Raw genomic sequence first — 121,773 nt, forward strand, 5'->3', positions numbered from 1 at the left:
TTATTGATCACAGCACCATGCCCAATTGTACTAGCAACTCAGTTGCAATTGAACTCTTATTTTACCTTTTCATTTGTGTTGCCAGAAACTAATATCCTGAAATATGATCGATTTGGACTTAACTGAGGAGAGATGCTAGTTTAGCCAAAAGATTTCTGTTTTTCCTGGACATTTGCAGTGCAGGTGTAAGAAGGATTTGTTTCCATTTGAAAAGTCTGTCCTGCTTGCATTTTATGTTTTGAGATGTGGGAAAAACAGAAAATAAGATCATGTGAATGATGCTTTGAATAATGTCCATGATTAGCAAATATGTCCATGATATTTACATATATACATAAATATATATATACATATATTTTCCTGTGCATCTAATCTGTGTGTCTTAGCACATTTAACGGGTATTGAGGTAACTCTCCTCTGTCTAGTATAATAGGATTTTCTGCCCATCTATCTGGAGCAAATACAATTACAGAGCTGTTATGAGTAGCAATCTCAGGTTTCTCTTTGAAATGTTTTTTTTGTTTTTTTTTTACTACAGTCCTTTTGCATATCAGTGGCCACATAGAAGCCAAATAGACATATTTTTTCATAAACATGCCCACATATTACTGCCAAGCATGCTAGACTCCTGGGGATGAGGATGGCAGACCAACATCCGACCTTCAACCCTAATGTAGTCGAACAAAGGAGTGTTCTGTCATGTTGCCTGGCAACCAGGGAGGAGAGTCTGCAGAATCATTCTTGATTTAACAGCCATTAAAATAGGCAATGTGTAACAGCACTTGTTGCCATTAGCGAGCTGTGTGTTCATTAAGATGCATCTTGTAACTGAGGGAGGTTGAATTTCTTACATCTTTCAAGATAAAATTAAGGGAAGCAGTCATTATAAGAATAAGAGAGTTGAGATTGAACATCCTGCTTCCTCTGATACAATCATTGTGAAGTGCATCCTGGAAAACATTTACACATAGAAATGTCTGTCCAGAAAACAACATCTGAGAACTGTTTGTGGGTGCGGCAAAAAACTGATAAACGCGAGCGTCATAATTTGACATGATGACTGGAATAATGAGCACTTTGCAATCAACCTCCGTTTACTGCCCACTGTGTTGTTGTACAACCACAGTTTGCAGAAGCAGTGATGTACAATAACAATATTTAGACAGTTTTAATAATTAATAACATGTTCCATTCACTTAAGATGCTAATAGCTTCCGGCATATTGTGACAGCCTCCTCAGAAGGTAGATCCTGGCCTCCTGCACCAAAGAGTGCTCTCACTGGAGCTCACTTTAATTTCAGAAATTTGTGTCTTGACAAAAATTGGATCTAATGTTTTGAAGCAATATCTGCATATTTTGTCATTCAAAAGCATTTGTTGATAATCAAGTTTTAAGTACTTTCCATTTCGCTGGAAATTCAAGACAGTAAAGTACTATAAGTTGATCCATTTAGAGTTTGAGTGGTCATTAATATCTTGCAAATGAAAATGGATGCGGAAAAGGTCAACATTTTACAGTTTCTGAGATCCCTCTAATGTTGATTGTAGCTGCTTCACTGAAAGCATTCCATTTTCCATATTATGACTGTAAAACCTGTGGAATAAAATCATTGAATCATTTCTGTGGCGTAGCTACAAGTTTCTGAAATTTAACAAAACAAACATCCCTCATCAGCTTTATTACTTTTATTCTATGACTCCGTAATGTTAACAATTTGCATTTAGTGGAAATGTTTGCAAGCTTTTCAGTTGGATTTTGTACAACTTGATATAAACAAGAAATATATCAATATATGCTGCATGCCATATAATTGCATAGAGAAACTATGCCAGGAAAACTCACCCATTTTCAGCATCAAATTAAAAAAATAAAAACAGAGGAAATTAAGCACTGATGGTGTAAGATGCTATTTTAAAAGATAACATATTTTCTGAGGAAGCAAGTTGAACGCTAATTTAAACTGCTATAACAGAAAGTTAAACTTCAGCGGGTGCTAGTAGTTTCACTTCTTTGCCATTTCATATTTGTGAATTGTTGATCAGCTACAAAAAGTATCTGTGTGCCACAGGATGTCAATGCTTACTCAGCATTGACATCCTGAGTAAGTATTGTAAGCATTAAATTATTTGATAAAAATTATTTACTTGCTATAGGAAATGCATGTGGATATTATTTACTAGTCTTCCACTTTGAGCCTTAATTTAGTTTTTTTATGTTTAAAAGGGCAGTATTAATTATTTTCCTGGCATAGTGCCATCTTATGGCATAATCAAGTAACTATGATACCTTCAATTGTCATAAAAATTTTGTATATATCAAAATATGAGTTTGATTTATTAATGAAACTGCTTCCTCCACAAAGAGTCACTTATGGGTATGAATCCTACTATGTTGCCGTTGAAATAGTTAAAATACTAAACGGCTCACTAATGTAATAATTTCTAAGAAATAAAGTCATTTCTTCATAAGCTTTATCGATTCATTAATACAAGCTGCTAAATAAGACAACACATCTTTATATGGCTCTGAAAACTTAATATATTTTCTAGAAGACTTATTCAAACAAAGACTAGAACAAAACAAAAAACAGAAGAGCAAACCTCCTCTTCCCCCAAAAATGAAGTCTACAGTTTTATACTAAAAGACCAAGAGTGACTGCCTTAAAAAGGTCTCGTTTAACAAACAAACAAACAAACAAAAGATAAGTATCAGCAAAACACAGGTACCCCCACTATCCAAAGCAACATTCACACCAGGACCAAATAATGTTAAATCATTGGCAGGCAGACTTGATATACTTATAATCTTTATTTAAACCATTACCCTTTTAAATAAAATGTGCTATAGCAGTGTCTTGCATGCAAGTATCTTTATGCATTTCAAATCGGATGGATTTATACAATCAGCAGAAGTTTATATAACAAAAACACTCTTTCATTGAGTATAAAATGTAAAACACCATGCAAAAATCAATTACATCAGTGGAACCTTACTGTCCTCCCCACCATATCAGGTAACAACTTATGGTGGCAGACATGAGAAGCAACAATATAAAATGTAAACAGAGGCAGGAAATGGCAATGATCACATGATGTGTGTGTTGCAATTTCCTTGAGATTCTTCATAACAACCTGAGCCATCAAATCCATCTTTGATATTTTATATGATAAAGATTGAAAAGTATACTGGAAAATACAGTGTATCTCCAATTCTACCAGACGTCTTTCACAGAGCTTTATTATGAATAGTTCATACCCAAATATCTTATTACATACCACACAGCATACACAGTATATTTAGTTCCTTGTTTAAAATGGAATTTCATATCAAACAATGTTATGATTATTTCAATTAGAATATTTATTGACATCACCAAGAGACAAGAGAATGAAGAAGCCTGTATTTTAGACCAGTCAAAACACAGTGAAATTTTCCAAAAACATTAGCTTCCCTGCAACAGTCAAGAAATTTGTCTTTAGGTAAATACTAAGGCGAACAAGATTATCATTTGTTTTTATTAAAAAATTAATTAAATGCTTTATTTTTAGAACAAGTTTGCTTATAAAGATGTGCATGATTAAACTTTTTTGTTATATATGTGTGTAAACCAGAAGACATAATTGTCTTCAATGATTAGAAAAAGAGCCGTTTTTTTAAGGGTTACTGTCCTGATTCTGATCAACACAAAAACTCAGCAGTCTTGATGTTTTTCAGCCATAGTTTTGCAACATAAAGCCTGGAATTAAACTCGTGGTGAAATTGCACTCTTTGGCATGCATAGCCATGAAGAGAAACATTCATGCAGAATTACAAGTGGCTTTAGCAGACATTCTTAGCACAGTAATTAAGGCTGGTCTGAAACCAGAATATCATTTCTAAATGAAACTTTAAAGAACCAGCCTAAAAGTAGAAAGAGTTGTATAAAAAGGCAACTGACGGACAAATTAAATGCATATAGCACGAAACCATTCTCTGTTTTAAAATAAATAGGTCACTTAATAAAAACTAGAACTGCGCAATGGGCTGTATCGCTGGAGTAGCTGGAATAGTCATCAAAGCAATAATTAGTTTGTCTTCAAAAATACTTTAAATAATTATACCAATTACGGCAAAATAGTCCAAAGGGAAGAATTTCATTTCAAAAGCTGTAAACATTTCTTTTTTTTTCAATTTTTAAAGTCTCTTTTGCTCTTCCATTTTTTTTTTTACTTGTCGTGTTCGGTGATGTGTTTGCTCTCAACTTCCTTTTCACTTCTGTCCTTTTCATATTTGCTGTTCACATTTGGTTTTACACTTGTACGTGAAGGCTCAGAGTCCTTCAAACCTGAGACTTCAGCTTTATGGGTGGTGGAGAGTTCCATAGGTTTTTCTGTAGAATGATCTTTTTTGTCAGTCAGCTGTTCATCCTTTTCAACATCAACACGGACTGCATCAAAAATCTTGGTCCGAGTATAATGTCTGAAAGCTCTCTGAATAACAGCAGCTGACATGTCTTCCTGTTTTTTGCGGAAAGTGGTTGTGATGGGTTCATACGACACCTTCGATGGGTTTGCAGCCATGAAACGCTCCTCCATCTGGCCCCTAAGTATGTCCATCTCCCCACTCTCACCCAAAACACGTTTTGTAAAGGCAAACAGGATATCCAGACAGTGAATCCGGTCACCACTCACAACTGGTAGATCCATAGAGATGAGCTCCAATTTGTTGGGCTTAGGAATGCGTAATGGTGGTTCTAAAGTATCTGCAAAGTCTGAAAGCATGCTGTACTTCACAAACTGTGTTGCAAGAGGGTCAAATTTTTCCCAGACCTCATAAAATATTTCAAAGTCATCCTCGCTTAATGGCTCAGCGCTCTCCTCAGTAGCCACGCCAAAATTCTCCAGGATGACTGCAATGTACATGTTCACAACAATAAGGAAGCAAATAATGATATAACTCACAAAGAAAGCGATTCCCACTGCTGGATTTCCACAATTTCCTTTAGCATTATTACTACCAGGATGCTCCAATGTAGGATCACAATCGTCCTGGTTCTTGTTGAGGATGGGAGCTAGAAGGAGATCCCAGCCTCCCGAGGTGGTAATTTGAAACAAACAGATTATGCTGTTGCCAAAGGTCTCAAAATTAAAAAGGTCATCGATGCCTTTTTCCTTCTTGACATAGGCAAAGTTTGACATGCCAAAGATGGCATAGATAAACATCACCAAGAATAGCAAGAGGCCAATGTTGAACAAGGCAGGAAGTGACATCATCAAGGCAAATAAGAGTGTGCGGATCCCTTTGGCACTTTTAATAAGGCGGAGGATGCGGCCAATCCTAGCCAGTCGAATCACTCTGAACAGGGTTGGTGAGACAAAATACTTCTCGATCACATTTGAAAGAAAAATACCTGTGGAAATAAAGAAGAATTTATTAAAGTTAACAAATAAACAAACAAGTACAAAAGTTAACTTTTATTTGCACAAAACAGTAGCCAAAGAGAAGTCTTACCAACAACTGAGAGGATCACCACAATGAAATCAAATATATTCCAGCCATTGATGAAAAAGTAATGGCGAAGTGCAATCATCTTTAGCAAACATTCTCCAGAGAAGATAATAATAAACACTATGTTAATCCACTTGAGGTTTTGTTCCCATTCATCACTTTGTTCTTCGGTTTCCACCATCATAGTTACCATATTTAACCATATCAAAACCATTATTAAAATATCAAATGCTTGTTGCGTGACAAAATCAAAAACATATCCTTGAAGCTTGTTCTGAAACAGAAAAACACATACAAAAAAAATAAACAATAGGAAAATGTGTATTACCAAAAAAGATTAGATTCAGTTGTTGCTCAGATTAGAGGTCAACCAATGCAGTTTCGTCTCTTACTGAGTTCATTGTTATGGTTTACATTGTCCATTCACAAGCACGTTTGCTGGTTGGCAAAATAACTAGTGGTTCCTCTTTGTAGGAATTTGCTATTGCTTCTGAACCAACTTGTTGACTTCAGTGAAAAAATTAGTATGTAGAGGAATTGTTTACTAAACACAGCAGATGTACACACAACTTCACTGCAGCAAGAGTTGACCGGAATTTAAAGTCATTTGTTGCCGTGGTTACCCACATTTGTCTAGCGGTTTTAACATTAGCCAGCATGTTGTCAGCATACTACAACCATTTATCACAGCATGATAACATAAGTTATGCTACCAAACGGACATTAGTGAATGAGATACGTATTAATGATCAAAACGCATTAGATGCAGGTGAGTGGATAAATCACTTATATTAGAACAATTTTGTTCATGGTAAGATCATCAGCTCTCAATGAGATATGTCAAGTCTCTCTAAATAAGACAAATATTTCTGTGGTGAGCAAGGACAAAGAGAGGTAATCTCCGCTGGTGTCGAGTTGTAAATAATTTTATTGGCCTAATTGTAAATGTTTTAAAAAGTAATAATAATGTATTCTTGCCTGCTTTCTGCAGGTGACATGGCTGCTGACGCAACAAGAGATTAACTGACAATCCTTAAATAGACCTTGACACAAACCTAAACCTACCCTAACCCAAGTTTTACACATCCTCAAAACTGACTGCAATGATTTAAAATGGCTGATTAACTAGCCAAACAGCTAAAAGTCAAACTCCAGCTAAGTTAGATTTACTTACTTCTGGCCTTGGGATTGGTTTCTGTGGCTTCTTTGATCCCAGCTTTTTCATAGCATTATAGTATTTCTTTTGCTCATCAGTCATGAAGATGTCTTGACCTCCTAAGTAAAACGGCACAACAAACAATGTTAAACTACAGTAAAACATAATTACTTGTTTAAAGAGAAGATGTGACACTTATCTTTCTCTTTTGTTGATTGAAATTGTCTATAATGACAGTCATGAAGATGTCTGACCTCCTAAGTAAAACGCACAACAAACAAGTAAAAGAAGATGACACTTATCTTTCATGACACCAATGAAGAGATTGAGGGTAAAAAAGGAACCAAAGATGATGAAAACAACAAAATATAGGTACATCTTCAAGTTGATTTCATATTCTGGCTGTTCTTCTACCTGTAATGGAAACAACAAAACACACAAATTACTGTTGCCTTGCAGCAAGAAGGTAGATTCCCGGCCCGGGATCTTTCTGCATGGAGTTTGCATGTTCTCCCTGTGCATGCGTGGGTTCTCTCTGGGTACTCCGGCTTCCTCCCACAGTCCAAAAGCATGACTGTCAGCTAACTGCCAAGTTAATTGGGTTCTCTAAATTCTCCTTAGTGTGTATGCATGGTTGTTTGTCCTGTCTGTCTCTGTGTTGCCCTGTGACAGACTGGCGACCTGTCCAGGGTGTACCCCACCTCTCGCCTGAAATGTTCGCTGGAGATAAGTACCAGAACCCCTCCTAACCCCACTAGCGACAAGGGTGTACAGAAAATGGATGCATCCTTACTCCTACAGACTAGGATAAAATGACTGAATTCTTTCACCAGCAGTCATTCAGCTCTGAACGGGCCTGGTAAAGAGACATACATTTGATTCATCCCCACTCCTACTGTGTTGGAGTAGGGATGCATCTGAAGGTTGCACAACGGCAGCTCTCGAGGACTGGACTTGAACAACCCTGCTGTATATACTACCTAACACTACTATGCTACCTGACACAGTTAAGGCATTTCTTATAGCTGGTGAAGGTTGCTGCTGAGATGAATATTAAATAGATAATAGGTTTTGGTGGTGACAGTGTGATAGTGTGGGGACATGGCCTTACACTTAAAATTTGCCTTGTTAATATTGGATCCAATCTCACACCAGTCAATATTTGAGATAGGATTATGAAACTTGTGGGAATCAGATAAACTCTGCACCAAACCACAATCTTGTTTGGGGGAGCAAAATGATGTATCAGAGAATACATGCTGAAGAGAGAGAGAGGAGACAAGCTGTATGTGCCAGAGTGATTAACACACCCACATAGGCCTACTGAAAAGTACTGTGTGCACAATCCTACAGCTGTGCATGACCAATCTGGTGATCAGTATCAGGAGAAGGTTCCAGGTTGTAGTTGATGTGGAAGGTTCTTCCATGAATTACTGAAGCCTCTGTTTCTGAAATGAATAATTTGTTAAACTGGCACCATGTCTTGTTTAGTTTTGTTTGGGAGGGAACAAAAAGGCATTTTAACAACATGAGATAAGTTGCCAGGAAGTTTATTTACTGAACACAAGTTTTCTTACTTTTCTGTTAACTCTATATCCCTCTTCCACGTGACCAAATGCATTCTTTGTATTGAACTACATAATGCACTCTAGTATTTTATTCTCAAACTGAGTATTTTTCAGAACGTTTAAAAAATATTTTATTACTCTTACACTCAACTTATGTTAAAAGTTTAAATATGAAATATTCTATGATATGTGTTATATTTGGCATTAATTAATTTTACATTTTTAAAAAGTTAGGAATGCTTAGATAAACAAGAGATAATACATTACTTTGCTTGGAGAATCCACAGCAGCATACATGATATCCATCCATCCTTTGAATGTAGCCTGTCAAGAAAGATGCTTTACATAAGATATTAACATGTTTGGAAATATAAAAAAAGTTATAAGCAGAAAAATATCAAGCTACTCACAACTTGCAGAAGAGCAAGGTAGCCCATTGCAACATTGTCAAAGTTGACTTTGAGATTCTTCCAGCTGGCAGTCTCATTCCCTAAATACAGACATTCTGTTTTGTTTTTCACTTCTTTTGGGAGGAAAGGTTTTTCTGTAGTTTTATTTTCACAGCTATAGAACTTCCCTGCAAATAGGTTTACTCCCATGATGCTGAAGATGAGCCAGAAAATGAGGCATACCAGCAGAACATTAAAGATGGAAGGAATGGCTCCCATCAGGGCATTGACTACCACCTACAAAAAAGAAAAACACCACAAAAGTAACACATACCTACTACCTGCAGCCAGCACGTTTTTTAAAAATAATGCACAACACAATATCCATGAAATGGTATGAAAAGGAACACACAAGAGTGATGAGACATGTGCAAACAAACAGCAGGACATAACATGGCTGCAAAGATATCGGACGTGGATGGAAAACAGGGCAAAAATAGGAAAAGAAGGCAGGAAATTTATTAAGGTGTACTAATCTTAAAAAAAAAAAAAAAAAAAAAAGTCGGTGTTTACTTAGTTTTAAATAAGCATTGATAGAGAACTTCTTGAAGAGGACCAAGGGTGCCAAAAGTTTCATTACTGTAAACAGAAACATAAAATAACACATAAATCAATCATGTTAGATAACACTGCAAAAAATATTAAAAGCAGAAAGATGCATGTGAAAAGATGAGCATGCAAATAAAAGATTTCACAGACAACTGTGGGAGGAAAGAGACTATAAAGACAATACCTGCACAGCATGAAAAGAAGTACATGTACACGCTTAATTGATTTTTTGTTACACAGATACCTACATCTAATGTCTGTAAGCAGTGACCATGTAAAACCATAATAAAATTCCTTGTTTAATGACTTTGTGTGGTCATTAAAGCTGATTCTGGTAAGTTACCAGTCTCAGTTTGGACTATGAGTAGATGAAAAAATGACTTAAATAATTGCAATATTGAGTGAGATGTCCAAAACGTATTCTATGAACTGATTCTCCTGTTTGAGTTTCTTCAGAGTAAGCAAGTTATGGATGCAGTGTGAAACTGTCCTTTGGTTGCCTGGCCATTTCCTTCCTCTGCAATACCACTCAAAAAAATTCTCACTACAACCACAGTCTTAAATTTCTCCCATTGACTTGGATTGTTTCTGGTCAATTTTTGACCAGGCTAATCAGCGAAGGAGAAGTTATGAACAATGATGTAAATTTTCTGTGCTGTTTTAAAATTGTACTCTATCTGTATTTTAGCAATGGCAACGGAGGAAGTGAACAAAGATGCACAGTCCATCTTGGTCATGCTACCAAATATTAAATTGACATTACCAGCTACCTGGTTTGGATCAGCACATCTCTCTTCGCAGTGGAGGATGGTTGATTATTTCCAGTAAATGTCTTACCCTTTGAGCATTACGTCATGGGCAAGCATTAGTAATTGGGTAAAACCTCAAGAGTCCACACCTCCAGGAAGCAATAATTTCTCAACAGCCAGGGCCCAGACCCTCTGTACTACACTAAGGAAGTAAAGTGTAGTACAAAGGCTATTTTTTTAAACAAGGATAGTCCTATTATAACAAACTAAAAATATAAAACAGAGTTACAGTGGGAGAAAATGGCTGGAGAAAAAGAGGTAAAAAGAGGAATACGTTGATTGCATGCAACAACTTAGAAGATTTTAAATACAGAATGTGCATATGTGTTTGGAGAGCGTGCGGGTGGGCTGTTAAGCAGAGCAACACAAGTTTTGTTTTGGCTAGCCAATTCCATAAGTAAACAAAGGCTATAAATGTGAGCCCAATTATCTGTTCTCTTATATAAGACTAATTTTCCATCATAGATTACAAAAGCCTGGTACACTTCAAAAGGTTTTTTGTTTTTTTTAAGTTCTGGATCAGAAATGTAATTATTACCTCACATAGGTAGCCAAAAAAATCCAAAAAGTATTTTAGAATAACATAGCAGCAAACTATTACTAATTCCAGTAAGATATCTTGAAACAGTTTTTTTTTTTTTTTTTTTGTCCAGAGGTCATTTAAACCACAATAAGTACTATGCATTATTATTTCCATGGAAATATCTTTGGCGCTTAGAAATATGTATGGCATTTTCACAAAAGCTAGCATGGGTTTCCTTTTCTGAAGAAGATTTTGAGCCTTGAAAAGTGAAACTCAAATGTATAAATCCCTTGAATGCATACAAAACTTTTAAATCCAAAGATGATTTTGAGCATGATATGTTAACTGAAACTAAAAATCTGTATTTTCTCTTCTTTCTTATGCACTTCTTGTTACTGTGCACTATTTTATTTTTATATTTGTATCATGTTCGAATAAATTTCATTTCATTTCATTTCATTTCATGATTACATGCATAGTTCTCTGGTGCAGTGATTTTTGTTTTTTTGACAATTATTACCAGCAGCAATATGCTAAAGGTTAGGCTTTAGAAGAACTGTGCTTTAAGCTTAAATAAAAATCTTGATCTCATTGTCAGCATTATGGATTTGCTTACAGTTTTGCGAAAGAGTTTGTAACTGCACTTACCCTCATGCCCTCGAACCGTGACAGAGCTCTTAGGGGCCTCAGAGCTCGCAGCGTTCTCAGAGATTTGATTGGACCAAGGTCTGAGTATTCTAAAGCATTAGCCACTAGACTGACCAGAGAGACCTGGAAAATACACACACAGACACTGTAAACAGAGAAGACTGAGAATGTATAGTAAAACACATGTTTATCAAAATATAGAAAATCATTGTTTTAATGTTTTTCAATGTAATTGCTTCTACATCAATTAGAGTTACCTCATTGTAAATTACAATTTAAGACTGACAAAACTTTTTCTTTGTTTTTCCATAAGTTAATGTTTCAACTCACATCAACAATGAGGAAGTCCAACCAGCACCATGCATTTGTGAAATACTTGGCAAATCCATATGCCATCCATTTCAGAAGCATCTCCAGAATGAAGATAAAGGTAAAAATTTTGTCTGCAAATTCCAAGATCACTTTAATTGTCTTCCTCTGCTCAGAGTATATATCTTCAAAAGCCTAGTGAGAAAACATAGTGGGTCATCACACTACTGGTGATTATATATTGTAGTCAAATGTCAAGAAAGCATTGAAATAAGCTTTACTTTGCAGAGAAAAAAAAAATCTCTGAGACTTACAAGTGCTCCACTGCTGAGCAAAATCATAAATATGATGAAGCTCTCAAACCAGTTGTGCTCCACTATCTTATAACAGGTTGTTCTTAGAGTCCACCACACTTTCCACCAGCCCACATTCACATTTACTTGGCAACACTTAAATTTCTGGATGCATCCTGAAAAGAAAGAAAGTGTGTTATTTGTCTATTATGTGATTAGAAACATAAGATGACTGTTAGATGAATGTTGGAGAATTTACCAGCAGTAAAGCAATCATGTGGTTCCTTAATTACTTCTACATCAGGTACAAGCTCAGCGGGATCTTCGTTTGACAGACCATCCACTGTACTCCCCTCAGAGGCACTGCTTTGCCCATCATCGTCATCACCATCGACAACCTGTGGGTGCAATCAAGATTGTGTCTCAAAAAGACAAAGTATTTTGACAAAATCTATAATGTTAATTTTAGCATTATATTTTTCTCACCCATGTTATTCTTTTATTTTTAAATCAAGATATTTCTACCACTTTCCATAAGCTTCAACAAATCAGGAGCTAAACTCTGTATTGGTTTTGAACTCAGAGCAGAGTGAGTTCATCTACTGGCCAAATGTCTTTCTTACAAGCAGAATCTGAATGCAATGCACTGTAAATATAAGGATTTACTAACTATTGCACTGAAGCAGACCTTTGCAATGGAAATATTGTACATGCTGATACTTCTGTTATTGGGATGAGAACTGGAATTCAACGTATTGTGCAGCTCTAGCAGTAACAAGTGAGTTACATGAGTTCCGGTCTTCAGCAAGTCCTCTTAACCATGTACAGATACCTAAATGTAGTGAGCTGCTGCAATGTAACTGTCTAATTTAGCTATTCGAGCTATTCAGCAATTGGACGGGTATACCAAATAACGCAGACTGGGTGTACATGCAGATCATTTGCATTGCTTCTATTTATCTGAAAATTCAAAAAAATTTAAATTTCTTCCTTAGGAACTTGGAGGTATTTGTAGCTATTTTTTGCTGTTTTTGGTGAAGCATTTTGATTTGTTATTTAGTTTATTGTTGTGAGGGCTTCTGCAGGGTGTGTCTTCTAAAAGCTGGCATGAGCTAGAATGCCTTCCTGCCGAGTGCAGACTACCATGGGACCAGCTGGTGAAGTGCTGGCAGTGATGTAAGTATGTTATTGCAATATTGTGGATGTACTAATGTTAATGTAATAATGGTTCATTTCTCCACCCTTTCATTCTGTTTCTGTGAGAGAAACCCGATGCTATGCAAAATCAATCGTTGTTCTCAAATGATTTGCATTTGCAGTATTTGGAATTTCTAAGTCAGCTAATCTTTCATTTCTAAGTACTGAAAGAAGGAGTGCACGAAAGTTTTAGCTTAAATTTGAAAATGCATTTCCTTTCTGTTATTTTAAGAATATTAGCATTATTGCATTAGAATGAAAGTAGGTTTTTGTTTTAAATTATCTGGTAGTTTGTGGCTAACATTAGCAAATATAAGTCTAAGGAGTGATTTGTATAATACCATTAAATCAGATTTAATAATCAGTTTGAGTAATGTGCCAAACACATGGAAAAACTGTGACTTATGTATGAATTAAGGCACATTTCTTCATTTTATCAGTAATTTAAGTATTAATTTTACTAATAAGTTTTCTTTATAGAAGTGATGCTAAAGTTTTGGAGTGACATTCGCCAGACACCCCACTTGAATGTAATCGACAAAAAGCTTGTCAGAAATAAAAAGATATGTTAATGAGGTCTTTCCATTGATTACCGTACTTAGAAAAGTATGATCGTGAAAAAAAAGTTATTAAGATCAATCCTCTTTAGACATTGTTTTAATACCATTGGACGATGTCTAGCTTATTGCAGATCAGAAAGAAAATTCTCAGTTCGATGAAAATTGTTTTAGATCTAAATTTGCTAAGGGTGTGAAAAATCTGAATCCTAACCCTGTCAACAAGGTCAATCATAGACTAGTCACTAGTAAAACTAGTGAGAAAATGAATCTCTTTAAAATCCCAATGAGATGTTACAATTTTAAAACAATTGCTGTGTCTCTGTCTCTTTTCACCCAGTAATCCTTATTGCATGCAATCACACCTTTAGAGGAAAATTCAGCTCCACAGCACTCACAAATAAATGGCATATAATCCAATCTGAGCACTAAGATTTTCTTGTCTAGACCAGTACTGGTGGTCTTACTCCTAGGGGAAACATTATGGCACTAGCATGACTTTTTGACTGTAGAAGGCAAATATTTTACATGCCATTACCTGGCAGCAGATTTCTCCAATTTAAAAGAATCCTAAGTAATGCATCCTTCATAAATATTAAGACAGTGTATGACACTATCTTTTAAAGCAGGAACCCATTTTTATCAAAGATAAATAAAGGAAAACAAAATTCTTACCATAACACATTCCGGTACGTTGGATGAAAAACTGCTAAAGTCCTCAGTGTTAAGCATTTCAAAGTCTGACTCTTCCGCAGCAATGGGAACAGTCACAGTCAGACTTGGGTTATTTATGAAAGACATGATGGAATCATCACTCTTGCTGTTGACTATGTACTTGTCTCCACTTTTGTCCACTCCAGTCACTTCACCATTGCTGTTCTTAGTTAAGTCTTTAATGGTATGACTGGGGATACCATTATGTCCAAATGTTTTGTCCTCACTTGTTTTTTTATTTCCAATGCAGAGACTGTTGCAACAACTTCGAAACTTCATTTTAATGAAGGCGATGGCTCTGTGCATACGATCAAATGCAATCTGCAAATTGTTGAGCTCATTGTCATCCTCTCCAGACATCAGATTGTCTGCACTGAATGAACTCAGCAGCAGGGCCAGGAACAAGTTCAGCACCTGTAAGAGGATAACATTGCTTTAACCAGGATTGATCTTGAGTTTGTTGCTATAAGATAATAAAGGAAAAAAACATTGAATGCTATGAAACTGCATTCAGTTCAATTAGTCATTACAGAAATAAGTCCCATTGAAAACATTTGAATGATGTGGAATGAAATGACCAAAAAAGATGCAATGTACCACAAGATTTCCAATAACCATGACCGTCATGTAGAGAATGAGACATGGGGCTTTCCCAGCCACCTCCATACAGTCCCACATGGTCTCTATCCATTCTCCACAAAGCACTCGGAACACAATGAGGAATGAATGGAAGAAGTCATTCATGTGCCACCGAGGAAGAGTGCAGTCTTCAGAGATTTTACACACACAATCCTTATAGTATTTTCCAAACAGCTGCATGCCCACAACAGCAAAGATGAAAACAATAATGGCTAGCACCAGGGTCAGGTTGCCCAAGGCTCCCACTGAATTACCAATTATTTTGATGAGCTTATTAAGAGTGGGCCAGGACTTGGCCAACTTGAACACTCTCAGCTGTTGGAAGAGAAGAAAACGAGAAAAACTTTAGAAACACACTTTTGTGTAAGCTCATTTGAACGATAAACATTCAGTTAGAACCAATACACCTCAAAAGACAAGATCATCTCAGATATATTCATTCACTTACAAAAATTTATAATTTTTGTAAGTTTAAAATTATTTTCATCCCACCAAAAAATTCTAATCAAGAAAACAACCCACAAGGAAATCCCACAGGCATTTCTCAAACAAAAACTGAACAATGTAAAATGAGTATCAAATTAAAAATAAAAAAACCAAAAATAATAAGCTCTTCCTCTTTGTATTTACTTTTTAATGAAAACATCAGGCTGAAAATTGTTGAGCTCTTTTTCAATAGTCAATGGATCAAGTTTCTTTAGCATTACAGCAAACAAACTCTCCGAGTAGCTTTTGAAGGTTTGTATGTGTGTTGAGAAGAGTCAAGTCTTCTCACCACCAAAATAATTTCATAGTAACCAAAATAATTCCATAAAGGAGCAGCTCTAACATATACTTACCAATCTAAATGACCTCAGAATGGACATGCCTTTTACATCAGCCAAAGAGAGCTCTATCAAGCTTAAGCAAACTATGACTCCATCAAAAATGTTCCATCCCACTTGAAAGTAATGGTAGGGGTCCAGTGCAATGACCTTGAGGACCATTTCTGCTGTAAAGATGGCTGTGAACACCTTCCCAAGAGTAATTAAAAGGGAGAATAATAAAACAGGATTTTGAAAACACAGTAAGTATGTGAAAGTTTCATCTTCAGAAGTCTAGAAGCTGACTTACCAGGTTTCCTACATACAGCATGTTGGTGAACCACTTATCCATTGGATAAAACTCCATGGCCATGAAAATTGTGTTGAGTATAATGCACAAGGTGATGGCTAGGTCAGTGAATGGGTCCATCACAATTATTTTGACAATTTCTTTGATTTTCATCCATACTGGACAACACTCCCAGATGAGGAATTTGTTGGCAAATTTGTACCAGTAAGGAGGACACTTCTGTCTTGATTCTTCAAGTTCTATTGTCAAAACATCATAAAATATTTTAGTTGAATTGATAATTTATTCCTTTTAACCCAAAATATTCAATGGTGTTTTAATATGGTCTTTATATCTGCAGTCGGTAACTTTTTTTAAAAATATATGATTTTCTTTTTACATATCGGTATTTGTTAAAACTCATTATGTAATGACAGACAGATATTCTGAAAAAAAGAATCAAGTTCATCTGCCTCCTCTCTTTGGTTTTGCTGTCATCTGTAGAAACATCCAATCAAAGCCAAGCAGAAGGTCTAAGTGCTGTCAATCAGGCTCATGTATGTGCTTCTTGAATCCTCCCTCGCACAAGGTTTGTCGATTTGCTGCATCTGTGGCAGATTAACAACTTACCATTACAGGAAAATTGTTTATCAGTCATCGGTGGCCATGCTTACTAGGCTGTGTATTCATGGTAAGAACTGCTGTAGGGATGGAGCTTATTGATTGCTTCTGACTGGGACCAGTATGCAATGGCAGTAGAACCACAGGGTAGCGGCAGAGAAGCTTGATTTTTCACAGATTATCTGTCTCATTTTAAACTGTGAGGACTAATAGTGACAGTTTTAACAAATATCTAACAAATATCAGTTTTAACAAACCTATTATAATTATATTATAATAGGTTTGTGGCTATTATATCATAAAATGTCAAAGGTTCCAGTTACAGAATATTTTTTAAAACTCTGTATATAATAGGGTTAAAATTACATACCCTCCATGGTGGTTGTGATGACACTGGCTATACTTAATGCTCTCTGTCTCATCTCTGGTAACTCCAAACTGTTGAGGTAGTTTTCCCCAATGGCCGGTTTGCCTTCAGTGTCTGTGGTGTCAGCCTTCACATAGAAAGGATTATTAATGCCACAGTGATGAAGATAGTAGGTAGTAAGAATAAAAAATAGTTAGATTTAGCATCTTATTTCTCTGTATAGTTAATTTTTTACTAAAGCTTTTAGTGAGGATTTTGCAGTTTTCCAGCTTTCTGGTAAGACAAAATAAATAGTTCAGTTTTAAAATCATACTCAATAATGATAAAGGTTGATAAATAGGCAAAACATGTTTTTGCCTATTTAAATTGAATTTGTCATGCAGCTGACTAATTAGCAGCTAATTGACCTGCAATTAACCTGTGCAAAAGATGTTAACTTGAAACTGCTAATAAATTGAGAATGTATTCTAACATGCGTAGATGGAGTTTTTCATACTTCTATGCATAAAAAAGAAACACTTTGGTAACATTTTTAGGACATCAGTTATCAATATCTTACATTATTTCAGCAGCAGTAAGTATAATTGTTGTATATTTTTCACCTTTCAAACAGAAATCCCAAATGATTCACAAACAGTAATAAGAATCAGAATAATTTACTACGGAACAAAAGTAATTTGGTAAGCCTGCTATATCTGCTGCAAGGTGACAGAACTAACATCTAACTATGTAAACTATGGATGCTGGTCATCTGCATACATATTTGTGCATGGAACAAGGCAATAATGTAAAAAAACAAAAAACAAACAAGAACCTGATTTGAGAGGTGGTCAACAGTAATGTTGAGCATAAGCATTGCAGGCAAGACAATGAAATGTAATAAACATAACAGGAAATGTCATAAGCAAATAAAATTAGGTAATCTAGGCTACCAAGATATTTCTTACATTGTTTCCGGAGGAGGCCGTATCTATTCTCTGATTAGGTAGAAGAAGCCCTGTTGGTAGTGATGTTGGAAATGAATTCCTGTCCAACAGAGAAACAACCCCATTGCAGTCTATAGAGCTGTGCCTGATCCCAAAGGGTTGAAACCGGAGATGTTGTAAGAAGCTGCACTGGCTCACACTGCTGCTGTGTCTATCACATCTTGAGGCATTCAACGGGGATTCCCTCCAACTCAGTTTGCCTTCAAATATGCTGTTCTCGTCATCTGCAAACTCATTTTCTGAAGCGACATCTTGTGTTTGGCTTTGGAGACTGAAAAGGCTGATTTTGCTGTTTCTTCTGGATGAGAGCAGTGGTCCACGAAAACTTAGAAAGGACTAGGAGAAAAAGATATTCTCCAATGGATTGATAATAAATGTTGATGTGTAGAAGATAAACTTCTAAGACAGTAAGGTTTAGCGCTACACAATACCATATTTCCTGATGGAAAATGGAATGGACAATGGACATTCCATATATATATAAATTACCACTTTATATATATATAAAATCTATAAAGTGGTAATTGGTGGGGAATTCAAAGAATGTGATCACAATGTAGGTTGTGCTGATGATGAAGAGAAGAATCACAATGATCAGAGTGGTAAGAATTTTAAGATGAAAATCTCAAGCAATGTGAAATATGATGGATAATGACAAGAAAATGAGATGAGGAAGAAGGACAAAATGAAGGTGATAAAAATGATGATAAAGATGATGACGACAGTAAGAACATCAATGACGATGATGTTGATGATGATGAAGATGATTATCAAGATATCCAAGAAATGCCAAAATCTGTTTTGATTTTAGTAAGAAAAATACAATTCTGATGTCTAACAGTTGAAGAAATGTTGCCATTTAAGGATTATAATGTAAATGATTAACTGACCTATATTCTTTTCTTTACTGTAGTAGTTTTATTGACAGATTTTTTTAAATAAATAAATTTATATTTCGATTAAAATTATCCAAAATAGGTATTTTTGATTTATTTATTTATTTATATTTCATATTTTAGATGTAAATTTGACGGCTACTGTTTGATAAATTATATTATTTTCAAACTATGCATAAATGGCAACACCATTTATTAAACCATAAAAAACACTGGCATTAAGCTCTATAAAAATCTATAACTACAAAAGTCTCAGCTCTCCTGAATAGTTGAAAAATACTGCTGGTGATTCAAATACAGTGACAAAACAAATGATTCAAAGACTGAAGGCTGAAAAGCATAAAATGCATACTTTAAAACGTAAAACAATGTAAAACAACAACAGCTAATGATACATGGTACTGCACCTGGTGTGTAGATGAACATTTCATGTCATAATTGAGCGGATATTCATCCACAGAGAAGCGGAAACGATTTGCTGGTAAGCTGTCCAGTGAATCTGAATGAGACATCTTCTTGGCTCCTTTTTCCTCTTCTTTTCGCTTTTTTCTCCTGTTGCGACGCTCTTTGGCACTTTTGGAGCTCAGCTTAGATACTTCTGAGGAACTCTCTGTTCCACCGCCTTTGTCCAAAGCATCTCCATTGGTTGCTGCAGCTGCTTTTACCATTGCCTTGATGAGAATAGTCAGCATGGTGAAATGAACAGATGATAAAAATTGCATTAGTCGTGTCAACATGACTAATTTACATTGGAAGATACGATTCCAATATCATATCTTGGACACTTTAATCACACAATGTTTAAAGTGTGCAATTTACATGTACTACAAATAAGGATAATATATTTAACAAGGAAAATAAGATGCACTAATACATCTAATTAAGACTTAGCTAGTGCTCAGTGTACCAAACCAGGAGACACAGATATTATAAAGATCACAAAAAAGATTAGAAAGCAAGGAGTGCATTGACAAATACAATCTTAGATAGCAATTTATATAGACTCATCACCGGCATGAATGTTGCTTTATTTTCAGATTTTCTGATGTTTTTTAAAACCTGTTTATACAGTGTAGAATAAATATATAACAAACAACTTCAACCACTGTTAAAGACTATTATTATTTTTCTGTCTAGATGGTGTTTTAAGGTGAAGTTGAAGTATTGGAAAACAGTCCTTTTTATTACATTCACTATGTGCAATGCACCTCTGGCACCACTTGGAGCACTAAAACCCATTAAATAGTAGACAAGAAGAACCTCAAATGTGATTGCATTCATGTCAATAACAACATGTCAACGTCAGAATGAACCTGTACATTTAAGGTAAACCTTTGTAAAAAAACAATTTTATAAGAGAAGGCATATCCATTTAGTGTACCTGAGCATCCTCTTGTTGACGTTTTAGCTGCTCAATGGCAATATTATATTCATACTCCTTCTCCTGAGCTTTCTTTAAGTTGACCTGGCACTGCTCCTCATAGGCCATAGCAACAACAGCCAAAATTAAGTTTATCAAGTAAAAGGAACCAAGGAATATAACCAGGACGAAAAAGATCATGTAGGGTTTCCCAGCTGCTCGCAATGTCTGTAAATACAAAAGAAAAAGTTTATTTGCTTTTGATACAAATACCTCATAGCAAATACATTAAGTATTTTGTAAATAATCTATTCATTATTTCACATTTTCAATTTAACGTAGGTACATTTGTCAATTAGAACTGAAAAGACAATGCTAAACTCGGAAACAGAAAACAAATAGGCTACAGAAGTCATAAGAGGCTATGTTAATGACATTTAGTAAAACAGAATTATACAATTTGCCACAGTAGTTCCAGTAAGTTGAAATTAGCAATATTAATTGATCTTCTTTAAGCAGCGTCATACACCCGTCTCAAATCAGAATATTACCCCATTCACTCTGAAAATGGAAATAACATAACCATTTGAGGAGATTAACAATGCTACCAGTTGTTTTTTCATAGAACATTGTATTTTTTTGTTGTTGTTGTTGTTTTCCTTAAATTTCACATTAAAAGCTAACATTTTGGATGGTAACAAACTTAAACAATCTGTTTGATGTAAATAAAAAACCCACTCAAGAGTTTGTTGCCACAGGTAATGTTACCTCCATTCAAAGTAGCGTTAACATATGAGATATTTGCTTTGCCCATTGTTAATATGAAGCTCATCAATTTGGTCTCCAATTATTGTTCTCAAAAACCTTTCAAGATCTGTTTGCCTGAACCACATTATGACTCCCATTTATCACAATCTAAGGTGCACCTGTGCTGCCTTTAAAGGTTCAGTTGACAATACTATTTTAAATCCTGCTTAATTCTAAAAAGGAAAAACAAAGCAAGCAAAAAATCTAATAAAAAAAACAACAACTGAAAACGTGACAACAAAATAAAAAAATAATAATAATATTGTGTTGAGAAATATACAATAAAAAATTTAATCAGGAACAATTGAAAACTGTAGAAGAGAGTCATGAATAATAGTTTTAAAAAACTCAAATATTTACTGTATATAAAGACTCTCCACCACAAGGCCAGCCTAGAGAAAAACTGAGTTGGATTTTATGTTCTTTTAGTTTTTGCATAAATTACCTGCTGATAAAGATATTCCCAGTAATCCTGTGTCATCAGTCTAAACAGAGAAAGGAAGGCCCAGCCAAAGTTGTCAAAACTTGTGTAACCATAGTCTGGGTTTCTTCCAGCCTTCAAACATATATACCCCTCTGGACACTGCCTGTAATACAAAAGGAGGGTGTTAAGCACAGAAAAATAACAGTTTATCACAGTGATAGTTTTGGCACAGTATCACACCAGGGTAGAATTTTTCTATGAAAAAGCCAGTATTTTGGAGTCTGGCTTACCCAGCAGAGCTGCTGTTTCCACAAAGCAATGCATCACGTTTCCCTGGGAGGAAATAATGATTATCTGAAAGGAAAATTTGTGAAAAGTTAAAAGATAGGGATGGTTGAGAATATGAAATGAAATGATATCAGACTTAAACTGCATTTTATCAGGACATTCAAAAACACTTTACATAAAATCATTTTCATTCACACGTTGAGTTATTTTCCACACTAGGTTGCCACCACAAATTAAATAAGTACAACCTCCTGTATTTACCAGTAGAATAATACAAACAGAGTACTGCCACCTAATAAAAGGTGGTAAGGCCAGACTTAAGGAATCATGCAAACACCTTTATGTCACATAACATCTGATTCATATATGAAAGTGTACTTTTACTTCATAATGTGGAAATGTATGTAATATATACAGTGGCAGCTAGTGGTGATATTTGAAGGGTGGGCTTACAAAGTCCAGCTTTTCAGAAGGTCTTTGTGAAAATGTTTTTGCTTTTAAAGAACAACAGAAATAGGAAATAGAAAACTCACCTTCGTTATTTATGTAGGTCTCATTGGTTGTTAAATTTATATCTTTTGGTTCTCTTATGCACTTATTCCTCAGGTTTCCCATAAACAGCTGTAATCCTACAAGTGCGAAGACACTCAAGCAGAAAACGGTCAGGATCATAACATCAGCAAGCTTCTTCACTGACTGGAATAATGCACCGACAATTGTCTTCAGACCTGCAAAACAAAACAGGAAAATAATATTGGAATTCCCAATAATATCTATAGTATATTTTCAGTATATTGTGTCTACTTACACAATCTGATATTGTCTGCTTTTAGTTGATTTTAACATTAATGCAAATGTATTACTTAAACTTACTACATCAGAAAACTATTATATTACCCAATGTGTTCCAAGGCAAAAACTACTGCTGACCAAAAAGTTTCTCAGAGGTTTAACAAGCATTTTGAATACGCTCTGGTTATCTTTGATATTGACGCATTTAATCCCAATTTTTTTTCCTGCAAAAAAGTGCATGCATTTCAGTCCTTGGACTAACACATAATATTTAGGAATTATTACATTTGGTTATGTTAGTGAAAATGTAGGTTTTATACAAGGCAACAATGGTTGCCGGTGGGAAACTGCATAGTCTACATTACACAAATGTGGCCTATTTATACATACAAAAAATTATGACATGCATAACCTATTATAACAAAGAATGGTTACAAGAGTGTTCAGAAATATTTTAGACACATAGAGATTCAATGCCACATCCTGCAGATGTCATTGTTTCAATGTGCAAGGTGACCTTTGACCTCATTTGGTCATTTAATCTATGAGGCAAAATCAGGTGAAAATGTTACTATGAACAAATGTGCATCCAGGAGGAAATTCTCCCTGCTCCACCAGACCAAGCAGTACACCTTGGCCCTGTCCTGAACTCGTTTCAGGCGTGGAGTCATCTTGTAGACGTCATTCAGTGCATTGGCCACACTTTGTGTAAAGGATCGAGTTTTGGGGGGATTACGGTAGGGAGGGGTTCAACTGTGGGAAGACAGTGTTGTAGAAAACTTCAAGTTTAGAAGATCTAAAATATCTGATGGTTTTAAGCTGTATGGGAGCAGCAAGGCATATAGAATAAACAGCAAAGCTATGGGCATATAGCATAGTGCTGGCTATGTATTATGCTAGCAGCAACGATTGTTGGCATGCTAACATTCATTCTTCTTATGATCAAAAGATGAATGAAGGGATACAATTTTCTTTATACATCAGTAGAAGACACTTGAAAGAACATATGTTCAAAATATTTTATTTATATTGGTTTTTTAAGGTATTTTACTGACTTCCTCTTGTACAGGTTTGTGACAGACGTTTATCTCCAGGGTCACAGGCAGGACGTAAAGAGGTCTGGTCACGTGACATTGACACGTGATGCATGACATTGATACTGCTTAGAGTAGATACACAATTATTTTATTCTAAATCTTCAATTAGCTGCCAAAAGTCAGAACAATTCTTTTAGAGCTTCTAGAAGCTAGAAAAAATGTCTGGCAACAATTGTTGCCGGTGGGATTAAACGGGTTAAAAGTAATTCAGTGATCACAAAAGTTAGGTGTGACAGGAAAGAAAAAACTTGGATCAGTTTTTAAAAAGGGCAGGAACAAAAGGGAGAATGACCGCCACGCACTTTCTCCTGCTGCTTACCTGGTATTACTGAAATTGCTTTTAATGTTCTGAGCACCCTGAATGTACGAAGAACTGAAAGATTTCCGATGTCAGCAAACTCAGTTACATACCTGAAAAAAAGTATTTTTCAGATGAAGTTAGTAATTGTTTTCCTACTTGATCACAAAACCACATTAGCATTAGGAGAACAAACAGTAACACGGTGAGAAACTAGTATACTGTAAAATCTTCCTGTAATATGTTACCTGTTAGACAATTATAAGTCCCATCTTATTTACTTCTACATAGATTCTAACTGAGTTAGAATGGATCAAGCACTAAAAAAATATTGATAGTAAAAATATGAGTTTTATTGAAAATACAAAAATTGTGTTTTGAAACAAAGATCTTGGCAAAACAAATACAACAACTGTACTTTTAGGTTACTTGAATTTCCTGATGTTTTTTTACTTACGCCAGAACAATGACACAGAAGTCCAGCCAGTTCCAAGGATCTCTTAAGAAGGTGAACTTCCCTATGCAGAACCCTCTTGCTAAAACCTTAACAATGAATTCAAAGGAGTAGATTGCAGTAAATGTGTACCTGTTGGAAAGAGGATGCTTTCATTGGCACATCGTTTCAACTGGAAACATCCACAACCAACCATACATGAATGATTTGAAGAATGAATTGAAACTCACTCTACTGGCTTTGTCCAATCAGGTTGATTGCTGAGAGTCATGAATCCACAGTTGATGAGGATAGTACACATGATCAGCATGTTGAACAACTTACAGGCAGATGTTAAGAAAGATCGTAGCTGTTTTAAAAGTAGCATGTTTTCTCAATGTTACATTTACTCGATTTCTCAAGCAAAGTTCTAACTTTGAACATTTTGCTTTGAAATCTTAATAGATGCCCCAAGAAAGCATTATAGATACTCTGATATTTTATTCGTGTCATGCACAATAACACAGTGATTTATGTGCTTTCTCTGAAGTTTTGATAAATCATTACTGAGACCCAATTAACCAATCAGATGTGGATTTTAGGCAATGTGTGCAAATGTTGAGTTAGGGAGCCAATACAAAGAAAAAAGATTACTATTAAAGAACAATTATTTTCAAATCTTTTCTGAATTTCTAAATTCCACAATAAGATCATAAGACACTTTGAAACCAATTTACAGGCTTTGAGTTAAGGGATCTTCTGAGTATAACACTTTAAGATTTATCTTAAAATTCAGAATGGGTAAGAGTTTCATTTATGACTGCTATTAACAGCCAATTTTAAAGAAACATACTTCAAATTGCAACTATTTAAAAGTAAAGAGACATACTTCAAATAGCTAATATTAAAACCAAGTGAACTACCTAAACATGTTCCTATATAAATGGTTGTAATCATAGTACAAAGCATAAACAGTAATCTGTCATTAAAAGCAGTTACTCATGTGACATTTAAACTGTGACTTTTCTAAATTCATGCATCAACTCACTGTGCTGCAGTCCTAACCAGATTATTCTCAAACAGAAGAACAGGAGGATATTCAGCTTGTTGTGTTGTGAGTATATTTGTCCCTTCTGTTATTGCTAGGAACATTCTATTTTTTTTATGACAAAATATGCTAGTCTTTGCTGCTGCTTTGTTACAGTTGATGTAATCCCTGAAGTGTGTTAGGGCTTCAGAAAAATCTCCAAAACAAAAATTAAGAGAATAAAACAACATTTCTACGTAAAGCAAAACCAGAAAAAATGCTTTTTGGCTCATTTTTATTGCAAAGTAAACTTATCATCCCCTAATCTTACGCTCTTTGGAAATTAGGTTATGGGTTTTATTACTCACAGCATGTTTCACACATTACTGAAAGGATATGAATGCACCAGAATTTTGAATGACAGCTTTCTAATGGGATTGAAGGGAGACAGGAGGTACAAGGCAGGAGCAGCGTTGAATCGGTAAATGAGCTTCTTGTTGTTTACTACTATAAAAGTCTGTAAAACAAAAAGACAGGAAAGTCAATTGCATATTATGATATAACAGAATTGAAAACCCCTACTACCTTTTAGAAATTTAATTGAGTAATTATTTGGGGAAAAAAATACCTTAAGGAAAAGTTTTACAGGCCTGTACTTTAAAATTTTTCTTGAGCAATATCATTACTAAAAAAATCACAAAAATTTTTTAGTGATGAAAATTTTAGTGATTTTCATCACTAAAATTTCTGGATATTCCACTTCACTAATTTAATTGCCCACAGTAATTCCACTGAGTGAATGACAAGCTTGTTTTAATCAAAACTGCATTAAACACAGATATACCTGCAATTTATGTTAAAGTGAGACTGCTTGTTTCTACACAAGCTTGTTATCCTAATGCTATCTGCTGAGACATTTGTGCCTTTTGGAGGTCAAATAAAGAGTCAATAAATATCTTTTTTTGTTTGTTTTTTTTTTTGCTGTCACTGCAAATACTTCACCATATTCTCATAAATACACATTACATACTGTAAATATGGCTTTACTAAGTTTTATATTTAACAAGCAAATATTTTGAAAAGAGTTTATTTTGCTATTTTATAACTGTTACTTAAATTTGTGTCTTTAAAATGTCAGAATTTGCTCCTAACTTAATATTTTTGTCTGTATGAAGATATTTTTTTTAAATTATAGAAGAGATATTCTCATTGGTTACTCAGTACCTAAGAGTCATTATTACAAAATATCTCTTTGTAAAGCTATTTTACAAAAAAATATCTTTATATATCTATGGACATTTTACTTTTAACTTTTACTTGAAATATGTTAAAAATATGTTTAAATTGTGCTTTTACTTGACCATCTATGCCCCTCTAGGAACATCCTCACAATCTAAATGCGTATTTTTCTCCTGAAGCATATCACATTATTGTCGGTACCTCTACTTTTTTTGTTGTTTTCTACTGTTTTGCAGTAAAAAGCCACGCCTAAATATATATTTCTCAAAGTCAATATCAAGAAAGACATTTATTCATTTAAAGACAAAATGCAGATGATTCTTTGAAAACAAAGCTTAAAGAAAGGTTTATATAGTTTTTTTCTTAAGTCAAAGTTAACCAAACCTACTTTCTGATTTGAGTAGTAGGGATCCAGGTCTTCCAGCGCTTTTGACACCAGGCCTTGAGGAATGTCATACAAAAATGGGAGAGTTTTGCCTGCCTCCAGATCACGGCTTGGTTTGAGCTCATCCTCATACTGGTGTTTTTTGTCTTCATCGTTGGACTTCTTGGCTTTTTTCTCAGCGATTCGTTCCTCAATGACTTTGAGCGACTCGCGGGTGAGGGGACGAAAGCTGTCAGGATCTGCTGGTACAAAGAGTTCTGCCATCTTTTCATCCTGCACCTTCAAAGAGAACAGCTGGCCTCTGATATGGGAAAAGTCTGATGAGTAAAATACAGAATCACAGATTTATTACAGATATGTCACCTTTTTATGTTTATTTTACACAAATACCTCACAGAAGCATTCACATGTTTTACATTTTTCATATTGCCATAATCACAAACTTATAAATTATTTATGTTCTAAAAATATATTGGACATACATTGCTTAGGAGTTTTTTATGACTGTCCTGTAGCACATGGTTTTGAAAGTAAAATTAAGTATTTTATTTTTAAAATAATTTGACAACTGTGGCATGCATTTGTACTTTTTAATCCAACAACGCCATTGTGCTTCTGGGAAAAAGCTTAGCAACATTTAAGAAGCTTTTTTCCACAGTTGGTGGTATTTAGCTTTGTTCATCTTTTTATTAACTGAAACTTGCAAATCTGATAAAGATTTTCACAGTGTCAATTCGGGCACATGGTCATGTGTTGCATACTTGTTCAATTTTTGGATGAAAGATTAAACAATACTCAATGGGATGCTCTATGATTTGACCTGTCCTGTTTGGTCACTTTTATTCTCCACCAGATCTTTCAGGCCTTCATAGAACAGCTGTATTTATCCACCTACCATGTCAGAAAACCTATAATGAGGCTGGAAATTGCTGCAATGCACAGAAATTTCTTCCAGCTGTGATAAAATTAGATCTAATTATCTTCTCATCTGGAAGTGAAATTAAAATTTGACATGACAATGATCGATTCCAGGTGAAACTCCTGTACCCCACCACCATCACTCAAAATGGAATGAGCCTTTTTTTTTTAGGTCTGCGTCTGACAAAGAGCAAAGAGAGGAAAAGATCCATCCTACAAATAGACCTGACTGGTAGGATGTGTTAGGAAGAGTTATTCAATATTAAATATGAATGCATCACATCTTTTACTGCAAATCCTAGACCCAGAGAGTTTTTCGTCTGATCTACAGCATCATCATGACCAAGCATCTGTTCCACATGTATGAATTAATCAACTATTATCAGTTAGTACAGCAAGTCTTCACAGACCAGTGTTTGAACATCAGCACATGTTTTATTAAAGGTAGAATGTGTAAACATGGTAGATAAATTCCTACTTTATTACAAAAGTACAGTGGGGATGTTAACTATTAAGTATATAACTGTTTAAGACCTTGACCAATTGTGGAGCCGCTGAAATTAGTCAGATGTCACACACAAAACGTTTTGTGTTTGTGGGATTCATGATATGTAAAGGGATTATCAGTTTTCTAGCATTAACATTTCTACCACTGAACAGTACAAAACCTACCACAGAATGTGTAAAATGTAATAGTTGCCATGGGCAACCCCTCCTAAATGAGACATCGGAAATGTAAGTGTTTTTATGATCAGGAAAAAGTAAGAGAACTACACAGGTTGGTTACCATCTTAGTTACAGAGTTGTTTATGATATTTGGAAATTTTATCTTTAAAAGTAGTCTGTCACTCAATGCTTATACTCATATTTTTAAGCTTTACTATATACATATATTTTGCTATGCATAAGCAAGTTACGTTCTCTTACATTATTATTATTTTTTTAAAATCTTTAGACATGATGATTTTAGAATAGATTCAAATTTGATTTTCAATAATTTGCATTTTAAAACAGGGGCAACATCATTTTCCTCACCAATATGAAATAATTGTATGTCAGATGTTAGACTTCTACAATTCTACATACCTTAGATTTGTTTTTTTACAACATGAATTAGGATGTACTTGTGACGTAAAAGAAAATATTTCTACTTTCATATCTCTGCAAGTGAGACATGATGAAAATCTGAACAAGCAATATTTTTTGCTGAAAAGCATTAAAAAAAAGAAAACAATCTACTTCCCATTTATTGCATTAGCAATTACTTTTTAGACTTCTATTCTTCCAAACCAGAAAAGGAATTAAACCAGAGGATACTTACTTATACTTATCTACCAACCCTGAATAGAAGTATCTAGTTTATTTTCTTTGGATCAACATTATTCGCTTTTTCTTCTTTTCCTCTTTCCTCTGGTTTGTTATTTTGTATCTATTTCCTTTTAATTTCTGTAAAGCACTTTGTTTTGTCTTGTTGCTGAAAATGTGCTATATAAATAAAATTACCTTTACCTTTTAAACAGCAACAAGTTTCCAGAGTATGATTACAGAGGTGACATTGTCATCTGTAAACAACATTGCATATCTTTTTTTTTTAGGTGTACTTCCATAGGTGATTATGTGTGAAAGAAGTGAGTTTGAAAATCACTTGTCTGATTTGAGAACAATGGAAAGGCTGAATATGACTTATTTATGTTTTATACTTTTGAAGTGTTTTGTTTGTCAAGGCCTGAAATGAGACTTTTTGATCCACCCTCTCAAGAGGAATAATGTGAAACTGTTCTAAAACCTGAGCATTATTGGTAAAATATATTTAAAAGTTTAATTATCAAGCTTCTAAGACACTAAAACTATAAATAAAGCCATGAGAGATAAATTTGAGTTTATCTCTATATAATTACCAGGAAAAATAAATTAAAATGCAGAAGGAACAACACACACTTTCCAAATCTGAACATATACAGCATTCAACATCAAACAAGGCATGCATCATTCTGTCTGTCTGTTAACAACTCATTATCCTCTGCTTGAGATATAAACTGGCACTTTGAAGCCTCAAATAGGTCCACTTCACTTTATCTCCAACCTGTCTGCATCATGACCTTGCGCTCACGAACCTGACAAAAACACATCTGTTCTCACCTACTCATTGTTGGAACAGAACAGAGACTAAATCACTGTGATATTTGTTATGTGTCATAAATTTAACAGCATCCTGGTGTGCTTTAGTGATGATGGACACTCAAGTCAGGAGGTCAAATGGAGGCAGAAAATTAGCTTAAATATTTAATGCAGATCAATCATTGTAAACTTAGGTTATTGTCCCTTTTTTTTTTTAGCTCAGGGTGCTTCTTGTGGCTTCAGTGTAGTAAAAGATAGTTTATAACTGGTTGTAGACAAATTAGATATGTGCTTTTAAAAAAGTGTGGGACAGCAGCCTACATTGGAGTATACAGTACAGTACAGCATATTTTAGAAGAGACATGAAAGTTGCCAATCTGTGCACAGTGGAGCAGTATGTAATCGTAGGATAGACCCATAATCACGTGCAAACATTTTATAGAGATACACAATATATTCTTTGTTCCAGATTTTAGGTGTACATTAAAATTTTAGGCCAGATATTAGGCTCCTCTTGCCCAAGATATCCGCAACAAATTAAGTTTTTACTGACTTAGATGCCAAAACTGACATTGCGATCAAGTGAAAAGGGAACAGAGATGGAAAGCTGGCTCAACACCTCAGATTTATCAAACAGTTATTTCTTAAAGCAAACTCTAAAGACTATAGGCTCGCATGAATGTTTGTTACATTCTAATTGTTTACTGTGACTTGAGGGAGAAGGACAGATATTTCACCACATTGCTTAATCCTGTCAAAATCAGAATAATTTACTTGTAGAATAGCTGTGACTCATTGTAAAACTGAATAAGGTGATTTCAACTTTAACATATTTGCATGTAAAGTGATAACCAGTCAATATTTGTGGAGTCTCAAGAGAGCAACAGACTCAAAGCCCTTGAGTAGTTCTGGCTTGCTGTTGGCCCAAGACGACTCCAGAAGCCGCCTCTTTCAGTCAGGGCGTTGGCGTAAGAGCTGCTGATGGGTGGTCAACCAAATGCTTCTCCGAAATCATTTTAGATTTTTATGAACTAGCTGCTAAGATACACTGTTTGCTCATTCTGCACAGTGTAGGAACAGGGCAGTCTAATCTCTAATTGACAGCAATCTAATAATACTGTTGACAGTCAGGCAAGCAGGAAGTCATCTAAGATGGAGTGTGGGCTAGTAATTGCTGCCATGCCCCATTACATTCCATAATGTAGAGAGGGGAGAATTTAGCAGTTTGGGCTTTAAACCTTTGTCAAACATCAATCACATCTTTTTTTCCCCCCCAACATTCTCGTACTATAGAGTAATATTAGGCAGAGAATTCATCAAGACAATAATAATAAAGAAGCACACAAATGTACAAGCACCATAGATGAGATAGAAAAACATCTGAACAAATTACTACATATTAGATGCATAGATAGATAGATAGATAGATAGATAGATAGATAGATAGATAGATAGATAGATAGATAGATAGATAGATAGATAGATAGATAGATAGATAGATAGATAGATAGATAGATAGATAGATAGATAGATAGATAGATAGATAGATAGATAGATAGATAGATAGATAGAAACACTTATGTAAATTAACATATAAACAACTTAAATAAATCATTACTCAACTTTTGCATTGACTTCACAGTTACAACTCAGCATACTGATTTCTACTCACCGTCACTTTTCCATCCTCCACAGGTGAACAGCTGACAGAATGTGTTATTTTGGGGGAGGGAAGGGAATCAAAGTTTAAAATCCTTCAAAGTGTCTGAAACTTGTCCCGGTACAGATCTGCTCCTTTCAATGCCTTCATCAGCAAAAAGCCGGTGAGTCAAGAATTGAGTCCACCACTCCCAGCGACTGAAGCGCTTCTGCTGCTGCGCTTCCTGTTCCAGAGACCAAGTGAGGGCAGTTTTCAGAATGCCTCTTTAAACAGTGCTGCGCTGGACTCACCAGGCTTCACTGTCGGAAACACGATGCTTGTCGCTGCCATCTAAAAGCTGAGACCACTGCTATACATTTTACTTTCCAAGTAATCTCCTGTTTGTTTGGGTTGAAAACGAGGATCTGGTGTCATTGGAGTTTGTTTATCAAAGAGTCTATATAAGTCTCTGTTAAACTCGCTTTAGTGAGGTAAAGCAGCAAACCAAGCTGCAGAACAAGTGTCAGAGATTACCTTGATTCTTTAGCAGAGCTTTGTTTCATACTCAGCAAGGAGAAACCAAATCTGTAGGTTTTGGAGTTTGGGATTAGGATAGCTTGATTGTGAATTGAAAATGTTCCAATGCTCCTCCCTGGTGGACAAACGCCACACTACATGGAAAAAGCTGCTTTGAGTGCGAGACTTAATTGCCTCCGAATAGAATGGCGCAGAACCACAAGCACCAGAATCAGTCGAATTTTATGCAAATCGCTCATTTGTGTATATTTACTATAACGCGCATTCTTCTTTTCATTCGTAGAAGAAGTATTAGATATTTATTATTAGTGTTGATGGTGTGCACTATGAAGTTACTGACGCAGCCAAATCAAGTAAACATAAAAATTGTTACAGATAAAACCATAGCTTAAAAGGTATTATTATTTACATTATATTAATATAAGTAAAATGACACGATAATATGCCCATCTTATATTCAATAAATAGTTTACTATGTTTTATTTAAAACATATTTATTGAATTTTCTTGAGACATTTCAAACAAATATGATTTAATTATGGGATAATTGCACTTCATCAACGCAGTTTCATCTGTTTTATTAGAAATTCAAGAAACAACAACAACAACAACAACAACAACAACAACAACAACAACAACAACAACAACAACAATAATAATAATAATAATAATAATAATAATAATAATAATAATAATAATAATAATAATAATAATAATAATAATAATAATAATAATAATAATAATAATAATAATAAAACCAGCACCACCTCTTTACGCTTGGTTTCGTGCGCAAATAATGACCAAGACATTTCCGTTTTTTCTTGAACAAGAGACACATTGTTATAGTAAGATCAAAGGGAATAATCCTCTATCAAATACATTAACCCAATTTGCAAGTTCCAAGTTCATAGGCTACTCTGGGATTCAATCTTGAACTTTTTTCCCCAAAATGAGTATAACATACTAATTTGATTCAACATCTAGGAATTCTCGCAATAATTCAGTCAGATGTTTTAGTCAAGATGCAGGCGTGGCCGAGCGAGGGCGCTGCTGTTCCTGTGGATTGTTTTAGAAGTGGGATTAAAGCCTAAAAGTGCCGGAACGTTTCTCAAGAATGTGAGAATGTGAGAAATCCGCCTGAGGAGAGTCAAGGGACAAAGGATCCGCACGGTGCTCCAGAATGGCTCAGCAGGTAGGACGAGTGAGGATTTATAAATATTATATAACAGTGTTTTGAAATTCTCTTATTTCTACTGGTGTTATTCTCTCTTCTAGCAAAGCAACGACGAAGGGACAGCATTGATACATATGCAAAAACCTGAATGGAGATGTTCAATGATCTCTGCTTCTTTTAATTTCATCAACTCCATTATAGGATCTGGAATAATAGGTGAATATACGGCCTAAGAGACTATAGACTTACTTCCCATCTAAAGTTGTGATTTCTGAGATGGCAAAACTGCTGTTGCTTTTTCCCCCACAATAACAGATGCTTTAATCCAAGCCCTGCAGCAATATCATATGACTAGCGCCTGCTGAGCCCCCTCTGTTTCATTTATTCATTCATTAGATCCTGAAAAAAGCAACAAAGACTTTGCGAATACAGTTTTAAACTCTAATCTGACAACTTTTCCAACAATTTTTGATTGTAGCACCTTTTTGGCTAATGAAATAAAACCCCCCAGGAATACTTTGACATTATTTCTTGAACTTGAATAACATGTGACAAAAATACTGTTTTTTTTTCTTTGTTTTTTTTTCCAGCCTTCTAGCGCCAGATGATCCTTTTGTTTAGCCAACAGAAGGAAAATAGTTACACTCTTTAAGTGCAAAAGTTTTCATAATCTTTAATATACAAGCCACAAATGTCAATAATTCATTTTATCCTGGATTCATGTGAAAGACCAAGCCAATATAGGTTGTACATGAGAGGCAGAAGGAAAAGGAATTACATTTAATTTTGCAAGTAAATATCTGAAAATATGGGGTGCATATAACATTTTTGGATTCTATACTTTGGAGAACAGTCTGCTGTTGCCATAGACTTTTGGGATCTCTATCAGTTTAAGGCATTTTGCCTGTTTTTCTCTGCAACATAGTTCAAGCTCAATTAGATTGAATGGAGTGTGTACAGGAGCACTTATTGTGAATTATTGACACAGATTTGCAAATTAGATTTAGATATGCATTCTGAATAGACTACGCTAACAGAGGCCTGTGTTTGGGTTCAATGATCTTTTCATCAATGTTTCACCAATGGGATGATGTGTTCAGACTTCTTCTGTCTTACAGGACAATTGCATGTTCACAAAAGGATTCACCTTTGGTCAGATCTGGCAAGAACACATTCTTCCTTATTCTTTCGAGCTAACATGAACTGAATGGCTTCATTTACTTCTGCTGCCACAATAGTTATAGTGTGGAATTCTTCAAAATTCACATTTATTTTCTTCATATATAACTTTGTTTATTATTTCATTACATGCTCAACAAATTCAAACACAAACTAAAAATAAAAAAGCACAGACAATCAACATCATCGTTCACTACTTCTTCTGTTCGCTGACTGTCCAGGATGAAATTCATTCAGAGAAATTAAGCTTAAAAGAGAAAGCCGTGCAGAAGTATGAAGAAGAGAGGAGAATTGAGCACAATTAGGTAGGAAGGCAATGGCAAGGCTAGTGTCCCCTTAATCGCCTGTGACAACCTACAGTCTTACTGGGGTTATATTAAAACACAGGTCCTCTCTGTTTTCTAATCAGGTTACTTCAGGTATTTGTTTGAACTAACTTTGTTATTCAGAGGTATCACAGTGAACAGGACCCAGAACAAATGCTTAAAAATGTTTTCAGATTTTTTTTTTTAGTTGGCAAATTTCAAGTTACAGCTTGTGTGTATATATATATATATATATATATATATATATATATATATATATATATATATATATATATATATATATATATATATATATATATATATATATATATAATAAAATATATATATATATAATAAAAAAAGGCCAAGGTGTAATAGTGATTTTGTTGTATAATCAACAATTAAGGAGCCTAGTTTTGATCCTAAAGCTTCAACTGATGATTTGAACGTATTTCATAGATTTAAACAAATTTTTCCAGCTTTGAAAAAGTTTGATATCTTGTTTTGAACTGTAACTGTGCTTTCCCAAAACTAGGTTTGCCATACGCATTGAACCAGGCTGGGCTTCCATTCGGCCTGCTCCTTTTGATATTGGTTGGATTTATAACAGGTGAGCAATAACACTAAAAGTGGATTGTATCATAAAAGGGTGGGAAACAAGGATGACTTTAAAAAATGGAAATTTAATTCATTGTTTTTGCTTGTTTTGTTTTATGACAGACTACTCAATTGTTCTACTAATTAAAGGAGGAAATCTCTCAGGATCAAACAGTTATCAGTCGCTGGTACAAAACACATTTGGGTTTCCTGGATTTTTGATTTTATCTGCTCTACAGTTTCTGTATCCTTTCATAGGTATGTTTTTAAAACACCAGAAGGAGAAATGATTATTTATGTATGCTGCTCTGTGTCCTGTTTATCTTACTTTTTATCTTCTATTGTGGTTATTGCATAGTAGAAACATTACAACAGACAATCTTAACAATAAAGCACTGATTTATCTCCTGTCTTCTTCAGCCATGATCAGCTATAACATCACAACTGGTGACACACTGACCAAAGTATTTCAGAGAATCCCAGGAGGTTGGTAACTACCTTTTAACATAGATGGATAAAATACGTTTATGGACTTTATTTCATTCACGAAGAATAAAATAATAATCTAAATCACATACATACATTTTATTAATCTTTTATCCAATGTTTGTAGTTGGTCCAGACCACATCCTTGCAGAACGCCACTTTGTGATTTTGTTGTCTACCTTTCTGTTCACCCTGCCACTCTCACTTTATCGAAACATCGAGAGACTAGGGAAGGTACGGTTATACCTAAATATCAATGTCCTGTGTACTGCTAAGATTATCTTGCTGCTGAAATCTTGTGTGTTACCAGGTATCCTTCCTGTCAATGGTGCTAACACTCACCATCCTCATCATCGTCATGATCCGAGCAGCTACTCTTGGACCGCAGATGTAGGAATAAGTCTATCATGAAAAACTGACAAAAGATTTAGTGAACAGTCACTTCTGGAAAGAAATGTCTGTTTCTTTGTTTTACTTGAGATTAACGTTAGAGTCCCTTTCTAGTGTTCCTACAGAGAATGCATGGGCATTTGCAAAGTGGAATGCCATTCAGGCTGTTGGTGTGATGTCTTTTGGTGAGTTAAATTATGTAGATACTAATAACAGAGAATTGATGTTTCCAAGTCATTCCAGACAGTACTCTTATCCAATGAAACAGTCAAACAGATCAGTAAAATCTTATCTTACTTAAACACATCTCTCATAAATAATGCCTGCTTTTAGTTACTCCATCATTCACTTAAAATTCTACATCAGGCCACAATAGCAAAGACTTTTAATTTCAGTTTGCTTTCTCTCTTATCATTAAGAACATATGCATAGAAATGAATTACTACATGTACTTTTTACTAAATGTCATAAACGTAGTTTAAAATTAAGCAAGCACCTCAGTTTATTGATGTAAATCTTTGAAGAAGTAATTTTGCATTAACATGCCTGTTTATGTTTCTTTAGCCTTTATATGCCACCACAACAGCTTTCTGATCTACAACTCTCTGGAGCATCCCACTTTATCCAACTGGTCTCGGGTCACCCACATGTCTGTGGGCTCTGCACTGATAATCAGCGCTGTATTCGCTGTTGCAGGCTACACCACATTCACTGGCTACACACAAGGTATGAGTCTAAACTGTATAGCAATGCAACCCATTACTGTGTTAAATTTATTTGTCTTTTAATCTTCAGTAATTATTTATTTTTTCTTTTGGGTTATATTCAGGAGACATTTTTGAGAACTACTGCAGAAATGATAACCTGGCAACATTCGGTCGGTTCTGCTTCGGCCTCAGCATCATTACCACATTTCCACTCGAGTGTTTTGTTACCCGAGAGGTAAGTCATATTCGGAAAGGCCAACCTGAAAATTTCTCTGCTGAACTTTACATAAATGTGTTAACGTAGTGTTCTGAAGACCAGGTTCTGCCAAGCTGTTCAGCCAGAATTGATTGATTAGTGTTCAATCTAATCATTTCCTCAATGTTTTTAAAAGAATAGGTTTTCTTCCTGTTGTCTGTTTCCTCAGGTGCTTTCCAATGTCATATGCAGTCGTCCTCTTTCCAAAGCTGAACATGTATCGATAACTCTACTCATAGTTGCTGTCTGCACAGCATTATCCCTGGCTTATGACTGCCTGGGAGTTGTTTTAGAGCTAAATGTAAGTGGTACCTGTTCAAACAGGCTCTACCTGTTTACCTAACATCATTTAGCTACATGCAAATTCTCGGAATGAACTTATTTCTTTTTCTTCTGCCATCAAGGGAGCTCTGAGTGCCACACCTCTGATCTTTATCATCCCATCTGCGTGCTACCTCAAGCTCTGCCCAGGCCACTGGTTCCATGGTGAAAAGCTGATTCCCATCATGCTGATAATAATTGGCTTGTTTGTTATGATCACTGGCCTGATACTGATTGGTGTCTTCCCTCAAGATTGCTCACATGGTGTTGAGATGTTCTACTGTGCTGATGTCAACGTCTCTGGCACTGTACCCCCTGAATGACAGAAACCATACATATGTATTTTCCCTAGAGATACACTGACACACATGTAAACAAAGGGCAACAATATCTTTATGTGGATCAAGTATCCTTATTCTTACCTCAAGATAGTATGCCAAGAAGAGCTGTTTGGATACTGGATCCTTTATTTTTTTTATAATTTTGCTTATAGCTGTAGTAGTGTCTTATGTATAATGAGATAGTTGTGTTTTAATTAACTATATATAATTCTGACGTGCTGAATAAAGAGGATTCTAACTTTCTATCTTCATTTTTTGACTAATAGTATGTTTTGATATAACATTATGGATTAACAAAGAGGCCTCCAGTGTTGACATAACTATTGTATGTAGAAGTATCTGTTTTGACAAATTACTAAACCCTAATGATTCCCTGAGTGTGATTATACCAAAATAATATGGTGTTGCCCTTTAGGTGGAACCATTGCTTTTATATTGCTGTTTCAATTTCACTGTGATCTGTTCTCCGCTTGATTTTGAGAACACATAATATATTTATCTAAATTTGAATGCATTGTGTCGCTCAAGGACAAATTCTATTGTCAAAGTCATCATTTTAGAAGAAGTAACAAACTGTTATACTCCAACCCTATGGGCAATGGTGTACTTAAGTGTGCATTATGGAGAGGTGAGGTCAAAAAGTTTCAATAAAATGTCTCTCATTTCAGATATTGTCTTCTGTTTGTTTTGTTTTATTTTTTTTCTTTTTGTTGAAGTTCAATACCATTTGAGGTGGAGAACCAATTACACAAAGTAAGAATTTAACAGTGAAATTATTCAAGATTTGAAAAAAACCCATAGTCATTTAACTTAACAATTTTCACTATTCAGATTGTTTTTCATACCAGTTCCAACCCATGTTTATTGTACCCATAAATTCTAATAAAAAGCATGCAACCATCCATCCATCCATCTGTCCATCCGTCCGTCCGTCCATCCATCCATTTTCTAACACCCTTGTCCCTAGTGAGGTCGGGAGAACATGCAACCGATGTAAGTAAATTATTAGGCACTCAGACTTCATTTATAATGTGTGTTTAAAAAATGTAATGACTGTAATTTTTATATCTATATCAATATGGTGTCTTAGCAATATGTTTTATTTAGACTTTATTTTTTTTATTGTTGAGATTTAAACTTTTTTTTTTTCTTTGACAGTTTTTTTAAAAAAACATTTAGGTTTTACCATTAATTTTTTTACTTTTATTTCATTTATGCAGGCTGTGGGACTTGTGCACATTTTAATCAGCAACAAGGTTTTGTGAAGAAAAAAATATGCTATTTACATTGTATAAAAATAGTAATACAATGATTGCAATTTTTCACATGAAAAGTGGGCTCCACAAAGCGCCACATGGTGTCGCTTTAGACAGTAAATTCAGAAAAGAAATTATAAACAGCCACGCTGGTATGTTTTCACAAGCTACAGGTTATTTCAATGTTGACGAATTGACTTTGTGGTACTAAATCTAAAGTGTATATCGAGTTGTTTCTATTTATATTTAAATTTAAGCTATACAACTGAACACAAAGTGAGGGCCCTTCTGGGAAGTGTGACGAACCGAGAACCGCCCCGCTTTTAGAGCTCTGTGTCTGTGATGTAGCTCCAGATGAAAGTTGGCACAGTCCTGTTAACTAAAGTGTCAGGAGAGAAATAACGCAAAACTAAGGAGCTTAAATGAACGAAGGGGCATAACGTCCGCTTTTCAAGAAGCCCTCATCAAGGAGCGACATTATGTTTTCACCCAAAATCTGTTTTTAGGAGTGCTGACTTCTTCCTCCTAAAAGACTAATGGAAGATGACATCTGCTTTGAAAAACATCTGAATTCATGGTAAGTCACAATCAGAAACAGTTTGTTTCTTTTTATTGCAGAAACAGTTAACAAGGCTCAAGCTGGTGACCTCATGCGGGGGATTCGCCCACCTTTTGGTTTTGGTGTCGCATGAAAACTCCAGCGAAGAGGGCTTTTGGTATGACGGCTCTCACTAAAGATGAACTGCGCTTTCTGTTTGTGTTTGAATTGTCCCAAGGATTTCGTAAGGCCGATGAGTTTAGTCATGGATGATCGTGGATCCCAGCCCCATCCGCGGAGCACTTCCTTGAGGTAAGTACAGCAAAAACAGTCATTGAGAGAGGGTGCTGTAAAAACGTTCAAAAATAATTAAGGCAGTTTATTTGTTACAAGAAATGTTATTCTTCTTAAGCTTAGAAAATCTTTATGTATTTGGAGAATTTCATCCCGTTTTTGTGCAAAAATAACATTCGAAACTTTCACCTGTGCACACAACCAGCTGTATTCCCAGCTGTTTGACACATGAGCATAATGCCACCTTTGTCACCCAATTTACCTAATTTTAAACTGACATTCCTTAAACTCAGTACATTTCAGAGGAGTCAGGGTTGCTTCAGACGTTTCAGCCTCTGAACCCTCCTCATTTCCTGCTTACAGTGTTATTATTATTTTTTCTTCTTCTGAGAAATACCCCCGACCACATGCAGAGGTCATGGGAACTATTTTGGAGGCTAAACATACAGTCTCTGTCACTGTGCTGTGCGTGATGATTGTTGTGGAAGTCACACATCCACTGGGGTTATAGAGGATATTGTATTATAAACACATCCCCCTCCCTCCTTCCAAAAAAAAAAAAAAATGGTGCTGGTGAAGTGCTTGGTGTGACTTGATGGAATTTCCCATCAATTTTGGTCCATATAGAGTCATAGGTGATGTCAGCTGCTTCTATTACTGTGGTTGGAATCATTAAAAAGTGGAAAGTGAGTTTCCAGAGCCTTTTCGACATCTCTTTTCACTGTTTTAGCAATTTGTTGCCAATTGGCTGAGATTTTAAGATGAAATTTAAGGTGACAGTCAAGACCAACTGCTCAAACTTTCCAACCCTGGCTTATTTTTACTATTTTGCATTTGTGAAAAAATGTTTGTATGAAAAAGTTCTCCTCTTATTTTGACTTGTAAGGGAATTACAGTTTTCTTATTTTATTTCAAGTTATAGCTATAAACCACAGTGTATGCCATTTGGATTTTATGCAGCACAAAGTCTGCAATTTACCAGTCATGTTTTTGGACTGTGGGAGGAACCCGGAGTACCCGGAGAGAACCTACACATGCACAGGGAGAACATGCAAACTCCATGCAGAAAGATCCCGGGCTGGGAATTGAACCTAGGACCTTCTTGCTGCAAGGCAATAGTGCTATCAACTGCGCCACTGTGCAGCCCATCCCTCATATCCTATTATGCAAATTCTTCTTGAGTATTTCTGGCATAAATATATAAGGTCTAGTTTTAACTGTGATAAGGTAATATATGAAAGAAAATAAAACCCAAAAAAGCCAAATTTGCTGAAAGTAATTGGCTGATTGTTATTTAGCAATAGAACCTAGACTGGAATAACAAAAATCTATAATAGAGAAGAAACTACGCAAAATGAAATGAATTTTGAAACAGCATCAACATGCCTGCTAATTTAGGTGGAAGGACATGTCTTAGGTTTGGAGTTATGTCATGCTTTTTTCAGTTTGAGATGATTAATTCAAGAGTGGTTCTGTATTTAAACTTCTGCAAAACTGTATCCTTTACCTGCCTGGTGTGTTCCTTGGTCTTCATGATGCTTTGTTCATTGTTCATTAAAAAACCTGCGAGGCCTTCAAACGACATACAATAAATTGACTCTATTTATAATTGTGTAAGATCTGAGGGCAGTTAGTTGCAATGGCCCTCACTTAGGGGTATAAAGGTTGCTGAATGGAAGCAAGTTTCTATTTGTATAACTTGTTTTCATCCACTTCAATTATGTTCTAGGTTAGTCTGTCTTTCCAAATTACTCCCAAATCTCATTAAAGTTTGTGACTTTACTGTGACAAAGCATGAAAAAGTTCAGGGAGTGCACATGCTTCTGCGTGGTACTGCATGTTCATATTTTATAAAGTAGTTTGTAAGTCAATTTTTTGGTGGGTTAACCACGTTTCCATCCTCAGCTGGGGTGTGGTGGAGATAGTTAAAGACATATGTTCTCCTTTTTTTTCTCTTTTATTTGGGGAGACTAACCTGCTGCTTCTCTCCTTTTCAAGCGGGAACATTTTCAGTGACCCCCGAAGCTATGCTTCATTTGTTGTCCAAATACTGACCCTGCCAGAATCAGTTTCCTGGCTGATTTAATGCAGAAATGTTTGCTGCCACTAATGCGAATATTATTTTCCTAGAGGCAGTGCTAGCAGTATTGCAAAGTGGTGTTGTTGAAGTGTTTTTGGGAACTATCTTTTTAATGTCAAGAAAAATACTGTGCTTTCGTGACACTTTTACAATAACATTCTTTGTTGCCAAAGAGAAGCATATTGGTTCAGTCCTCTGACAGTGCACAGCTCTGAGCTGGTCCTGGTAATTGGACACACCTAAAAGCATGATCTCACATGGCTGGCTCTCCTTAAGGGCAGAATGTGGAACTGGTTAAGGTATTGTGAATCCCCACAGCTGTTTCCTGACATGCAGGCAGTCCCAGAGCACAGCTGCTCACATGAGTTAACAGATGAATAGTATGGCAAGACTTGATGGTATGAAATGAGTTATTTAAAGAATTTGGGCAAGCACAGTTGAAACGCCAGAGTTAAGGCACAAAAATCACAAGACGCAGACGAGACTAAGGCGTATCACATTTTTCTTTTTCTTTTTACATTGTAGTTATCCCCAGAGACAACAAGGCCGTCTTCATTTAGAATCATGCATAATTTGATAGTGAGCATACTGCCTTCAGATTGCCCACTCACAACCAGTGGGCTCAGAAACCAAGATAAAGAGTGTCATTGAAAAATATCCACCCACTACATGAAATATAGGGGGAAAAAATCAGCCGTACACTTCCAGCAGCGTTTAACGAGTGAGTGTTTGAATGCTGGAAAGTTTTATCTCATTGATGCTTTCTCAGAAGCCAACTTTCTGCAAATGTTGAATAATAGCTGGCTTTTTTGCTACTCTGGGCTCATTAACAACACATTTACCGCTAACACCAGAAGACGACCTCTTTTAACAGTAAATAATTTCATTAAGCATGGTTCTTATTATTTACTTATTTCTACTGCTTGGTGTTTCTGTTGGGTGCAGCAACAGATTTGTTGCACAGATTCAGGTTTGTGCACAAGTTAAATAGACTGGAAGACATGCCCCCACGTTCTTTCTGTTGTGCACTTTTCCAGGCCATAACAGTTGGATGCTTCCCACTCTTAGCCTGACTAACACTCACAATGATCTCCCATGAATGAGTCCTTTGTGTGCTCACAATGACAAATTTTGCATATCTCCAATAATATTCAAACTTTTTATGCAGCGAAGGGGCAAATTGCCTCTATTTGCTTGACCTTCATTATCAATGTTTGTCCAGTTTAGATGAGATATTAGCAGTGAGAGGCTTGCCAGTCCTGACTTGCGTTTCTGTTTCTTTTAGTCCATTTCCACATTTTGTCAAATTACAATGTTATTTTGTTTGGAGTTTACGTGCTACATTGCCAAAAACTGCAGTAATTGCAAAGTGGAAGACAAAAGTGGTGTTTTAATTTGTATTTACTATGTAAAATCTGAAGTGTTGTGTGGATTTATATTCAGCCCACTGATTCTGTACTTTCAGGAATCAGATTTTGGTGCAAGTAAAATCTTTTAGCTGTAAGTTTTAGTGGTTTTTATTTACCAGCTTTCCAACAATGGAGAGAGATTTTATTCTTATTTTTGCAAAATGGCTCAAGCTCTGTTGTATACTGAGCATCGGTGAGCAACAATTTCTATGTCTCAATTTTATTTATGCCTGGACTTTGACTGGACCATTCTAACACATGAATAAACTTTGTTCTAAATCCGGGGTATCCCACTCCAGTCCTTACCAGCTAATGCCCTGCATTTTTGAATGCAAAATGTATGCAAGCTGAATTAATGGCTGAATAACGTACTCCCAGTGTACCAGTGAACTATTCTTTTGATTCTGATGTGATGAAAAGGAGGTAACTACAAGGCAGGACATCTGCTCTTAAGAGCTTGGGATCTAAAACTAGGGCAGTAAAATATTTGAAAATCATACATTAGTGATAAAATTGGTAAATATTGCAATAGCAATATTAGTTGCAATATTGGTCGGTTTTCTTTGCTTCTTATTGTTCTCATTTCTGGAATTTTGAACAATGTCATTTGTGCCTGATGTGAGCGTCTGCTGCTGTGAAACTGGCTAAATTTTACTCTGTCAGGAGAAATGCATGCTAATTACATATGAAATATTTGCCAACAATTATTGTTGACCAAGCGGTCAATAAATAATTCCGTAGAAGGTTTCCTAAAAATATATTTTGATATTTTATATTTTTACTTGTAAAAAACAAGTCTAAACAATATACATTTTTCCTCCTTCTCAATTATTTGCTTCTTTGTGTTGATCTGCTAGATAAAATCCAAATAAAATGACTTGCAGTTTGTTGAACTGTGAAAAAGTTCAAGGGGTGTGAATACTTTTGCACGACACTGCTCTTTTGCAGGGCACGGAAAAAATCTTGACATGTTTTCTGGTTGCCAAAATAAATATGTGGCAACCGGAAAAATCCCTGTCCCAGCCGTCTATTTGAGTCTATATGCATAACAGTGGAGGTATAATGTGGAAAATGTGTGTATTCTATGATGTGGTTCTCTAGATGGCACTGTCACTGTGCATGTGTTTGGGAAGTGGTCTCCATGTGGCCACTTGTGTGGCTTGCAGTTTTCATATTATCACACTGCTAAAGCACAGATAGAGTGAACCTTATCATTTCCCAACATGACCGTAGCAACCAGCGAACCACAGCATGACACTAACAGGCAACCGGGCCACGGTTTCAGTGAGGAGTCTAGCTCTGACAGCAAACATTAGTAACTAAAAGGAGGAGAGCTACTTTGTATTCAAGATCCACACAATCTGTGTGTCCAGCTGTATTTTGCAGTGCGCTTTGCCTCTGAGGTAATGCTTTTCTGGCTATAAACATGTCACTCTCTTTATTATGATTTTAGAAGACATTAAGTGGACATATAAAGATATTTGTCTTGTGCCTCACTTTAGATCGTATGCTCGTAATGATGTTAAGTTTTTGGGTTGTATCATTTCAGTACTTCACATTTAGTTTTTTACAAATAAATATCTGTTGTAGTTTAAAACCACTGTGCCTGTCCACTTTGGAAAGCTCAGTTTGTGTGATGAGCAAAACATGGAGTCTGTGCTTTTGTGCCACTGATAGATGCTCTTTTGTAGACAATGCTGCATTGTTTCAGATGAAGGGATATGGATTTCACGGTTATAATTATGGCTGCAGACGATGGCTGTCTTCATCTCAACTAAATTGTTTCATCTAAATGTTTGTTGCACTTTGAAATGCACAAACTTGGTTAAATCATCAGAGTCCGGAGTGAATTACTGCACCTTATCATTTCTTTCTGTGTATTGTGTAACTTGAAAGGACCTCCTGATCACCCAACCAACTGCTTCTAAGTGCATTCTCTTGTGACGTGTGTAAAAATGTGCAGCAACTGACAAAAACATGCATTGTGTTCACTCTGAATTCTCCTCCTCCCCCTTTGTACGTTCATTGCTTTGATATGGTGCAATGTTTACAGGGAAAATATTTGAACTGCGTGGAGATAAGGACAGGGTAATGTACCATAGCAGATCCCAGTTAAGTGTCTCAAAGGAGATTTGGAAACTAAAATGAATGATTTTTTTTTTTTTTTTTTTAAATCTCTTTCCATCCCTGTTGACTTTTAGCTCTTTTGATCTTTCAGTGCTATACTAAAGTGTGCAGGACTGATGTTAAATGAAGCTGGGCCAGATTATGACAAGTGGACCTAATGACAGCTAAAATGAGTACTCCACATAATGATGTAAGGGGACACCCTGAGACGTTGCGTTTTTCCAGGCTTATGCGAGAAACTGCTGCGGAGAAGAAAAAAAAATGTTGTGCCTAAAGTATAAACGATACATTTAGGAGGTGGGAAGTTCTCATAAGGTCCCTGAGGTCTTTTTTCTAACAAATCTCCTCCCATCCCTCACTGCTCATGAACTGAAGGCCTATCCAGATACTCTAAAATGCTTGTGTTTACTGTGAGTGACCTCTTACCAGATTAACAGCTGTGGCTCTGGCACTGTGTTTTGTCTTTCCTCTGGAACCTCTAGTCTTCACCACTTGAGACTAGCAGTTTGTTTTATGCAGTGAAACACAAGGTGCAGACATAACTTCACTTACATTCAGCTCAAGAATGATTAAGGATAATAACAGCTGGCTTCATGTGAACGTTTGAATGTAGTTGTTTGACGAAAATAAGGTAGAGAAGGGGTTTTCATATGTTAGGTAAGAGGGGGGGGGGATGGTTTAGGAGGTGGCTGCCAAATACCTGCAAAGTCTGAGTATGCCAAGACTTTTGTGGGAGGAAATATTTGTTTAGTTCTTTTATCAAATTGGCTGGAGATCTAGTGTGAGCCTCACAACTCCCAAAGCCTTCCAGGAGGGTGTTGACTCTCATCAGAGCCCTATGAGGAGTCTGATTTTGGTTGCTGATTAGCTGATCATGCAAAATATTGTTTCCTTGAGTTCCTTTCCTCAGTAAATGAAATAATGTAATGGTATTTGACTGATAGCTCAACAGCAAGGGAAGCACAACATTTATCAAATACACTTAGATTTGTGAGAAAACCTACCAAAGAGACCAGGTTATTGAAGGTTAGAGCTCTAGAAGTTGTTTGAAAAGGTGGCATTTCAGAGAAAATGTTTGAGAAATTATGTCAATTCGGCATTATATAGTGTTGAAAAAACAGTGAGCAGAGTTGCACCCATCAATGTTTTGAGTCAGACTATAGGTTTTGATGAGCTTTAAGCTTTTCTACTTTCTGGTTTACGTGAAAATGCAACTGTCTTCACAATAAAGAGTAAATACGGTGTTGTGAAAGTAGTTGTCCCCTTACAGATTTTAGTTTTCTTTTTTGACTGCTACATGTGTCATTTATTTTCACATACCAGAACTTGATATTTTCAGTTATTTGGTTCTTCAGCATTTTCCAGTTCTCCTGAGGTGAAAGGTTTGCAGAGCACATCATGACATTTTGTTGCCACATTTTTGAGAAACTGCAAAAACAAACATCTATTTTTAGAAAGTCACCAACTTTGTAATGTTGCTCAATTCTTCATGGACAGCTTCCTTGGTTCCCACTCATTTGTCTTCCTGCAGCATTTTATTACTTTGGATTTGACTGAATTTGATAGAAACTTTAAGAGGTTCTATCGTAATGCACAGCCACACATTAATCTGTACTACAGAGATTTGTCATTACTTTACAGTACAGCTATGTAGCACTTGTATTCTTGTGCATTAACATACCTGGACAGTAACTGTGACTTGGATTTTCACTTTTCTTAAAAAAAGACTTCATTTTCTGAGGCTGTATAGCTCCAGCTTGCTCACATCTCCGCTCACCGTCTACCTCCTTATCATTTGACAGTATTTAGTGGTGGTGTTTGCAGAATGGGTTGCACATTCTTCAGTGAAAGCGTAAAACTACTGATAAAGAACTGCTCTGATTTCACAATGGAAAAACTTGTTTATTGCTTTCGTACCAGATAGTGTAAAGTTTCCAGCACAAAGTAGCCATTATTACAGTGAATTAGGCATTCAGCACATTTAGAGTATGACTCATTGTGGAAAATGTACATCAACAGAAATGTTACTGTTTAAACATCGATTAGAGGAAATCAATCTTACAGGAATAAAGTTAAGGGTTGTAAAAAAGATTTCTTATTTTGATGGTAAAGGCAACAAAATGAATTTTATAATTTAATATTGATAGTAATATTGCAGTGATGCTCAGAGAGTAAGTCTTTCAAACCTGTTGCTGCAAACCATGCAGAAGCAATCAGTGATTTTATCAGTCAGCTGTATCTGGGACAGGAGTACCAATTGTAAATATAGGAAACAGATGCAATGTTTTGAACAAGATGAAAACATGAAAATCCTCTAATTAGTCATTTTCTAGTGGACTTTTTTGGGTAAAAGTATGATAAGTACACTGAATGGATTTGGATAAGATGTCTTGAAAGTTGAATGAAGCTTTGCAAAAAAGATCTGTTGCGTCTTCTTATTAGTCACAGTTTTATTCTAAACAATGACATACTGATAAAATGGAATGTTTTGAATTCATATCTGTAGAGTTTTTATTTTACAGAAGTCATTGTTTCTTTTATTTCAAAGGAAACATTTGTGAAACTTTTATCTATTGCTTTGATACTTCTAGACAAGTTCAGTTTGACTTTAAAAGTGTCAGAAAAAACATTAAATTAATCTCATCAAAGTCATCAATCACATGGCAGAACATCAATGCATTTAGGCATAGATGTGGTGAAGTCAACTTGTTAAGTTCAAGCTGAGTATCAAAGTGGCACATAAAACAATCTGCTCATACATTTGGGATGATTTCTTGGGTTTACAAAGAATGGCGTGAAAGAGAAAAACTATCCAGTTAGTGGCATCAAACATCAAACCTTGAAGCACATGGGGTTCACTTGCAGAAGTTGCACTTCATAACAAAAAATTGTGGCTACAATTTAAATAGGCTCACCAAAATTGGACTATATTAGATATATCAAACCAACAGAGCTGTGTTGGGTTTTGGTTACACAAAGATTTGCATCATGGGTATGCAGTCTACAAATATGCAGGAAACACATTGTGGTATAATGCCAATGTGGACCAAAATCTCTGTTAAAAATTTTCAGAAACCTAGTTGAATATATGCCATAAAGGCACTTCTAATGGCAAAAGGGGCTACAACATTTCACAAACAAAATGTACCTAATAAAGTGGCCAGTTGTAGGTTATGTTTTCAGTTATTTGTGTGCATTTAATAAGTGAGGGAGACAACTTCTAATGATCCTCCATCATGTTCAGACATAGTCAATCATCACAGTTGGGAAATGCATGTTCTTTGTTCACCTTGACTCACTATCATTATGGTTTTGCACAACCGACGGTCCTTTAACGTGGTTTGGGAGTGAGTCAGTTCTTCAGAAGTAAGGCGTGGTTTTAAACTGTTGGCATTGTTTTTTTTGTTTTTTTTTCATAAGGAAAATAAAACAGGAGTACAACCTGATTTAAATTAATGAGACCCTGTGAGAAACAAAACCATTATCAGAAGTCTCTACTTAAGTTTGTTTGTTCTTAAGTTAGTTTGTAGACTCTGAAATTGCTTCACTGCTCAGCAAAAAAAGAAAAAAGTAAATAAATTTGATCATTCAGCAGATCCAAAGTCCTGTGAGCCCATTCTTCTCTTTATGCCTGCTAGCTTGGACCCTCAGGTTCATGTCTGCAAAGGGGGGAGGTGAGCTGCTTACCTCTCTGCTCAGGACCAAAGAGAGAGAGAGAGAGAGAGAGAGCTGCCAATTTTTGAATTACAGCTAGAGGGCTGGTGGAATTTTAGGCAGAGGGAGACAGATTTCTGATGTCAGATTAGGGCGTGGCATTAAGGTGGGCCTTTTAAGGCTGTACTGGCAGAGATCAGTCTGTTTGACTTCTCATGGGAGAACATAGCTGAAAGGGGAATTATGTGAGTGGGGACCAGCGTGCGCAGAAAGGTAAGAGCGGTAAATGAAATGCTGGCAGCTTCACTGGAAAAGCAGGTCTGTCACCTGCTCTCAAACATTTCTGCTCCCCCTCACTGTTTTGTTTGTTGGGTTATGTGCTGTGGAAGTATGAAGCAAATGATTTCTAGCCAAGTTTTCTTTCATTCAGGGAAGTTTCAATGCATGTGTTGTGACTTGAAAGCCAGGGTGTGTTGGGCCTGCTGCACTGTGGCATGTTTAAGCCTGTATATTTGATTGTATAGCTATGCTACAGCTGCTGGAGTTGTTATGGTCAGTGGAGCATTGAGCTGTGGATTTAGTTTCTTAAAATAATCAGGGTGTAGCCTGACAGTGTGATTGAAGAGGAAAGACTTCTATGAAAATAGCAAAAAAGAGAAACAATAAAAACAAATTGTTTATATCTTGTACATGAACCCACCATTCCCAAGGGGCCATCACATTACCCTGCAGCTGTTAACATACCACAGAAGGCACTTTTGGTAATTCTTCATATTCTTTTCTGCAACTCAAAGAGAGAGTAATATTTCTTGCTAGCTTTTTTTTATTTTTTTTTATTTTTTATTTTTTTTAGTTTTGTTAGAATTTAATAAAATAAAGTTCATAAAAATGCTGAATGTTTCATTTTCTTGTTGGAAGTAATTCCAGATGGCATGAAGAGTCTGACTGTTATTCTGTCAGACTGTTTTGGTGAATTTTCAGTTTTATTTTTTGTTTTTCCACCTTTCTCCTCTGCTGCCTGGGCTTGTCATTTTCCTTTTCCCACCTAATCAAAAAAGTATTTGAGGTATTTTTACAAAAGTAGACACATCTGGACATAATTTTTCTTTTTTCTTTTTTTTTTTACAAGAATAACCGACTGACCTATTTGTTTTTACCTTCTTTTTTTCTTCTAATATCTTTGCATACATATGTTGCAGGCTTCGTTTTATCTGCATTCAAATCTCAGATTATCTTGTGGCTGCATTTCACACAATTCAGTTTTCTGAAGCAGAAAGTATTTATTATCTTTCAGAAAGTATATTTCTAGAATATCAGCATGCTGTCCCTCTGGGCCATGTCCTATCACCATTGCTCTTTGCAAATAATACTAATAATTTAAGGATACATTCCGAGTCATGATGAGTGGCATCACCTCTGTGGCTGTACTTGACATTGTAACATTCAATGCCATTGTTGATGCAGGAACATATGGAGAAAAAATAAAACTTTGACCATTGTAAAGTAGAAGAGGACTACAAAGATGGTTAGTGTAATTCTAAACAATGTATGAAGAGTAATGGTAAGATAATTATAAATAATGCTTATTAAGTGATGAGATGGTTGCAATTTTTTACTATTGCCTTCCGGGAGACAAACGCAATAAAAACGATGGGTGGTTTTGCTGGAGTTCCCAACTTGGAACCCTTACTTCCTTTTGATTCTCTCCAGACCTCCCTATAAAAAACTAATTTATTGATTGTTCTTTTTTTATCTGTTTTTGTGTGTACATATTTAAATATGTACACACAATTATTTTAAATGAGATCAGTGGGAAGGAGGGTTGAACATACAGGCTGAATGCGTTTTATGCAAAGCTGAACAATTTCCTCTTGCGTGGGCAAAAAATGTTTATAATCGTGTTTTATGACAAAGTGTAAGAGGGGACATGGTGTTGATCAGCCTCTTAATTACTGCTGATGTAGGATCGTGTCTGTTAGCTATGCTCTGTGACTTTCAATGGGCTTGCTTGTGATTATTGGAGTTCCCAGACTCTTCCTGTAAATGAAGCATCAGCACAGTCGAGCTGCAACACGTCTCCTCCCATTCAGCAACACATCAGCACAGGCCTGGATGAAAAACACACGCCGCCCTCCATGTTTGTCACCTGCCCGAGGTATCTCAATTTTAAAAACACTTCCGTGTTGACAGAGCTGTATAAACTGGGATGAGCCGGAGGTGCGACAGCTGTATGTTATTCCATGCTAATTTGTTAAATGCTTCCATATGAGGCATTTACGGGCAAATACATTGTAGCCCAGAGGATTAAAAAAAATGTTTTAATTGTTAAGCAATACTTCAGACAACAAACAAATGCATCACTAACTTTAAAAATATTTAGTTTAGGTTTTACTTGAAGATTAATGTGATCGCCGCAGCAATTTTCAGCAATGTTCAGCTGGAACATATCTCAGACTTTCATCGATCACTGACCTCATTCTTTTCAGATTCCTCCATGAGGCCTAATTCTCTCGAATCCAAACTTTGTGAGCTCATTTGTTGGGCCTGCGCCAGAACGTCTTACACATTCATTCTTTCTCGCTCATGTTTCCAGGATCTGTACAGTATCAAAACTAAGTCCGGTTCATATCCCAATACCGTTCATCTACATCACCAAATTGTTTACATTGGATGGTGATTATAACTTGCCCTGATGATATGATAAATATTATTATGCTTTTTTTTTTCATATTCTAGATGCACCATGTCAGGAAACCTATTTTGGAGGTTAATATTCATCTTTTTTGTTTGCACTTAATTTCCACTTTGGATTTTAACCGGATGTCCTTAACATATGAAACCTAAAAAATCCATTTATGCTACAAATATTTCTATCTTAATGAAATTCCAATGTTCAGGCGTGGATAGGTGGTCCTATGTTGATTACGTTTTACTTAATATAAAAATTCAGGCAACAGTTTGAAAAATAGCCATGCAAAAGTAAGTTTTAGGTGTCACTTAAACCTTTCAATAAATAAATGCCTCATTTGAAATTGTAGTGGAATATTTTGAATTATGTCAAAGAGGAGTTGGCTCCTCTTTAATATTCTTTCTATACATTTTAAAATTAAATAATTGTTCTTCATACAGCCACATGTTTTATTCTGTCCTTTGAGTTTTGCAGGTTTACTACATGACTAGTTTGACATTATAAATGTTTTTAACGGACTTCTTAGACAAACTGTTGGAATATCTTAAGGCTTTAGAAACAATTACAATCCAACATGATCTGATTAAACACAACTCACTTTTTACTTCTAGGCATTTACTCCTTTTTGTTTGTTTTTAATTTACCATAAAGTGTAAACCCATTTATGATTTAGGTTTGCTGGGTACAAGTTTAATTTCTTTGGTTTGCTGTTGGTTTTGACTCAAAGATCAACAAGTTTTACCAAAACTGCTTTTCTTTATAAGCAGTTGTTTTCCTTTTACTTACTAATGTTTAGAGTTGAGTGCTTTTATACCCGAAGTGATAAAGTTGTAACAAGCCGTTCTGGTGCGACCAATAGGAAAATTCAACAGCCTAAGAACCATTTGACCAAATATTCCAGTGGTGAGGTGGTTTTAGGCTAAAAGAATTGCACAGACATGTCAAAATATCCACAGAAACATAAAGATAGAGCCCTAAATAACCTATTTGGACAGTAAATCAGCAAAAAAAAAAAAAAAAAAAGTTGCTTTGAGGGTGAGTTTCACGGCTATCAGCCCCTACAGCAATACTAATATTTCACCAGTAGACATGATCAAGTGGTGCTTTTGACCTTGCATTGCTTGGATTCCTCTATTTGAATGAGTAGTGTCCCTGTGTGAGACGTTAAAAGCTGATCCTCTGGAGTGATGAGTCCGCAAAAAAAGAAACCTCTTTGTATCTGTGCATAGGTCAACTAAAAGAAATGGCAGGAATGTTTTCAGGAGTTCATTTGCTTGCTTTTTCTGACCGGTTTACTTTTTTTTTTTTTTGTAACATGCTGTTTTCATGTCAGAGTAGTCTGTAAACATGCACAACTCCTGCTGTCTGCACCTTTATTGATTTTGTTTGCAGGAATGCAAGGCTTTGACAAGCACTTGATAACCTAACAATATTTACAAAACATATTAACCTCTACGTGAATATTCCACAGTGAGTTACATGTAGGGTTTAATCTCCCTTTTTTTTTTAAATATCAGTATCTCTCACATGTCTTTCCATTCTCAGTCTGTTCTTCAGGCTCAGCGAGCAAATCTGTCCTCTTAGTTGTCTTGTGACTTGTGGACTCTAAAATGTTACAGCCTCAGTTCTTTGTAAAGCCTCTTGAAGAAAAAGTTGCTATTCTTGCCTGGGAGGACACATTTTAGTGTTTTCATTTCTATAATTTTTTTTTAATTATTATTTTTTAATACAGGGCCACAATCAAAAACACTTTAATTTGTTTGCATAAAGAAATGCAGTGTTTGAAAGTGCAAATCTGAGACTGGCCATCTTCTTTTCTAACTGCAGAGTGTCGACCAAAACCAAAGCCCCTTCCCCACCAGGACTGAAGACAGCGGATTGTTCAGGTTTCTCCCAGTGGCACCCAGGAAGCCCTCGTTTAACCATGGACCAGAAGGAGAACCTGATGGATAAAGAGCTCTCTCTTGTTGTGGTTTTGCCTGGTGGAGTAGAAAAGAACACCCAAGTTGAAGGAAGGTAAGATGCATTCAGATTAACTTAACCTCTGTAAAAGCTGGTTTATTAAAAACATTTGGAGTAAATTTCTTTCTCACACTGAACATCCAACATTTAAGCCCGACATCATGAGACTGATGACGGATTAAGTCATCACATGACATCCTGCTTCTATCAGACTGAGTCAGATGGGTGGAGTCGCTGAATGCTGTGGTCCCAGTTAACGTGGATACTTGGCCAGTATTAATTGCGGTAGCTGTGTTGTCATGACCCAGTAAAAAGATTAAAGTAGAACTGTACCACCTAATCAGATCAACATGTCTGCATACCTCCATGCCAGAGTTTCAGAGCAAGGTCTCTGTGTCTTTCTTTATCTCGCGGCTCATCAAGAGAGTTTACTCAAGATATCAGCATCTGTCATTCGCTCAAGGCACACCATACAAACAGTCACAGAGGGATCCTATGCACCTTGGACTCTCGAGAATGAATTAAGATTGTTCTTGTTTGGTTAGACTGGATGTATCTTATTTTCATCCCTTCAGGTTTGTTCAGATTGCTCAAGCAACAGCTGAAATTAGTTGTAGCTAAACACGTTTGAATGGTTTCTTTATAGACATTTTATTTTGTTATATTCGCCAAACTCCAGTACCTCTTGCATCAGAAAAAAACGTTTTGTTTACCATGTGTAGCTATCCGCAAACCAGATCTTCAAGACAGATTAGATTAGATTTTATCATGGTTTTCTTTTCATTTTCAAGCACAGACTTGAAATGTGTTTTCGGTTACTGTAGGCTTGGTGCTGTTTTTGCAATTTATGGTTTTACCTTGGACTTTGTGAAACCAAAATGAAAACAAATATTCTGTAACTATTTTATTGTTTTACATCGAGTATAGGAGACTTGAAATATCATTCTATTCTATAATCAATTATTTTGTAGAAAAATTAAAATGCATATCTTTCCACAAATGTATTGCATTTTATGCATTACCATTTTATGCATTAAAACACCTGTTTTAAAAAATGTTATCAGTGTGCAATATCCCGTGATTGTTGGATATGTGTTTGTGCTTGTCTCATTCTAAGGTGGCTTTTTAAGGCTCATTTCCATTTTAAGTGTTTGAAATTTGAAAAAAAACTTTATTTTTAACAAAAACAAACTGCTTTTGAAGAAAATCTCTCTTACCTACTTCAGATTTTACCTGCTTATATGCAGTGACGCACAACATTGTAGCCTAAATTCATAAAACGATTTTCTTTTACAAGAAATGCAGATGCTACCTTGGCATCAATAACACTGATTGCTCTGATATGAGATTAGTTCTTAAGAAATTAAATACCCTGTTTTGAAAGCACACAACCTAAATTATGCTAAGGTTTATAATTTGTTTCCAAAGTAATTAGACTTAATGCGCACAGTTTCAACCTTAAATAAACTTGTCTTCCTCTTGCCGACATGTTTATAGTGGAGCAATTTGCTGAAATGCTAAGTTAAGATTAGCATGTTTACTTTCTGTTTTGGTGGGACTCATTTATTTTGGTGGAACTCATTTGGAGCTTAACAGATTTTATTACAGCTCCAATGTGGTCAAACCTTACTGTGCTTCCGAAAGTTCTTTGCTTTGAGTGTTGTAAAATTCAAGCTGTAATAATCAGTACCACTGTAAAGAGTTAAGACTCTGAAACTGGTTTGCAAAGATTTGTTGACAAAGTGAATGACGTGTAATGCAGTATTACATGCCATGTTTTTTTTTGTTTTTTTTTCTTTTTTTAAGAACATGCCAAATGGCTCACCTGAGGTTCAGTTATGAAAATCCCAGAGTTAAGTTTCATCAAGGACTCTAAGACCACTATGTAAAGGAGCAGCCCCATTCATGTTCTAATTATGTAAGCTTATTTTCAATTTCCTTTCATTCCTGTCTCTCAGCAAACCCCTGATGGATCTGTTGGTCACACTGTGTGCAAAGTATCACCTAAATCCATCAAGCCACACTTTAGAACTGGTTACTGCCAACAGGAACAACATCAAACTCAAGCCCAATGCCCTTATAGGAACCTTAGATGCAGAAAAGGTCATTTTGAAACCGAAAGGAGAAGATAAAAATAAGAAGGCTGGTCCACAGATACCAGAGGTAAGTTATCAAAACTAATAGATTCAAGAATCCTCTTTGGAAATTCAGTGACTGATCTTCATTTTTGTAAAACTTTCACCTGCCGATACCAATTCAGATTTCATATATAACAAAAAGATTAAAAACAAAACTTTTTGTTTTTTCTAAACCTTTTTGACATAAGTGACCCAATTGTCCTCAGTAATCCAATTAGTGACTCATTGTTTGTTCTCCAGGCTACTGTTCGGATGGTGATAAACTACAAAAAGACGCAAAAGACAGTTTTAAGAGTAAATCCTCAAGTTCCCCTCCATGAACTGTTGCCAGCGATATGTGAGAAATGTGAATTTGACACAGAGACCACAGTTCTGCTGAGAGACGTCACATCATCAGCTCCCTTAGACTTGTCTGGGTCTCTTAATGATTACGCAATAAGGGAAGTTTACGCAAAAGACACACAAGGTAAGTTGTCATTTAGTCAAATCATGCTGCTAATTTTACATTTCAGAATTTGCTACTCATCATATTTACTCCATGCTGTACCTGACTGGCCTACAGTTTCTTTTTCTGCTAAGAATAATTGGAAGTGGGTTTTTGATGCAGTAAATCTTTAAGTTTGTTGTCTGTGTGCAGGACAAGTTGTTTCTCCTGTGTGCCCAAGCTCACCAGTCCCTGCAGGTATTTAGTATTTGCAAACTGTATTATGACTTTAAAAGATCAATCATATTATAGTTTGAACACTCATTCTGATTTGTTTCTTTTTGTTTTAGGACTGGTAACTCCAGGCAAAGATAAAATTCAGAAAGAAAAAGAAAATAAAGGCCTCTTCAGCAAATTTAGAAAAAGCAAAAAGAAATCAGACCAGGTGACTGTTGTGAAGCAAAACTTTTATCTATGTGCACTAAAGTGTCTTTTCGGTAATGAGTCAAAACCTTTAACTCTCTTGAAGCATATTTGTGAGGTAAAAGGGATGTTTTTTTGCTTTAGTTTCCCAATGGTCAATGTTCACTGTTTTTGGAAACGGGCCTCTTATCACATTCTGCTTGGATGTTTACTCTTTAAAGCCAACGACTGTCAGTGCCCCAGCTTCTCCTGTGCTTGTCAGCAAGCCTCGACCGCTCAGCATGGCCTTACCCTGCTCAAATTCAACTCCTATCGATTCTTCAACCTTCTCCGAAGTGCCAAAGAAGAGACGTGCGCCCCAACCGCCGATCCTCACGTCTCAGAGCGGTCACTCAGACTTCGCCACCCGCCAGAGAATCAACTCTGAACCCAGCACCCACTTTGATGGGTTTCAGGTGAGTGGATTGTAAGCATGAGATCTAAAGTCTGATGCTAGCAGAATCCTGAACACTTGGATACAATAGTTGAATTTGATTTTCATACAGAGGAGTCCTGTAAGTCGCGGGTCCTCGGCAGAATCTTCACTGAGGAGGACCAAACGCAAGGCTCCCGCACCTCCAACATCTACAACTCCTAACGTTGAAAAAACTTTGTCAGAAGAGGAACATGCTCAAGGTTCGACTCTTATTTAGCCCCTTTGGTTTTAAGAGATGTTTTTTTTTTCCATTTTGTAATAGTACATTTATAAAACAACCTTTAAATATATTTGATTGGAATTTCTGTTTGAACTTCTAAAATGAACATCTGGCTTTTGAATTCTTTGACTCTTGCTCCTCCTAGTGGTTGTTACTTTGTGGTGCAGATGTTGGAAAACAATATGGTCCTGGGACTATACTGGGAGATTTAGGGTAACTAATAATCCAACTGGGCTAAATGTTATTTTTGTAGACTTTTTTTTCCTCCCCCTTTTGCAAATGGAGAAACTTGTCTTTTTTCTGGTTTTGTGCTGTCCAAGTTCTTATGTTTTTCCCTTTCAGATAATATAAAGTTATCTGGTTCTAAACATACTTTCCTGTGATTGTGTGTGCCCCATTGTCCAGTTGGAGGAAATGCCACCCGTCCTGCATGCACAGAAATCAAAAGCTGAAAATATTTTAAAAATATTTTGTACTAGAGGTATTTCATGAAGAACAGACAGCTTTTTTTTCTTTTCATGTTTGTGTGCATATGTGTTTTTATTCTTGAATTGGAGAAGAGTTACATTTGACAAAATTTGCTGTGAGTAATGACATCCTGATATGCTTATCTATGTTTTTTATCTAATTTTTTAAAAGTGTAACTTTAATGCGTGTTCTGTGGAAGAAAAGAGACTCTGTTTTTCAATTATATCATTTTTGATATTCTGCTTTACTTGTTTTTGTTTGAGTTGAAACTTTGCCTGTTCTCCTTTTTAGTTTTCAGCTAGTTAAAATAACCTACACATGACTGGATGAAAATTTCAAATAACAATGAGTTTTTTTTTGTTTGTTTTTTACAGCAACTGCAGTTTCTTCCACGTTGCAGGAGATCAGAGAACAGGAAGAGGCTGCTGGATTTGTAAGCTCTTCCACTGCTCCCAAAACCCAGGGAGAGAATGGCCTCCTCAACATGTCCCCCGAATCCTCGCTCCACTCACCTTCTCCAGATGCTGAGAGTGGGAGTACAGTGGAGGCGGGTGGGGAAGATCAGTGTCTTGATCTATCCTCAGATGGCAAGTACGAACTCTAGTGACACTACATAAGGCTGTGCTATGTTTTCATCATTATGTTTTACAATTTTTGCTTTTCTTATTTTAACTTTTTTTTTTATTTTCATTTTTTTTCCAGACGAGTGGACGGCACTGTAAATGATTCTGCAGCTCAGGGTGTTAAAAGTAATGACACAAACTCATTCGAACCCACTACCACTGGTAAGCACTTTCTCTAAAAGCATTGATCTTTTTTTTTTTTTTTTTTTTTTTTTTTCCCCAAGAGTGCTGGGCACATTTAATGGAAATCAGATAAAGATGTTGAGCTATAAAATAATTTTTTTATTAGCGTAGCATCAAGAAATAAGAACCCAACTTTTAAGGACAATTATTTCGCATAGGTAAAACAAATTTACTGTGGTGAAATTCTTGGTACTCTTAATGATTCCTTTTTCAATGAATGTGCCTGATGCATTTTTACTTTATCCTTTTGACTAACTCAATAGTTTTTTTTGTTTTTTTTCTACTGACTTTTTCAGTGGTAGTTTGCTGTAACTATAGCTACAAAGGCCTATTTTTTTCAGCCACTGAATGCTAATCTACTCAGGGGCTCGTATGCTGCCCATGCAGTATAGCAAACATAATGGGAAGGTTTTGGTTTTTTTTCAAAAATTTCTTAACATAAGATTTTTTTGTCCATGTATACATACTTAAAGGCCATATTTCTTTCACTGTGAAATTATGCTTCTGCAGTGAAAGATGTAAAATTTTAGCCTCTTGTCCTTTGTTTAAATAAAAAAAAATACATTCATTTTACATAACAGATGTGCTATTTTTTTTTTCTCCCGCAGATAACGTTGCAGTTCAAGTTGAAGATGTTCATCCACAGCCCATCTGCAAAGAGCCGAAAGCTGATTGCAATGAGAGCGGCCTACTCCCTTCTGTAAAAAAGGATGCAGAAGTTCAGGCGTCCAGTGACGCAAATCCAGAACCCCCTCGAGAGCTGCCTGATGGGTCGGCCAGTTCAGTGACAACCAGCACGCAGTGTCCCACTGGAGAAGATGCTCCGGTGCAAACAGACTCCACAGAACTCTCTGGGCCTCCACAGCAACATGTGGACAAAGTCTCTTTATCAACTGCTCCAGTCGCCTTATTGCCAGCAGAGAAAAAAGATATGTCCACTTCAACAGAAGAGCTGGAATCCTCCGAACCCTCCGAAGGCGCATCGCTCCACACTTCCTCAACCTCTCCGTGCAAAGAAAAAGAGTCGAGTGTGCCAGCCCCAAAGAAAGCATCGTTTATGCATGCAGCAGACCTTGATCGAAAGCCGAAGCCTTCGAATGAGCTGACGAGAGATTACATCCCTAAAGTCGGGATGACAACCTACACGATCGTGCCTCAAAAATCTCTTGAGAAACACAGATACTTTGAAGTTGCACTGACACTGGAAGCGCCTCAAGAATCTCCAGGAGAAAAACTTGATTCCGTTTCTCCTGGTTTGAAAGAGGAGCAGGGACAGACTGTAGTTTTAAGAGAGAAAACTGAACTAACCTCTAACTTACCCAGGGATGACTCGCTGTCTAGCACAATTAATACCACTACTACTTTTAGTACTACTACACTGCAACACACTGTAAATGGAAGCATACCTGAACCTCCTCCTCCCTCACCACCCATGACTGTCCAGATCACAGACAAGATCTCTTCTGCTAATGAAGCTTCCCAAGCAGGTTTTCCAACAGAGGTCAAGGACATGAAAATTCCACCCGCAACTAAACCTAAGCCTGCTTCTTTCCGCTTGGCACAGCACAACAAAACACCTGGATTTTATGTAACTTCAGCTTCTAAGAAAAGTCTTAGTGCCACTCCTGCCTCTGGCCTTAAGGAAACTCAAGGGAGTCCAGATAGAGCAGGCCTGCCCTCTCCACCTTCCCCTCCTCCACCACCGTTTCTTGCTCCTCCTTTACAGTGTCGAGAGGAGACGGCAGAGGCCGCTGGAGTTCAGCTTAGTCCGAAGCAGGATGACAAGAATGTGGCCTCTATGCGAGTGACAAGGCAAAGCAGTCTGCCGTCAAGAGAGCCGAGTGCTAGGTTAAGCTTGGAAAAATTTAGGAGCTTTGCAGCTCCTAGACCTTTTGCTCCTTTGACGCCATCCCGCTTCGCCCAGGCTGTGTCCTCTGCTGTGAAAAGAAGCCAGTCTCTGTCCCACGGCCCAAAATCACCTCCCTCCAAGGTGTCTCCGCCTGTTTCTCCAATGACAAGTCCGTCATCAGTCATCCAGTCAAAAGATTTATCGGAACTCAAGGTTGGTCCTGAAGCACAGGGGTGAAAAAGTATTCACACCCCTTAACTTCATATTTTGGCACTGTTGTGCCACAAACTTCCGGGCTTTTTATTTCTTTGAATTTTTAAAATAATAAACCAACACAATGTTATGTTGATTTAACTGTGAAGTAAAAGGAAAATTAGTCTTGGTTTGTATATATATTAGAAATAAAGATCTGAAAAGTGTGTTGAGCATTTGTATTTACCCCCGTTTTATTCCAAAACTACTTGTCTTCATTAGTCACATAAATAGAGGAGTTGCCAAGAGCAGCTCAAGAATCTGTCGTGGAACAGCTTTTTGTTGATGTGCACTCCATAAAATTGATCTTGGTAGAAAAGTGGCAAAAAATCTGTATTTGAAAGAAATCTGTAAGACATGTAAAGAGGAGCCAGCAAAACATGTGGAAAAGATTTATTAAAATTAAACTGAAATATGACTTTTTTTGTTGTCTGTTTTCTATCACGATGCTTTGTGGTAGAAAACTAAGACTTCCACATCTTTCTGAACACTCAGGCTCTATATAAAACATAGTGGTGACCAGAATCAAGACTTAAAAATTCTTAAGTTGATGTTCTCCATCAGACCTGGACTCAATTTAGGCTGCTCTGCAAGGAAGACAGGGTGGAAAATATCAATGTTTAGTTGTACAAAGCTGGTAGAGACATTTTGCTGTGACTGCAGTGAATAGTAGTTATCCAAAGTATTGGCTCTTTGGGGCTGAGTACAGATGCATTTTACCTTATAGTTCAAATGTGACAAGTGTTGTGACATTCAGGGGGAAGTGAATACTTTTACAAGTTGCTATAGAGATCACTATAGGTCAGGGGTGTCAAACTCCAGTCCTCAAGGGCCACTGTCAAGCAGTTTTTAGATGTGCCACAGGTACAAAACACTGGAATGAAATGGCTTCATTACCTCCTCCTTGTATAGATAAGTTCTCCAGAGCCTTTCTAATGACCTAATTATTATATTCAGGCGTGGTACAGCAGAGACACATCTAAAAGTTGCAGGACAGCGGCCTTCCAGGACTGGAGTTTGACACCTGTGCTATAGGTGATCATTAAAGGGTTCTCTGCACTGATTCTGGTTTTCTTTTGAAAACTGCAGCAAAAGAGTTTAATAAACTGTGATCCTTCTGTCCATTTTCTTTCCATTTGAAATTTACTGGAGGGTTTCAATTATTTTTTTTCTTCATATTTTATGATTTTTTTACATATAGTAAATATGTTGTTTTATTTGACCCACTGACTTTAAGCAACCTACTGTTTAACAAACTCCCTCTTCTCTTCATCCAGCAGGGTGAAGAGGTTACTCAGATGGCAAAAGAGACTGGACTGTAGCTGTGCTGTAATTTCTACAGCAATTTTTTATTTTATTTTTTTTTCACTGTAAGTAAAATCCAGCACCAGACAATATTTTATTATCCATTTCCACAACAAATGCTCAATATTGCTTTTAGAAGGGGTAATCTTCTTTTCATTTTTCTCAGTCTAGAAGTCTTCATCCTGTGCTATGAGCGAAGAAGCGGTTTTCTTTTGAAACCTATTTCCATGGTCTTCGCCAGCCTTCACAAACCTTTGGATTTTATTGATTATTTTTATTATATCATTCTTTTTTATTTTGGGCTATTTTTGGGTTCTTTTCTGTGACAACTTTTATGCATTTAATGCAAAGAGATGTGATCAGTGATGGTAAATAACCCTATAAATTATTAGTGATTCCCAGAGCAATAATATTATTGGATTTATTAAGGAAATGTGTGAACTAAATAATACGGGATGTGTAAAACAGATCAGGTCTGACCTTAAGTAAATGTTTCCATATTTAAGTTTTAATTTCCATTCCAGTGGATTCAGAATAGCACTGCCATGTACATTTGTACTTGTTCTTGTTTGGTGAGTGTTGCTATGATTAAAGCTTTTACCAAGCCACTTGTCTGTATTGTTTCCCTGCACAAGCTGCTGAAATTAGATCCTTCAGAATAAAAGCGGTCGTTCACAACAGGTAAAACTGGATCCTTGTGTGTGTGAGCCAAGAGCGTGTTGCTGTAGGGTGAACTCAGTCTGTCTGTACTCACTGTAACAGCAATAAGAAGCATGAGACTTGAACTGAAACCTCACTTAAAGATGCATGAAGGTAAATGATTGAAACCATTTTTGCCTAGGTTTTTTAAAGTAAAGGGAGAGCTTATTCTTGGTGAAAAGCTTTGCTGGTGACTTTAAAGAAATGTTAATATAGCTTTAGCTGTCAAGGTCAAATTTATTTATAGCTATAGCATGTTTCCTGCTGCACTATGTGCGTTACAAGGAAGAACAACCAAAACATTACCAGGCATAAAATAATCTAAAAACAAACATAAGACAGAGAAAACTTCTTAAGACTGTTAAAATAAGACAGGTAGTATGATTAAAAGCAAACCATTTGGGTCAATGTATGCTAAAAGCAGGTTTAAAGGGAATTGAATGTGCTCTAGAGTTTGTGCTGACTTAATATTAAAGGCCAGGTTATTCCATAGTCTGGAACCTTCGTCTCCACCAGATGTTAAGACTGAGGACTAGAAAGCAATACTGGTGCACTAGACCTTGTGGTTTTAATTGGGGCATGAATAGAGAGCAGCTCAGACAAGTCGGATGGAGCAAGACCATGCAATGATTTAAAAACAGAAGGTAAAATTATAAATTGCATTCTTAGACAGCGAGCCAGCGAAAAGAAGTCAACTCTCAGCATATTTAGCTTTGTATCAGTCAGCAGACGGGCAGCAGCAATTTGGACTAACTAGAGATGATGAATGGAGGATTTGTCCAGGCTAAAATACAAGGAGTTGCAGTAGTTCAACTTGCAGAAGACAGATTAGCTGGAAGATATGGCTTTACCTTGGCCAACTGTCTGAGATTAAATAACCTAGATTGGACCACTTTAAACGTTATTTTTGCAAAAAAAAAAAAAAGAAAGACTGTCCATAATGTTCATAACGAAAATAGACTGAATGTGCCATTTTTCTGTAACCCACAATTATTTTAAAAACAAATTCAGTTTGTTTTTCTGTTGTCAAACAATACATTGAATCATTGAATCAATTTGAGAAACTTCAAAATGTCAAACAAAACTTTAAACATTGCGTATGACGCATGACAGTTGTTTCAGTCAGACCCGTATATTGACAATCTATCCATCCATTTTCCAACACCGTTGGCCTCTAGTGTAGTCAGGACGGCTGCAGGTGCCAATCTCCAGCTAACATTCTGGGCTAGAGGCAGGGTACACCCTAAACAGGTCGCCAGTCCACCGCAGTATATTGACAATGCAACCAAATTTATTTATTTATTTTTTTGCAAAACACAATGAAGTTTATAGAGCCCTACTGGTGCAGACATAAAGTTGGATGTAATTTTTGTGTGGCCTTATTTCAACTGCAAACAAAATCTCTAACGATGCAATTTAATTTTCGGAAGCAAATTCAATACTGTCATTATCAGACTGTGAGGCTGTTACATGGTCTCCAGTTTTCAACTTTTATCAGGTGTTATTGTTTCTTTTTGGGGTTTTTTATTTGCATCCTACCCATCTCTGGGGAAAAGGACTTTTTAAAATCTGAATCTTTATCCATGATGCCTATTCTATTACAGTGTCTATAACATAAACGTGTATTAGTGATTAAGCAAAATTTTAAATGCTGATGGAGAAAATGCCAGTATTTAAATCACACTAAACCTTTCTTGCGTTCAGTGAGATAAACAAAATCACTTCTAGTTAAATGCCATAATGACAATATACATTTGAAAATAGATTGATATTTTTAATCTTCTTCAAATTTACAGGTTGCTATACTTTTCCTTGGGATATGGTAGCATTGCATATTAAACTGTGTGACTTTATTCAGCATATGATTAACAATGATAGCAGGACTGATAACTACATAAGCTAATCAAGGCATTGTGAACAACTGTCAATGCAATCTTCTAATAAAATATCTGCAGGTGACCTATTGAACATGACTTCTGGCTGTTTGAGCATCTTTGGGATCCTTCTAAAACCAATTAGAAATAAAAAAAAAAGAAGAAACAAAATCTTTAAAAAATAGCCAGAATCATGTTATTGCTAGGTTTTATAAACTGAATAGCCATATTGTCTTTGGTCCAACTCAACAACTACAAAAAATTAGAGCCATAAATGCAACCTGATTGTTTAAAATGACATTGCTTGTTTATGGTCAGTATATTGAAAGGAAACAGCTGAAACTACTATTTTTGCGATTAGACTTACATTTTAAGACATTAATCAGTTATTTTATCATTGAGGCCAAAGCAAGCCAAGAGCCATAGCTGACGGTCTAAACAGCCACATGTGGGAGACCTCTGGGCCACATGTAAAGTATTCAAAGGCAGCCTTTGTTGCACAGATAATTCCAATAAAATGTTTTCTTTCTTTTTAGAGACAGTTGTTTGTTCCCTTTAATGCTTTGTTTTGCTTCATAGCTTTCAGCTTGCTATGTTTATTAAAGCTATGTTGTAGGTTATGCGTTGTTTAATGGAAAAAAAAAAAAATTATTGCTTTAACTCTTTGCTGCCTCTTGGTCTGAATCTCCCTTTGTCAGGGTCTGTTACACATTACCTTTCAGGACGATGTTATCGTCCTAACCATCCCCCACGTGGAGCCTGTCACTGAGTGACACAGCCCACAGTGCAACCAATCTGCTGGACGAGCTACTCTTTACAACCGCAGGCCTTCTACAGCGGAGTAATTCTAAAGTGTATACCCTGTCCAAAGTCCATAAGAAAAGAACAGTTAGTTTTATAGCCTTCCTGGACTCATTACCAACCCAATTGTTTAAAAGGTCTTTGTGTGCACATGTCTTGACATTTAGTTTGCTAAATTTATCTCAATGTAAAATAATCAGCAATTTAAAAAAAACAAAAAAACTCTTTGATTATTAATCAACTTAATACAAATAAAGCTGTTTTGACGATGATTGTGTCAAAAATATCTTTATTGTGGTGGATCATGTTTGGGTAGGAGGGATCGTTTTGCCCACAGGGCCAGCCCTGTGGGCAGCAGATGAGCCAGAGAAACTTGTGTGTTTGTGTGTGCGTGTGTGCATGTGTGCTGCTGAGCTGTAAGCAGAAGAGCCCCGCCAGGCAGCCTGCTGAAACTGGGCATAGTCTCCCGTCCAACAGTTCGTCTCTCTTGTTTCCTTCAGATGATGCCTTGGATTTAGCCAACTCACACAAGTGCTATGAATAAGACACTGGACAAAATACACACTTCTGGAGGACTCGGACAGAAAGCAGAGATTTTTCAGAGTGGCAAGGGTAATGAGAGTGTCTTCCCCAGCTCAGCAATCATCCCACTGGAAGATCCTTCACTCACTTCAAATGCTCAGAGGACTAGGACCAAGTTTTGCAAGGGGAACAGGTATAGCTCACTCTTGCTTACATAAACTGTGTGAAGGTCTTCTTACAAGATGCATTGTGAAAAATTCATCTACCTAAAAGAAGAACTTTGTGCAACACATTTTACAATGCTTCCAGCCCTGAATTTAAATAACAGTGTTTGCATATGTACGAGCCAGTAAAAGAGCTGCAGTGTTGCTTAGCAATACACTAAAGACCAGTTGATTGGATTTTTAAGTTAAGGTTAACCATTCATTCAAGTCACTAACAAACTTGTTTCCAAACACAATAATGAATTCTATTGAGAATTTTTTTTTTTAAACTTTATTTACAATACTGTCTTTACAACATAAATTGCTTACCTCTTCCAAATGTTAAGGCACTGTAAATGTAATACAGTGGAGGAATCAGGGGCTGTTTCTCTCTGCTCTTATCTAAAGCTTGTCGGTGAATGTGGTAAGTGAGTCAACAGGTAGTTAAGTGCAGGAGGGGTTAATGCAAAGAGAAGCCTGTTTATCAACTCCTCCATACCTATTGTCTGCAAGAGCAGCAGCAGAATCAGTACAAGGGCCCTGCATGCGCTGACATGTAGGCATAAAGTTTAGTAACGATCCACAAACTTCTTCAAGGGTATAGACGCTGTTTTTCAAATAATTTCCCTTTCAATTGTGGTTGTAGCCTGTAATAATTGTATTCATTCTGTGTTTTGGCATCAAAAAATAGATTTAACCCTCCTGTTTGTTGCGGGTCAAATTGACCCTTTTTAAAGTTAAGTTTTTCTTTCTTTTTTTTTAAATAGTTGGAAGTATTATTTTTTTGCATGACATTTTTGTATTTGTCTTAATAGGTGCACTAAATTGAAAATTTAAATGTATTAATTTTACACATTTACACCCCCTCCCCTGTCTACATTTTACATAGATACTGTTCGGGTCAATTTGACCTGGCAGTCGAGTTGAAAAAAAATGTCCAATTCTATATGTTTCCAGCTATGAACCATATTTCACCCCACACACCCCCACACACACAAGCCCACTTTCTCACTATTGTCTTAACTTCACTAGGAAACTCCAAAACACTATTGCATGATTACACACTCCACGGGTCAAATTGACCAAGGAACATTATTGCTGCACCTCAGAAACGTACATAACAGGAGGGTTAAAGAGCAAAAAAAACAACAAAAAAAACCAAGAAGAATAAAGATGTTGAAAGAACAGATGAAAGTTGCCAGAGAGTGATGATGTCAAGTCTGGAACAAGATGTCAAACTTCACTGCCATACCATTTTTACCATTTTGTGGAAAAAAACTGTATTTGTGAAACTACCCAAGGACAAGGCTCTCCAGAAACTGGTTAGGTAAGACTTGTGAAAGCTGACAGAATGATCCAAACATAAAATATTTATAGGCATGTATTATTTTTCATTTCTTCTATAGTAAGATGTTTTGTGCTCAAACGTTTTATCAACTTAAATCAGTTTCTTCACTTGCTGTTCACTTACCTGTGAACAGCTTACCTGTTTTTTTTTTTTTTTCATTTGAATCTAGGCTTCTTTTTGCACACAGCTCCTTTGAGTAAGTGTGGGTGCTCTCTCTATCATTTGACGCATCAATAACCACCTACTTCATTTTATCAAGAAAACGACTCATGTCTGTTGTACAACAGTAATCGTGGTAGATACACTGATTTTTAGTGTACAATTTCTTTGTGTAAAAATCACACTAAAAGCATGTTTTAAATGCATATATGAACTTTGAAAAACTATAAAAAGTTCAGTGAGGATTTATACTGTTTATATGCTTTATTCTTAAACATTTATAGGTGTTATGGCTCTAAAATCGGTTTGCCTTTTAGAACTGACCTGTCTGAATTTGTTTCAGTTATAATCATTTTCACTTATATTACTTGTGTCTGTGTTGATGATTCTTTAGGAATGTTAGAGAGGGGGAGGACTCTCCGTCTTCCCCGGTTCCAAACCTCTTTCCTGAACTTCTACCTGCAACTGTTTCCGGATCCATCTCTGAATGTTTATTGCCTTGGACAAAATCTAATGCAACTCAGGTGAGTCTTCCATTTACTAAAGAAAAGCATTTGACAACACTTGTGTTGGTAAAAACAGCACAGCTGCTGTTTTCTAACTATTCCCATTGGAGGACATTCAGGAAAGCTGCATGATGCATGACTAGACTTTGTTTGACTATTGATTTTTGTTTGAATTCATGACACGTGGATGGTTGAACAGGTTTTACAAGTATGGAAATTAAGGGTGCTGAAGAGACAAATGCTGTCAGGATGGGCAGACAATCTGCATAGACTGTTTACTTTGGGAAAGGGAGTTTTTTTTTTGTTTTTTTTTTTACATTCAGGGCCCACCATACAATATGAAAATGAGTGAACAAAATAAGGTGTTATGCTAACTGTAGATGTCATTTTTTAAACTTAAAACCTTATGGTTCACTCTGTGAAAATCTGGCCAAGAGTCCACAAACATACTGTTTGTTTTAGCACTAAGAGTGGGATTCTCTTACTCTCAAGTCTGGTTTGTATGCTGAAATTTGACAAGCTTTTGTTGCAGTTAAGTCAATATATTTATTTATGTATGATGAAGACTAAATATTAGGACATTTATTCAATATTAAGAAGGAAGCCTTTTTTGGATGCAAATTTATTTAGGGATGCATTCTTTTACACAAAATGTCTTGTGCAACTTTAAAAATGAGTATCAATGTGCTTTGTCTTCACTAGTGGAGTATTGTGCAGTGAGTATGCACAGGGGCGGATGTAGAAAAAATATCTATGGGGTGCCAATACCAAAAACAAATATTTCCCACATAAAAAAGTACGCAAAAACACCAAAACAGAACATTCAGTCTGTTAGATTATGTTGTCAGGCTTGATGTCTATATTGTCATTATTAATATATTTTCACCTGAACACAGCGGTGGTTGATTAGCTGATTTAAACACCTGCTCTACTGATGACTTGGTGTGCAAGTTGTCCTCTTTTAGAGCTAAAGGAACCAAAACACACTGAACTGAACTGAACAGCACCTTAAGGTTATCAAGGTCAATAGCAGGCTAACAGCAGTTGGGCTAGCATAACTAACTCACTGCTCACTTTTTCAATGTTTTCTCTAAGTTAAAACATTCTCACATGTTAAATGTGAAACCCTTCAACCTTGTTATCTATGGCATATCATAGGCTATCATCATTGAATTAACCGCTAAACATTGCATCCCTTTGTAGGCCACGAATTACTTAGCCTCACAGTACACAATAACTGGGGTTCTTAATGTGCAGTATATTTTATTTCCAGTTGACACAGATTAAACAAAGCTGTCTTGTTTTCTTACTTTTGTACAGAAATCAGAACATATGTGTACCAAACATTAGGTAACTACTGCTGAAATGTGGCAATCTCTAAAATAACAGAGAAAATGCACAAAAAAGAAAATACAATGTATAAAAGGCGAGCAAAGAAATATGGCAGTGGCTTCTGGCTGCATAAACAAAATACAGAGAGCTGCATTACACCACACTGATTTAGAGCACATGTAATTGTGATATGACTTATTTTATCAACACTTACATTCCACAGCGACATCTCAGTTCACTCTTAACACTGGAGCACATCGATGATCAGACATCTTATTGTCACGTGCAGGAAATGGCCGCCCTATACCGCACACACAGGTTCCCTGAACCATCCGTTTCACAAACACACCATCTCATTAAAATACTGACTGCTTATGGCATAAATGAGAATGTGTTGTTGTATTTCAACAAGTGATGTATAGGCTATATTTACCGATTTTCTGCCAAATCTATCTCCCGCAGATAAAACACGTACAATTCACATCCACGTTCAACACGTAGCATAGCAACACAGGAAGACAACAAGATGCATTTCCTGCCCTGTCTTGGGAAACAGCAATCACCTTGAAATACTGCTCTCTGGTGGTCAAAATGTGCAGCACCCGAGACCAACTACCGGCTCATATTTACATAGGCTATAAAGAACAAATAAAATTACATAATTGAACCAAAGAAATTCAATAGCATTGTTACTGTAATATAAAAGAAAACCAACACTTTAAAACAATACACTCATTCAACCAAACTTTACCACCCGGCTACACCTTTTTTCAGATTCTATCGGTGATTGTGGTATTTTCCTGACCAACGATATTTCTGACTTAATGGACAGCAATGGCGCGTGTGTGGCGCACGATAAGTCATGTAATGTCCAGTCCAGTAATATATATCCATCTATATATATAAATGCTGCTGCCTCGCGCTCTGTCCTTCTCTAGCACATGCCGCTACTTAGCAGTAGGTGTCAGGTTACATTGTGTTGCATTCAATGTTATCAGAAAAACGAGTTTCATCCGCTTTACGTTCGATTTGCCATAACTATTTATTGAATTCATTGTCGCCAGCTGGGGTAGCAACAGGGGTGACAAGGCTCTCAGTTCCACTCCATGCCGCCCCAGTAGATTCGCCCCTGAGTATGTTGAGAGCATTCCTTATAATTTTCATGGAAAACCTGTTCAGGTAAGGTTCAGGCTTATCTAATGTTCTCTGAGACTACTGTAATTCTTGGCTCTTGGGTAAGTCTTCTGATTATTTATTTCACTTCTCTGTTAGAATTTCTGCAAAATTCATCCTGGTTGTGCCTTTATTATGGTCATAATTTGCTTAGAGTGATATCTTATTGATATGATACATTCATGGATATATCTTTTATGGCTATTTTTGGTCAGCCATCCCTTGTCTGGTTTTAGCTCAGAAAACCTTTTTTATGTTTGGCCATAATTATGTGCAAAGACTTGGTCTGTCCATTTTTTCCAGCCGGCTTGAGACATCACCTGACGTCTTCCTTTAGACACCTTGTTACTTTTTTTTACATTTTCATTCAAACAAAATGCATAGTGTCATTGTTTGACCTAAAATACACATATTAACAACATTATCTCTATTCCTTACTATTCCAAGGACTATGTTCAGTGTGATTATAGAAGAGTCTTCTGTGACACACTGCAAATAAGAGAGCCTCAGCTGGAAACATTTGCAGCTTCATTAAAAGCCAGCCTCAAAGATTATAAAAGTACAGTTCTTAAGATACTGACCGCTGTTATTCACACATTGGAGGTATTACATCTCATGCTCACATGCTCATGACCTCATTGTTTTGGCAGTGAATTACTCTGCAACAACTTGGACAGATATTGTACAGGAAATCCAAAACTTGAAACAAATATTTGGAAGACATTCAGGATTTTGGAAAGCTAACAATTATGAGTCTGTTTCAGAAGTGCATGGGTTTCAGACTCAAGTTTTCTTTCCTATATATTTTCCAGTGTGGCTGAATTAGTTTGGTTTGCAAACCACAAGATATTTCCTGGATGTGGGTCCCAATACTATAAGTTTGAAAATATACTTTTGTGGTGTGTATGTGCTGTGTGGATTCGTGTGTGGATTTGTAGCAGCAGGGGGCAGTTAAAAGCAATGACTCATTGGAAAGCCTGAAATTCCAAAGTTCTGCAATTAACAGCAGCTATACGTGATATTAGAGTTTGGTGCTCATGTTAAGCATAGAAGGAGAACGCAATCAGAAGTTTACTCTATACTTGAGCTATAACATGTACAGTTCAGGTCAAAAGGTTATACTACTTGCACTGTCCCTGTTCACGGTATAGTAGAGATGCAGTATTAAGTATTTTCCAGGCACATAGTACCATCTTATAGCACAATCGTGTAACTATTACCTTCAGTTGTTATGAAAATGCTGTATATATTGAACATAACTTAAAAAAATAATTAACCTCACACTTTGATACCTTGAAATTGGGCCTCTGTCTCTTTAAGAAATTCATACTATATCTGACACTCTTACCTCAGCAACGCATTTCCATTATGCTGTTTCTTATTAGTGTTGCACTCAGAAGTAATTTGTGCAGTAAGCTCAGCAGATGCACAGTTCCTCCAGGAGTTTGGTAGTTACCACTGCTGCTAGTCTGAGGGAGTTGAGAGGGTAGCCCACACATGTGGGAAGGGAGCTCTGTGGGGAGGGGGAGCCTGGACTGCAGCCCCAAGAAGGAGTTTTGTGGAAATACGTGGCACCTTCTGAGAGCGATCTTTTAGGCAACCCCAAATGGGTGCCATTAAAAACTCAAGGAGTTCTCAAATGTGCATGAAAGAATCAACATTTCAGGAAACATTTCATGAGAGAATACCAATATAAAATAACATGCAGCTCAAACTCAATTTCACATAATACGCTCCCTTTAATTTTGGTCTTAAAGCAATTTATTTAAACCATTCCTCCCTGGGTGGAATGACTAAAGGATAAACAATAGCAACTATTTTTAAAAATGAAATTTGGGTGCCCATGTTTGGTACCATTAAGAATATTTTCTTATCCAATAAAGTTCAAAACGATAAAACTTTCCAAACATATGTAGTTCAAGCTCAATCTTAGCTTTTTATATATATATATAATTTTGAGGTTAAACAATTTAGAAGTTCAAAAGTGGGCCTATATGTATAAATCTGACTAAGCAAAAGTTCAAGACTAACATGCCAATTATGACATTTATGAGTGTTTGTAGACTTATGATCTCGACTGTATATGATTAACATTAGTGTGTAATCAAATTACCATTTGTTTCTTTTAAGTAAATTATTGTAATATTTGTTATTTGACAAATCAAAGGCTCCAATTAATACAAAGTAAAGCTCAAATTGTCAGTGAGGTTGAATAAAACCATCCAATTGACCTTTTTTTCTGAAACAATGGCCTGTTTCTTCATAACGGCGTCTTCAAGTTGTTCCTTATGTATTTTGCTGATGAGGCCTGACAATCATGGGCTTGGCAGCCTCTCACTTATTCTTCTCAACAGCATTCTTTGGAGAGACAAAGGGACTGTGTTTGTGCGAACAGCTGTTTTTATGTCACAAGTCTTGTGGTGCAGGGTTGTGACCTCCTTTCAGGAGCTCTCAAGAAACCCATGACATCATTGTTCCAAATGTGCTGCGCTCGTCCTCTCACCCACCATCTGATCCTTTCTGCAGTGGAAAATTGCCAACTGGTCCTCCCAGAGCGTCTTTGTGGGTTGTAGTTTCAGTTATAATTATCTCAACCCAAATAAAAATCAACCAAATACAAGGTTTGGAATGTAATTTCATGTATGACACATGAAATTAATAGAGAAAAGCAATCAGTTGAAATCAACATTAGATAAAATACTGTAGTATAAAATACAGCAAAACTTTCTTAACAAAAGCAATGTTTAACCTAGATTTAGAACTGTAATGGTAAGAGCAGGGAGCACATGGAGAGGGAATTTGGTCCAATATTTGGGCCTTGTCTGACTTCAGAGCTCTTATTAAAAGTCACATGAGGAAAACATATAATTGTGCATGAATTGCAAATTATTACAATAATGATATCAGTTATGATTAACAAAAATATTCCATCTTTTTTCTTTTAAACTTTGTGAATATATTTTTAGAAAAGCTACGTAGTTCAGCTTTAATGTGAGTCTGAGTTTTGACTCACATTAAGTGAGTGGCTTTCCTACTCACTTTTCACTCACAATCAGTTCTCATCTCTACCAATAATAGTAAGTTGATGAAACTTATGGTAAATAATGATATGTGTAGTTTGTGTTGAGCGTTTTGATACTGGTGAAACAATGTTATGAGAAAACAATGCATCATGATTGATCATATAACCTTAAAAGTGAGAATATGTATTACATAGTTATGACAGTATTGTGTAATACTTGTATCTTGTTAGCAAAATGACAGCACGCAGCAAAGGTGCTCAGGAACGGGAATGTTGACAGTTATATTGGTGACAATAAATAATCAGAAATTTGGCTGCTGGTCCTCGAGCTTTGATATGCAAATTATTATTTTTTTTTAGTTTTCATGTCATTTTTTATCTAAGTTATTTCCTTTGTATGTTGTGTTTTGTAGCAGTATCATCAAAAACGCAAAAAAATTTATTCATTTATTTTCACAACTGGAACAAACTTGTCAAATGGAAAATTGCCATGATACTATAACTATGCCATATCTCTATTACCCACCATAAGAATAAGAAAAATACAGTGCAAAAACCTTAATCTATGCCTTTTACTTTCAAAGAGGTAGATTTTCTTTTACATAGTAATGCATCTTGTTTCAGTTTGGGTGTCAGGGTAGTACAGCCTGCTATTTTCTCTTTCTTTGTTTATGTTTTCTGGTTATTTGGCTGAGCTTTTCCTCCTGAAAACTGTGTTTAGAAGTGTTGACTCATATGCTTGATAAGAGTCTGGTGAGAAGCAGACTTTTAGGTATCTTCACTGCGTTGAGAAACTGTTCTAGCTCCAAAGCACATTTTAAGTTTGGGTCTATCTCTCAACCAAAGGAGGAAAGTGAGGGGAGTCTGACTAGATGATCTGCTATCACTCAAAAGATTTAAATCTGACTTTGAGGGTGCAAAGCCTCACATCATATGTTATACTGTGTGGTTACTGGATTTAAAAAAGGTGAAGCCAAACCCCCCATAAACTCTTAAAATGCACAACTGATATGAAGAATTTAAAGGTAGCTTCCTTAGATTTTTCCATAATCTTTGTTCCTCTTATTTTTCTGCCAAGTTCAAAAGTCGAGCTCTGGTCTAATTTTGGGGGGTATGATCTGAATGCCAGCTCTGGTTAAACACTGGAACAGCTTTAGTGGAACAACACCAAGAATCTTCTCTTTAGTTATTAATAATCAGACACAATGTCCCCTACAATAAACGTTCAGTAAAAACACAAACTTTGCAATTTCTCCCTCCTAACTTTACAATATCTTTCAAAAACAGCTGCAGTCACAGTGGTCACAGAAAGCAATTTATTTAACAAGCTGTGCAATAAGTTTAATCTTATTGTTTAGCATCAAATAAGATGAATACATGTATGCATATGTACAATGCCTATAAAAGGCATACACTCCCTTGGATGTGCTACGCCCTACTATTTTTACAAATCAGTCATGAGCATCGAAATCGGTTGCTTTTTTTTAACGAGAACAAATTCAACAAAAACGTTAATGTGAAAACGGAGTACAGGGTTCAGATGTGCGAGCCTGATTCAGACCTATCCATACAAAGCCTGTGCTGTGATATGAGGCAACGGTGCATCAACTAAATATGGCTTTGAAGAGGGTGAACATATATACAAACACTTATTTTATCTTAAATGTTTAATTTTCTTTATTTTATAGGCAATTCACTTTGACATTAAATAGTTTTTTTTTTGTGAATTCTTTTGTCAAAAGGCCAGCTTTTGTTGATTTATTTGTAAAATGAATAACGAGGGTAAAACATCCAAGTTGGTGAATACCTTTTATAGACAATGTGTGTGTAGGCTGTTATTCTACTGTCAGCAGTCCATGTTTTGGGGCCTGTATGATCTCAGCAGCTGAGATACCAATGTCACACCATTGCGGTCGTTAGGTTCTAGCAGTATCTGTCCACAGCAAAGAGGACATTTGCTTCCTGCCTGTCTGCACAATATCTGCTCTTCTCTGAGAAAACACAATCAAACCGTAACTCTGCACCTTGACTTGTTCATAATAACATCTAGATTTTCATGTTATTTAATAGCTCATAGATCTGCTACTGTGTTTCAGATTATTGTGTTGTGAACCTGTACCAGACAGACTGGCATGGTTGACTTCACAGCAGTCTCTACAATATGTTGGTTTACATATTCTTTTACTTTGGGCCCGACCCAAAGTGTTTGTAAACTTCACACCTGCTTAGAATACATGGATTTACACAGGAAATGTTGGAAAATACACATAGTTTAGGAAAAACTTAGTTAGTGAAGTCATAATTAAAGAGTTATAGCCTAAAGCCAATTTTATTTCTGTTGAAACCTAAAACATTCTTGAATAAACATAAAATTAGACATAAATAAAATACTGTTCAACATGTTAATTTTGATGTTTTACATAGGAAATCTTAACAAAATTATGATATTGTGCAGTGATTTTTTTTTTTTTGCTTGATCTGAAATGGATGAATCTGAAATTAGTGGTATCTCAGTGGCTGGTAGGCTTAACTGTAGACTGGCATCCAAATGAAATTCTGGTTAGGCTTTTAACCAGAATTTCATTTCAAATTAAAAATTTGGTTAAAATTTGGTTAAAATTGTGACTTTGGTTAAGTCTGTAACCAAAGTCACAGACTTACTGTTTTAAGTCACAGGAGTTAAAACAGTTAAAACTACTGTGACAGTAGTTTTAAGTCAGTGAAAGCAAAAATATATATATATATTGTTCTGCTGGAAATTTAAAATAATTTGCTTTATGTATCCGTTTGTCCTGTATTATTCCTAATACATACCTGATATTAGCAGTGTCTACTTAAATTTCAACAATAAGTGCAACCAACGCAACTGTGAAATGCACTGATGTCTAAAAACTCAAAGTAGTTTTTATTCTGTTCTAAATACCTTTAGATCACAACAGAAGTTGTCTTTGAAAAGAGGTAAAAATAAAGGCAAAGTTGAAGTCCAATTTTATCAAGAAACATGCAGGATGCCCCCCACATCATGATAAAACTATCAATGTCCTCATAGTAAGTTTCACTGGTTAAAATGTTTCATGTTAACCCCTTTGTATGTATATCACGCCTCTGGTTGCTATTTTGCTGCTACAGCAGCAGTGAGGAGGGTCTTGACTGAAGCGCCAACAGTCAAGGACAATGTGTCTGGAGGTAACTTTGTTATGGGAGCTGTGGAGACTCTGTTATCGCTTGGGCTCCATTAATTCCAATTCATTTTAGCCGTGTGATAACTAGCAGCGTCTACTTGTCTGTGCTCTCACAAATCAGTGAGCTGTGTTTCCAGATAAAGACTGAAGTCTGCTGTGGGAGGCTTCTCTTTCTGCTGTCTGTTCTCATGAATTTAGTGTTAGCACAATTGTGTTCCTTATACTCCTCAGTGTGGCAGTGTATATAAGCATGTTTTAATTAGCAATCATAAATGAAATAGGGAAATAGATCTTTATTTTCTCTCATGGTGGAATTGGGGGGCGGGAGGGTATATGCTTTATGTTTGTGCGATAGCTGAGGTGTTTCTTACTGAGTGAGGCAAAATATTTGCAGCCAGACATCATTCCCACCAGTTGGCATGATGTCTGACAAAAGTATTTACATCCCTAACCCTCTTTTTCACAGTTTGTTATGTTCCATAAGTAGAAGTCAAAGTATTTTATTGAGATATTTTTCATTGACCAACACAAAGTGTGCTGTAATTTGTAGAAGAAGGAAAATGTTTAACAATGTATAATTACAAAACAAGATGTGACAGTAGAACACTATTGTATAAAATACTGACACCAATATATAAAATTCTGTACAAACAGAATTATGTAGATATATTGTGAAGCTGGCCGGTGGCATTTTCATTCCATGGGGATAGCAGGGACAGGGATGTTGGTCAGAGCTGATGGAAAGATTTATGGAGGTACGTAACAAGTCAAAACTGTAAGAAAATCTGTAGATGCTGCAAGACTTGAGACTGTGGATGAGGTTCACTTCTCAGCAGGATAACACTCTGAAACAATTGCAATTGTCATCAAAACTCCAACAGCATCAAAATATATTCATTTGTTCTGAACACTGACAATAGTTGAGGCAAACCTAAGAACTAAATGTGATTGAGAATCCAGGATAGTTGAAAACAAATGTTCACATCAAATCCAAAATCCACCCATTTTTCATTATAGGAATGAAAAAAAAAATCAGCCTCTAAATATGTGCAAAGCTGGTTGAGACACACCCCACATTCTACTAAAATGTGTTTACAAACCCTTGTCAAAATAAAGTAAAGTACAAATTCAGGCCATATTTTTCAGATTTTTAATTGAAAAGAAATTTGTAAAGCATACAGTTTTCTTTTTCACTTGACAGTTGTGTGTGTTGTTTTTCATCATAAAACAATAGATCCATTGCGGTTTGTTTTTGTAACATGACAAAAACTACAAAGGTTCAAGGGCTATGCATATTTTTGTAAGAAAGTGCAGGTATTCATAGTGTTTATATTTGTGTATTCTGGATTACAGATTGTAATAGAGTGAACCCTCGCTTTAACGCAGTTCACCTTTCACGGCCTCGCTGCTTCGCGGATTTTTGTGTAGTTTTTTTTCACAGTGCACTGTGTTCTGCGTCCTGATTGGCTAAACAGTCTCCACGCTTCTTCTCTACCTGTGTGCCAATAACGTTACGGTATTTAAATATACGTAATATAGCTTGACAAATTTTGGCAAATATTTTTGCCCAGAAGAAAAAAGAGCGACAACTACCGATAACTGTGTTCTTCTCTCGAAAAAAACACACCTGCACCACAGGCTTCAGAAGAAAAGGACACTAGAGAGCCGCAGCGTCACAGTCAGAGGAACAGTGAAATACGCGAGTCACAATTTGTCCTACTGTACTTCATATTGATGATTAAAATAATAATTTTACTGTAGTTACGTGTAACAAAGCGTTCTATTTGTTTAAAAAAAAAATGATTGGGCCTCAAAACAGGTTTTGTTCTTTGGTTTCAATGTAGAGTATTTAATTGCGCTTTATAATAATTGTAAAAAATAAAAATGAAATCTACTTCCCGAATTTCGCCTGTTACGGGTCTTTTTCGGAACGCAACCCTCGCGAAAAACGAGGGTTCACTGTAATCTAAAAATAGCTGTGTGGTGTCTGGAGGTATAATCAACTGAACCATCTCATATCTGTTTTTCTTTTGTTTATTCACCATCTATTGTTTCTTTTGAAACAATCACTACTGTCCCTCTAGCCCTCCACTCTATATCAAATCTGATTGACATGAGAAAATCTTAGTTCAGTATCTTGTTAATATGAGCTCCCTTTTTCTAAAAGGCGAGAAAAGGAAAAAAGATATAACATTTTCAAGGACAAAGGAGGAGTTTGTGTTGTGGGGAGGCAGAACAGTTTAGTTTCTCACACTTGGAGGGAGCTCACTCCAAAAGGGTTTTATAGGATCCAGTATGGTTACTATGTATAAAACATTCAGCATAAATTTGTCATTACCATCGTCACAGGTTTAAATTATTCTTGCCTTCAACTGCTGAATGGATAGTTTATCTCCTAGTCGTTTAGGCGTGTAATGCAAGAAGCATGAATTTCCATGCGAGAAGAGTCACCTTGCCTGCCATCACACCTCTATGTCTACAGAAGCGGGTAAGAATTAAGCAGGGATTTCCTGTTTTCTCTGATATTGACATAACAGTAAAGTTTTTCCCTCTGTTTCCTTCTGAATTGTTGACATCACTTTTTGTTTCAGATTTAGATTTATATTCAAAAAGTGTCACACGAAGTCCATTTTCAGAAAACTTTCATTGGACTATTCATGTTATCATCTAATGATTTGCTTACATTCTATTCAAAACACGTTGAGTTATTTTAGCTTCTCAGTTTTCTGTTAGTCTTCTTAAATGGAGTTTTTCCACAAAACATTTTCCTATTCCACCAGTCAGTCAGTTACACTTTCAGATGTGTTTGAAAGACTTGGAAATCTCTATCTGGTTAGACTGCTTTAACTGGAACGTGAGCACACCTTGTGCTTTGCTTAAAGGCTCATAATTATCTTTGGGTGTTGCAACAAATACTGATTTTAGGGTTCCGTTAAAACTGTGTAATCTCTTCTTCCTTCCTATTTGTTGAATTTGCTTGTTTACATCAACATTTTGATGGTAAATGATAAGCCTTAATACGGAATATTATCCTAACATTATACATGAAAATAGCTTTTGTTCAACCCTCAAAACTCATGATTTCTTCTAGTAGTGATTTGATATGCAAAGCTGCAACTAACCTTAAAGCTTGCTTATCAGTCGTGCTTAATAAGATTTATAGTTTTTTCTGCAATTTGTCTTCTGTTGCACACTGATTATGTCTTTCTAGCTATTGCCTTCCAGTAACTTGTATCAGAGGGCAGGTTTGCCGTAAGCAACTGGTTGTACAACTGTTTGTAGCAGTTAGAAGCAGCACCTGGTCTGGAAGCCCTGCAAGAATCTGAAACCATCAGTTTTTCCATTGTTATGACATGACTGAGGAGAAGTGGGAGGATGATTCAAATGGTTGTCTTAGTCCAGGCAGGAGGCCAGCTCCTCACCCTCTCACCGCTCAGTGACAGAGCCACAGCTGTGGGAGTGCGCTTCAAGGTTCAACCTTAGGAGGCTAATTGGCAAAATGGCACACGCTGTACTGCCCTTGAGATAAGAAGGTCTAATAGAGGAGTTTGTGTTCAATGAGACTATATTTAGTGCTGTATGGTAAGTTTCTGGATATACTCTGCCTTGTCTGGCTGTCTTTACAGCACGTAATGTACCGATGCCTTGCCCCAAGCTTCACCGATCACCTTGGCAAGACACTTTTTCAGATCAGCAGTTTAGACAAACTTATTTTATTTTAAACACATTTTTTCTGGGCTTCCATTTTGTTGTTGTTGTTGTTTTTGTTTTAAGACATCTTGAAATCTCACTCATTTTGTCACAATACAACTTTTTTTTTTTTATAAGGATGCACTGATAAGGCAACACTATAGTGGGAATTTATAAGTTATAAGGACATTTATACATAGTTTTTACAAATACATTTTTTAAAAATTTTCTATGTGAATTTGCATGTAGCCCCCTTTTATCAAAGCAGTATGGAAACATGTTTTACAGGTTCAAGACTATGGAGGTTTCTACAAGTTTTGCACATTTAAAGATATATCTTTTTTCCCCTTTCTTTCTTGCAAAATAGCTTAAAACAGCAATTTTGAAATCTTCTCCCCAGATTATTAGTTTGATTTAGGTGTGAACTTTGACTGGGCCATTGTAATACATTAATATGATCTAATCTAAACCATTTCTTTGTACCTCTGGCTGCTGATTGTGGACCAGTTGGAAGACAAATCTTCACCCCAGTCTCAATTTTTGTGTGCCTCTATTGGGTTTTCTTTCCTATTAACTCTGTCTCCCCAGAGAAAAAACATCCCCACAGCATGATAATGCCATTACAGTCTTCCACAATATGCAGTGATTTATTCAAGGGGCTTTGCAGTGCTTATTTTCTGCCCAGCAACTTTCTTAAAAATAATTAAATCCTGTATGACCTCTATGGGAAAAGCTGCAAAATGATTTTTTAACTGTTTAATTTCCTTCAGCAATGTTTTTCTTTTCAATAAAGGCCTGATTTTTGGAGAGCAAAACTAATCATATTTCAGTCAACAAATTCTTCCACACGATCAAAGGATCTCTGAAGCTCCCCCAGAGATACCATAAGCCTCTTGGCCGCTTGACTTATAAATCCTCTAGTTAGCCAGTAGGTTTATTGTTGTGCCACAATCTTTTCCATTTTCATATAATAGATAAAACAGAACTCTGCGAGACCTTCAGTGCTTGGGGTATTGCTTTAAATTTCTCAACAACTTTCTCCCTGACCTCTTTGCTGTGTTCCTTGGTCTTCATGATGCAGTTGGTTCTCTATGTTCTCTAACAAACCTCCAAGGTCTTCACAGAACAGCTGGATTTGCAATGAGATTAAATTACACTCAGGTGAATGGTCTCTCACATAAAATGTCAATATAGTACATTAACATTTGTGATTGGAATGTGACAATGTGAAGAAGTTTAAGAGATGTGAATACATTTGCAGTGCAGAATAATACATTCCTGTTCTTTTCACAAATTATGGCTTTGAAATTGAACAAAAATACACATCACAATATAATTTAATGTACATTTTATTTTATTGTTGCACATTTGTAATTCTTATTTAAAGGTTTTTTCAATATATATCAAAATCGTTGGTATCCATGGAGACCCATAAGTTCACAGTGCCAGTTTAGGCTGTAATATGCTGCTTCTCTTGTCTGCTCCTTATATGTCTGAACATGTGAATCTGTTGTAGTTTTTCTCCACCTATGTGATTGATTATGAATGGAACTGCAATGTAAACTATATTAACACTGAATGGTAGGGTTGTTTATTAAATGCAGTTGTTTGCTTTACTTGGGATCTATTACTGAACTCTAAATGAACTGATTTAAGACTTAAGACATTCCATAAAAAGGTCATGTTATTGCTGGAAGCATTGCTTCCTTAAATTTTTGGACTCAGTTTATTTGCAACTGCTCTTTGAGTTTCTGCGAGCCTTTAAGAAATATTATCACAAGTGCATGAATGTTATTTTAAAGAGATTTAAGCCACAGAGCTCTCTCTTTTTGGAGGAGAGAGGATACAGGTGTTTCAGTAGGGAGCCCCAATGATGCATATATCTGGAGCTGGGAAAGCACAATGCTAACAGGCTGTTTTGTCATGCAGCTTTCTAGTTTTACTGCAGCACAGAGGAAAACACTGAGACGAGGGAAACTCAGTGGGAACCAGCAGACACTTGCTGTGAAGTTTGATATATGCTTTTATGTTGTGAACCGAAGGGAAAAACAACTTTGCAATTCTGTGGACTCAGTTGTATTTTGTGGTTTTAAAGCTTGCCCAGAAACAGCAAGATGCCCCACTCCAAACAGAGGGGGAGCAGATTGATTAATAAAAAAAAAAAAAAGAAAGACGTTTCTCCATGTTATTGTTCACTCTTCACGTCCTCATATGTGCACAACATATTTTGTGTATTTTGTTATGCTTTATGAAATAAATATCAAGTTAATGAGGCAGAGAATGCATTACTTATAATGCCAGATCAGTTTTAAAAGCACTTCATTTAGATTTCCTTGTGGCCTTTTTCTCAAGTGACGAATGATCTCAGTTGCTGCATCTTTGGAATGGGTTTGATTAAATATAATTTTCTTTCAGGTGATAAAAGTGTATGATGAAAACAACACCAGCAAGGCTGTAGAGGTGCCCACTGATGTCACCGCCAGGGACATATGCCAGCTATTTGTCCTGAAGAATCACTGCATTGATGACCACAGTTGGACTCTTATTGACCACCTCACCCAGCTAGGAATAGGTAAGATATTTTTTGCCTCCTTGATTATCTGGCGGGGCATAGTCCCATCTGAGAGTACCATAATTTATAAAGAAATGACATGGTCCCTAATATAGTTTGAATAATTATTTTCCTTTTATATCTCTGTAGCCCCACTGTTAATTACAGTTAATAGCCAATAATATAGAATTTAGAGACATAAAATGTTTATTTTAGCTGATTTATTTAATATGCATGTCAGAAATTGGCGTTTTTTCCAATCTACTTTGTATTGTGTTTAGTGTACACCTTTAGTATTATTATTATTATTTTGTAATTTGAAACTTCCAGTCCAAAGCAAATTGTATAAAAACATAGTGAGAAAAAAATTCTGTTGGGTATTATTACTCTTATATTCTGTGAGACTGGATGGAGGTGGTAAATACAGCTGAAACCAGATCTTACACTGTATAAAAAAATATATATATATATATACAGTTTATAATTGTATTTATATACATACATAGTATTTTTTTTTGTTTTGTTTTATCACAGTCTAACATAAATAAGTTTAAAGGTTTCCTATTTTAGGTCAGTTAGGGATTGACACATTATTTAGATTTTCTGAATTATGAGATACAAATTATTGTACTTTTTTTTTAGCACTTTCTTAACAGTATAAATTTTATTTGCTATTAAATTGCTATTAAACATTGCAATTTGGATCAAACATTGTAAGTATCATTCTTAAGTGTCATCTTTTGGGTACTACATTCCAACAGTGAATGCCCAGACATTGTGGGTAAAGTAACGAGACACAAAATTAGCAGAGGCTGTCGTTCAGCATCAGCTTGTGCTAAATGACACATCATTTAGCACAAGCTAAATGATCACATCATCATTTAGCACATGATGTGTGCTAAATGACACATCATGTGTCATTTAGCACAAGTCATTGTGTAAATCCAGCAGAACAAACTTAGCATTGTCTTGCCAGGAAGTGGGTGGAGCTCCACTTGGTTTGCCAAATGAGGGGCTAGGCTTCGCTTGGCGTTCCTAGGTGACAAAATTGTGACTCAACAATTTAGAGGTTTTTGGAACAAGTCGTTTTGCAGACACCAGTAGAACATTTACTTATTTCCAAAATTGTTTTATTTTTCATTTTTATTTTTTGCTCTCGGATTGTTTCTAGAAACAGATGTCAAACTGAAAGTACAGAAATATGCAAAAGTCACTTTTTGCATAATAATGGACTTTTAAATTTATAATTTAGACTTTGGTTTGATAATACACCTTTTTCCATGTAACTGGTCACACTCCTGTTAAAACCTTTCATTCATTAAGCTTTCATTCATGTTTTCCCTCTGTGTTTTCTCCAGAAAGGACCATAGAAGATCATGAATATGTTATGGACGTGCTATCAGGCAATGGGATGGAGACTGACAGTCGGCTGTATTTTAGGAAGAATTATGCTAAATATGAATTCTTTAAGAAACCGCTGGTGAGATTGCCACACAATTTTACTGAGTATAAAATAATCAGACCAGTGGTGGTTCTTGCATGAATGGTCTCCTGGACAAGTTTATTATAAATCATCTAAAATCAGGGATGGGATATTGTGCAGTGAAGTCTCACACAAAACACATAAAATAGTTTTCCGATTTCCCTGCAGCAAGCAGAGAGCACACTCTCCCCATTGAGAGATAAAATCAATAGCAACTTTGTTTAAAGCCTAGTCATGACAAGTAAGTTATATTTTTCTGTCTGGTGCTTGTTCCTCCCTGGGAAACTTCCCATATGGCCCACATCAAAATCTGCCACTGGATCACACACATCTTGTAACTGTTAAAAAGATGAATTAATGTTAAACAAATTTTGCTAAATTTTGTAGGACTTTTTCCCAGATCATATGGTTTCCATATCAACAGAAACTAATGGCATTGTGGATCACTCCGAGCTGATTGAGGTATGGAGCTTTTTGATTTTGACAACCAATGGTATGAAAAAAAAAAAGAATGGTCAACTATTTATCCCTCCCAAACAGACCTTCCTCAAATCCAGCACTTGTCCTGAAATCCATGGCCACCTTCATGTCAAAGAGCAAAGCAAGAAGTCCTGGAAGAAGTTTTATTTTGTTTTACGGAGGTCAGGGCTTTATTTCTCCACCAAGGGAACTTCTAAGGTTAGTAAAACAAACATTCAATAAATAATTAAACACTGTTTTTGAGTATTTTATTGATATCATTTCAGTTTACAATTTTAGAAATATACATCTGCTGTAGTTTCAAAATAATTCATTTTGCACTTTCTGAGGTTGCTGCAATTTGTCCCCAGAGGGGTCTAAATGCATAAAACCATTTGGAAAACTCTTTTCTCCGTAAAATCAGTTCATGATCAGTTCATCCTCTGCATGTGCAGCAAAGGTGTTATAACAAGGCACTAGAGCAGGTTGAGCTTGGTTTTCCTGAGGCCAGCTGCAGTGGAAACTATACTCTGTGCTGCTGACAAGTGGAGCTTATACCTGGTCTGCAGCCATGCAAGCACACCCACTTTTCAACTGCTTTCATTTCTTACAACAGTAGGTCTTTTGTTGTTAAAGTACAGATAGGTTTGGTATGGCGCCTGCTTTTCATCCTGTGTGTTTACAATCCATCTGGTGTCTTGGTCAAACACTTTGCTAGTCAGTCAGCACAGACATTAATGGCTGAAGCATTACTTTAAATACGGAAGTGGGAACAGTGTGTCACATGAAAGCAGAACAATGAACGTCTTTCAGTGTTTTTACTCAGAGAGTTATCTTTGACACAGTGTAGCTATTGATACTGTCTCTATGTCTAAATATTTGCTTATTTATTTTATTAAATAATTCAATTTTTCAGATGAAAATCATGCTCCACAATTGAGTTCTTAGATTTTTTCATTCTCATGCTAATTTAATTGGTAATGCTATCTATTTTGACTTCATCGAAATATTTTAAAGAAACCTTGATCATTTTTTAGGAAAATATGCTTTTGCATTCCCATGTCTTTTCTATTAACCATTGTGACGTAAAATGAAATAACCAATACCATTGGAATGTACATGTATATTGACCAGAAATATGTCTTGGTTCCTCATACTTTGTCCTATAAAAAATTTTAACCTCCAGAACTTTCCAATAATTTTAAATGTATTTTGTTGGGTTTTAATGTGACAGGCCAACACAAAGTAGTGTGTAATTGTTATATGGATGGATAATAACACATAGCTTTTCAGTTCTTTTTTTAAAATAACAACATAAATCTCTGTGTTTACATATCTCATCAGCCACATTCAGTCTGATACACCTAAATAAAATCCACAGCAACCAACTGCAACTTGTACCTAATATGAACAATTTTGGTGTGTAAGGCATGTTTCTCTAAGGTTCTGTATAACTTTAGAGTAACAGTTTTAATGATGGCCAATTTTTTTCTTCTTCTTCTTTTTATATTTCCATTTAAGCTCCTAACTACAGCAGTCTTAGCTGTATTTTCACAAGAAGCTCTTTTTGATGTACAGGAACCAAGGCATCTCCAGTTCTTTGCTGATTTCGCAGACAGTGACATCTACACTGTTTTATCAGCCAAAAAAGCGCACGGAGCACCAACAGAGTTTGCTTTCTGTGTCAAGGTAGGGGGAGCTCCTTTTACTTCATGATGTTTGAACTTATTTTATAAAGAGATGAGTACTGTCAAAGCTTTCAGGTTTCCAACACACATTGTATTTTAATTTTGTGTCTGCTTGTTATGTCTCACTGCAGGCTACAAAGTGCAGTTCATCTCGTGATTTGAAACTGCTTTGTGCGGATGATGAGCAGACCAAGACCTGCTGGATCACAGCCATGCGCTTGTTAAAGGTTGGCTTGCTGATGAATAACTGTGGCTGATATGTAGGGAGAGGAATGCTGAGTCAGTGCTAGAATCAGATTTAGCTTTGGAAAGAGGTCAAGGGAAACTATCTAGTGATGCTGGATTAGCATTCCCACTCTTGATAGAGGCAACATCTGTTCATTGTCTGGATATCTGATGGAGCAGTTTAAGGCATGAGTCCATCACACTCCTCCATAAAAAAAATGAGTGTAGCATAAAACATTAATTTCAGTAGATGTTTTTTTCTTGTTTTCACAGCAAATAAGCAAGGTTTAATAATTAAATGCAATGTAGTATCTGGGTTCAAATTAATCATTTAACCTTCTTCATCTTTCAGTTTGGGATGCAACTTTACCAAAACTTCATTCAGCCTCATCAGAAGCAAAAAGTCTCACCAATGGTAAGCTGAAGTTGTAAAGTTGTCTGTAATAATGGAAGCTGAAGGTATTTGTGTAGTGTTTAGGTGCTAGTTAGGTCATTGTAAATTTGTTTATAAATTTCTATTCCTGAATATCAGCCACAATTTGTAGTTTGGGCCGTTTTGTACCTGTCATTGCTCAGTATCTTTCTTATTGTTGAATTATGAACTGACCTTAACGGAGGCAAATGTGGTCTGCAGTTCTTTAGATGTTGTCCTTGTCATTGACAATTGATGTCATTGACCTCCTGGATGAGTTGTCATTGCACTCTTGGATTATTTTTGGTAGTTAGTCAGTCTTAAGATGCTTCACCACTTTCCCATGTTTTCCCCACTTGTGAATAACATGTCTTGCTGTGGTTCATTGACTTCCCAAAGCCTTAGAAAGGATTGTGCAACCCTTTTCAGAGTGAGAGACTTCAATAACTGTGTTTCTTACTTTCTCCTAAGTTTTTGTGAATAAGTCTATGGTGTGATGTTTTTGGGATGTTTAAATAGGTTTCAATGGATTTATTTAAAATCGATCATATCTATCGAACATAGATGTCCAAAAATCTGAAGATTACAGATAATACAGAATATGACAAAGGAGGCAAATATGTTTTCTCTTTGGCCCAGGCTTGTTTAGATACCTTTTTTCTATTGCCTGAGCTGCTTTTTGTTTTTACTCTGGTTTTCTGTGTCTGATACGTTTAGACAAAGAAACTGGAAAAACAAAAGATATTTGTATGGCTCTATGTGTTTTTATTTCTTTGTATGTGTGGATCGTTAGATGTTGTTACCAACATCTGGTCTGATTTCCATGTCCATAGAGCTATAAAAATTATATGCTTACTGAGAACATTTTTGACGTCTTCCAACATTTTCTCTCTGCTGTAAAAACCATACTACTAGGATTTCTTTGTGAGAGAATACTTGACTAGAAAGAAGTAATAGAACATTATAAAAGTAAGCAAGAGTGTAAAGTGGACTAATAAACTTGAACCATGAGACAAAGTTCTATGAATTGCTGAACATTTATATTTATTGAATGGTTTTTAATGCAATATTATAAACTTGTCATATGTCATTGTTCTTCTTTTAGCCTCTGTCAAAATAAATCAGTCAGTGAAGCTTTAAAAACAACGTGAAAGCATTAAAAATGCAACAGTGATATAATTCTGTAGGAGAAATAACTCACCTTCAGTGTTTTAATGTGGACTTCATGTCCAAGAATAGCCTCAAACTTTACTGAGGCAGCAAACAGAATCTATTTATGGGTTATGTGCATGCTCGCAAGCTGCCAGCCTTCTAAAAATACATAATGACCAGCTGCTCTCACATTTGACAGCTCATCCCTTCTTCTTCTTTTCCTGCTGTCATGGGGTCGAATGCTCCCTGGCAGACATAGCCAGGAGGATTTGCTAGAAAGATTGGAAAGTATGTGAATCAGCTCGATGCCAAGCTGGGTAATTAAATTTTATGTATAGATAACATGATATGTTTCAGCAGAATTGCTGCCATTTATAAATGATAGTTGAGCTGATGAGTATTTACGGCATGTGATGTGGGTCAGAAAGGATAAACAGCAGTAAAATAAAAAAAAAAAATGTTTAAGAGCACTCATTTTAATTGCAGAGCTTAGTTGGTGGAACAGCAATAAGTGTTGCAATTTGAAAGCTTTGAGGTAATCCTCATAAGAAGAATTTTCTTGACTGTGTGTGTAGTTTAAAGCCACTCACTCTATGACAGCTTAAAAGAGTAAAATGTGCCCATGTGTCATTCTTTCCAAAGCCACTCTAATCCCTTTTCAATAGGGCTTTCTGTCTGGAATTATCTAGAAATGATGAGGATGGAGTCACATTACACAGACACTAGGTGGCAATGCAATCCCACATTGCATTGCAGCAAGTCTTTAAATCTTCCATACCCTATAAAAGGGACTCAATTAAAAACAATCTGCCTTTTATTTCCATGATTTAGATTTTTACTTGCTAGAACTAATGTGTCTTTTATGGTTTAATTACAGCACCTAAAACAATATATAATTTCTTAACCTTTTCAGAGAAGCATCTCTGAGAACTCGCTGGTGGCCATGGACTTTTCTGGTCAAAAGACACGAGTGATCGAGAACCCATCTGAAGCTCTCTCTGTGGCTGTGGAGGAAGGCCTGTCATGGAGAGTGAGTCAAGGATTTCTCAACAAATGTCTCACTCTATGCAGATAGAGATCGGCTTCATGTTAGCATTGTTTATCAACAAGGTAGAAATGTGTTAAAAAGGAGTACATGAGAGACAAATCTACAAAATGATTTATGGTTTTTACTTTTTATACAAAATATTTTAGAAGTGTGGTATATTTCTATATAATGTATGTAAATGTATACTCTGGTACTTCTAAATGGAGTGCAGTGCAACTAACTGCAGAGTTTACCTTATTATTGAGTAGAGTCTACCACTGTGTATTTTATTCTCAGTAAAAATCCAACTGTTCTCTGAAAGACTCAGACATTTGTTAGAGAACATAAGTGAACAAACAACATCAGGAAGATCATGGAAGTCAGCTAAGAGGTCAGGAAAAACGCTGTGTAAAACAAGAAAAATAAGTTGTGGACAATTTAAAAGCAGGATAGGTTATTTGAAAGTTTCCAAAATTTCAAAGAGCAATTTGTAGCTTAAAAATGGAAAGATAAAAAAGCATCTGTAAGTCTTCCAAGACATAGTTTTACATTTTAACTGACAAGCTGAACAATGTATTAATCTGAGAAACAAACAAGAGGCCCTAGGTAACTTTGGAGGAGCTGCAGAAATTCACAGATTAATTGTGAGAATCTGTTGACAGGGCAGCTATTAATACTGAGCCCTTCAGATCTGGGCTCTGTGAAAAAGCGGCAGGAAGAAAGCAACAGGGAGTCCACTTTGCAGTGTTCCATTTGTCACATAGGGAAAAGCAATCATGTGAAGGAGCTCAGATACAATGAAATCAAAATTTGAACATTTGGCCTGTATGCAAAACACTGTTGATACTGTCAATACATTCTGACAGAGCTTGACTTAATTTGCAAAAAAAGGCAGAGCTTTCATTTGCTTGATGTGCAAAGCCGGTTGAGAAATAATAAAATCCATGCATCATTTTCTTCCTGCATCAAAATTATGTGCTGCTTTACATGAAGAGTGCTTAGAGTAGTCAAAATGATTAGAAAGTGCTATATAAGTTCAGTCTATTTACCATTTACCATTAGTGTAGCACATAAAATCTCAATAAAATAAAATGAAGTTGGTAGCTGCAATGTGACAAAATGTAAAAAGACTGGAGTATGAATACCTCTGCAAGGCATTAATTGAAAGCTTCTCACAAAGCCATGAAGACGACTCAAGAGAAAACAGGTTAACTGAATAGTAACATTCAGTTACTATAGCTTAAAAAGATAAAAAGCATTTTTCCATATCTATATATATATATATATATATATAATGTTATATTATGGCAATCACTCATGTGTCCCTCAGAGGAAAAGCTGCCACCGTTTGAGTGGTCATGGGAGCCCCTCCTCCACACAGAGCTCTGCTCCAAACCTAGGTATGTGAGCTACTTCTCTATCTTCTTCACATATGTTCACATGTAATAAAACAGCTAACTCCCAATCTTTGTGCTGCAGCAATCCACTTGGCTCAGCCGTGGTTCCATGGAAAGTTGTCTCGGGAAGAAGCTCAGCATTTAATTACCCAGCAGGGTCTTATTGATGGGTAAATTGTTAATTTTCTTTTAGCATATTGTCTTGCTGAAGACAATTGGGATTTTGCAAATAGGGTGACCTCTTGCCTCATATCATTTAGAGAGTTTTTCTGTCTTAGCTGATTTGGAAAAGAGCAAGTATAAAAATACATTTATAATTGTTTACACTTAGACCAATCATGTGCAGTTGACAAAAGTATTATTTACAAATGATGACCATTAAAATGGCTATATTTTTGTGCTACAGTGTCACAGCTTAACACTTTCCTTTGCTTTTATTTCTCAACACGTCTGTGATATCTTTACCAAGACAACTAAAACAGGAATCTTTAATTGACCATATTATGTTTTACTACTCATCTCAATAATTCATAAATCTTTAAATATTGGTAAGTCTCAGAAGTTGTATTTTAACATACATACTTTGGCTTGAACTACACTAACGGGTTTCTTCCTCTTCCAGAGTGTTTCTTCTGAGGGACAGTCAAAGCAACCCAAAGACGTTTGTTCTCTCTCTCTGTCACATGCAGAAAATCAAACACTTTCAGATTCTACCAGTAAGTACACTTATTTGCATGAATCTAAGCTAAATTGGAAAACATTTTTTCTGATTAAAAGGTTGGTCAGATGAGGGTGTTTTTACAAATACAGACCAAGATTATTTTTGATGCCTGAACAACACCAATACATACACTTTCCCTGGATTCACATATAGAAGTTTCTAGCTGTAACGGATGGAGACTTATCATGCTCCATTTTTGTTTTCTATTTTCAACCAAACGTGTTGAGATTCACCTGTGGATTTACTGTGAAGAGGATGGATGACATCTACTCTGCTATTTTACCTGCAGTACATTATTATGCACATTGGCTTGTTTTCCATAACCATCTTAATATCTTTAGACAAATCTCTTTGCCATCTCCATTTAAATTTAGAGAAGTGTAAAAACTAAAAGGAAGTGGAAAGACCTGTCTGGGGAGAAAAAAAAATCATATCTTTAAACCACTTTCTTGATTTTGTTATCAATATGTAGCTCAAGAAAAAATATAAATACAAAAGGACTAATAAAAACTTAAATAGTTATACGTTAAGCCTGTTAGCCTTACATAACATCACTTCATTGTAACATCTATGGTGTTGTATCTCAGTCATGGGAGCACAAGTTGGAAGATGGTTGGTTGTAAGGATACATTTTATCCAACTAAATCATAGTTTCCAAAAAAATAGGAAAACATTGAAAAGCAGTGGTGTAGACATATAACCTTATTAAAAATTTTATTTTACTATTAAAATGCCATAAATCTTCTTAGAATATATTGTAATAATTTGTTTCAAATGTCCAGAAACTTGTGATAGAGCGAATTGAGGATTTTGGATACCTCCCTTTTGTATTTCTTATTATATAATCCAATTTGACTCTAACTTATTGATTATATCTGAGGCTCGTTGTTCTTTTGGCTCAAAACATGTCCTAGTATGACAACATTTGTACATTTGAAGTCATTATCATATATTGTCGAATAAACCTAAATAAAGGTTTAGATCTCCATGAAAAATAGATGGGAAATGAGACAAACATGTAAAATAAACTCTTCACCAAGGTCAGTTTCACTTTTCTATTTACCACAGTTGGTAGTATCTGTATTATATTTGTCTCTGTTTTATGTGCACATATGAATGTGTGTATTTGGTCCATTTTAGGTGGACGATGAAGGGGAGCTGTTCTATACTTTGGATGACGGTCACACACGATTTACTGATTTGATCCAGTTAGTGGAGTTTTACCAGTTAAACCGTGGGACTCTCCCCTGCAGACTGAAGCATCACTGTATCCGGATCACCCTGTGAAATGGACACTCAAGTCTCCCCAGTGGGCCCTTTACTCTGGATTTTGTTGGATGATTTTTTGCCTTACAGAAGACTGTGGTTTTCACAATGTGGAACATTCTTTCTTTTTCTCTTTCAGGAAAGGCCAGCTTTCAGAATGGACTATATGACCATTAAAGATTGCAAATAAGATTATTTTTTTAATTCAGTTGTATTTCTACATGCCTTGGGAAATCTATGTTGCAAAGCCTAATCATGATGTTTTGCTCTAAAAAGTGTGAAATTGTGTCACTTCACAATATCAGTGAAACTTTTTTGGTAATAGCTGATTTCTAATGGTGTGCACATACAATACTGCTGAAGCTCCTTTATACTCTACAACCACAAACTATTATATTTTATTGGGATTTTTTTTTTTCGCGGTATGCCAACATGCATAATGATGAAAGAGAAGTGGTTCTGAAAATGTAAAAAAAAATCTATCTATCTATCTATCTATCTATATATATATATATATATATATATATATATATATATATATATATATATATATATATATATATATATATATATATATATATATATATATATATATATATATATATATAATTGTCTCCTTTTGCAATTACAGCTGCAAATGCTTTGAAGGATGTTTCTAATGACTAACATTTTCACAAAATATCTTGTCCCAGTCAGATTGGATGGAAAGCTTCTGTAAGCATTGATATGTTTTAATTTAAACTATTCCATTGTAGCTCTGGTAGTAAGTTTAGGGCTGTTTTCCTGGTGATGGGTGAATCTCTGGCCTAGTTTTAAGTCTCTTACAAGTTTTCAATGACCTCATCTGACCACAGCATTTTTCTTCCATTCTTCTACATTTGCTGTGTCTCATATATGCCTTGGGGAAAACTAAAAGAAAAACTTCTTAAGATTTTCTGTAAAACCCAGATTTGTGGAGCACATAACAAATATCTTCCCTGCCTTCAGATTATTTCACCTGAGCGGTGGATCTCTCCAATTCCTCCAAAGTTACCACAGGACTCCCAGCTGTCTCTTCTCATGAATGCACTTTTTGCCTGGCCTGCAAGCAAAGGTGGATAACCATGTTGGTTTGTAGTATTTCCACACTCTTCATGTCTAGACGATGATATGAAAAATGTTAGACCTTCAAAGCTTTTTACCTTATCTGTCTGCTGTTTCTTGGTCTTTCTGATGTTATTTGTCAACAAATGTTTTCTAACAAACCTCTTCGGTTGTTGAATCAAACTAAGCACACATGAACACTATTCACAAATTGTTGAATGAAACTAAGCACATGTGAACACTATTTACTAATTAGTTGACTTCTGATAGCGATTGATTGCACCACTTTATTTTTATGGGCACTAGATGACTGCTGAGTACAATTACATGCCACAATTTAAAAAAATGTTATGTGCAAACAAAGGCAAGACTGCAAGAAAACTTTGAGTTATGTGCATCCCAGTAAAAATATATTAAAGTTTGTGATTTTTAAAGTAGAAAAATAATAGAAAAAAGTTAAGGAGAATAAGTGTTTTGGAAGGCATTTTAAACATGATTCTTTTCAAATAAAGAAAAATATGCTTAATTGGATGCATGCAGTTCTGAAAACATCAGTAAGACAAGTTTCAGCTATTCAACATAAATAGGGCTATTTTTTCTTGTATTTTTTCTTTGTACCTCTCAGTGTTCAGGATGGGTTTTTTTAGTTGAGAGAAACAGCCTCTCAAGAAATAGTACAGCGTTTTCAGCTGCAAAACAGAAATAAAAGGAAAATGGTGAGAAAAGTTTGTCTTTCTATAATTACTTCTAAGCTTCCTTAAGAACAAGAGCAACAAGGTGTATCTTCTAGCTTTTACCTTTCAGACGTCATGAACAAATTGTGTATAACTGATTTTGATAATACTGAATTCACCTGTAAAATAAAATGAACCCCTTTGGAGTTTGTTCTTTTTGTTTTCTCACCTGGACTCATTGTAACTTGATGCTATACAACCACTGTAGATCACCACTTAAAGGCAGTGTCAGAAATGTTTTTGTCATAGTTTTTTGTATGCCATTAGCACTGCTGTGTAAAATTAGCATAATTCATTATTATTATTTAAAAAAAAACCAACAAACACTACATTATTAAAAGAAGATATTTTGAGTCACTTTTAAAATAGATGTCTGCGTTTTATTTTAGCTTCAAAATTTTGCATTCAATTAATAATATATCAGCAGCTTAACCTTTATAATGTAAGTACATGGGGAGGCAATTGGCATTTTTTTGGCCCTTTATTTCCCTGGTATTTTCTTATTTTTAATTATTATTTAATCATCACTTGGTCCATTCAAAACAAATATTGCAGACTAACAAACAGAGGTGCTGATCTACAAAATAACAAATAACCAACTAGATAAGAGAACAAACAACAACAAAACAAACAAAAATAAAGGAGGTACACATTAAAATGGATACATATAGGACAAAGAGAAAACACAGAACATAACCAAATGGTGTTGATTAATCTACAGTTACTGACATTTTAGACTGAAAGGCAAAAAGGACAACAACAAATATTATAAACAAGTAAAAAAGAAAAATCCATGCCAGAACAAAGATTAAATAAGCAAATACATTGAAAACAACTAAAGAACATGTTTTGTGATATTTTTTTTTAAGTAAATTGTCCCATGTCCCCTCCCTTCCCCTGGTCTTTGTTTCCACAGTGGCATTAACTCACCAGCATTGAAATGGCATCTAGAATAATGGAATATATTTTATTGATTCTGACTGATTTTTATCTATTGCTGTATTTTGTTCCATTGATATTTGTGGTGTGAGAAGATCTAGCCATTATAATGTATTAATTTATTTTTCTTTTTTTTTTTCCAAATAAGCTGTGTTGTTTTTTTGGCGATAGTCAGTGCCACAACCAGCAATATGTGGATCGATTTGGTACTTATGTTCAGTTCCTCTAGATTGCCAATTTTCTCACATTTGTCAATAAGCTGCAAGATTACTTATTAATCTGTGTATGGCAATGGTTGCTAACAAAGACATAGCATTACATAGACCATGCAGGGTTGTCCCATGTACAGTATCTGTAACCTAAAATAACTTGAAGTTGTTAGAGAAGATTTTATGGTAAATATGCATCCATAAATCTAGATTTAGAGCTAACATCTAAACCAAAGCTTTCTCTGGTGGGATTCTTTTCCCCCATGTTATTTTAAAACTATAGTGTACCACGCTGACATAGTTTGATGTTGCTTTGCCTGACTGGATTTTACCTCCACCACACCCCCAGTAAAAAGGCTATAATATTTGCAGTATTTTTTTTAAAAGTAATATTTATTTTAAAACTCACATAGAATAAGATATATACATTATTTCTATCTTATAAATCTGTTTTATCTTGATTTAAATACTGATCGTTAAGGAGATACAAAGATTGCACTGGCTGTTTCACCTTTTGTTTGTCTTTATGAAGTCAAACATTTCTCTCAAGCCACCAATCCATCCATTTTACATTTCATGGAGAAGCCACCTTTGCCTTCATCCACTAGATGGTACCAGAGACATTTTGCTTGCTTGAAACCATAATAGATATTAAACATTAATATTTCATATATTATTTAAAGAATGAATATGGTCTTATTCAAACTTTTTCAGCAACTCAGACTTGCTGAAAACTGAAAAAAAAAAACATACTTGCCTCATTTATTGTAAACTACTCCATAGTTTTAGTTATTCATAGCAATTTAAGAATACTCAAAATAATCTACTTGTTACTGGCATTTCGTAGGCGTTATGGCAACCATTTCAGTATGGTAACTTCTACATTAATGATGGTTAAGATAATGTTAACTGCTTGCGCAGTAATGAATTTGTGGTAATCTTGTAAGAATGGTATTTAGGGCTCCACGGATGAAAGTAAATGCTCATGGATATACACTCCACACACAACAAAAAACGGGAAAGGATATCTTGTCAATCTCCTCGGTTGTGATATAAACACATTGCCCCTATACCTGCCCTGCTCCACTTCAAGCACATATTTCGAAACACTTCTCTCATCCAGGGGAGATATGTGCACACAGAGAAGTCTTAAACGCACCCCTGCTTCCGAGGTCTTGTGCTAAATGTTGTTTTGGATGTATTCCTGCCATTGATCGGAGTCTGGCTGCAGGGCGAGAGATGGCAGCTGGGAGAGACTGCGCTTCCTTTAATGAATTCATCCAGCTCAAACGGCCTGTGGATACACAATCTCTCCCAGTAAAGAAATCTTGTCTCTGTTCTATCTTGGCCCTCATGGACAACCAGCAGGGTTTGTAACACCTCACACCAGCATACCATGCTGAATTTACTCCTGCATGCTCTCGGACTCTTATGACTTCAGGTTCTGTTCTTGAGAGCTGTCAACTTTGCTCTGTTCTTAAATGCCCCTCTTGTTGTATTCCTCTTGAGTGTATTAAATTATCTGCCTTTGCCTTTTCTCAACCAATGTCTGCATATATCCAGTGAAGTGAAGACCTTGCTGTTTGCTGTGCTTGTGATTCACAAAGAGGCATTATTTGGACGTGGGTTAAAGTCTACAAGGAAATGACAATGGTTTTGTTGGGAGATGCACTGCGGTGAAGGTTAGTGGAGTATTTTGCTGGGTTTTAGCAGAAACATTTTCCCATATGGAGCATGTAAAGCCAGAAGCAAATTTGAGTCATGATCATTCTTAGCCTTGTAACAAATTATAATGGTTTTATTTTCACATAGTGTGAATGAAACAGTTTGTATAAACTTCCAATGGGTATCATGGTTCAAACTAGCAAACTCTGTATAGTTTACTGAACTGTATGGTGCTTTTTGTCTTATCCCCATTACTGCTTTTATTGACATTGTCAACCATCATCGCTTCTGTAACCCTAACCAGACACGGTAGAATAGTTGTTTCAACAGAAATCAAAAATCTTTTAAGAAGCGAACTGCAGAAGTTGTTGTGGGGGTTGAAGAACTCCCAGCAACTTTCAAAAATACTCATTATTGTGAAGTGGAAGGTTATTGAGACATATATATTTTTTAAATAGAAATCTGCAAAGTGTGATGTGAATGTTTATTCAGACCCCTTTACTCTGATTACAATATAAATCAGAATAAATATAAATATAAAATCCAGTGCACTTAGGAAAAAAGTTCATCCGTGTGTAATTTAGCCTCACCTTAAATCCCAGTAGTTCCCTGGATTACCTTTAGAGAACACTAGAGAAAAATAATAACATAATTAGGACCAAGAATTATAATAGACAGATCAGAGATAAAAGTCACTGAGATGCAATGTGTGAGGAAAAAGTAACATTGCACAGCATATCTTCTCCACTTTGACACAGAGTGGTGGTAACATCATGCTGTGGGATTTTTTTCTCTTCAGCTGAGACAAGAGGGAGTTGATGGAAAGGGAAATAGAGTTAAACGTAACCCTGGCAGAAAACACATCAAAAGCTGCTTCTCTGACAAGAGTTGATGTTTTCGAACAGTTTCCATCCAAGCCTCACTGAGGTTGAGTTTTTACTTTGTTTGTTTTGTTTTTGCAAAGAAAAATGGGCAGAAATGTGGGGTGTACATGTGCAAAGGCAGTGGAGACATAATCCAAAAGACCTGAGGTGAAACATGCTTCTACAGGGTATTGACTCGGATGACTGAATACATTTACACAACTAACTTATCAGAATTATTATTTGTAAAAATATGTTGAAAATCATGTTTTTTTTCCTTCCACTTTATGGCATGGACTTAAATTATTTTCTATTGGTCTATCTAATAAAATTAATGCGGGTATTTTTACAGTATTACATTTATTTGATCAAAACTCTTTCTAAAGAAGATTTTTACTTTCTTTGTATCAAGCAAAGGAGACTCCAGAAGAACTGTTGTTTGTCATGGCACAGTTAGGTAAAGAAACTGAAGCAAAAAAAACATGGATAAACATAAAGCACCACTTGTAGTTTCTGTTTATCCAGCACTACGCCACAGCTGCCTCCTTTTAGAAGCTAGAAAAGTAGAATTTCTGAGCAGCTACAGCTGTTAATTCAAAAGGCCTGTAAAAAATAAAGAATTTTTGTTTTTCCCTGTCATTTTCAGTCTTGAGGTTGTGCAGGAAGGTGGAATTAACTTTGGCATAAATGGACAATATAGAGCTCATAGCCATGGCACAAAGATTCTCTCTCTAACTACTTCTCACATTACAAGAACTTTTTCCAGACTGCATTTGCAGTGGAATTTTTTGAGCATCAGAGGTAATGCTTTTTTTTTTTTTTATCTCATGTAATTGCCCAGACTGTGTTTGCTCTGTAAAATGTTGTTCTAACTTTGTGATATACTTTTCTGTGAAGCACCAATCCATAAGTGCCAAGCTTTGTTAATGACAACAGTAACATAAATGCTTTTCAGAAAATAGAAATGGGTCCTAAATTCAGGTTTTTATGTTCCATTATTGGCAGTAATTCAATGGGTGGCCACAGTGTTGTCATTAAATCTCAAAAGACGAGACATATATCTGCTTTTTTCACAGCTCTGTTGAAATTACATCAAGAAGCTATAGGTTTGCTCTAATTGGACGCATTTTCCTGCCTGCACAAAAGCCTGTTCAATAAGCATTTAAAATGATTTCTAGTGTCGTATTAAAACACAAATTTGTATATATATATTTTGCTCTCATTACAGTTTTTAAATTATATTTTGTTTTCTAAGACGTGTCTGTGTTTGTGAGGTGAAATTGCTTTCCTGAAATATTTCTCTTTTGCTTTGTTGCTATATTTTGCACCTCAGGGGCACTGTAGTATCTGGCCTGCTTGATCTTTGCGAGCCTGCTTTGCTATTGAATCAGTGTGTCCTATACAGCGGGGCTCCTGTTATTGTATTTTGAGTCCACCTTCAAAGCAGCAACATTGCAGAGGCTCTTCTTCACCTTGAGAAATTAACATTAGAGAACCGGCTTTTCTCTAGGGGAGCCCTATTGAGGCCAAGTCCCCACCTAATCCCCTGCTGAAAGGCATGTCTTTACTGGAAACAGTGACATCACTGCATATCAGTCAATACAATGACATGCAGTTACATATTAAAAAAATTTAAACTTCAACTAAAAGTTATACTGTTTCAGTAAATCAACTTTTGGAAATTCACGTACATATTTTTGCATACTCATGTTTATTTGGGCATTGCTTAAGCTACTAAAAATATTCAGTTAATTTTAGAATAATATGTAAGACCAATAAGAAAATATATTTTTAACCCAAAAATACCATTGCTATTTTATTCTCTATGCAGTCATGGGAAAGATTGTTGAGTTAAGAGTTAAAGGAGAGCAAGCCACCAAAAAGGGCAACCATCTATCCAGCAATCTACCAATCATTGCTTATGAAACTAGTCATTCATAGAGGTGTATCCAGTAGAAAGTTGAGAGAAAAGAAAATATATGAAAGAAAACAAAGGTTAATTCGACAGTGGAAGTCCATGCTTCACATACAGCTATGTAAAATGTGGGTTACAACTATCACATTCCTTGTGTCAAGCCACTCCTGAAGCGGAGACAGGGTCAGAAGATTCTCATTTTGGCTAAGAAGGAAAAGGACTTGACTGTTACTCAATGGTCCAAAGTCATCTTTTGACATGAAAGTACAATGATGGTTTCTGATATGGACAACATGGGCAAGCATACCTTGTGCCTCCCTGCCTCAGTAAAATAGGTAGACAAAATGACATGCTAATGCAGATATAAAGGGTTCAACTATGTTGCAATATGTGCAGTGAAAAGCATGTTCAACTTTTCCAAATACATCTTAATATCTTTTGCACAAATGAGCAAAATGTTCCACTTCACATGACTTAGAATTGTCTTTATTGTCTTTTGGTTTTGATGATTTCTGATTGTGACACACAGACAGTGATGGGTTTTTCTTTGCACAAATGAACAAACAATACATTTAAAAAGTTCAGCGCCCCGTGTGGCTGCCCACCAACTGAACAGCATTAAGACACTGTGTGTCAAAACCTGCTGATGTTTTCCACAAACTGACATTTGGAAAACAAGTAGACACTCGGCAGGGAAAGGTTCTCACTTTAAGGCAGGCAGTAAGTTTCAGACAGCAGAAAAACATAAACCACAGCTTGTGGTGTTGGTGAAGAGATGGTTGAATGTGGAAAACAACAGTGGTGGATTCAGGAGGAGGCCTGAAACAGGAAAATATTTTGGATTAAAGTTAGAAAGAGGTAAGAAACAAACTGAAGTTGAGATATTTGACAGTGCAGCACAATAGGTGAACCAGATTCTTGAATTCACTTGAGCTACTTATCATTCATACCTGAACATGGAGTTGTCCAGAGAAACTTCAACTGTGGCTCGCACCATTGATAATTGGAAGAAGTTTGACTTGGAGCTGGCTGGTCATCTCATGTGTTTGGGAGGAAGAGTGTTAGTCAGGGAGATGACCATGAACCTAATGGCCTATTGGTCATTCTGTTCTCCAGAGACCCTGTGCTTCACTGAGAAGAGAGAAGAACCTTCCAGAAGGGCAACTATCTATGCAGCAATCTACCAATCAAACCTGTATGGTAGAGCACTCAGACAAAAGTCACTCCTTAATAAAAGGCTCATGGCAGCCTATTTGGAGTTAACCAACAGGCACCTGATGGACTCTCAGAACATGAGAAACAAAATTCCCAGGTCTAATGAGAATTTCATTGATTGAATTCTTTGTTGTGAATGTCAGGTGTCATGTTTGGAGGAAACTCCATCCTGCCTACAGTGAAGCATGGTGGTGACAGCAACATATGGGGATGTTTTGCAGCAGCAGCAACTCATAGACCAGTCAGGATAGTAGGAAAGATGAACACAGCAACTTACAGAGACATCCTAGATGAAAACCTGCTGTACAGAGCTATTGATCTCAGTCTGGGGCGACTGTTCATCTTTCAGCAGAACAATGACTCAAAGCACATGACCAAGATCTGAATTGAGTGTTTTCTTTCCAAGGGTTGTTCAACAACAGGCTGCAAAGGCTGAACATTTTTAGTTATATGTGATTAATATTTTTTATTATTATTTTTAACAAATTTGAAAAATTCTGAAAAACTTTTTTCTGTATTTTCATAAAGGAGTAATTATGTACATAATTTTGATGAAACAGGCAAATTTAATACATTCTGGAATAAGGCTGTAACATAGCAAAATATGAAAAAAGTGAAGCACTCTGTACACTGTATCATGAGCCAATTTATTTCAAGGTTACAGAGCATAACTAAAGATGATTTGTTTTTCTTGCATTGTTCTGCAAAATAGGTTTAAATGTTCAAAAGTAGCACAAGATGTATGCACACAAGCACAGCTGCACACTTTTTGGATCAATTTAAATTTGTTCCTACTTCATTTGCATGGTGTGCGAGTGACTCCTGAAGAGGGTAGGAAGCCTTGTGGAAGTATTAGGAAATGGTCCATCTCTGGGAACACAGTGGAATAGAAGCAGCGCGGTATATGTTGGGATTCGAATGGTCAATCGATGAATAACCCAGAGCAGTGTTTTTCCCGTGCAGACTGGCAGGCATTGTGCAGCCGTATCTGTGTGTTTGTCTGCGTGTTTGCAAGAGAACGGCAGAGATGGGGGGTGGGGGGGGTAGGCGAGAAAGGGGATTCATCTTTCCCCGAAGTATTATGTGGTGGTCAAAAATATTTGCAATGCCAGGGGGTATTTTGAAAAATATTTGAAAAAATTCAATACCATGATGACCTTTTGCTGGGCATTTGTGAACACATTCTTTCTCCATTGTATCTGGCTCAGAGTCAGAGAGAATCGCTGTAACTGTACCGTGTTGGTGATTCTAAATTATGTTAATCTATTCTGTACTTTTGCTTTTATATCTTTATTGACTTTTTTAGTTTTAGTGTAAATGTACAAGTCAAGGCAATAATAACAAATCATGAAGTTAAAAATTTTATTTGACATACTGTGAGGAACACCTTATAAATTAAATTACCTCTATGAATATACAAGCATCATATTATAGGATACACATTTTTATATATTTTCCTTTTCTGATTTAGCACAACAAGATGGTGTTTTCACGTAATTATGCCTTGTGTTACATTGATTATGTCTTCATATCTGCATGTAATAATTAAATTTTATAGATAAAACTAAAATGCTCTTCAAGCTACACAGCTGCACCACAAGAGGGCAGAAAGCATTCAAACAAATTGTCTATTGAAATTCAGCTTCATTTGGTTCAGAACATCTGCTTTCTTAAGATAGTGTCAGTCCAACACATTGTACGAAAACAAAAGCAAACAGAATGCACTTTTTTAATTTCATAAACTTCCATTTTACTAAGAAATATTAACAGTCAGACTAATACTAGCAACCTGAAATTACAACAACATGCAGTTATTTTAAATAATTATTTACATACATTTATATTACCAAATAGGAACAAAATAAATATGTGAGATTAAACTATTCAATAACTGAATGAAGATGAAAAATAACAGAAACTCTTATGTGTGATTTATTTTATTCATACCGAACGAGCCAAATCAGAACAGCAATTTTAACAGATTTTGCATAATGTTTAATATAAATATTTATTGACATTTTAAATAATGGATTTTGTCTTGATTTTCTTTTCTTTCAGAAAATTGAAAGATCTGACTGCTTACTGTAAAAGTGAGTAAAACACTTGCAAAAAGTAACAATTAATGCAATAAAGACAAAAAGTAATTATTAAGATACAAATGTGAATATTACATTTTCAGAGTAAATAGATTTTTATTATTAATTTTAAACCTTAAAGCCAATTCAAACTCATCCCACAAGTCTAAATTCAAACCAACATAATATCAAGTTTCAGTTTAAGTCAAGCATCCTCATATACAGGGCCCTGTATATTTATAGACTTTTCTGGTAATGAACTACATAAAATGATTTAATAAATAAAATACTAATAAATAAATTAGAATAATGATAATCTTTGATTCTAGTAGCGTATTTTCACAATAAACATGAAAAAAGTGTCCAGGAATATTTAATCCACAGTTTTTAGTTTCTCTGAAAAAAAACAAACAAACAAACAAACAAAAAAAACAAAACATGGTGCAGGTATTGATTTTACTTAGCCACTCTTCAATAGGGAAGGGCAACAAACATGAACATGTCATTCACGTAAGGAAGATGTCTAAATATGTTTCACCAGGGACGCTAAATATAAGTTTGTAAAATAAGTGAACACTGTTTTGCACGTGACCCATTTTTGTACTTTCATTAATTGTGCAATTTAAATAAGCAAAAAGAAAAAATATAACATGATCCAAAATCTACATCATACACACAAAAACGACGAGGTTCAAGACTAGATTTGACATGTCAACCATGCCGAGGGAAACCTTTTGGACTATAGCAGAAACTTTCACCGTTATGAACTTTTGAAACTTCTAGTCCATGACTGCGACAGGATGAGAAATGTTGGAAATAGACAAATATTTACCAGTGTTTTGAAAGAACCACAATAACTCTGCACCATGACATTCAGCAATCTAGCCATGATCTATCAACATTTCTCACTGTATGCTACCTTTAAAGATCCAAACACACACAGTGTATGACAAGGACAATGATTTTACTCTTATAAAAAGGAAATTATTTGAAAACAAGATGGTGTTGAAATTACCAGCAGTAGCCCCAGTGCTCCCTCTGCCTCTCTATCACTGCCGCAAGCCTTTCTCTTCCCTCAGATAGAGGCCAGCGAGAGAAACAGCTTGTCCTTCAACTCAGAGATTTACAGCACAGCTAACAGACTTATTAAATTCATCAACAAGCCACAATACATAAAACGTTGCAGCATTGATCTAGCTGCCGTATCTTACAATCAAACATCGTTTTATGCTGCCTAAAAATGTGGGCTTTTTTTCCTGACAATTGAACACAGAAAATGTTTTGAGAGCATGCTATTTGTTTACTGAGCGCTTCCTTTCATGCAGAAGCTGAATGCAAGCTAAAGTGAATCGTACCTCTGGACCTCACTTTTTGTATGGCTAACTCCCAGTCTTTGCCCCTTATTATAACACAAGTTAATTGAATCTCAGTCCAGAACTGCCTTGGAGTTGCTTCTGTGTGTATAAAAGGTACAAAAGTGATGGAGCAGGTGTAGCAATATTTGCACTTAGAGTATTTCCACCGACTATCAGCCCGCTCTGGTCAAACATTTAAGAGAAAAGCTCCAGCTTTGTAAACCCCTTTCATTTACTGCTGGGCAGTTTTCCTATCTCCCTGTTTTCAAAAGATTCCTCTTTGACCCACATATACCAAGAACAGTGAAAGACTTCAGTCTGAGCTGCAGCACACAGTTTACTTGGCTTGCTAAAGATACACCGAGAAATGGGATATGGACAAAATGGCCGTGACCCCAGACATGCCTGCACACTAGAAAGGGAGGAAAGCATCTCTGTCCACAACAGGCTGTTGAACACTGGAATCACAACATATTTATGTGTAATGGCTTGCAGAGGTGGTCTGCTTGCATGGTGGTCGGGTAATTGCTGTCGTATTTCTTAAACGACTGAAACCTAACAATAAGAATTTACTGGCTGTAATTTCTGTCGACACATTCCTGTGTGTTTCAGTGGCTAAATGAAGGAGGTGGGATATTGTTCCTGAGCCACGATGCATTGTTAGTGGCACCATTTCAACAAAAATGTAAAGAAGAAGGCAGAAGGCAAATTAAAATTTGATTTATTTTGGGATAAATACAAAATAGAAATAACATGTTAGTGTAAACATATTCTGTAAAAATGTTGCTTTACATATTTATCACTACTAATTTATAAATCACAGACTTCTTATCCTCAAATATATTAAATTTTATATATAAATTTTATACTAAATTTTTTTTTGTTCTTTCCTTTGTTGTATTTCTTTCTAATTCATGTAAAGCACTTTGAATTGCCTTGTTGCTGAAAATGTGCTATATATATAAAATTACCTTACCTTACCTATGTTCTACTGTTTTTGCTTTTTTTTCACTTTCACCAGAAAGCAATCACATTATTTGCTTTTTTGCGTGCCTTTTTTCTATTTACTCATTGCAATTAGTTAGTAAATAGTAAGTAGTCTCTATATTACAATGATATTATATTTAAATACATTTAAAAAAATAGATTTCATTTGTTTAAATTTGAAGTAACTACTGATTAATTCCCAACTTTTGCTCTAATCAAACTATGTCTCTGTAAAATTGATTACTTTGGCCCAAGCAGCCACTTTACTTTATCTAACGAATCAAACATGTGCCTTTAACAGCACAACAAAAATGAAAACTTCACGTAACAATGACCTTGATGAGGTTCCAAAACTTTGAGTTCAAAAAATTCAAAAAGACTCAACACCACATTGAGCAGAGACAATTCAGTTAATTAATTTGCAAGAAATTTAGAATAGTCAAAAAATGCTTTTACGTCATCAGGCCATGATCATTTTTGGCCATGGTGGTCCACTATGAATATTATACAATAACCAAAGGCTTAATATCCACTTCAAAGGATATTAGTGCAAGTTATGTTGTTTCAAAGTTACAGTAAAGTGCAGCACAGGGCTAATTAACATCGTAACATAGTATGCAAAACTTAATTGAATGCAGCATAAATCAGGTTTAATTTCTGGTGTTTAACTGTTTTTATAACTAGTCAGCTATACCATCTAGTGGTGGGACTCAATTAAAATTTTTTTATCAAGTCAATTAATTAATCACATTTTAATATTAATAGAATTTCATAGACACATGCGTACCACAATATATATCTGTTGGTTTTAACCTACAGCTTACTTAGCCATTAGGCTGGTCCAAAGTGCTATTATAGCCATGCAGCTCTCACGTGTTCCAGGTACTGCTGATCATTCATGCAACTTCTTTGAAAAAATTATTTCAAAGTAATATATTGAAATGTTTTTTCAAAAAAATATTTTACTTTAGGGCTGCACAGTGGTGCAGTTGGTAGCACTGTTGCCTTGCAGCAAGAAGGTCCTGGGTTCGATTCCCGGCCCGGGGTCTTTCTGCATGGAGTTTGCATGTTCTCCCTGTGCATGTGTGGGTTCTCTCCGGGTTCTCCGGCTTCCTCCCACAGTTCAAAAACATGACTGTCAGGTTAATTGGTCTCTCTAAATTCTCCCCAGGTCTTAGTGTGTGTGTGAATGGTTGTTTGTCCTGTTTGTCTCTGTGCTGCCCTGCGACAGACTGCCGACCTGTCCAGAGTGAACCCCACCTCTCACCCGGAACGTTAGCTGGAGATAAGCACCCCTGCAGACCCCACAAGGGCGTTAGAAAACGGATGGATGGATATTTTTTTTAAAAATCTAACGTTTGGGTTGAGGACACCTGTGTTGCTGCATCAAGTTTTGCATTGGGATGATATTTTAGGCTGGAATAGCTTCTGTGATTGGCCAACTGCTTTTTGCAAAAGTTGCATACAACATTAGTCTTTTCCAGTGTCTCATCAGATATTTCTTTGAAGCAAAATGTATCCTTCACTGTTCCAAGAAAAGTGGCTTTCGTCATCCATTGTCCTTTCGGATGTCACTCTTGTGTCAGAATTGCTGGCGTACTAGAAAAAATATGAATTTTCTGGTCCAAACATTTGTATGCAAAAAAAAAAAGTTATTATGTTTTGAATTTTAACTCATAATGCCCTGACCATGAAAAAGATCTCAAATAAACTGCCTTATGCCTAATTCATAAGTACTAGTCACCTTAACTGGCTAATTTTTTATTACTTCTTAGCTACAAATTTGTTTCAACTGCTGACAATACACTTGCAAAAAAAAATCCTGACTAGTTTGGAAGTCTTGCTGCCTTAAGGGATTTCTGGTGGTATTTTGGCTCTTTTCAGTATCTCTTATGATGCCATGGTGACCACAGCTTTCAAAAGCCCAGTTAATGAAGACGCCCAATTCCCTGAGGAGTTAAAGAAGAGGCGACAAGGATTTAGTTTAGGAGACAAATTGAGAAGAAGGTTTAAATAATTTCTTCCTCCATTATTGGACAGAGAAAAAAAAGTATCAAAGAATGGAGGACTGACAAAGACGCAGTAGGAATGCACTATTATTTGTTTCAAGATGATATGGCAGCAGGAAGATATTTCACACTATGAAAGCAAACAGAAAAGCTCGAACATACCAGATGAGGCATTCAGCTCCTTAGTTCCCTCAAAGAGGACAAGAGGTTATTCCTGCCAGCACACATCATTCCATTACAGGTTGCTTGTTTTTACCAAGTATTTCCCAGTCAAGAGCTTTTTTCATTGATTCCAATCCCAGTCATTTAAAATGAAATATTAGCTGACATCAAGTCTCTGTTTCATTTTTACAGAGAAGATTGGCACACTACAATCTATTAGTGCAAATGCCATGTTTATAACTGATCTCAGTGTTTCTGCAGAAGCCAGAAAGTCCTTGAAATATCCAAATCTCCTCCTCTCAACAGCCACTGTTTCTGTGACACTGCACTATCAGAGTGGTCCCTCGTGCAGCCACTCAACCATCTGCTTAACAGCCCAAGCCTTCATATTACCCGTTGATTTTGTACTTGTTTCTTGCAGTATCTCTTTGTCCCTATTTTGCTTGCTTTATGCTCTGCAGTAGGATATCCATAAAACTCATGAACAGAAGGTTTTTGATCAAGGAATCTATCTGAACTGTTCAAAATCAGTTACATTCACATCAAATAACATACCGTGCAGCTGGTAATGGTGAGGTTTTTAACCATGTCCATTAGAAATAATGTTAACTCTGCTCCACAAAATAGAATGTAGAAGGGACGAGAACCTATATTTTCCACCACAGCTGATAGGTCATCTGGAGTGATGAATTTGGTCAGCAGTCCTTTTTGACAAAGTCAAAGTTATTAATGTAAAAAAAAAAAAATGCAATATGTACAGGACATGCACATGATTGAAATTGTGTTACTTTCAGATGCCTGGGGGAATAAGCATCTATATAAGAAATAAATAAAATAATAATTCATCTAATTATTGAATTATATAAACAATTACCTTTCAGCTGCAGGTGTCCAACAAATTTAGTGCCCTTCTTTAGGACCAACTGTGTCACATTCCATTGGTGCTAGGGTTTTTGCTTGATAACTTTCTTGTGAGCTATTTATGTTTTACAGGTCTAATGATATTCAATTCTTTTCTCCCTGTTTATTGTTTTTTTTGTTTGCCAGGCTCTGTTTAGTTTCTTAGTTTATTATGTGCTTTACTTCTTGTACATTTCTATTCTATTTCTTAAATTGCTGCTTCTTTATCTTCTTATCGTCCAAACATTACAAACTAACAGAAAACATCTTTTAAACCAAACATTACAAACTAACAGAAAACATCTTTTAAACCAAACATTACAAACTAACAAAACACATCTGGCTTACAGTAACAATTAAAAGTCTGAAAGTGTTTAGTGCGCTTTCAGCACCTCAGAAGTGAAGGTTCACTGTCAGTGTTGAGACCGGTTGGATGTACTGCTAAGTTCCCTGTATGGTTCTGTACGATTTGATGTACTGCCAAAACCAGCTACTGTACTTTTTACTATAAAAACTATTATGTTTAACTTCAGCAAACTCTACAGCAAGAAACAGAACCAATAAAATAAAAATCAGACAAAGCATTAATGGTAAATACCAGTGGCTCATGCCTTTTTCAGATAGAACATCCCAGACGTCCTTTCTCAGCTCTAATGGTCCCCTGATGCATAAGAAATGGAAATACACACTATCAGCATTCAGCGCACAAAATGTCTTTGATATAAAATAACCACAGAGGTGACTGAATAATAATATTGTCATCTTTTTTCACTGTCTAAAAGTTGATATTCCTCTGTCATTAATTTTGCATTTGGTCCTTAAAACTTCGAAGCAACTTGAAAAAAATAAATCTTCTCCTTCGCCTGCATTGGTTCTAAAGCCGGTCCTTTCTGCTTGGGTCATTTTGAGAGGATTACTTAAAATACACGCCTCCAATAACAGTGTGTAAATAAATGCAAATCTTACAACTGATAAGAGCTCATAAATGCAAACAATGCTTTTGAAATAAAGATGACAGAGCTGCAAGAAAACCCAGAATACTCATTATCTCCATAAGTTGCCAGCGGCTGTCCAGGAAACTGTTGTACTGCTAATCTCTTCACATCTGCTTTTTCCTCTAAAATATACAGTAAAATAATGATATTCTTATCTTCTGTTCCCTCTTTGAGGCCGAACGAAAGATGGAACTTTTCATTTTGATGCCACTCTGCTTTGATTAGGGTATAGGATAAAGGCGGTCTTGATCTGCCTGGAAGAGAATAAAGAGCGTCGACTTCACAGGGATTTCCTTCTTGTCTGAACATACCTTCTAAACAGAAACGTATGATATGAATCTGACTATATGAGTTGAGTTGATTTTATCCAAACTGGCATGGCAAACTGATTCAGACATCACTTTCACTTTCTGGAAAAAGCAAATGTCTTTTCTCTGTACAAGACAGGTTTTCCTTCCAGACTTTAAATCTTTGTAATTGACTATGAGGAGTGCTTTTCTTTGGAGGATGGTTTTCATCCTGTTTCAAAACCAAACTTCGAACTGGGACATCTGTCCTTTAAATCAGCTTTGGGATCTCATAGACCGCATGGATTTTCTTGCCTGCCTTCCTGTGCTTAAGAAATGATCTCCCTCCTTCGGTACTGTGTGGATTAACCACCGCACACTGTTTCACCTTGCTTCACTCGACTTCATCATTCTGCCTCTGTAGTCAGTATAAACAACCTAACCAGAAAAGAGTGAGTCAGTGGGAGAAAAGATTTACTGGTAATTCACCACATCCTGTGTCTCCTCACTTCTGATGTCGTACGTTGTTTTGTTTTGCAAGTTAAAAAGTAAAACAAGGTCTTTTGGTAATGCTGTTTCCAGAGCCCTCGAACTACTAAACTGTTTCAGTCACGTAGCGCATTGTGAAAACATTCCAAATTGTCATTAGAAATACTTTTTTTCCACCTCTTCATATTTGCAAAACCAAAGAAACCTAAATACTGTAAAATAAATACTCAGAAGTTCTGTAGAGTGTTGAAAGTCTGCAGAATCACTTAACAAATATAACATTAAAAGATTAAATGAAGGTCCTGACTGGGGACACAGAGTAAAGGAATCAGAGGTGGTCTAAAACTGTTTAAACATCATTGGAACTTTTTAAATGAAATGTGTTTACCATGAATGCATCATTGCATATTAATTTGATAATTTTATAAAAGAATACACAACTAATTACAAACAAGAAAAAAAATATGTAAATAAATCATCTAATTTTATGGAAAAATCTTTCAAAAAAAAAAAAAGCTTCACTGAAGGCATGGCTTTTTGTTGAGGTTTTGTTTCATTGTACTTTTACAAATATTCTGTTTGGCATGAAAGAGTTTTCTTTATAATTTTCTTTAGCCCAACTACTGTAAAGTGCCGCTGTATTTCCTTTGGTCTGCTTAGCTCTACCCTGTGCCTACACCATATCAGGGGATGAAGCTGTCTGTTCAGGTGATTGACACAAGCCCACATTAAGAGGTGGTTTTGGAAATTAGTCCGTGGAGACCCTTTGGAGCTGAGCTGGAGAAGGAGGCCTGTCTCTGAGAGGAGCTGTGCCTTTTTAACCCCACTCATTTGTATGCCGATGTGCAAGAGGCAAGCTGCTCTCTAAATGGCTGAGGCATTCTGGCTGGTACCCCCTTGACACGTTCCTGCACAGACAGACCCCGTGGAGAGCTGCCAACAATATGCAGCCCAGAATCCTCAAATTACAATGGGCCCAATTAATAATCACATAGTTATTTCATATTTTATACGCTCGTACAAAATTCAGAGTAACAAAGTCTCTATTAGAAATCATCAGTGTGTGTTTTCTCCTGACCATGGCAAAGCTTTACCTTAACACCATGAACTTTGAGTTTTCTTTTTCTTGGAATGTTAGAATTTGGGATATTTTTAATGATGTGGTAGATTGACCATTCTTTCACCCTCTTTTCAATTCACCATTATGGGCAGATGTGTTAAAAATACATAATAATGGGACTGCAGAGGGATAGCCATGAAATTTGAATGAGCGTTGGAGGAATGCAGCATGAAATAAAACATATAGCTGGTATATATAAGGCATTACTTAGGACCATTTAAGACATTTCATAAAGTTGTAATAGTTTAGTTAGCAGCTTTAATTTTGGGATTAGACAGTAACTGATTTGCCTTCTTTGGGTATAAACAAACTTTCCAGCTGCACAAAAAAGTTACCTTTATTTCATTTCACATTTACATTTTACTGAAAGTTGCACATAAATTATATATTTGGACTGAACTCATGGAAAAAGAGCGGCAAAATTTCAATTTAAGACTAAACAAGGATTCATAAGGTCTCTGTGTGGAGAGCTTTCAATGGCGAATTACATGACAACTATAAATGATTTAAATACCTTTTACACTGGAAACATTTTATCTGTATAAATGTAAAAATAAAAAAATAACATGTCCCATGTAATATGGTAATCAGCTCATACTGTATTTTAAGTGTGCAATAGCCAATCCACTTTATTCTAATCACAATTTGTGTTCAATGTTTTGCTATATTAGATTACGCCAAATGACACAGATAGATTCAGCATGGTCCACTGCATATCAGTGACAAACAAATTTTAGATTTTGACGTGTTCATTTAAAACGTGTTAATCAGATATAAATATGCAAAACGGCTTCCCATGGGCCTCCATTGAAATGCTAATACAGGGTGCAAGTAAAGGTGGGGTGAATATAGGCTCTGATGCAGCAAAATCACAAAGGTACATTACTGTTCTTATCTCATTAAAATATGAAAGAGATCAGCTATGTTACAGCAACATTTTTTAATGGAAATACTAGGATTTCAAGAGGTTTGACATTTATAAATTTAAATTCTAATATCAAAGAAAAAGCTTTTCAAGATTGTTTATTTATTTTTACATAAAAAGATGATTTTTCACCTCTCCTTTTCTTTGTTTCCCTTATGATCTTTCTAATGCCAAATGTTAAACTGGTTTGTGTTTTAACAGACCTTATAAATGTGCTGCTGTGAAGCATTTGAAATCAGGTGGGAGTATAGTGGGAGGACTTAAGTGTAGTGGATTATGAAAGATACAATTGTGAAGTGTGCTTGCAAGTGTAATGCATTAAATCAATCTATAATTGTATGAATAACCTTCCTATGCAAAGATGTGTATAGGTCAAATTAAGGTAACATAGAGCCTGCTATGTGGTTCTCTAAAGCCTAAATATATTTGGCATAAGAATACCTCTTCCCTGAAGCATTTTAAATGTTCAACTCTTTCTGTGATTGTGTTCACACAGGATTGTAAAGATGCCCACACAACTTAAACTTTTTCACATTTTATTGCATTACCATCACAAAACAATGATTTTTGCTGGGATTTTTTTGTGAGGGAAAACCAACACAAAATATACAATTGTAAAGTGAAAGAAAGTTGATACAGTTTTCAAATTTAGCTCCATTTAATGTTTACATGTGCTCTGATGTGGATTCCTGTCTCTCCCATAGTCATCCCACACCGTGATGCTGTCACCACTGTAAAGATGGTGGGTTCTTGGTGTACAACTACATGTAATATTACAAGTAGCCAATACAGTTTATTTATGCAAAGCTGTCCTGTCTAGTTTCTTCCACTCTCATACTGTTGCACCGGTACAGAATAGCTGTATGCAGTCTTAATTTGAATTGCACACAGGTGAACTCTATTTCCTGTTTCAGTGACTTATGAAGGTTTAAGTATAAAACACTAAAGTAATCAGACTTTTTGCTGTAACTTTTTTTTCAGTAAAACATGTAGAAAACCATGCAGCAATGTTTACGTAAATTTCACAATTGTGAAATTTGTGTACAAATTTCTTCCCATTAAACTACACTAAAAGGTGCAAAATATGAAAAGTTGAAGAGATGTCAATAGTTTTGCAAAACATTGTAAATGAATTTAAATGAGACTAAACAATTCAGTTTAAGTACATGCTATGTAGTTTGTTATTATATAGTATCTTTTCATGTAACCTAATGAACTACAACCAAACCAGCCAACTCCAAATCCCCCTGTGATGGTAGTGCTAGCAAATTAAAGGGGGGGTGTTATGTATTTTTCAGGTACATACCGCTTAACCATATGACCTTCAGTGATAAATATGCTGTATATGCCAAACATTACTTCGTCCTGACTCTTCTCTCTTTAAGAAGCTCTTACTTTTTCTGACAGCCCACCTTCAGAACGTCGTCTCAACAGTGCTTCTCATTATCCCGTTTACAACCGGGCGTTGAACTGAGAAGTACATGATGAGCTCAGCAGACGTGCAGTCCTACCCGGTGTTTGCAAATTATGTTCCTGCCAGTCTGGTGGAGCTGAATACAGAAGGTGTGGGGCATCGGTGCTTTATGGGGTGGAAGACTCCTCCTTACCACGTTTTGAACAACATTTGCTGTTTCAGTTGTAAAATAACAAAAAAAAAACATTTGAAAGAAAAAGTTTAGGTCAAGTGAATTTTCTACATTTTGACAAAAATCAATATCCAAGAACTATTTATTCTGTCATTCCAGATAGTCTGACCTACATTAAGAAGATCTTTCTTCTCAGATATGCATAACCCTCAAGGTTATGAGTATAACTTCTACATCCTCACCGCAGTATCAGCAAAAAAAAAACAAAAAAAAAAAACACACATCATGGTATCCTTGGTGATAAGCCAAAATCAGTGATGAATTGCGTGTTGAAAAACTTTGTAACTTAGTTTGTATTATTCATTCAAATATTATGCCTAACACTTATCACTTTGAAAGGCAGTCCATTAAAAATGTCAGTCACAAAATTATGCTTTTGAGGGACTAGTCAACAATTTCTGCAAAATTATACTTTTATATCCAGATTTTAGTATATTTGGACTCAAAAAGTCACAAATGTTAGCTATCATTTTTTAAATCCTGCCCTATCCTGTATTTCCACAGAAATAATGACACGAAATGCAATATAAAACAACTCTTGTGTGTCTCTGTTGTGGTTAATTTAAGAAGTGAGTTATTCTTTACAGCTTTACAGGTCAAAGATAAAGCTAAAATACCATCAGAGACCCTGGAATTTATGATTAGTTTATTGATGCTGAGTGGCCATCTCCACATTTCTGCTTTATTCAATTAGCCTAAAAGTTGCTATAAAACATCTCAGACCTATAAGCGCATTATATTTCAGAAAAGTTGGTTGCTGTGCACCTTGGCGATCAGAAGAAATGATAAAAGTTATGTCTACAAGGAAACCCAAAAATACAGGCGATATGGCTCACAACCCAGGGTACCATTACATAAGGAGAGACACAAGCATTTGAGAAGAAATATAAAAATCAAAAGTTCTGGCCTAATCAAGTTTGGTACTGAACTTGGATGACCTGTACATAGTGAAAGTGCCCCACTGTGTTTCCACTCTGCTGGTTTTTGATTTGCAGCTTCTGATTTGGTACTAAGCAAAGAAAACAATTTCAGGTTTCACAATAACAGAATTTATTACTTAAAATTCAAAATCTAAAAGAAATAGAATGGATAAAGATGAAATCCAAACTTCAGTTTGTGTTTTGCACACACTACCAAGGAACCATTTCCATTGCTTACTAGTGTAGCTTCATAGGACACAATCACTATACAGTATTTGCTTTGTTTTTAGTGCAGACAGCAAAAATATAAATGTCATCATACTTTTGTTCAACAAGGCCATGGATTATTACTAATTTTTAGCAACTAAAGACGAAATGTGGCAAATTTCCAGAATAAGAAAATATATAACATCTGAAAATGCACTAAAGAAATGCAAGAGATTACTTAAAAGAAATATGGCTGTGGCCTCTAGCTGCACAAGCAAAACACAAAGAGCTAAATTACACAATACTTATTTAAAGCATGTGAAAGTGTTACATAAATTATTTTATAAACGCTGACATTATTCAGCAAAATCTCAGCTCACCCTGCAGTATACAAATAATCTACAACTTATCCTTACACACAGAAAATGGCTGCCCTGCGCCACACACGCAGGTCTTCAGCACCATCTGTTTCAGAAATATACCATTTTATTAAAATACTGACTGCATAGAGTGATCAAAGGTTCGGTTTTCCCCAGAGATGCCCGATTTCCTAGTTTTGTCCAGTTCATCCAGTGGTAAGGTTGTAACCTGTCCTGGCAGAAAGTGTTGCCTTCTGTATTGAATGATACATGACACAATTTGCTTTCTATTTTCATAAATATACAACATATATTTCTATCACACACAAACACCAATGCTAAATATAACAATAATGAACAAAGCAAAAACAGGAAAAATTATGGCCTCCAAAATTGTCATTAGCGCCATTGCTGTTATGGTTGCCTAGAGACAAATACAACACAACGCGTTGATTTCAACATTAGATGGACATTAAGTAAATGTTCATCTGATATACCACATTGCACTCGTTCTATTTAGATGCCTACAGTTTAGGATAACAACTCACCACGTATCTGACCCACATTCACAATCACTCTCAGGAGAAAATTTTAAAGTGGTATTAAAGAACAATGAAAAGGAATGTAACAATGTCTGGAGTCCAGGTTCTTGGAGGTACTGGTCAATTCTGGGTTCTGGAAAGGAGATGGAAATTTGAACAGAAATATTGATGATGAAGATCTGTAAATAGAAATGAGAGGTAGTCTTAATTAGAAGAGTGAAAGAGGAACGCCAGGGGAAGGCGACTGGAATTAGGGGAGTGTGTAATCTGCAATGAGGTGATGAGGACGTCAAAGATGGATAGGTCGAGGGTGAAGGACCAGTGTTGGAGGGTGGGCAGGTTGCAAGGAGGAAGTTAAATTTGAGGATGGTGATGGCTGCCAGTCCTGAAGGACGACTTGTGGGTGGTTATTTCTTGAAAGGTTTGGTTAGGTGACTCCTGTAGTGATTTCAGTGAGGAAGAGTACAAGTCATGTTTTTAAAAGTGATTGGCGAATGCTGTCAGTGGTGCACGGTGGGATTATCTGATATCAGAACGTACCGCAGGAGACTTAGACATTGGTGTCACAGTTCTTCATCTTCAATCGTCTCCTGGCACTAATCAAAGAAAAATTTTAGAACTGATTTGTTGCAATGGAAAGGCAAATGCAAAGGTGGCCAATCATATAAGAACCACCACTGTTTTATGTTTTCCAACAAAGCAATTTTTATGTCCATCCTAAATATGCACCACAAAAGATGCATAGAAACCTGATAAGGTGTAAAGTTTTTAGTTTGATCAATTTTACAAAATGTTGCCCTTTAAAACAATCTAACTTGTACTATAATTGTCCTTCAAAGCTTTACTAGAGTTTATTTTACACATTATAACTTATAAGACCTTCTTACCAAGTACAGGAGTTCAATATTTTGTTACTGGTCAACCAACATTTTATTGCAAATTGTACATTTTTCTCTTGCATACTTATTCCTATTTCATGAGAAAAAATGGGATACCTCAGTGTGTGAAGTGCCATTTTTCCTCTCTGAAGTGGAAAATGTTCTGTTCAACACCTCTTCATTAACTAACCACCAGATGCCAGCCTCAAAAAAGTGCTTATGCCAAAGAACATGATAACCACATTCCCATGCTTTTAAATTCATTTGGGGGAGCACTGCACAGATGTTTTAATGCTTTGTAAAAAAAGTGCACTGGGAACACTAGAAAAGTCAAGTTTAGTGTAATTATTCATTTTGCCTTCGCAAAGACTGGTGAGTGCAGAATAACCCTGACCAGTCCCTCTAGAGAGGTGTTTCCGTTCCTGTTGTGTACAGCCACTTAACCAGACTTACAGACATTAGGCACCCATGACTTTACTTCCAATTCAAATTTGACTCCCACAGTACTCTTCATTAAAATTTTACAGGTCAAAAATTTAAAAAGGCCGTTAAAGAAATGTTCTTTTTCATTACATGTGACAAAAAACGAGGAGGTCAACCAGTGGCATAATGGGTACAGTAATTAGGGACTCGCGGTTTGATATAGTGTGACTCTTTACCAATGTGAGACTAATTAATCAATATTTTAATTATTGGACCCTGTAATGATGATTTTGTTCCATTCATCTGGATGGTGTTTCCAGAGTGGTCTCCTCTGTCATCATTAACAAAGAAATGGAGGTTTCTAGTGTGCTACATGTGCCTTCATCTGTGTTACCAGCTAACTGCCAGCTCATAAAGAGTTCATATTATTGGTTTTAGCAATTACTTCATAAAGAATTTTGTCATAATAAATTGTACTTTCTTCATTGTCACTTCCAGTTTTGAACGACTCAAGATTGAGGTTTTTGCCCATTCTTAATGGTAAAATGGCTCTAATTCAGTCACAATAAATGGAGATAATCGGTGAACTTCCAGTCTTCTTTTTAGTTACTCAGAGGGTCGAGATTTTTTAAAAGTCGGGAGGTGGAGGGGGGTCGTATTAGCAGACCTATGAAGTGGAAGAACAAGCAAGGTTAATGAGCAAGAGAAGACAGACCAGCGCTGACACAGAAAGGCGAAAGTAAAGCAAGGTGAAAAGGAATGCCTTTGTCTTTAGGTAAAGTAAGAAAAAAATAAGCCATAAAACATGAATAATTTTTCTGTTTCTAATTCTTAAATGTAATGTCACAGTTTTGTGCACTTAGACATTTGGGGAGAAAAAAAAATATGTGCAAGTAATTTTATTTCCCTGTGAGATATGCCTTCTTAAATGGGATTACACAAATCGTCTGAGTGTGGCCCGTGAGTGTCAAGCTACATCTTAACAACAACTGGCGAAACTGTGTGGAGCTCATCTCCACTGAGGCAGAACTAAAATCTGGAAATAATCAGCTAGTGGGAAACATGAGAAATTCTCCAGAAAACACTTTAACGCCACTGGAGCCCACTGCTCCTCAAGATTGGATTCAGGTACCTAATCCCAGGCGGCAGCTGCCCACCCTCCCCCTTGCTTTTCTTTCATACAGTGGAGCGCAGCAACCACGGGGTGTCAAAGGGGGCAGAGAGACTGCTGTGGCTGACACCTGCTGGGCGCTATAAATATAAAAAAAACTGGAGCTGCCATTGTTAGTTTGTACTGTAGTTCTCTCTCCCAGGCCACTCTCTCTTGTTGGCTGATGTGTACTTTAATGCTTGCTGAAGGCTTCTGCCATCACCAAAGATAAGCAAGCATCCAAATGACTCAACTTACTCCACACAACAGCAACGATCCCCAGCCTGGATGGCAACAAAAACCTGTCACTGTGTTCCACTCAAAACAAAGGAGAGAGCGTGCCCTAAACGTTATATTTCTGTTGAACAATAGGGTTCAAATGTAGTACTTTTTAACTGTTTGAAGAACATAAATATGTGTTAAAAAGGTGCCTAAGCCAAATCAAAAGTAGAACAAAAATCAAAAGATGGAATTGATATCACTATCAGCCCTCCCTTCTTCCATCCTTATGACTTTGATTCTTATTGGTAAGTTACTGTGTTTTTCTAAGCAAAACAAAAGTTCCTATTGTCATGTTCGGGTATCAGTGTGCAGAAGTTTAAGGAAAGATATTAATTTAATACAATTTGAAATGAGGCTGTAACATAACAAAATGTGAGAAATGTGTAGCACTGTGAATACTTTCGGAATGCACTTTATGATTGAATGTTACAGAGCCAATAACCAGTGCATTTGATGTCTTTATAATCCTACTAAGCTGTACTCCTTATGAAAAACGAGTGAAGTCCAAAAAATCTGCAATATCAGTCAGTGATAGAATGACTTCATGATGACTAAGCCTGGTAAAACACCAACATACGTATTTCTTCTCTGGAAAATAACTATAATTTCAGTGTAAGACTTTCCATGTAACCTATCTTTCATCTCCCCCTTTTAAAGCTTGGAGAAGTAATGTGATTTGTTGGACATGTTTTGGCAAAAAAAAAAAAAAATTGTATAAAAGTCTGAGCTTGTGTTAGAGGAAAAGAAATAAAGTGAAAATGAGCAATAAGTGAACAAAAAATTCTGAAAAACAGTAAAGTGACTTTCGGCTTTTTGTTCTCAGTTTTATGAGGGAATTCCTTGAAACATATTTTCTACATTTTGTTGAAATCACAACCAAGCATTTATTTGTTTCATACAGAGCTGTTTGCTTTCTGGCTTTTTCTCATCTCCCCTTGCTCTTTGATGCTGTTGTATCCCACGCCATGGGTAGACGTGGTCCTTACAGATGATCTCCTCTGGATTTCCAATTTGCAGAGCCCAGACTGCTACATGGGAGCAACAATATGCTTTAGCAGGACAGACAAAGCCAAACTGCTACAGTCTACAGCTGTCATGATCTTGTCAGTTTGTTGGAGAAAAAGTGGATTAATGTCATTTTCAAGGAGTCTCACAAAGCAAATCTTGACTTCAAACATGAAAGGGATTCTTATTAAGATGGTCATCTTTGTCATCTGTCAGAGGGGAGGAAGACATGTAGCTGTAAAACACACTGACTGCACAGAGCAGAGGGATTATCTAAACCAGCCTGTGAGCTACTGAGGTTTATTCACACCTAACCAGCTTCAAATAGAGACACCTGAATGTGTTCTGGAAATGTAATGCCTGTGTGTATGTTTTCTGCTGGACCCTCCCCCATGGCCTTCTCCTCCCATTGATTTTCCCGAGGGATACCCCGCTGAGGAAACGACAGGGCTGCTAAAATGTACAAAACCAGCTCACAGCAGGCTTTTGCCTCCATTCTCTGCTTATGGATTTAATGCCTGATGTAAGCTTAAAGAGATAAAATAACAAATAAAAATAACAACATGTTCTGATCACTGTCACAAACCATACACTGTTTTAATTAGAAGGTCTGTAAATGTAAACATTTATCTCATTATGTAAATGATCAAAGTAGGATCTTTGTAGAAGCTAAATTGCAATACTGTACATGTGTTTACTTAAGTAAAACACATGTTGAAAATGTATCATTTTACAGGATTCTGGTTAAACTATTTTACTAAATACAGCCCAAAGATCAACCACAATGTATGAAACCATTTTAAAGTGGTTGCTTTAAAGTTGTGGCAGTTCAAAGTGACCGAGTGCTGTAAGATATTCAGAACGATCCAAAGCAAGGTCAGTGTATAAGTATATCTCCATGTATCTGCACAGAGGGAGACAAGGATACAACACATTTCATCGAGGACCACTGGAAGGGACAATGCAGAGCCATGACTTGTCTAGACGCATGCTACTCATCCTTAGCAGAACGGCCTCCTAACAGCCTTGTGCTGAAATAAATCTGTGACCCAGTCTGCTTATTTATCAAAGACTTAGCAGATTCCTTCAGCCCCATCGAAGCAACTGCTTTGTAATGTATGCATTTTACATTGCGATACACACCACTTGCCCAGACTTGTCTGACTGACCTGCATTGCAAAGCCAGCCGGCTCC

General features: G+C 36.1%; 4 protein-coding genes and 1 long non-coding RNA gene across 14 annotated transcripts; 4 read left to right on the top strand and 1 right to left on the bottom strand.

Moving 5' to 3' along the window:
* Positions 1-2,441: 2,441 nt before the first annotated feature.
* Positions 2,442-31,879, bottom strand: scn1laa (sodium channel, voltage-gated, type I-like, alpha). Of its 2 annotated transcripts, XM_044131865.1 has the most exons (28): positions 31,720-31,879; positions 27,015-27,328; positions 25,770-25,904; positions 24,612-24,700; positions 24,385-24,513; positions 23,949-24,040; positions 22,274-22,468; positions 21,743-21,806; positions 21,474-21,615; positions 20,243-20,449; positions 19,269-19,532; positions 17,927-18,301; positions 16,983-17,106; positions 16,013-16,251; positions 15,739-15,912; positions 14,858-15,214; positions 14,222-14,674; positions 12,052-12,190; positions 11,814-11,968; positions 11,521-11,694; positions 11,191-11,313; positions 8,623-8,898; positions 8,480-8,536; positions 6,958-7,058; positions 6,844-6,880; positions 6,663-6,767; positions 5,492-5,762; positions 2,442-5,390 (listed from the first exon to the last, which is right to left on the bottom strand). In XM_044131865.1, the coding sequence occupies exons 2-28, from the start codon at positions 27,273-27,275 to the stop codon at positions 4,207-4,209; spliced, it is 5,922 nt and encodes a 1,973-aa protein (XP_043987800.1). In that variant the 5' UTR covers positions 27,276-27,328; positions 31,720-31,879; the 3' UTR covers positions 2,442-4,206. The 2 variants fall into 2 exon arrangements, with proteins under 2 accessions (XP_043987800.1, XP_043987799.1); XM_044131864.1 differs by lacking the exons at positions 17,927-18,301; positions 25,770-25,904; positions 27,015-27,328; positions 31,720-31,879 and having other exon boundaries at positions 24,612-24,695.
* LOC122839865 lies at positions 11,535-12,965 on the top strand. The gene is made up of 3 exons (XR_006372129.1): positions 11,535-11,620; positions 12,097-12,192; positions 12,878-12,965. It is a non-coding gene; the product is annotated as an uncharacterized LOC122839865 (long non-coding RNA).
* A 1,437-nt stretch (positions 31,880-33,316) lies between the features above and the next one.
* On the top strand, positions 33,317-38,222 carry slc38a11 (solute carrier family 38 member 11). Its single transcript, XM_044131433.1, has 12 exons — positions 33,317-33,415; positions 33,499-33,613; positions 35,417-35,491; positions 35,602-35,736; positions 35,899-35,964; positions 36,092-36,198; positions 36,275-36,354; positions 36,469-36,539; positions 36,919-37,080; positions 37,184-37,296; positions 37,487-37,618; positions 37,722-38,222. Exons 1-12 carry the CDS (start codon positions 33,404-33,406, stop codon positions 37,959-37,961), a joined length of 1,308 nt encoding a protein of 435 aa, XP_043987368.1. The 5' UTR covers positions 33,317-33,403; the 3' UTR covers positions 37,962-38,222.
* A 1,332-nt stretch (positions 38,223-39,554) lies between these two features.
* Positions 39,555-62,956, top strand: cobll1b (cordon-bleu WH2 repeat protein-like 1b). Of its 7 annotated transcripts, none has more exons than XM_044131556.1 (14): positions 39,555-39,812; positions 40,012-40,085; positions 53,854-54,042; positions 55,947-56,151; positions 56,367-56,592; positions 56,764-56,808; positions 56,901-56,995; positions 57,195-57,428; positions 57,519-57,648; positions 58,511-58,727; positions 58,839-58,921; positions 59,551-61,004; positions 62,321-62,413; positions 62,515-62,956. In XM_044131556.1, the coding sequence occupies exons 1-13, from the start codon at positions 39,810-39,812 to the stop codon at positions 62,363-62,365; spliced, it is 3,000 nt and encodes a 999-aa protein (XP_043987491.1). In that variant the 5' UTR covers positions 39,555-39,809; the 3' UTR covers positions 62,366-62,413; positions 62,515-62,956. The 7 variants fall into 7 exon arrangements, with proteins under 7 accessions (XP_043987491.1, XP_043987489.1, XP_043987490.1 ...); XM_044131554.1 differs by having other exon boundaries at positions 39,574-39,812; positions 62,324-62,413; XM_044131555.1 differs by having other exon boundaries at positions 39,574-39,812; positions 62,324-62,413; positions 62,520-62,956.
* A 95-nt stretch (positions 62,957-63,051) lies between these two features.
* On the top strand, positions 63,052-93,722 carry grb14 (growth factor receptor-bound protein 14). Of its 3 annotated transcripts, XM_044131559.1 has the most exons (15): positions 63,052-63,161; positions 66,223-66,437; positions 68,349-68,478; positions 83,275-83,431; positions 84,769-84,890; positions 85,281-85,355; positions 85,434-85,571; positions 86,931-87,041; positions 87,172-87,267; positions 87,618-87,680; positions 89,743-89,859; positions 91,187-91,256; positions 91,336-91,423; positions 91,876-91,969; positions 93,115-93,722. In XM_044131559.1, exons 2-15 carry the CDS (start codon positions 66,259-66,261, stop codon positions 93,259-93,261), a joined length of 1,587 nt encoding a protein of 528 aa, XP_043987494.1. In that variant the 5' UTR covers positions 63,052-63,161; positions 66,223-66,258; the 3' UTR covers positions 93,262-93,722. The 3 variants fall into 3 exon arrangements, with proteins under 3 accessions (XP_043987494.1, XP_043987495.1, XP_043987496.1); XM_044131560.1 differs by lacking the exon at positions 63,052-63,161 and having other exon boundaries at positions 64,860-66,437; XM_044131561.1 differs by lacking the exons at positions 63,052-63,161; positions 66,223-66,437; positions 68,349-68,478 and adding an exon at positions 79,412-79,657.
* Positions 93,723-121,773: the final 28,051 nt, after the last annotated feature.

Source organism: Gambusia affinis, linkage group LG11 (assembly GCF_019740435.1).
Source record: "Gambusia affinis linkage group LG11, SWU_Gaff_1.0, whole genome shotgun sequence".
Taxonomy (NCBI): Eukaryota; Metazoa; Chordata; class Actinopteri; order Cyprinodontiformes; family Poeciliidae; genus Gambusia; species Gambusia affinis.

Coding starts and splice junctions, on each gene's coding strand:
- scn1laa (XM_044131865.1), bottom strand. CDS start 27,275: ATGGCAGAACTCTTTGTACCAGCAGATCCTGACAGCTTTCGTCCCCTC. Junction 25,905..27,014: donor CCTACTACTCAAATCAGAAA/GTAGGTTTGGTT, acceptor TTTGTTTTACAG/ACTTTTATAGTAGTAAACAA. Junction 11,695..11,813: donor TGCTCAGCAGTGGAGCACTT/GTAAGTCTCAGA, acceptor TTTTCTCACTAG/GCTTTTGAAGATATATACTC.
- slc38a11 (XM_044131433.1), top strand. Junction 36,540..36,918: donor TGTTGGTGTGATGTCTTTTG/GTGAGTTAAATT, acceptor ATGTTTCTTTAG/CCTTTATATGCCACCACAAC. Junction 37,619..37,721: donor GAGTTGTTTTAGAGCTAAAT/GTAAGTGGTACC, acceptor TCTGCCATCAAG/GGAGCTCTGAGTGCCACACC.
- cobll1b (XM_044131552.1), top strand. CDS start 39,973: ATGAACTGCGCTTTCTGTTTGTGTTTGAATTGTCCCAAGGATTTCGTA. Junction 57,429..57,518: donor CCCACTTTGATGGGTTTCAG/GTGAGTGGATTG, acceptor ATTTTCATACAG/AGGAGTCCTGTAAGTCGCGG. Junction 58,728..58,838: donor GATCTATCCTCAGATGGCAA/GTACGAACTCTA, acceptor TTTTTTTTCCAG/ACGAGTGGACGGCACTGTAA.
- grb14 (XM_044131559.1), top strand. CDS start 66,259: ATGAATAAGACACTGGACAAAATACACACTTCTGGAGGACTCGGACAG. Junction 68,479..83,274: donor CAAAATCTAATGCAACTCAG/GTGAGTCTTCCA, acceptor ATTTTCTTTCAG/GTGATAAAAGTGTATGATGA. Junction 85,572..86,930: donor CCACCAAGGGAACTTCTAAG/GTTAGTAAAACA, acceptor TTTGATGTACAG/GAACCAAGGCATCTCCAGTT.